Raw genomic sequence first — 121,896 nt, 5'->3', positions numbered from 1 at the left:
ATTTTTTAAAGTACAATAATGCAAAAATAAAAGTATATAACCCAGTACATAATGCATTGAACTAATTTTTGGTTTGTCATAATAGCATCTTTAAAGTCTAAAAATTATAGAATATTCAACTGTTCTAATGAATGCCTCAGTACAAGATATGCTGACTGATAGGTTTGCTCTTCTTTGAGTAGTTATCTAGGATAATTTCAATTTACTCACGGCTTTCCATATCCTGCCTTCTACCTGCAATCACAGCTTCTAATAAGTAGCAATTTTCTTTTTGCTTTTTGGGTCTTTGTGCCCTATTGCCTCCATTCTCCTCCTAGTTGAAGAAAATGGACAAAAGATCAACAGATGGAGAGAGTAATATGAAGCACCCAGACAGTCCACATACACAATGATCTACACCAAATGAGAGCTTATTAAACTATCTTGTTTTAATATCATGTTGTAAATACCTTCTTAACCCAGATATACAATCTGTGCTTTAAAAAGGTAAAGATTACTTCCTCAGATCGAAAGTAAACAGATGAAATGATAAAAATAGATTCTATGTTTACAGATTTTAATGCACAATGATTAATCTTTACAGTACTTATTTGCTGAATATCTTTGAAATAAACACATCACCAATTTCCTATTTATGTCTCTCCCACATAATACCAGGTACCTAGAAGTCACTCAAAAAGATACATATTAAAATGAATAATGAATGACACAATAGTTGGTTTCAAAAGTGTTTACTATTTGGTCAAATGATATTTTTTTAAATGTCAATCATAAAGTGAAATGTACATTAACATACATGTTAAATATTCATCAGATCTGCATTATTGCTATGTGACACCATTTTATGGTCTACGGGAAACGTAATTCCTGAGATCACTGTTGGCTTTCATCAATCATTTTCCTCACCGTCAAATCACCTTTCAGTGACTTGGGAGTGTGAATTGGGGTTAGGTTGTTCAGGTTTAGACCAACTTTCTATATCTGCTAAATGAGTAAACAGGACCTATCTTTTATAAAAGGTAGAAAAATAACCATGGTGTGTGGAAGTCTTTTTCCAAGGCATACTATATAGGAAAAATGCAAGCTGAACACAAAAGAAGTCTTTTCTGAATGAGTCTCAATCACCCATAGGAACATATGTTTTCTAGTTAATCAGTCCTTGACACAGCAGTTGAGCTGTTATTTTGCATTTATTTAAAATATCCCTGCTAAATAATTGTGTTCATCTTTAAAAGTAAATTGCTTAAAATTACATTCAATTTCTTTCTACAAACCAACATATTCTTCACCTTCACAAAGCAAACACACCACACACTGAGAGTGAGTTGTCGTGAGCTGTTCTGCCGTTTGTTGTGGTGCAACCACGACGTAAGTCACAAAAAAGCAATTCTGGATTTTTAGGGAATCTACTAGAGTTTACATTAGAGATAAAGTATCAAAGTCAGAACTTAGTAGGGCTAACAAAACTTCATTGATTTCATAATTCATATTATTTTAGGATGGTTTTCAAAACAAACCTACAAGTGCCTACCTAAAATAGGAAACCAAGCAAAGCTGTGGGCCAGCTTTCTTTCCTGGGTTCGCTCAGGCTGTGCAATCATTTCTGCCCGTGTCGTATATGTTTTGATTCTCTTCCACATTTCAGCGTACTTGCTCATGAAAGCACTAGAACAAATTAATTAAAAGAAAACCACTCTGAAACCACTTAACTTTTGATCCTCCCAGAGAGGTTTAAAGGCTTATACAGCCTAGCCTGTATTTTTCTCTGGGACTCTGTGGCTAAATGATTATAGAACGCATGTTTCTTGCTTTGTGATGATTCCTAATATGCATGAAACATGGAAAAGTGGGTGTTTGCCAAAGATCTCATATACCAGGCTTTTCAGCTGGAAGTGAAAACCTTTTGAAGCATTTTTAACAACAAATAATGGTCTATTTCACAGATCTGAAACCAATAATCAGTTTTCTTGACTTACAGTTGAAAATGAAATTACCTTTTAACTAAATAGGATCAGTTTAAAAATCCCTTTGAAGATGTTTTTATTTATTAAATGGCTTCACTAACAACACCATCTTTCATTTCCTATCACTCCAATTCAATTTCTCCTGCGTACAAAGTAATAAGCAGAATGGCTGTGAATCCCGTTAACATTCCAGCATTCTGAATCATGAAGAAGGTGAAATCGGTTTTTCTTCCAGTTACCTTTTCTCTCAGCATGTCGTTCATCTCTGGAAACTAAAACAAGGCATATTGTTAGATAACTGTTGCCATCTTGTGGTAGAACATAAAACAGTCATTTACAGACTTCCGTGGGGGTGCGGGTATGATCATTTATTTCAGAGGTTTAAAGCTTTTAGTATAGGTAGCATAATAGGGATCTCTAGCCCTATCAGACATCAACAAAAATGAAAGCACTAAATAGTCTTCTCCAACTGAGTTAATCAACAGGATGGGGTTCACCTCATTTTACGCCTCCTCTCCCCCTCTTCTCTCCCTCTCTCTCTCTCTTCCTTGCACTCTATGCTCCATCTACAACATTCTTTCAGGACCTCAAATGCATCCAGACTCTTTCCATCCTCAAAATCTTCACACCCACCCAAACCTCTATCTGCACTCTTCTCCCTCCAAGTTTCAATGAGCTAAATCCTTCAGGTTTCAGCTTAAATCATACTTTCCTAGAAAGTCTTCCTTGGACCCTCCTAACTTACGTTAGGTCCCCTATTATCACTTCTCATCTCATGTATCGCTTTCCCTGTTCCTTCACAGCCTGTCTATCTGCAGCCCTTCAGTCATGTGTGTGATTCCGTTTGAGTGCCAGGCTCCCCTCTTTGTGGACAGAAGGCCCAGGCCACAGGGGCTGTGCCTCTTTGGCTCACTCCAGTGTCCCCACTGTCTTACAACTTCCAGGCCTGGTGCAGAAATATCAATCACTAGTAGATGATTAAATAAATGTTTTAGAAATCACTATGCAGGTAATTCCCATTCTCTTCCATTTGCTTTCTTTTGCTTGCTCTAATTCTCACAAAATCATAAACTTTTAAAATAAGTTATGCACTCTTCTGGGGTTGAAGACTATTAACAATCTCATCACAGTGAAAGCAATTAAAACCCCAAGTTTTGTACTTAAAATCTACCCTTTCTCAACAGATAATTTCTACTTCCTGAAAAGGCTCCGTGAGGATATCTGCAAATGGCAGCTTTTCAAAACATTTTCCAAAATGACTTGCTCTCTATGCAGGGGAGCACTGCACCAAGCATCCGAGAGGCCTCCAGAGCCCACAGTCAATCCACATGCCTGACTGAAGCAAAGGGCTACTGGGATAAGATGCGAGAAAGCGGCAAAACCGTCCTGAAAACGGCAAAACTACCGTGAGTATATAGAGCGTCATTTGTTAGTGTTATTTCTTTAAACTGAACAACTTTAATAGATTCTGTTCTTATATCAGAGAAAAAAGTGATGACCTAGTATCAATACTGCCTGAGACATTAATTCTGTGAAGAAAAACAAAACTGGAATGATGGTTCCAAGAGGTGAAATCCCTGCTCTTATAAGGGTCTGTACAGAACAGAGAACAGAGCTGGATGGTGATCATTGGAGCTCAGAATGCAGATGAAGGAAATTAAATTATTAAACTACGTATGTAATATATGTTCAGTTCCAAATGCAAACAAAATATTTCTTGATTGGCATACACTTAGCACATTTTCACGTTTCAGAAAGCTGTCCATGATCCATTTGAAAACACACAGGACCATTGATATTCTCTCTCTTACACATACAGAGACAGAAGGACAGAGACACAGCACAGACATGAACACAGATACAAATATATACTGACCCAAGTAAACATCGTCCAATTTTATCAGTTTTAGTTCAACCCAAAAGGCTCCCACTGTTTAGAACTTTGAAATAACAAAATGCTATTTACTCTAACAAGGTATTCCCTTCCCGATGTGACATCCTCACCACAGGGGGAAATGTCCTATGAGGATACACTATAATAGAACACAAAGTTTACCCAGAACATGGCAAAAATCCTGGGGAAATAGCTCTGCTGTAGCAAAAATAAAGAATTTCGTCTTCTAGCAATATGATCATAGATTTTAATCAATGAGAATCACTTTCAAATTACTATTAGTACAAAGTACTCAGAAAGAGTTATCTGTTGAACCAAGAATGTTCTAAATTACAACAGTAAGGACTTTTTTTTGGCACTTATTCAAATCATAACCCAGACATTTGTTTCTAAATTTTAAATTAAAACAAGATGAAATATTAAAATTTCTTACCATATCTGCCAGAGAAATATAGAGGAACATGCCTCCAGCAAGTGCAAATATGATATTTGGAGCAAAATTGTTGCCCACCAAAATGCCAAAAGCTAGTCCAACATAGCAGGAGCATGCGGAAAGGAAATTGAATAATAAGGCTTGTCGAGTGCTCATTCCTGCATTGAGTAGGATCACAAAGTCCCCTAGAAGAAGAAGAAAATATCAAGTGAATCATTTTTTCAGTTTTGGGATGAGATAAAAGATATCCATGAATGTCCAACAAGGGCTCCTTCATTTTGATGCATCAGCAGGATTTTTAAGAGTGTGTCACCTAATATGTGTCACTACCCTGAAACCAAAAAGTATCTGACTTTGCAACACGAGCAGAGCCTTTACCTAGCTCATGGGGAAACTCCTCACACAGGATCGCTACCGAGGTGCTGACTCCCTGAAGAAGAGACAAGGTACAGGAAGCCCCAATGGCCAGCCCATCGATGAAATTGTGGAGGGCGTCACTGAGCGTCACCATCCAGGCAATTGTCCCTATCTCCGACAGCTTGGGCCCCTTCAAACATGTACATGAACTGGACTCCTTTCTTCCATCCTGTAAAATAATAGACAGCCAGTCAACAGGATAACTAATATTTCTCAAGTCTAAGAGATATAGAGAAAAAGGACATGTGTTATGTGTTGAGAGAGACAATGGTTCCACGAACAAGTCTTTCAGAGTGGAGAGGAGCCCCTAATCATGTACAGCAGAGAAAAGGGTTATGGCAGGGAGAAGGGAGCTATTCCTGAATAGATGGACAGGCCTTGAACCAGCCCCTCCTCTCAAAAAACTCTTCTAAACACTGGAAGCAACGCTGGAATAAGTGTTTCATTTCCTTTCATTTTAAAAGGTAAATCTCATCAGCATAAAAAGAATTTCACCTGGTCCTAAAATGTTGTCTTTTTACTTTACAGTGTTAAAAGACAAACTCAGGCAAATTAAAAATGTTGAGTTTATTTGAGCAAAACTCAATTCAAATCAGGTAGAATCAAATCATAAGTGGTTAGGACACGCCACTGACAGGAGCTGAGGAGAGAGCCACATACTGAAAAGGTGAAAGCAAATCACGGAAATCACTGGTTGGCTCTGGCTTAAAGCCCAGTTGGCTGGTGTAATGGGTTGTCCTTAGGTTTCAATTTTGTAACCCGAGGCACATACAGGCTTCGATTTTGGTTTGCTGACACAGGCCACCATGGCATTAGAGCCACCTCAGTCTAATGACCTCCTTGTCTAATTAATTTAACCAGTGATATATCTTCAATGCACACAAAATAAACAAGCACGGTTTAGTACATGTCAAATGGGTGGCTTGGGTAAGAAATGCCCCAAGCAGGAAGAAATTACTGCCACAAGAGAAACAAAGGTGGTCCTGGGAAAAGCCCTAGAGGAAGTGACCTTGGCTTTGCAACAATTTACCGCCAAGATACACTTAATAAGACCAGTTGTTTTCATGTTCTAACTCAGTTTACCTAATCACATATCTATAATTTCCTTATTTACTTGTGGTGATTTAGGGAAAAGAGTATAAGACCAAATCTTGACCACCTAATATTACATACAGAGTCTATATACAAACTACTTTAATTCTGAAAAAGAAATTAATTTAATATATCAGCCATGATTCTCTTACTTCCAAATACAAATATTATTGACTCTATTTATTATGCATGCTTTTAGCTCTATAAGCTTAGGTCTCAAATGGGACTGTTTGGTAAGCTAACAGTCATATATTTTTGATGGTTTTGGAACAAATGAACGTAGGCAAACATTCACAAAGAGTTCTTTTTCAGTTTACCTGGAACTAAGTCACTGAGCAGAGAATTCAAGTTCCTCTACTTAAGATAGAGAGTATTCTCTTCTGTCCCTCTCTTTTCTATTTCTGTCGCTGCTGTTGTTGTCTGCTTGCTTGCTTCTTTGTTCACTTGTACACCAAATGTGAGGCTAATTCTAACCTCAGCCATGACGAGGAAACACAATCTAATGAAAAGACCAGAGGGCTGAAATCTGAGAGACCTGGTTTCGAGCTGGGCTCAGAAAAGAATCACTGTGTAATCATCAGCAAAGCTCTTAACATCTCTCACTTTAGTTATTAAGAGAAATGAAACTCAAAGCAAAGTGCAGAGTAATCAGACTGAGGGAGAAAGGACATCATGGACCAGAGTGGTGAGGGTAGAGGGAAGACCGTCTAGAAGCCAACATAAGTATGGAGAGGAAGGAGCAAAAAGGAAAAGAAAAAAAGACTATGAAGACAAAATGAAGAAAGCAAGTGGGCTTATTGCAGAATGGTTGAAGTTTAACAGTTGAAGGAAGATCAAAAAGAGGAGGAGGGCAGGAGGGGAGAGGAAGAGGAGGAGGACATGGAGAAGGAGGCATGGCATGAAGTGGGAGGAGGACGAAGAGAAATAGAAGGATGAAGGAAAGGAGAACAGAAAGGAATAGGTGGAGAAGAATGAGAAGGAGGGCAAGGAGGAGGAGGAGGAAAGAAAAGGAAAGGACTTGGTGCCCTTCAGGAGGAGATGGGTCATATAAACATGAGTTACACCCGCAATGAAATCCTATGCAGAGCAGTAGAGAGGATGAATATCTATATTTCTCTACATGTCAAGATTTCCAAAACTTAGTGTTGAAGTAAAAAAAATTATAAAACAGTATGTCTAGTGAAGACATTTTCGTGAAAATAATTATTATTATAATTCCATAATGGCCTAAGTGCAAACATATTTGGAAAGATACGTACAAAAATGCTAATCATGGTTCTCCCTGTGGGAAAGTACTGTGGTTAATCTTTGGGTTTTTTCTTTTTATCTCATATGGGGTGTTATGGATTTTTTTTTTTTTTTTGCACTTTTATGCTATCTTAACTCGGAAAACAAAATGTTAAAGACGTGGAGTGAGAATCAGCAAGAGGGAAAAGTGAACCTGTGATGACTCAAGAGTAACCAGCAGACAAGGCAAAGCTGGAGAAGCAGGCTACCTGCTGGATTTGGTCTGCATTGAAAAAAGGGGGTATTGTCCCACCCAAGTGAAACTTTGTGTTGGGTTAACGGCTGCAAAGACCAGTACGAGCACAATTGGACCTCATTCTGCGCTGGAGGAGGCAAGATGAGCCATGATTGGTGCAAATGTTTTTACGGTTGTCTATATATTTTACTGATGAAAAGAAATAAGTTTTATTGGTAATTGAGGAGCAACCCACCAAAAGACACAATGATGATGACAAAAGGAAATATAAATGACAACAAACAAAAGATTAGTTATAGGCAAAGGAATATATAAAATCTATGCCCATAAAAGGAACACTGAATGCAAGCTGGCTTAATGATTAAAGGTATGCCTCTTGGCATTAAATGGGTGTGAGTTTGAGTAACGTTCTGCTACTTAATAGTTGGGGGTCCTTTGGAAAGTTACTTAATTATAGCTAATGCAACAAGACAATAAAAGGAAATAAAAGGTATATACACATTGGGAAGGAAGAAATAAAACTGTCTTTGTTGGCAGATGACATGACTGTCCATGTAAAAAATCCAAAAGAATCGACAAAAATGGCTCCTGGAACTAGTAAGCAATTATAGCAAAGTTGCAGGACACAGGTTAACATACGAAACGTCAATTGCTTTCCTATATCCCAGCAGTAAACAAGTGAAATTTGAAATTTAACTCTAACACCATTTACATGAGCACTCAAAAAAAAACTGAAATACTAAGGTATAAATCTAACAAAATATGTACAAGATCGACATGAGGAAAAGCACAAAACTATGATGAAAGAAATCAAAGAACTAAGTAAATGGAGAGATACTCTATATTTATAAATTGGAAGACTCCATACTGTCAAGATCTCAAGTTCTTCCCAATTTGATCTGTAAATTCACTGCAATCCCAATCAAAATCTCAGCAAGTTATTTTGTGGCTATTTTGTGATTCTACAGTTTACACAGAAAGGTAAAAAACCTAGACCAGCCAACACAACATTGAAGGGAAGGAACAAAGTTGGAAGGCTGACACTACCCAACTTCAAGACCTACTGTAGAGCTACAGTTATGAAAACAGTATGGCGTTGGTAAAAGAACAGGCAAATACATCGAGGGGACAGAAGAGAGACCCCAGAAATAGACTCATGTAAATATGATCTACTCATCTTTGACAAAGGAGCAAAGGCAACACAATGGAGAAAAGATGGTCTTTTCCACAGATGATGCTCGAACAAGGGAACATCCACACGCAAAAAAAAAAAAAAAAGAATCTAGACACAGACCTGACATCTGTCACAAAAACTGGATCACAGATCTAAACGTAAATGCAAAACAAAACTCCTAGAAGATAACACAGGAGAAAACCTAGATGACCTTGGGTATGTTGTTGCCTTTTCAGATACAACACCAAAGGCACAGTCCATGAAAGAAATAATCAATAACCTGGACTTCATTAAAATTAAAAACTTCTGGGGCTGGCCCCGTGGCTGAGTGGTTAAGTTCGCGCGCTCTACAGCAGGCGGCCCAGTGTTTCGTTAGTTCGAATCCTGGGGGCGGACATGGCACTGCTCATCAGACCACGCTGAGGCAGCGTCCCACATGCTACAACTAGAAGAACCCACAACGAAGAATACACAACTATGTACCGGGGGGCTTTGGGGAGAAAAAGGAAAAAATAAAATCTTTAAAAAAAAAAAATTAAAAACTTCTGCTTTGAAAAAGACAATGTCAATAGAATGAGAAGACAAGCCACAAACTGGGAGAAAATATTTGCAAAAGAAACATCTGATAAAGGACTGTTACCCAAAATACACAAAAAACTCTTAAAACTTAGCAAATAAGGAAACAACCCAATTAAAAACTAGGTCAAAGACCTTAACAGACACCTCACTAAAGAAGATATACAGATGGAAAATAAGCACATGAAAAGATGCTCCACATCATATGTCATCAGGGAAATGCAAATTAAAACAATGAGATACCACTATACACCTACTAAAATGGCCAAAATCAGAAACACTGACAATATCAAATACTGGCAAGGATGTGGAGCAATAGGAACTCTGATTCATTGCTGCTGGGAATGCAAAATGGTACAGCCCCTTTGGAAGACAGTTTGGCAGTTTCTTATAGAAGGAAACGTATTCTTAACATACAATCCAGCAATCAGGCTCCTTGATATTTACCTAGAGAAACTGAAAACATATTCACACAAAAACCTGCACACAGATGTTTACAGCAGCATTTCTAATTGCCAAAACTTGGAAGCAAGCAAGATGTCCTTCAGTAGGTGAATGCATAAATAAACTGTGGTACATCCAGACAATGGAATATTATTAACCCTCCCAAAAAAATGAGCTGAAAAGACATGGAGGAATCTTAAATGAATATTGGTAAGTGAAAGACACCAATCTGAAAAGGCTGTATATACTGTATGATTCCAAATATATGACATTCTGGAAAAGGTAAAACTATGGAGACAATAAAGAGATCAGTGGTTGCCAGGGGTTGGGGGAGAAGGGAGATGGATAGGTGGGGCACAGAGAATTTTTAGGGCAGCAAAGATACTCTATATGATACTACAGTGATAAATACATATCATTGCACACTTATCCAAACCCATGGAATGTACAACACTGTAAGAGAACTATAAACTATGAAGTTGCAGTGATTATGTTGTGTCAGTGTAGGTTCATCAACTGTAACAAATGTACTGAGCCAGTCGGGGATGTTGATAATGGGGGAGGCTATGCAAGTGTGGGGGCAGGCGGTATATGGGAAATCTCTGTACTTTCTTCCCAATTTTGCTGTGAACCAAAAACTAGTCTTAAAAAAATAAAGTCCTTAAAAAAAATATGTTACTGGAATCTGACTTGAGATTCCTTACCTGTAGAGTGAGAAAATAATACTACCAACTTCACAGGAGTATTGTGATGATTAAATGACATGTTTATAAACTGCTAAGTGCTCCACGAATGATTATTATGATGTCACATAGATCATTTTCTCTAACAAAGTGCAGATGAACACAGTATTATTACAAGGAAGAAAAACAATACCACCTTAAGAGAAAAGTGTGCAAGACAAAAGATTTCTCATGTGTGACCTTGAATACATTCAGGAACACACTGATAAGATTATTGGAGAAAAAAGGAAGAAAAAATAAACCTACCAAAAAAAAGAGTTTTAGAAAAGTGAGGGGGTAAAAAGACTTGTTAAAACGAAAAAAGGAAAAATTTTAACAAGGATGCTTGAGCTTGGGCATAAATGTACTCTTGAAGAAAGCTACTGAACTTTCAACTTCTGAAGTTCAAGGTGTATGAAAGAGTCAGGAACCTAATTAGCCAGAAAGTAAAACCCACCTGAAAAGGATGAAATCTGAGTTAGTACGTTTATATGAATCAGAGTTGACTGGGTAAGGAGGAAAGGAATCTTAAAATTAATATTTTGCATTCCCAGCACTTCACAGTTTACAAAGCACTTCCATATGTTACCGTCTTTTCTTTTGACCTTTACAACATCCTCACGAGTGAAACAGAACAGATACTGGCATACTAACTTTAGAGATGAGGAAAATGACAATCCAAGAATATAAATGGCTTGCTCAAAGTCACACAGGAGGTGTTGGGATTAGGCTACTTAATTATTTACTGAGCGCTTATTTAATAGCAGGCAGGAACTGTCCTAAGAACTGAGTACAGAAATATAAATAAAAGACTCTCCTTCTTATTGTAACTCATAGTCCAGAAAGGAACACCCAGGATTCAAACTTCAGGCCTGTGATAAATGCCCCTGTTTGCCCTTGCAGGATGACTCTCCACTCTCTCACCCTGCTCTCTGTCTTGAAGCGCCTTCCTGAATGGCTCCTTGCCCTCTAGTTTCCATTTGAGATTGACCACTGGGGAACCCTAGAGGGAGCTGAGGAGGAGACAGGAGGCAGAAGTCAGGGTATTTATTTCTCTGATACTCCTTTGTGTGGTCATCTCAGGCTGTCCATGACCCTCAACTGAAGGCCACAGCTCTTCTCAAGACTACTCTTTTCCCAGGTTCCAGTACCTGCTCCCTCTCCTCCGCCTTTTGGGTTCAAGGATGGTAACAACCTTGCCATTACTGATGCCTGGTTTTTATACCCCATTCACACCTTATAAATAAATCTTCCTGAAATTATTCTAATGTGAGTGTTCCATCTGTTCCTATTGGGATCCTAAATGATATAATCATTCATGCTGGAAGTGGCCATAACAAACACACCAAAAAAATGAGATTTAATTGGGTTTTTCATATATTCGAAGTATGGAGAAATGGGACATTGGCCCATGGGTGGGCTGCATTTTAGAGGGAAGCCAAGAACATGAAAGTGCTCTGCAAAGTCTACGCATGCTTTCCTGCCACAGCTCTTCTCAAGAATTTCATATGACCCAGCAGACCCAGCAGAATTAGAAGAGTCTATGGCAGACAGAGATGCCTGAAGGAGCCTGCTGGCAAGCCCTGGGCAGAGAATCACAGTGCAGACCCCTAGGACATTAGGGAAATCCATGTGCTCTTTTGCCATTAACTATTCTTTTACTCAAAAGCAGTTCCTTGCTTGTACCTGGGTCCTTGTGGAGACTTAGCTTGTGCGCACGGGACATGAAGTGGCCGTGAGATCATGCCCAGCCTGCATTGGATGTTATCTGATCCAGTAAGCCAATAAAAACAGCTATTCACATAAGCATCCCATTATTAAACTGTACACACAGGAACAGGCCCACACCAATCTTGAAGACGAATTGCGATAGCAGTCATCCAGACTTCCACAGTTCCTTAACCTAACTCTTCATCTCTTTTTCCTCAACAACAATAAGGCTTCATGGGAAATTCCCCACAGCCAGCTAACTGTGGATAGATCTGTAAGCGTGCCAGAACCAGTCAGCTGTACAATTACTCACAATGAACTTAAAATATATTGATAAAGGGAAATCCTCCAAGTGGGCAACTTTTGACTGCAGTGTTGAACTTCATGTAGAAGAAATGGTCTGAGATATAGGTCTTTACTAACTCATGTGTGGGTGCTAACAAGTTGGCTACGTGGTCAGAGACTTTTAAAAAACAAAATTGGAAATTGGTAGCATAGACATCTGGAAAGAAATATATAGATGGACTTCTTGTAAAAGGCACAGAGTATGAAGATAATTCTATTCCATTAAATCTCATAAGAGGTTATCACAGAGGACAGTTTCAATCATAAAGTGAACAAGAAAATCTGACGATAAATGCCATTTGGTGTCTCTCCTCGGCCATTCCAGTGTTTGCTTGATGGGCCCATATACAAAGCAGTCGGAGTAGTGGGAATGGAGACTATTCACAGATTCAACCTTCTCTTCCTCTACCAAGGAGGATCTGGCTTACCAGCACTGAAGAAAGTACAATCTGTCAGAAGCCAAGGTCAATGCTGAGCCTTCAAAATGGCATCACTGTTCAATGTGGCAAGAAATCCCAGCTGGCTCTAGGTAGCAGCAGGATGATTACACTGGATCCCTCCCAACAAAAGGAGGTGCTCTTCTGACTCACAAAGATAGACCTATAATACGCCTTCCCTGCTTTCAACTGTTTCTGCTAGCACCGCCATTCATGGACTTATAGTATAACTGATATATAGCCAAGGTAATCTATATAAATTGCCTCTGAACCATTTTTCAGCAAAGGAAGTGGGACAATGGGCTCAATACTTAGAATTCACAAATCATATCACTTGCCTCCTCATAGAAGCAACCAACTTGACAGAATTGTGGAATGCCCTGCTGAAGGCTCAGCCAGGGTGCAAAGCAGGACATAACACCCTGACAGGCTGGAGTTCTGCCCACAGGATGCGGATATATGCTTTACACCAGCAGGCAAACACATGGGGCTGCCGCTACTGTGCAAGATGCAAAGATCCAGTACCAAGGGGTGGAGGCGAGAGTGGCCCACTTCATCTGTACATCTAATAACCCACTTGAAGAATTCTTGCTTCCTGTCCCCAGGACCATAGACTTGGTGAGTTTGAAGGTCCTAACATCCAAGTGAGTAATTTTTCTACCAGGAAACATGGTTATTTTCTGATTCATTGGAAGTAGAGACTAACTCCTGGAAATTTAGGGTTCTTTATGTCCCTAAACCAACAGGTAAATCAGGAAGTCACCATACTGGCTAGGATAATGGCACTCAATGATCGGGAGGACCTGAGTTTCTGTTACAGAATAAGGACAAGAACAATGCTTGGAACTCAGGGAATTCAGTGGGGCGCTTCTTAGCACTCCCTTCCCATCAGTCATAGTCAAGGAAGAACAGCCACAACGCAATGAAGACAAGACCACCAAGGACTCAGATCCTGCGGGAATGAAGGTCTGGGCGAGTCCAACTAGAAAAGGACCTAGCCAGTCAAGGTGACGCCAGACAGTGAGGTAAACACAGAATGTAGAGTAGGAGGCAGCTATCATTACCAGCTTAGGCCTTATGACCAGCCATAGAACTGAGGAGCAGCTATAAGTTAAATTTATCTTCCTCAATTGCATCTTTTCTCCTCTCCCCATTCCTCAGTGTTTTATATGAAGAATACTGGTAGTGGCCAACGTTTCCGTTTCAGTTTGCATCATTACCGTCGGATCACACTGGGATGATATCGTAGTGGATGGGACTCTGCATTCCCTGTTTTGGGGACATGCATTTTTCACCCAGATGAAGGACAAGAATGGAGGCTGACAGGGGAAAAAAAGTGTAGAATAGGCCAGATATCTTTCATTTCCCTTTCCAGATCCACTTTCCACACTTCTCTTCCCAGTTCTCTGCTCCATGAGACCTGTATGAACTCTAAGGGTTCCTATGCTCCTGGCTTCTAGTTGGTTCCAAACAAAGTGCTCTAAAATAAAATTCGAGGGAAGGAGAGGGAGTCTTAGGGTATTTATTCCCCAGGCTCCCTCCCTGAGGGGACCTGAGGCTGGCTACGTCCCTATTAAAGATCACTGCTCTACTTATATTTGGCTTTCTGTACAAGACTAACTCCTTCCAGGTTCTAGGAATTGATTCCATCCCTTTCCTCTTTGGACATAAGACTGTCAACAGCTCCACTACTCTAAGCCCTGGTTTTACTGCCATATCCCCTGGGGGTCACCTACACTTTGCTCAGAGTTTTACAAATTGTCTCTCTTCTGTCTATGACTTATCCTTATTTGACTGGGCCATCTCTTTCTGGAAAGGCCATGACTGATTCAGTCTAATGCTCACGCCACACACAACACTCACAGACTCTATATATATCGTTAAATATATTTTAATGAAAAACCTACAAAAAGGATTAAATAGACATGAAGATACTACAAAGAATTAAAGGTACCATACAAATACAAAATTTCACTTTGCTTTTATGACTATATTTTCTAGTTATTCCAATGTACTTTACAGCTGGTGGCTCCTCTGTCTCTCTTCTGGCCCTGAAAAGTCAGTCTCAGCTCCCTGTAACCAAAGTGAACTTCACATGAGAAAGGAGAAACCGATTTTATCTTTAATGCATATAACCAAATATAATTCAAATGCACTCAGTCTCTAGTCATTTGGTTTCAGGAAAACCTCGTAACTATTTCCAAAACTCTCTTTGCTAATGAAAATAACCATTAAAAGAAAAATACAATTTCCGGAAACCTTTAAAATGGTTTCCTTTCTCTCCATCCCCTGTGTGGAATGTGAGTAACATTATTTTGGTCTTTAGGAGTTGAAATAATTGTCTTTCATTTTCTATTTGGGACCATATAATTTTTACTGTTGATAAATAAATGAAAAGCAATAGGATATATTGAAGTAAATGAGGAAGCCATTTCGTGTAAACCTAATTCGGCCTGACCGTGTTTTGCTAAAAGGGTGTGCTGTGACCATTGAGCATGCATTGTATATCCGCTTTAAGTATTTACTATGTCCCAAAGACAAAAACAAATGGCCTTAAGACAAAGATGCAACTCCCCCCACATTGGCATTTCCTTAAGGATAAGCATCTCTCCCTAGGCTAGGAACTGATTGCTGCGCTCACCTGTGACCACACAGCTCAAGACAAGAGACCTGCTACCCTGCTGTGTCCATCAATTGTTGTGTGAATCGCTGTGCTGGCTAGGCAATCTCATGACTGTTACAAAAGGGACATTCCAATCATACGTGATGCGTGCTCTTTGACGGTATATGACCACTCCGCGCACCCCTACTTCTTTGGAGTGCTCCATCCTTTGTGAAAGGACTCTCCTTGGCTATATGGTCCTCAGATCTGGAATCTTATAAACTCACCCCAATTTTGATTTACAGATTGGTTATGGATTATTTGTGTCAACACTGCCTTGAAAAAAAATAATTGAGGAGAAATCTGAAGGGTTTTCAAGAAATATGCTATTTTGCCAATGGAATTTAAAGTATACTCTACTTAAGTATTTACAGTTATCCTAGCGGACTATTCGGACCACTCTCAAAGGTTGCCTACTGTTACTACAGCTGAGGATAGCACTAATGCTCTGGTACATCCAGGAAATGAGGTATCATTTCTTACAAAAAGTTTGTACGAAATATTCCCCAGTCCACACAACTCTCATCGTTACTGAGAAGTCTTAAAGGGAGTCAGAAGGCACCAGGAAATTAGTTAAGTTTTAATGTAAGTTGGAGAATTTTGTTGCTATCCTCCTGAAAAGCAGTGTTCCCAAAATACAGGAATCTGCACTACTCAGCATTAAGGCTTCCTGGACAATGCAGATGGGAAGACAGAGGGGGAGGGGGTGTGGCAGAGGAACCAACCCCAGGCGCTGGCTGCCTGCTGTGTAATTACCATTTGACACGAACTGTGTCAAAGGAGCTCAACTAGAGAAGATCCCACCGAAGAATGTGCTACAAATGATTGATTAACCAGTCCTGCAAAAGATGAGGGGGTGCTCTCTGACTGGGAGAGAAGATCTAGAAACACAAGTCTCTTAGGGCAAGAAGCTTGGGAAAAGTAGTAAAAGGCAAGGAAGGATAGACGACAAGAGGGACAAGAGAAGGGCCAGCTGCAGTCACAGACACAGAGCGGGCAATTAAGATCACAGCAGGGTGTTAAGAATCAGGCCATCTGCCAGTAGAGAGAGAAGCGAGCAACAGCGGGTCAGATATGAAATGCTGTCTCTGAAGGACTACCAGCACCCTGCTCTGTTCCCACAGTTCCGAAAAGTAGAGACGATCTCCACTCTGTACGTAGAGAGGGAGGAGCAGGAACCACACAGGTAAGGGCACCAGGACCTCCATTCCCCCTTAAAGATGTTACTATGACACTCTGAGATTTGCTGACAGTTTAAGAAAAGAAGTTTGATAGTGGGGAATTGAGCATGAAAGATACAGGATATACTCAACGAGCACAGAACAGGAATTATGACAATACTAGTAGTTTACAAGTCATTGACCCTTCACAACCCTACATGGTTATCGTCCCCACTTTACAGATGATGAAACTGAGATCTAAAGAGATTAAGTAACTTACCCAAAGTCATACCTCTAGAAAGGAGCAGAGCTGGAATTTGAACCCCTAAGCCAAGTAAGCTATGCCTGCGATCTCTAGGAGATGTGGGATTTTATTTTCTTCCCTGTTCACTCCTGTTCAACCAGTATCCAGCATTGCAGGCTAGTCAAAGCCTGCAGGTTCACAAATCCTTGTCACATGAAGCATCTTTCCACGCTTTCCAAAGGGCAAACATAGGGGCATTTACACACAATGTGGGAAGGGTGTGCATGGACAAATGTTCATTCCAAATCGGCTCATCTACATAAAAAACTCCGAAAGTACAGAAATGTTTTTGTTGTTCTGTATTTCCTTGCCAGTTCTCTCTGACTGAAATTCGTGGAGCCAGATCAAGAGCTCCCAGAGGACACAGTTTAATGTTAGCAGGTGCTCAATACATGTTTCCCTTAAAGAAACAATGGGGAGAGGCATCGTGTTTTGCTGAACTGAATGGAGATGTGGAATCCGAAACTGCATTCCAGCCCACAGAGCTCAGCGCTCCCCCTCCATCCTAGTGACCACGAAGGGGCAGAAGACTTCCACCAGCTGCCACCTTGCATATAACTTTATGAGACTTACACATTTTCCAGAAGATTGTTGGAGGAAGGAGGTATAAAAATAAGAATAGTAGCAACAAAGGCAACGGACACTGTTGAGCGCCTGCTGTTTGCAAGGGACTCTCCTAAATGCCATGAGATGAGGACTTGTAACATCCTAATCACAAATGAAGCAATGAAGATACTGGAGGGAGGGACTTGACCAAAACCACACAGCTAGAACTTGAACCCAGACAACCTGACTCCTAAGCCCATGTCAGAAAAGGCAGAGAGACTGCTCAAAAGAACTGAGTTTGCACGGTGAGAAATTCTAAGTTCAGCACTTTATTGCTGTAATAATGGATTATTTTATTGCTGTTGCCAGCAACCCTCCATTCTGGAAGGCGGAGCGATTCAAGCGCCTCTGGTTTTGAGTACAACACTAAACTGATGTTCTGAGGTTTGCCAACACTTCAAACACAGCTGAAATATCACCTCCAATCATCGAGGGGAGAAAACATCATCCTCGGGCTTTCAAATCTGCTCCATACGATCTGCTGTTTATGGACCACAGCTGGGATGGAAAAACAGTTGTTTTCTTGACTGTCCCTTCCTGAGTTTGTTATGTTTAATAAAATGTAATTGTAGAACCAGAAGCTTATTTGAAATTATGGATACTATTTAAATGTTGGAACACAGTAACACTTCTTTGAAGCAAGAGTTCTATCTAGAATTTTCTCCAATGTCATTTTATACCGTATCCATTGCGGTCTAGCTACTCTCACCTTCTTTCTTTTCATAAAACCCGCCAAGCTCTTTCCCACCCTAGAGACTGCACTGGCTGTTTCCTCAGCCGTGGCCACCTTCTCCCTGATCTTTGCATGGATGGCTGCTTCTCAGAGTTCAGATTTTAGCTTAAATGTGTCCCTGATCGCCCACACTAAAGCAGCCCCCCCAGATACCACATCAGCACATTTTAATCCCCTGCACAGCATCTGTCACCCTGTGATGGTGTGTCCCACTGGGACAGAAAGGGCACCAGAGAGCAGGGACATTTTCTGTCTAATTTGCCATGATATTTCCATGGGACAGAACAGAGTCTGGCACTGGTCAGGTGATCCCAGGACACAGGGCAAGTGAATAAATGACAGAAGGAATAACTGAATATCATCCTCCTGCCCTTGAGTAGAGCTTCACTGGTTTGACCTATAGAGAAGGATGTCATTCAGAACAGGAAATGTTGCCACAGAAGGCAGCCCAGTTGAAGCTTGCCATCACTGATTTAATATGTAAGTTGCATGACCGAAATTTTGGTTAAAGTCACAAAAACCACAAAGAATCCAGAAAGAATGTTGACTGTTTCTGCAAAAGTGATGTCTTCCCAGCAAAGGATGTTTTTGCGATTTTACTTTCCAAATGTAAAACAATCTCTAGATTTGGGTGTTTGCTTTGCAGCCTAGACAACTGTTACTGATGACCCCTCCTTTCAGTTTTTCCAATATGTGCTTCATATCCTAGTAATAAAAGCATCGGACCAGAGCATGCATGGATTTTTCTCGGTGCTGTCTGAGCTATTGAATGTTTTCGTGCTCATTAAGCAGTTTGATATTCCTAATAAAAGAAGATTCAATAAAATAAAGTTTGTCCTTTTTCCACTTTTAATGCTCTGATACCTGATAATAGAAATAAAGAGCAATAATGTCCCAAACACTTAAAAAATAATTGGCCTCACACACTGGGCTCTCTTCTTTCTGAGAAGAACTCAAAATTTACAATATATCTGAATAAATGAGACCACTGATTAACATGGCGAGCAAAGCTAAAGACAGGAGAAAGACACCGCTTCATTAAAATAAGCGAGGAGTCACTGACATCATTGGATTGAGACCCTCAGAAAGGGACTGAGTCCCCATCTAAAAAGCAGGCACACAGGAAAATCAAATTTCACCACCCAGCCAACAATCTGACTCTAAGCTGATGGCACGTTTATTAAGAGTGAGCACTTAATTTGGTCTTCAAACACCTTCAATTATTTTTTTATTCACTAAGATTATCAGTGAAGTATTGATAGTTACAAAAGTGATATTTATGATCTAGACATTTGCCTCAGGCGTGAACTGAATAGATATGAATATGGAGACACATGAACAGCTCTCGGTGAGCATGTGTGCGCGTCTGCGCGACAAGCTGCTGATACGCTGTTCACAGCGCAGCAGCGTCAACTCAGAAAGCATTTTGGCAAGACCACCCTTCATTTGCAAGAAGCTTTAGCCTTGTGATCTTTCTGATTTAGGATTTTTATCTGGAAATAAATACAATAAATATAACATGAACTAATAGAACATAGGATAAATTCCACCTCCCCAAGTGCTTCTCCCTGGGACATGAATTTCATTTATTAAAATAAAACACTTCATGCTTTGGCAAATTTTCCATCATGCCATCCACTGAGTAAATTACTCACCAGGTCTTGATCCAGTCAGTATTTCCAAACTGCAACATGTAGCATGTAAAGAACACAGCACCACATAAATATTTTCAAATGAGCAAATAGCAGAAGTCAAAGAAAAGAAAAGAAGCCTATTTTGGCAAGTCCAATATTTATGACATGAACATCCTTTATAATGTAACCTTAAAGAAAAACTTTAAAAAGCCAATGTTAAAGACACACCAGCAAGAAAATATGTATTTAAATCTTTCCATTGCTTATGCTAGTTTGCAACTGGGCTCTCTACACAATAGAATTAAGCAACTCTTTCTGATGCTCAGAATAATTTATTTGTACCTCTTACATTTTTTCCTCATCTATCAAAAGAAAAATGTGTTGGCATTCATTCTCAATTTTTTTATCAATCAGCAGATATGACAGCAACACAGCAATTCTTCATTACACTAATGGGGGGAAATTAACTTGACATCAAGCCTAATTGAGTAAAACCTCACTAATTCTTCTAAATAGGGCTAAGTCCTGCTTGATTAGTGAAACCAATTTAGTACAGAACATGTTCAGATAAATGTACTTTTAGCTCCCAGAGCAACACGGGGTGTGGTAGAGGCCCCTAGGGAAATCTGCCACTGTGTATTGGTAAGATTACGGTAGCATATCAATTACATTGTACATAACTTAAAAACCTTGGGTGCATCTTGCCTGCAAATTGTTTCAAAAGCAGGTTTTACAGATGCTGTCAAGATACTCTACAGGTTAACCTATAAGCAAAACACACATAAATCATAATCGATCAGCTATGACAGACTAGTAGAGGCAACAGTAACAAGGTTTCACTATACAGGCAATCCTCAGCTCACTACAAGTTGCCTTCCAAAAGTTCATGTGTAAGTTAATTGTTATAAATCAGAATTCATTCGAGCAATGTTCCCATTAGGAAGTTAGTGTCTAAGGAAGGAACCTGGGCTTGGGAATCAAGACCCCAGGAGGGCATCCCATCGCAGGTTTGCCATTTATTGTCTGTGTGAACTTGAGTGAGACACTTAACCGAGTCCTAATTTACTCATCTGTGAGTAGATTTAGTACCTATTTCATGACGCTGTTGTCGGAATGGAACATAAATAGCTGTAAGGCAGCTACAGAAGTGCAGTCTACTCACACCTCTGCATTTCTTTTCTTTTTTCAAGCCTCCCTCTGAATCAGCGAGGACTGGCTGGGAGCCTGGAGAGGCGCTTCAGTGGATTCATGACCCCCTTTAAACTGCATGTCAAAGTTAGTGGGTCTGTATATTCTCCTGTCGCAAAATGTAACGTGCCTCATCAAACAGCTTCCTAAGGGGAATGATTAAGAACTCTTGCCCTACACCAGCCCCACGGCCCAGTGGTTAAAATTTGCGCACTCCACTTTAGCAGCCCCTGTTAGCAGGTTCGGATCCCTGGTGGAGAACTACTCCACTCATCAGCCCTGCTGTGGAGGCATGCCACATCCAAAATAGAGGAAGACTGGCACAAATGTTAGCTCAGGGTGAATCTTCCTCACCAAAAAAGAAAAGAAAGAACTATTGCCCTACAGTTTAAGACACTTCCCTAAAATTTTCAAAATTTAGAAATGGCCAAATGTTTAAAAATAATAATTGGAGGTATCCTCTGAACCTACATTACCGTTTCACCCCAATCTTATTTACCTAGCAACCTCCATCTTCCTGGGAAAGCATCCAAGACGCCTCACTTGCATCACTTCCTGCCCCAACGTGTGCCACATCCTTCTCAGTACAGCAACCTGTGCTCCCCCTCTACTCTACTCTAGCTATTTTTGACATGTCCATAAGCACCTTTAGGGAAATCCAAGCACATGGTAGACGCTTGTCAAGTGGATATGTATTTTTCTCACAAAAATGCATTTATATTTGAATTTCATTATAAGTAGTCATTTCAACTGATGAGAAGCATGCAAATCAGGAAGCAACTTAGCTTTGTTAAAAGAACTTTGAGTGGGATAGATTAAGTTCAAATAAACCCTGGTGGCTGTGAAATCAATTTCCTCATCTGTGAATGGAGAAAATCATACCTACCAATCATGATTGTACATGAATAAAAATATTTGTAAAATATTGAGTATATTCCCTGCACATGAGAGGTACCACCACCATCACACCACCAGCTACCACCATCTCTATCCTTGCTATTAATAATTTAGGAGTGACAGGTAATAGAAATCTGGCATGCTTGGTAATGAGTTGCTCTGACACTTACTGTGGTTCAGAGACCAAAGAAAAGAAAAGCTGTGCAGGGACAGCTTTCCAGGAGGTGGAGTGCAAAAAGTTTCTGGAACTTCACACACAGGAGCAGGCTGCTTTCACATGTGGCCTCCTGGCGCCCAGAACCCTTCAAAGGTTGCAGGCATGCCATTCTCCCTGTCTGCAATAGTGTGGGACTCTACCCAGATGGACCATCCCACTCCGTGCCTTGCGTCTGCGCAGAGCAGTGCTGTTCGAGTTTGTGGGTCTGGGCTGCAGAGGTCAACATCTCCACTCCTGAAAGTGAGGACACAGACTCAGAGCTGAGACTCCTGCCTGTCTGCCCAGCAGTCTGCTGTCATCTCTAATCCCCTCTTAAGCACATTAACAGAGAGCTGGTTCCAAGCCTTTTCCACTTTTCCCCAACTCCACATTCCACTTGCTACTTCCCACCTGCCTGCGACGGAGACCATCTGACACGCACTCCCTCCCCTGTTTCCACAAACACTTTCTCCACCTTCCACCCCATCTGAGAATAAGAGCCCTACTCCTTTTCAAGATCAACAGCTCCACCTGTGTTCGAACTGCCTTTTTGTTTCTTCTCTAGAAATTTGCTCCATTCGATGTCTCATCACGACTTCCCTTCTCTTCTGCGTCTTCAACCCCTCTGTCCACTCAGCCTTTCCTCCATCTGAAATCTCCCTTGGATTACCAGAATCCCAAATCCTGATACTACATTGAAATGCCCTTGCCTTTAATGAGATACTCCTTGAAATAATTCATTTTTCCAGTCTTTTTCTGTTTCTATTTATTAAATCTGGCCTTACAGCCCAATGCAGCATAGCAATGCCTCCAAAAGCAGCTATATCTGACTTTAAAAGCATTGAAAATTTATGTATTATTTACCAAAGCCTTTTTGAAAAAAACAAGGAAGGAGTTATTAGCACAACCATGGCACCACTTCTAAATACCCTTCAGACCTCTTTCCCTGGCCATAGTTTCAGCCGTCAAGGCACATCCTAAATCTCTTCTTCCTTGAAAATTCTTCCAAATTTTTCTCTCCCCCAACACATCAGTTCTCCATCTTCAGATAAACTCATTATTATGGAAGCTGATGGATTATTCTCATTCATTATTCTGTGCTGGGGCAAAGCAAACAAAGACACATGACCAAGGAGAGTCCACTACATCCTGGGGGCCCAGGAGATTTCTTCTGTTCATAAATGGAAAGATTCCACCACTCCAGCCCCTGGCCCCTTTCTCCTACTCCTCCTTCCTAATGTCCCTGAAGCTAGCACTGCCCAATGCATAGAACTCTGTCCAACAAAGTCTCTTCTGATGAACCTTGACACCAGGAAATGTGCTCTGAAGGTAAGGCAAGTCAACCTCACAATTCAGGCCGACTACCTTCAGATCCTTTATCCAAACTGCTATTTGGTTTTGTTCTCTGCAAATCGCTCTGAAAGCCCTGTTCTCATCTATTCTAGAAACTTTCATTGATATAACTCTTGGCTACAAATTGCTCCTGCACTGAAGTCATCAATCTATTTTTGAATCTTCAAAATGTACCCCACCACATCTTCACAGAAAATCCACCACACGAAATGCTTTCTTCCTCCAGTTGCCACGTGCTTGTAAACCTGACATACGACCCACAACTTTGCACCAAGTCTCCTTCTTTTTCCAGAGCAGTCCAATATTCTGCACTGAAACAGAGGTCGCTGTGACTTTGAGGCCACACAAAGCGTTGGCCACTGCTGCTCTCACTTAATCCCCAGGCCTTCCCAGGGATATGGTAATGTTCGCTTGTTTGGTCGTGCTAGTAAAAAGAGTTAGTATATTACTGCTTATTCATTACTTTTAAAACATTTCATTTAATCTTTGTAATAATCTTGACTGGTAGAGATTTTTGCCAATTTACAGATGGAGAAAATGAGGTTTAGTAACCTAATTAGTTGTCAGAGTCAGAATTTAAACTCTGATTTGACTCAAGTTCTTTTGACAAAGCAAAGTTGCTCTAATTTTCAAGTTACTAATCAATACCTAATGAATAATGCCACAGTACAGAAATGACACAACTTTTGTGAGAAAATATACTTAATTATTCCTTTAGTCTCTCACTCTGCTTTAAGCCTGCTTAATTATAAAAGTAGAGAAATTAATTAAGTATAGATTATCTATTCTTGGTTATATTGTAGAAAAGGAAAAAGAATTCCAATAAAATTCAACACTGAGAAAAACACTTAGGAAATTCTGAATATGAAGGAACTTTCTTAATCTAATTAAGGGTATCTATTTTTTTAAAAAGGAAACTAAAGCAAGAAACCTGTTGAACTTATAAGCATTCCCATCCAAGTCAGAAACAAGACAGAACACAAGCATCACTACTTTTACTCAGCATTATCCACGAGTCCTTGCCAACGCAATGAGACAAGAAAAATAAGAGTTATAACCATTAGAAAAGGAGAACAAATGTGCTTATTTGCTCTTTGATGTCTACTTAAAAAATCCAAAAGAGTAAACAAATAAAATGCAAGAAATAAAAGGAAAGTGCAGCATACAAAATCAATATACTGAATTCAAGGTATTCCTACATATTGGTAATAACCAATTAGAAAATATAGCAAGAAAAATCATAACATTTATAATACCTAAAAAGCTACAAAGTAATTAGGAATAAATCTAACAGAATATTTTTAAGACATTTACATAGAAAATTACAAAGACAATCTGAAATATCATAAAGATGTTAGCTGTCCCTCGATTGATCTCTAAGTTCAATGCAATGTCAATAAAAATTCCCAAAATGATATTAACATGGAAGAATAAAGATAATTTTCCATGAAAAAATAAGGTGAGGAGCCTTGTCTTAGGACATTCAATGTTTACTAAAACCTATAATAACTAAGGTAGTGTGGTATTAGGGCAGGAATTTTTTTTAACAGATAAAAGAGAATAGAAAACCCTGATACAAACATATTGATATATAGAAACTTCACATATGGCAGAGACAAAACAATCTATCCAAAAAAACAAGCCAGTACAACTGCTGTTCTACAAAGAAAAAGAAAAACTAGATCTTTTTCTTATACACAAAATAAATTCCACATGGGAAATTAAACTTAAAATTTTTAGAAGAAAATATAGAAGAATATCTTCTTTACTTTGGCAAAGGGAAGATTTCTTAAAGCAGACTTAGGGAGTAGAAAGCATGAAGAAAAGTATTGATATATTCACTACATTGAAATTAAAACTTTTTTACAATAAAATATAAACAAAATGAAAAGAGAGGTCACAGACTTTGAGAATATATCTGTAACCCACTTAATTAATGAAGATTAGCATCCAGAATATACGTGAAACTCCTACCAGTGATCAATGTTCTCTCCTTGACAAACTCCAGTCAAGCTGCTCTGAGCCCTCTTCTCAACCAGGCCTCAGTCTTGTGCTTCTGTGTCCACCTTTCAGAGTTCAGTGGGAGCAAGAATCCTAAGTCAATTTAACAAGGATCCCCTCCTGCTTGATATTTGATCACCTGGGCCTGCCTTCAGCAAGAAACCTGTTAAGCTGGTTTAGCAAGAATCTCCCCTGCCCTGATGTCTCCTCTTGGTAATTTCCTATCCCCTGACTCCGGCATTCTGCTCGTTAGCAATCAAGCCTCCGCTGTCTTTACTGTATTCAGAGTTGAGCCCAATCTCCCTCCTTTACTGTAGCAGAGCTGGCCCCTACTGTCACAGTGTTCAATGAAGTCTTCCTTACCATTTTAAATAGTGTCAAAATCATTTTTTCTCTAATACAAATCAATAGGAAAAAAGACAAACATCCAACTAAAAATGTGTGAAACAGATGAATAGGAAACACAAAAGTAAATGTATGAGCAGTAAGCATATAAAGAGATGCTTAACTTTACTAGGAATCAGAAATACACAAAGACAAATCACCAAAAAATACCATTTCAAACTCACTAACTTAGTAGTAAATTATTTTAATAGTCTGAAATTTTCAAGTACTGGTTAAGATGTGGAGACAATGCGAATTCTCTTCTGCTGCTGAGGAGAGTGTAAACAAGCGTAGCAGTTTGGAGAGCAATTTGTTGTTATTCAGTAAAACTATATACGTGCAAACTCCCTATGACCCATTTCTTATAAGTCCAACCTTTCTCACAGAGATTCTGTGAGACAAATCTTAATGCCTTAAGGTATCCATTACACATAATAAATTAAATTTTTTCCCATGCACATAGAATGGTATTAACTATGTATCATCCTTAAGAGATGAGAGAAAACAGTCACTTAAATTGTTTTCAGTGGGGCTTACTCCTCCCATAAAACTCCAGCTGAGAAAATTTCTAGACCATGATTCTACACCACGAGTCCAAAATGACCTAAATGCCACCCAAGGGCATTTAGAAATGTGAGGACAATGGGGGCTATTTTTTGGTTGTCATTAATGACTGGCGTGCTACTACTGACAAACAGTACTGTAGAACCAGAAATGCTTACTCTCCTCCAATGCACAGGACACTTGCACACACAGAACCATTCTGCCTGAAACGCCATAGTGCCCGCCTCAGCCCTAGACAAACGCTCACACACAGGAACAGCGAGGCATGTACAAGAACGTGCGCTGCAGAATGATTGTTATAGCAAAAAGCTGGAAAGAAAACGATTACCATTTTCAGAGGAAATGGATAAACAAGTAGTAGTAAGATTCCGCGGTTAAAATGAATGAAGTAGAATACAAGTACTAAGATGTGAGGGAAAAAGAAAAACCAAGTTGCACAATAAAGTGTTGAACATAATACCTTTTTACTCGGTTCCAAAAAGGTAAAATAATACAATATATTGTTTATGGAAATATAAATATATAATAAAAATATTAAAACAAATAGATACGGGAAGGTTAAATTCACGATAATGACACTGATGAGATATATGCATCTCATGAAATACCATAAAGCAGTGAAAATGCATGAACTACCACTACAAGCAACAATATAAAGGAATTTCACAAACGTGATGTAGAGCAAAAGAAGGCAGACACGGAAGAGCACAGACTCTGTGAAAAACTGTTTGTTGTATAATGTTAGCACTCACAGTAGCAGTTTCCTCTGGGAGGAAAGGGTGTGATCACTGGGGAGGGCACAGCGGAGGCTTCTGAAAGCCGGTGATGTTCTGCTTCCCGGTGCAGGTGGCTGGTGGTTCCATGGACTTTTACTTTGTAACAATTCGTAGAGCTACTCAGTGAGGGTCTGTCCACTTTCTGGTATGCATGTTTGTTTTTTTTTTTTTTTTGAGGAAGATTAGCCCTGAGCTAGCAGCCGCCGCCAATCCTCCTCTTTTTGCTGAGGAAGCCTGGCCCTGAGCTCACATCCGTGCCCATCTTCCTCTACTCTATATGTGGGACGCCTGCCACAGCATGGCTTGTCAAGCGGTGCCATCTCCACACGGGGGATCCGAACCAGCGAACCCCGGGCCACCAAGAAGCGGAACGTGCAAACTTAACCGCTGCGCCACCAGGCCAGCACCCGGTATGTATGTTTGGTCTCAGTGAAAACGTTTATTTAGAGAGGATTTAATCATCTTTCCTCCTCCCTGCCCACTCGCCCCTTTTCCAGGGCTCTCCTGACTGCCTCATTTCTGTTCACACCATACTCTTTTCTGTCACCCAGAGATTAAATAGTACAGACTTGGGCATCTTCCAAAGCACTTTCATACACTTATACTATTTGATTCTCCCAGCTGGCCTGGGAGTTGGTAGCACTGACGTCTTTCTTCATGAGTTTTCTGTGTCATGGTGATGCTACCAGCCTCCCTGGGTGAGATCAGGGATGTCCCAGCTGGCCAAACGCCTGGCTAATTTAAGGAGTCACAACAGATAACCTTAAGTCTCTCCTCACAGAGGGTATCAACTAAAATGCTTTTGCCAAATTTACATACCCAGGACATGGTTTTTCTGGAAAAGCAAAAGTAGTTCTTAATGGAGGATTTCCCTTTCTGGCAAGACGCTCTGGTCAGTATTGCAAGCCTCCCCATTTTAGTTCTGATTTCATTTAGACTGCATGTACTATGTCCAATAGTGTGAATTTATTCACTGGTGCTGTAGCTTATCGTTCAAATTACGACTTTTACATTAGGTACCATGAAATTTTTCATCTTTATAATTAATCTATATAAAATTTCTGTATCCAGATAAAAAAATTAACAGCACTAACTACAATGCTTAATTCAATTTTAAGAGATTTTATGCACCCCAATTATTTCAGTAATATGGCAAATATCTTTCATACATTATTAAGGTGTCATTATTTTAATGTCCTTTCAAATAAATGGAATGTGTCAGAGTGTGACAGATAAACTGGACTTATGAGTACATAGCTGAACAACTCTGAGAGAGAATCTGTGAAAATATCATCATTCAAATGGCAAGCTGAACTGGGCTTTAAAGTTTTATTCCACCGAGCAAGAACAAACGTTTCAAGTTCTCTTAGTCAACGTGACAGAAGGTCAATGGCGGGCTTGCGAGCATTTACATTCAGAAGGCTGTCTTTACTAGCAAGTAGCCTTCAAGTTTTAAAAATCAAACTAGTTTCTAGGAAAAGCACTCAACTTGTAAAAAAGATAAATAGCAGAGATGAGAAAGCATGGAATTCTACGTTTTATCCCCTCATTGTGTTACTCTATCTCAGTGGAAAACACAAACAGATTCAAAAGCCTTTATGGCCTAGGAGAAGAGCCCTCTTCTAAATGATGATCTGTAAATAATTAAGCAGACAGATTTAGAAGCTAATCTCAGAGGAAGGAAAGTTGAAGTGACAGGATTTGATGAGATCACTATGATTGAAAACTAAGAAAACAGAAGAAAAAAAATTGGTGAATGGAAAAGGGAGGGAAATATATAATTATCACATGTATATAATGTCAGACACATCGTTACATAGTTGACCCATAATAAATTATTTAATTTTCACAAAAATTCATTACTGTAAGGGTTTTTGCTCCTCATTTTACAAGATAAGCAAAGAAAGGCTCAGAGATGTTAAATAATTTTCCCCAAATCACACAACTAACACATCTTACTGCTGAGACGTGACACTGGCCCATGTAACTCCAAGCCCTTGCTGCCTCCTCCACACCCAGCTGGCCTGCAAGGAAAAGGAGATCCAGAGAAAGCAGCAGGAAAGCAGCAGCTAAAATGGCAGAGGAAGAAGGATGGCGCCACATCACAGAAACCACCGACTGAGTAATTCCAAGAGGCAGCGAGGATGCTCCAGTGAAAATCCACCTTTACGTTCCTAGCATTCGGCCAGTAATAGGTTCTCAAATGTTGCTAAGCTACAGGAATGCCTCAGAAAGAGGGAGAATGAGTGTCAGGAACATAGCATCCTGCCTAGAAAAATCACTTGTACCATGCCAGAGAGAGCATCAGAGAGGAGGAAGTGATTTTTTTTTAATTACACACGATTTTATATTTGAGGAGATGATGAAAAGGAGAAGGGAGAGCATGGAGGCTGGTCGGCAAATGGGAATAATAGGCTGGGTGTCACAGGGTGACAGTTAACCGCATGGGTCTAGGAAGCAGGAGGTCTGGGTTTAAATTGTAACTTGGTTCCTGTGAATCTTGGCTAAGTTACTTAACTTCTCTGTACATCAGTTTCCACATTGTTAAGACGGAGATAATAATTGTACTTACCTCATAGGGTTGTTACTTTGAGGAGTAAATGAGTTAATATCTGTAAAGCCCTTAAGACAACATCTGACACATAGTCTTATCTCAGTATTAGCTAGTCTTTCAAGAAGATGGACAGTGTAGGGAAGGAAAAGGTTTGAGAAATCTTGGGGAGTGCAGAGTCAGGAAAAAAGAAGAGGGTAGAAAAGACTTGAGCATGTCTGTAGACATGGAGAGAAGGAGAGATTCAGGAAAAATAAATGAAAGATTCAGGAAAATAAATGAACGGGAAAGATAAGCACATTTGGAGGAATTGGCCTAAAAAAGAGAAAGGGTACAAGTTGTCACACAAAAGGGAAGGTGGAGGGCAGATGAGGACACAGAGCAGTTTTCAAGAGGTGACAGATGAGGTGAGACAGCAAAGTTCACAAAGAGTCCAAATAACGATCTCAGTCTTCTCAGTTAAGGAAGAAAAGGCAGGAGTGAGAATTTTGTGGAGTGATGAAAAATTTTTAGAACAATTATTCTTGAAAATATGAAACAATGTTCACTAGAGATGAGTAAAAAGTGTAGTGTGGGCTCATTCAGAGTGGATTCAGGTACCAATTTTCATGACTTTGGCAACATAGAGTAGAACCAGATAAAATGGCCTGTAGGGGTGAGGAGGCACAGAGATGGGTCCCGGGAGACAGCATTTTCCACCAGCAGCCGACCACCCAGAATTCCTCCTCATGACTGCGGAGGGGCATTGTCTGCCTCGAATTAAACCAGCTTTTCTGTAAGCAACAATCAATCAAGATCAATGAAAAGCACTTCTTATATGATTTTATTACTTACATAGCTTTCAATTTTAACTAATTGTTATTATAACCACATACAGGAAAGTAATTTATTTCTGGTTTTAAAGCTTGTGATGTTCAAAAACTACACGATTTTAAATAGTAAATAGGTCTTTGGTGAAATACGGCAGACTGGACATACATATTTATCTCTAGTTCCTCCTGAAACTCCCTAAAATAAAAGAATAAAAAAGGCCATAAAGCCACTTGACAGAAAGAATAGAAGATGATATGACAGCATTGAGATAATTATCTTGGAAGATGAAAAGAAGAGGATGAGCTCTAACTTATTTCACAGAGGAAAAAAGTGAACAAGAAGCAAAGTGATGCAGGGCCCAGAATCTCAGAAAAGTTTAGGAATTGGAAGCGCTAAGTACCTCTAAAGGTAGTGGGTAAAGAGTGGAACTGAAAAGAAGAGAATTAGTTGTAAGTTTATTTAGGGAGCAATTAGAACCCCAGATCCTGCCTCCCAAGACAACACAGCAAGTCAACCACCCCGAATGATGACCAGAGACCTACCCTTTGGGGAAACTGAACCAGAAAGAACCCAATTCAAGGATACAAAGCAGACTGAAGACAGGAGTGAATACAGTGCTGAGGACAAGGGTATTAAGCCAAATATTCACAGTGCCCCAGTCTTCTCCTTCCACCCTACTTCCCACCCCTAGGCAAGAGTGGAGAAAACCAACGACCTGAGAGAAGAGACCAGTAGATAAGCCCCCCCACACACACAGAGCTTCCAATAAGTTTTTTGTAACTCATACTTAAAAAAAAGAACACTTTCCACTTTTCTGTAAAACGTTACTGTATAGTATTATATAATATTTCAGTTATGTTAGAAAAGGGCATAAAGTCTGTCTGTTCTGTCCCATTGACATATTTCCAGTACGTAGAAGAATGCCAAGCAAATATTAGGTACTCAATAAATACTTGATCCATGAATTAAGTGTATTTAAAATCTGTTGGACATGGAAACCCAAGCACCTCATAAATGTTCTCTTTCCAGTTGTAGAAAAGTCTCCCTAACATCCCTACACTTAACAGCTAAATTCCACTTCACAGCACCTCATTTTAAACAAAGAATTCACCTTAGGCAACTTCTAAAAATAGCTCATATTAATTTTTCCTCTTTTAGAAAAATAGGTGGATCATATCACTTTCTATTTAGTAGCATCTATTTTGAATGAAAGCACAAGATGGTTCATTTAGAGCCTGATCACAGACAACATGAGGGCTGGCTCCAAGGTCACTCGAGTCGCCTTGAGGAGCTAACACTGCCCAAGTACCTGACATCCCTAAGGAATCAACACCTAATAAACACAATCCTTCCAAAGCTGTAGACTCAGGGGAAAAAGACCCACCTGCTGCATAGGTACTGAAGTGGCTTCTCCTTGTGTCTACACAGAGAGAGAAAAGAACACAGTAAGCGTCACAGGTGAGATGTGAAACCTCACCGAGTGGCAATGACTGAATAACTGGAGAAATGGAATTCTGTGCTCCCCTTCTTCCCTCATAACTGCCTTCTTCTCATCTCCCTATTACCCCTATCTTTCTCCAAAGATGTGCCCGCTCCTGTGTGCACACACACATCCCACACGGACTGCGGTGCCTAACATTTATTGGGTCTGGAGCAAGGGTACAAAGGAAATCTCATATCATTTGTCTAAATATTTAAAAGTTACAATCAAGCCAACAAATTGTTAAATAAAATAACTTTCATATCCTCCTACTGTGATAAATATGCTTCCATGGCTACAAAATTTTTAAAAATATGTGCAAAGCTATGGTTTTTATATGACTGAATAGAGACAAAATACCAAAGACAATGAAACTTAAATACTATTGCAGATCTGAGTATTCTGTGATGGGCCAGAATTGTTCATAGGAATATTAATAAAGACATTCATAAGTCATACATTTTAATTATTCTATAATATTTCTTTTGTTCTTCCTACATTCCAGAAAAATCAAGACTCATGCTGTTAAAATCTAGATTGTCACATAACTTGTGTTCTATTGATAGTGATATAAAATTAGACTACTTTTCTTAACTCATGGTAACTCTTAGTTTCTTATTTTCAATTTGGAAAAACTTCACTGTGTTGAAGTGGTAACAACAGAAATCATCAAGAACATTCTTAAGGCAATACTTGGACTCAGAAATGAACCATGAATTTTATGTCATTCATGTTCTATCATTGTAATGGGGTCACCCAGATTAAATTACTTTTATCATATAAAATAATAGAAAATACTTTAATTGTATTATTAAAATCACTATCACTTATATTATAATACCTACTGTCTCTGAAAGCATAATCTAAACACTTAGGGTATTTCTTAAATTCTATTTCTTTCAATTTTTTTAATGTAACATAAAGAGAAAACAAAAAATAATATATTGCTCAATTTGATTAAATCCCTCTTCATTCGAGACTATATCTTCAAACAAAATGACCAGAAAATAGTCTCCATGAGAAATTAGTGTCGGGAATATTTACATGGCTCACCTCAAGGCCTGACACATGGCTGTCACACTGACACCCACCTTCTCTGCCTTCAGTTGGACTTCTTACTCCTAGAAGGATACTTCCAAAATCCTAGCTTCATTCCACCCACTCACTAGATTGGTAGTTTACCAAGGTTTACAATTCCACAGACGTTTCTATTCAGAATATTGAAGGAAGTGTGCCACTGGTCTCCAGCACTGATGTTGCGAAGTCTGATGCCATTTAGCTTCCGGTTCCCTTGCACGCGACCTGTTCAATTATTCTCAAAGCTTTTAGAATATTCTTTTCCCTGATATTTGTATGGCTGGCTCTACTTTCTCATTATTCAGCTCTCCGCTGACCTCTTAAGGGGTCTTTCTTCATCAATCAAAGAAGCCCCTACATGTCACTCCCACATCACCATGTTTTATTTTCATCAATGTATTCACCGCTACCTGGTATTTTCTTGTTTTATTCTTTTCTATATTGTCTATTTCTGCTGAATAAACTGTAAGTTCCATAAGAATTCATTTGCTTCTAAGAATTCCCAGTGCCCAGGACAGGAGCAGGTACTCAGCACACGTTTCCCGAACAAATGAATGAAGGCCTGTACACTAGCACAACCACCAAAGCAGAGTAAGAATGGCTCTCTGATTGATATTGCTAAACTATGTAAAACAAGATCATGTCTAGGACCCCATCTTTGTCACAATGCTTATATTTACTGCAAACATGTCTTCTGGCCATATTGAACCATAAACCAGGAGCCCTAAAACTTTACACCTAAAATCAAACTTTTGAGAAGTTTAATTTATTTATCCTTAGAAAGCAATGCTCTTGGGCCAACTTATCTTCTTCCCCCTAAAAAATTAACATTTATTAAGTTAAGAGTTAATGTCATCATCTTGATTCTAGTAGAGCAGTGGCATGAAGAAGGCAATCCAGAGAGGAATATAGGGCGCAGGTCAGCCTCAAGAGGCTTCAGTCCTGACCCGAGCCTCACCATCCAGGAGCTGTGGCCCTCAGTGTGTTATTTAACCTCTCTAAGCCACTGTCTCCTAATTCTAACAGTCCTTGTCGCCTAAGCTATTATAAAGCTATAACCAAGATCATTCATCTAAAGTTCTGGCATAGCCCTTGAGAACTTCATAAATGTTAGCTGTAATTATTACAAGAAATTATCTATTTGAACATTTCCATATTCTTTGCAAAATCTTGGCTGAAAGCATCATTCATTACACCGCATGAAATAATTTCCTCTCTTAGCTTAGCACTCACATAAAACTACCTCCTCAAACACATTCGAGATTCTCCTGAACCAGGGGGAGAAGGATGCAATGAATCATCTTCGCTTTCCAGAAGGGAACTCAGGTCATTTTCCATAATAACCTCCTCCAGGTATCTTTTTTAGCGTTTTTTTTTCCTCTTAGCTGACTTTCCTTTCGATTTTACTTTTAATTGTCCTCTTTTATATTATGTTTAACTTTGTAGCTTGTGGATCTGTCATTTACGAGATGAGTGACCCTGGAAAGGTTATTTAACATCTAAAGCTCCATTGTTTTTTATGCTTTTTTTTTGGTGAGGAAGATTGGCCCTGAACCATCATCTGTTGCCAATCTCCTCTTTTTTTTTCTCCCCAAAGCACATAGTTATATATCCTAGTTGTAAGTCATTCTAGTTCTTCTACGTGGGACTCCACCACAGCATAGCCTCATGAGCAGTGTCTAGGTCTGTGCCCAGGATCCAAATGGCGAACCCCAGGCCACCAAAGTGGAGGGTGTGAACCCAACCACTCAGCCATGGGGCCAGCGCCTAAAGTTCCACTTTCTTAATCTGTCAAATGAGAAACACTGTGGACACCAATGACCCCACCATTCCAGCATCCCTTTTTAATAACCACTCCTCTGCTGCATCCATATATTCCTTTGGGGCCATACAAGGGACCCAACCCTCTAAGCACTTAGATAAGTCTAGAAGTGGACATCTAATTCAAGCTGGACCAAAGCTACACTTGCCAGGAATTCTGGATTTAGGACTAGGGTCAGGTCAATGTCCTTCTAGTAGCTGAAATTATAAAACATAAATCTCAGGAGTTGCTAGTGGCTCTGCATCTCACTTATCCACAAGCTGGACCACAGTGAAAGAAAAGAATGACTCTAGGGTGCAGGGAAGAGAAGGAGAGGGAGTCCTCATGGTTCTGGTGGTTCCCAGGTTCCTGCTCTCCCTGTAGCTTGGCTACTTCATTAGACAGCCTGCTATCTTTCCAATTAACTCTCCTTTTTGCATATGTAATTTGTGTTTGATTTCCATCACTTGAAACCAAACAGTTCTATAGAAAGCAGAAAATAATCCATACTTTGAAAAGTTGTTATAAAAAGTAAATGAGATAAAGTACTTAAATGCCTGCCTAGCATATTACCTGGCATATAATACTTGCTCAAGAAATGATACCTATTAATATTATTTAGAAGATGAGAATAAAAATTCTAAATCAATTAATTAATGAACACCATTCTAAAGCTCACAAATCTTTCTTCTTGCAGTTTCAAAATCACTCAAAGGGATTCTTTGGTTTTTGGATCTTCAAAGAATTGCAAAATAAGAGAAGTGCTCTGAATTAATCTTGCTACATATTATTGTACAAATCTAAGTGATTCTTTATAGTTAAACAATCTTAGAGAACAGTGAAGCCTGAGATTCAGTAACCCACGATTGCTTGCTTAACTCACTAGTCTAGAGTAAATATATGGAGGGAAAGTGGAAAAAGAATGCAGACTTACATTCCACTTAGCCCACATACACAGGAATAAGTCTGACACGTTTAAATGTACAAAATACTGACTTGGCTGCATTCACAGCAGTCCACATAGCATGAAGCATGCTGTCCAGTAAAGAGAAAAGGGAATCACCGTACCTGGAGAGAGATCACACTGACATTATCAAAAGGGATGTGTCCATTAGGCTCAGTGACAGCTGGATTTGCATAGCAAGTCACACCGTTGATGGCAGGTAACGTTTTAGGTTGATGAGTTTTTTCTTGAGAAGGACCAAAGTCATCATTTCTAAAGTGGGTGTGATCATTCTACATGGAAAAATAGCACAAGGAAGAAGAGGTTGTAAGAAGGAAAAATATGACTCACAGACAAGAAAATAGGGAGCTTAGTGCTTTTAATTTATAAGGAAAAATTTTTATGTCTATTCTGTATGTAATGTAACCCTTTTAGATTTATAAAATATCTCTCCCTATCAATGTATCCTCATTTATTAGATCCTTTTGTTTCTGTTTTTTCATGTTAGGGTACATCTACCTTCTTATTTTGATGAATATGAATGGAATACAAGTTATGCACATCTGTTATTCAATGTTAAACTGTTAGTACTTTCTCCAAATTCTACAATATTAATCAAATGTTTCTCTTATACCTATCAATATATTGATTCTTTTCTTTCTTCTCACATTCATAAGCCTAATAACTGGACAACTTACATAATTCTAAGAATAAAATTCCTGCCTTTATTTGCCTGTGTAAAGTATCTTCAGTGGGTAAAATATCAAACGTTTTAAATAAAGTCCATTTACCTGCCCATACGTCTTTAACAACATCTTAAGCATTCTTTCAAAAAAGAAAAGTAAGTAAAATCCACCAAATACAGCAACTGCTTTCTCCACATAGTTGTCAATTTTGGGATTGAACCCAAATGCCTGAGGGAGAAAAAAAGACAATTCAGGTAAAACCAAAGAATTTAACTTGATTTCTAGAAAATAAGATCAAAATTTCTCAGTACACAATTTTCACCAAAGTTCTAAGTCCATCTTCACATTCAAGTAATACTGGGAACTTACCTGCCAAAATAACGAAACAAAAACTCTGAATTTGAGCAACCAAACTGAAAGAGATGGCACAGAAGTTTTACAACCAGAGGAGATTCTATTAAATGAAGTCCCCTGGGTATTTCATAGTTTCCTAGCTATAACTCCGTCGGTAATATTTGCCTTGAAAGAGTAAACTTTTGGCAGTCAAGATGCAACACTGATTCCCATATTAATAAGACAATATTAGATCTAGGTAATGAAGATAAATGAGACATTGATTATCCACTTTCTCTAAAAGTAATATATTTTCCCACCATATCCAGAGCGAAATTTTTAAGGCAAATATGGCAGGCCACTTGGATTACTGCTTTTCCAAGAGAGATCCTCTTGAACCTAGAAGATCCTGATAAGTCCTAAAGAGATAAATAAATCAAGGCCTGGGCCCAAGAATAAAGAAGGAAAGATTTAAGATACCAAGCTCACACACACACACACACACACACACACACACACACACACAATGATAAGAATGAAACAATTCGTTTAAAGGACATTGGGCAAGAGCTGGAGTTTGAAATTATAGACAGTCAAGGTGTCCTAACAGACAAGAAATGGACAAGCAAATAGGAAGAGAGAGTAATAGGTGAGAAGTCACAGCTTCACCCCGTTGCACACAGTGCACATCCCCTCTGAACAGCAGTCCAGAACAGAGGGTGCTTGGGACTTTGTTCAACTTCTGTCTCTGAGGAGCCCTCACAGACACATCTTCATTTGAGTGACTTCTCTGTGCCTATTTATACAGTGCAAAAACGGTATAAAAATACCGACTCCATATACCTAACACAAAGGTTACGAAAGAGCAAAAAGGAAAGAATTTTGCCAAAAAAGAAGAGATAACTATCTATGTAAATTTGAGGTATTATTACAAAGACGATTCTTTAGTGTTTAATAATTCTCTGATCACATCCATAATCCTCTAATTATCACAGAAAGGCAAAATAATATCCATAAATGCTGTTGAAAGTTTATTTCCCTGAGAGACATTTTTATGTATTACTACATTTTCGATAAAACAGAAAACCTCAAAATCATAAATGTGGAATCTCCAGTCCACATACAATATTAGTTTGTTTAATTGAATTTGACCCACAAATCAGATGACTGAATAGATACATACATAATATTATATTATATTAAATGTATTGCATGTGTAATATTACATATAATATATTTTTCATCAGAAAATCTGTATTGTCATCCTAGCTTTGTTACTAGCTGATTGTATAGCTATAATCAAGTGATTTACTCCTCTTGGATTTTAATTGTTTTCATCTTTACCATCAAGAGTTTGAAGCCGATGTTCTCCTAGGTCCTTTCTAGATACAGCAACAGTAATAAGAATAAATCTAAGACTCTAAGAAGTTATACCCCCATTTTCATATACAGCTGCGAAAACTGAAAGAAGCTTCAGCTATAATTTCCTAAACATCCGAGATGAGGCAGGTCCTCCCTCCTTGTCGGGGCGCCTCCGTCCTGCTCTGTGCCTGCAGGGGGCCAGCCCGTGTGCACGTGCATTTCTCTAGTCCCCCTCTGTGGCTCCCTCCTATTAATGTCTCTTTCTCTTTCCCTTCTCTTTTCCTCTCACTTATTCTCCCACCTGTGTCTCTCTTCTTTATATGGCCACAATATAGATTTGAAATAAAACATACATATTATTTGTTGATTAACTGAGTAGTTCACTATAGTCAATGTTAGTTCAATAATACATTTTATCAAAGGAAAAAATAAGCTGCTGTTTATCTATTGGCCCTCAATTGATTTTGTTTCCCCATGGTCAAAAAAAATGAAAAGATTTGCCAACTAGGCTCTAATTTATGGTCTAGTCTTCTTTTGCTGTAGTAAATATGAGGGAATTTTGTGGTACATCTTCAGTAAATTTGACATTGCATGCTCTTTAGAAAAAAAATAGAAATAATAAAAGTGTATAGAAAAATTAAATTTGCCAAATGTGAGACAGAATAAAGTGTTCAGGCCTTCGCAGGCGTCCTGGAGCTGTCTGAGCACGTCTTGGTGGCTGGCCTCCTAGAATATTGATTTCATCTCTGACACTGACATCCCCTGCAGCTTGGGTAAAGCTTTTTCATTTGCTGTGATTCAGCTTTCTCTAACCCAAAACACTATAAAACAAATCATAAAATCCTGTGAGAATTATGGAGGCTCAAAATGTACAAAGTGCTAATCCATTTAAAAGAAACAACTGTTCACAGAAACAAATAGCCAACATCCTTACCTCTGGAATAAGTTGGAAAATTGCGTTTGAAAACAGAGTTCCGATAGCCAGCCCCACAAAATAGGTCAAAATCTTAGGGAAATAAGATTTCTTTATCAGTGGAGTCAAAATCATGCCAAGGAGAGATGCCAGGTTAATGATTGTCACTGACAGGAATCCATATCCCCAAACTGTGGATCAGAAGGAAAGAGCAGAAATTAATCAAAGGAGCCAAATGAAGTCTTATGCTTGAAACAAATTTTCTTCTTTAAAATCTTAAAGCAGATAGCTTCTTTAAAACAACAAAATTGACTCAATGAAAATTATATAGGAAACTGAGAACATAAGTATAGCATAATAAATACTAAAAGTGACGCTGCCTATGCTTTCATCAGTCCTAAATCATCATATCGGGATCAAAGAATTTTACAGCTTGCAGGGAATTCGGAGAACATCTACAACAGTGACAAACAATCTGAGGCCCACAGGTTCCAAGTCACGAGTGTCATCTATGGCTTAAGGCCTAGTGTAAAATCCAGCCTTTCAGAGGAACACAGAGGCAGTGGAGGTTTCACGGAAAAGGTATGGGACGATGGGTGGAGGGCAGGGGTGGAGATGGGTGGGGTGAGCTGGCTTCAAGGTGACCATAGCTGTTGACACTGAGCTTCATAATCACTGGTCTGCAGGCGCCTGTGGGGAGCACCTCCTGGGGGGCAGCACCTCAGCCCCCAGCAGGGGCCTCTGGGGAGCCAGCACAGTGAGCCCTCAGGAAGGGGGTGCCCAGGGAGGGAGAGAGCGGCTACATGGCCCAGCTCACTCTCGGTTAAGGCAAAAATATCCTCTAGAGTAGACACCCTGGGGACAGAAGGAGGTAGGACATCCTTCATCTCTCTATCCCCAGGCACCGGCCCCCAAAAGGTGCTTAATAACCATTGCTTAGAACGAAACGAGCGAGTGTTCCCCTAGGCTCGACAGCTAAGGGCACGTGTGACCGATTGCCTTTGGGCTTCAATTCCTCCCGGTTGTCCTAGAGGGGTTGGTGTAAAGACACGATGGGAAAGAAGTGAAACATATTGTGTGAACAGAACAGTCACAGACGGCAGTGCAGGCTGACACGCAAACTGGCCCCTGGAGCTGTACAACACGTGGCTTTGGCTGTGGCCCCACATTGTGCACAAAGGACAATGTGAGAGACTGGAAAGCTGCCTCTGTATTGCCACTTCTTTAAAATGCCAAGAAAACATTCTTAGATGTTGGGCCACTTTTCTCACTGACACTACCAGCAGAGCACCATATAACACCTAGCGCTGACTGAGTGCTGGCCACGAGCCAGGCACCGTGCAAGCGACTAACACGCCTTAATTCACTCGACCCTCATAAAACCCTCTGAGGTAAGAGCTGCTATTACCTCCTTCACACAGCTGAGGAAAACAGAGGACATGGAGTTCAAATGAGCTGCCCAATCACATGGGCAGAAAGCTGAATTTTGAGCCCAGATAGCCTGGCTCCAGCACCCATATTTCTTAGCAATATGCTTCATTACTCCTGTCGAGGTCATCTAGTTTTTAAAAAGGGACCTAACAAAACTGTAAACATCTTATATTGTGCTCCATGAATACAAGATTGCTCACCATTATTCTAGTTCGAGCGAGTCCATCTACAAATAAACAATCTTAGCAAATGTTTATGGAGCCCAGTATGCGGACCAAACCATGGTTCCTGCCAACAAGGAGCTTGGATGTCTTGTTTGGGAGCTAGGAAATGTGCAGGCAACACCTACACAAAGCACTAGAATGCAGCCTGTGCTGAGCATCCAATGAAAAGGACAGATAATAAATGTTACTATGTTACCACAAGCATCGTCACAGCACTGACCATGACTTTATCTTTTCTAGACACTTTCCTATCAATCCCAGACTCCTAACCATACCCTACAGAGTCATCTCACTGGACCTACAAAGCTCTACCTCATTCCCATTTATTACCTTACCATCTAAAACAATACTACCTACCCCCCTCAGACTTTCCAATTAAGGAAAAGTTCTCAATCGCACATCTTCCTCCAATGGTATACCTATGCGTAGTTTCCCTTAACACAAACAGCCTTCTATCTCATTACTAGCCTACCTGCATTCATTCATTCAACAAATATTTATAATCTCACTGGGTAGACAGGATACACACATGTTGAAACTAAACGAAAATGCAGAGAAATTTTTGAGTACCAAATAGAGGCAAAGCCACATACATTCATATTAAACTCAACACCTTCTCCTGAGAAATCCTGCTCACTACCCTTGTTCAGTAACTCCATAAATAGCAGAAACGTCAGGATCAATTTCAATTTCTCACTTTCCAGTCACTTCCAAAGATAACTGGTGACCAAACCCTACCAATTCTGCTTGAGATATCACTCACTCCAGCTTCTCCAACCTCATAGCCTGTGCCTTGAGTTCAGGCTCTCATCATCTCTCAGACTCCTCATCTGATGCATGATGACAGCTTTCTGTCTGGTTCCTCCACTTCCTTGGCCACCAGACTTATTATCCTAAAACACAATTCTAATCATCTCATGCCCCTATAAAAAACTGCCCTTCGTAAACGGACAAGCTCTCCAGTGTTATTTACCCTCTTCTCAACGTGGCCTTTATGCAGACATGATGTTTTCCAAACACAGAATTACCTTTGCTCATGGAACTTGTGGTTCTTTATCTAGAAATATCTTCCTATCTTCATGGCCAGGGGAACTCACTCATGGCTCTCCAGCTCACTCCCTGAGCTCCTCTGTGAGGCTTTCCCTGCTCCTCCAGGAGTGGTCCCTTGTCTGCCAAGTTTCCCATAGCTTGTTTGAAGGTCACTGGGTCGCTTACCATTTCTTGTGTGCTACGGTAATTTTATCATATATATTTGTCTATACCACACAAATTATGAGATTTTTAAGAGAAAGGCTATGTTTTATTCATCCTCAGTACCTAGAATATTGCCTAGCAAATAGCACATACTCCTTGATGAATGAATTAATGAATAGCATATTTCAAGTTGCAGCCCAGAAATCTTGTCAAAAAAGTACCAGTTAATTTCCTTACTCAATCTTTCTAAGCTTCCTGACCACTGTGCACATTTATCAGAACCACGTGGGGACTGCGGGAGCAGGAGTCATCGCAGCCCACGCACACTGCATTGCTTCCTCTTCTTGTGCTGTTGGGACATTATTCAGGAAAACAAGATCCATGTGTCCACTCGACTGGGGCAACAAAGAATGAATTAGTATAAAGAGACTCCTTGGACCTCTCGATGGACACACAGGAGTCCCTCTAACAGTCTGTTTCAGAAAGCATCCGTTCTCTCTGCTTCTTACTGAACTTGAACAGATTTTAATAAATTTCCAAGGAATATTAGTTAATAATAACTAACATTTATTGAATGCCCACTATGCATTAAGATTCTTCTAAAAATTTCACCTATTTTAACTCATTTAATTCTCCTATTTCATAGTTTTTACAAAAAATAAAACCAGTTAATGGAATTTGTGGAATATAGTAAGTCTTCAATAAATGTTATTTTCAAAAAAACAAATTAGTAAGTATAGCATCATATAAATTTTGGTCCGTTTAGCTCACTGTTATACAGTGAACAGACGGCAAACCAGCTGTCAGAGCCTGGGCGCTCCTCCCACCTCAGGTACGGCACCTCGAGGAAGGCACTGACCCTCTCTACAGCTTCATGCACATCCTCAGCTGCATTACTGACTGGACAATGTGATCTCCAGAGACACCACAAGTAAAATTCTATTGTTCTTACCTATTATTGGAATTAAACAGCATTCTGTGACCTCATCAAAAAAATTTTGAACCGTTAAATTATTGCTAAAACTTAATCTCCCAGAGAAATTCATTTACCATCAGTTTATTGCACGCATCAATACAAGTTTATAAAGCACCTGAAAGGCAATTTCAGGATCACGAAATGTGAGGGCTCTCATAAATGAGACTATTTTTCTGCCCACTGAAACATCTGCATAAACGTGTTCATAAAATCCTTGCATCATGACTACTTCGGATTACTTTTATTTTAGTTTTTGATTCCCTTGAATGAGCTCAGAATTGACTCCATATTAAGTGAACCGTTATATCAAGAATCTAGTGCATTTTGTTATGTAAAAAATCATTTCTTTGTAGGAAAAAAAGAGGCTTACACAGGGGCCAGGGGATGGAGCGAACCTATGAACACAGGAGAAGAGAAAAGTCACATTCTTTCTACTCCGTGCCTGGCGCTGTTCCGGGCACTCGCATATATTAACTCATTTGACACCCCCAACAATTCTGTAAGGAAGGCACTATTATCATCTCCACTTTACAGAGGAGGTAACTAAGGCACAGACGTTAAATAAGTTTCGCAAGATCACACAGCTGCACCAAAGTAAAACGATTGAGATATTACACCAAATGAAGGAATATACTGCCAACTTAGACATCTTAGAATAGTAAGAACAAGTACTCTACTAATTTCTCTAATTCTCCAGAAACTCTTCTAGATATTATCCTACCCCATCCCCCCGACTCAAGCCCATTTCAATTCCTAGGACAATGTGCACCCTAAGAGGTATTTCTCTTTTTATTGGGGCCTCTGTCCAAATATTTAGTGCCTTTCTGATCTTGTAACTGTTGATTTTTCCATTTTATGACTTTGCAGTATTGACCTTAGAATTCTCTCACTTCCTGCTTCCCGCTTCCCTGTTCACCTCCTGACTCCTGAGATACAATAACTTGGGAATTAGGGTTAAAAACACTTTTGAATATCAGTGATTAGCCTGCACAGAGTAGGGTATTTGCTTTTCTTGAAGCCTGACCTCCTGTACCCAGAATTATGTACATGTTAAGTATGTTTTATTTAACAGGCACACATGGTACTAACTACATGACAGGTAATATTCGTAATGCTTTACAAATACAAAGTTATTTAATTGTTATAGCAACCCTATGAGAAAGGTACTGTTTTAGATGAGAAAACCGAGACAGAAAGACACAAAGTCATTGCCCAACGTAGCTGGAAAATTACCGAGTTGGGCTTTGGGCCCAGGTGGGCTGACTGCAGAATCTGTGCTTTTACTATGCTATACTATTAGTCAATGTTAGTATAGAGAGCATTTGGTGAATTTGCTTTCGACTGTAAAGTGCAAAGTGTATTAAAGTTAAACAGACTCACAGAAATATAAACACAGTCCAGAAAAAATAATTGCTGAAATTATTGTTATTCACAAAATAGCTAATTATATTGATAAGCTCTGGTTGGTGATTTCTCTTCTTTGTATACATGAATACAGAATGTAAAAGAGAACATGGGTTCTGAAGCCGAGAGAGCCTAATTTTGAACCTGGTTATTTGACCTACCATATAAAAGTTGTGAAATCTTGATCAAATGACTGCTCCCTGTCCCTCTGTTTCCTTGGCTGTAAATGGGAATAGTAGTTCCTACATCATACAGTTGTACAAAGATTAAATGCGTTAACATACGTAAAGTACTTGGAACAGCACCTGCCACATAGTAAGTACCACCTAAGAGTTGACAATTATTATTATTTTTGTCACGTTGTTGCTATTCCTGTTATGCATATAGAGAGAGATCAAAGTATTCATATATACACCAAGGAATCCAAACGTTTGTAAAACAGCACTTCCTCTGTTGAGACTTTTCTTTTCTTCTCTATTTTTGCTCTCTTTATATCCTCTATCCACACTCACATTAGATGAGCTCACCCAGACTAGTGGCTTCAAATGCCATCTCTGAGGAAACAGATCTCCAGCCTCGACCTATTCTCTGAGCTCCAAATGTGTGCATGCCACTCCCTCCTGGACATCTCACCTTGTGGGTCTATGTCAATGTCAAACTAATTATGTCAAAAATTATATTCCTGAGGCTGGCCTGGCGGCATACTGGTTAAATTCAAACCCAGGTTCACGGGTTTGGATCCCGGGTGTGGACCTACACACCACTCATCAAGCCATGCCGTAGTGGCGTCCCACACACAAAATAGAGGCAGATTGGCACAGATGCTAGCTCAGGGCCAATCTTCCTCACAAAACAAAAGAAAATCATACTCTTGATCCCCACCACTCGCTCCCTGCACAATAAACTGCTTGCTCCTCTCCAGTCTTCTCCATCCCAGGAAATGGTGCAGCCACCTATCCAGTTTTTCCAGCTCAGACTTTGATTCCTCTTTCTCTGCCCTCCATCCAATCCAGATGCGAACCATTTTAGCACAGTTTCCAAAATCCATCGTGAATCTGCCCACTCCTCCTCACTTCTACTTCTCGCACCTTAGTCCAAGTCCCAGCCATCCTGAGCACCAACCCCCGGCAACCGCCTCCTGATCAACATCCTTGCTCCTCCTCTCACCCCGTTACAGTCTATCCTTCAAACTGCAGGTGGAACGAGCTTTCACAAATCCAAACAAAATCATGCCACTCCCCTGTTTGGAACCCTACAGTGTCTTCATACCACATTCAGAATAAAATCCAATCAATTTCCCACACCCAGCAAGGCCCCTGGCCACCTCCGGGACGTCATTCCCTTCTGGTCTCCCTCCGGCTCACTAGGCTGCAGACACACAGACTTTCTTGCTGTTCCTTACACATGCCAAGCTGGTGCTCAAATTTATGCTGGCTGTTCCCTCAACCAAGAATTCTCTTCCCTACGAGAAAATCTTGTCACGACCCTCTCCTTCTCCTCAGTCAGGACTCTGTTCAAGTGAGTCTCATCAGAGAGGCCTCCCTTGACCTGTCTAAGGTCACACTCACCCACCGTTTCCTTCTATCCCGCACTTGCTTTATTTTCTTCATAGCCTTATTACTCTGAAATTATATTATTTATTTGCTTGATTATATAAATTTTTATTATTTCTTTTCTTTACTACGTTGTAAGCCCAAATAGGCAGGGAGTTTTTCTTCTTGTTCGCTACTGAGTCCTCAAGACACAGAACAGTGCTTGGCATGTTGCTCAACAAACATTTATTGAATAAAAAGTGAACCAAAAAAATGAGAATTAAAATACCCATGCGGGACAGGGTTACAACTTGAGAATACCAAGAAATTGCACATAGCTAGCAAATAGTTTATCTCATTTGTGAAAATACCTCTCCTACATGTTTAAGTGCGTGAACTATATACTAAGCACGCACTTGTTTTCCTATATTTAAAATTTTTTTTGCAGTAGATTATTCCTTCTAAATGCAGTATCTATGGCAGTTTCATTATAAGCACTTTAAAAAGCCACTGGCATCTTCTTTCATTTATGAAAATTAAAGCAATAATAAGTCAGCACCTGAAGATTTAATCTAGAACCACGCTAGTTCCCTTATCCATTTACTGGCAATTATAGAAAAATTGACAGATTTTAAAATAATATGATAAGCACAAGGTAATGGAAATTAACTGATCAATTATGAGCCAAATAGTTAACGCAATCAAATACACATAGCATAAAACACATTCTTTAAAATCAAGAATTGAGTTTGAAAGTTTTTAAGTGGTACCAAATAAAATTTTGATTCCACAAATAGAAGAGCATAACTTACAAAGCTTAGATGAGTTCTAATTATTCTTATTCTAAATAGTTCCAGAATATAAGTATTTTACCTAGGGATTCTATGTAGGTTAATTAAAATCAATAAATCAGAAAAAGAAATAAGCAGAAAGCATGTTAACTTCATTTCAGACTAGCCTATAAACTTTTCAAACAAATGGGAGAAAAAGCTTCCAACCTACCTTCGGAAAGACTTGGTTTTGCTTTGTGCTTGGGCCGATCCTCGCAAGGGTGAAAGTTCAGTTGTTGTAAAACCGCTGGACAGATGACAGAGAAGTCTGAGCTGGTTATCTGGGTAGCATTTGAAAAGCCATGAAGGGAAAAGATCTCTTCAGCTGATAAACACTGAAACAGGAGAAGCAAAGCAAACACATGTGTTCACGTGGCAAAGGCACACAAGCACAGATCCCACAAAGAGACAGAATACTTCTGCTAGGCACACAGCAGTCTCTCGTTATGCAAAAGCCCACTGCAGAAATGCACAGACTCCTAAAACTGGCAAACAGCCCACAACTCTTTAAACCTAGAAACCAGAACAATAGCAAAAATCCCTCTTGGTCAACAGTCTACCTTTAGCAGCCAAAAAGGTAAGAACTGGTTTGGGGGTTTCCAAGGACCTTAAAGATACTGAAAGTGGACCAACAGCAATTCAAACAAAGGGTTTGAAGACAATTCTATATCCTCAATCTTCGTTCTCTTTTTCTTTAGTTTGAATGGATATTTTGTGTAGACTGCTGGAGTGGCTGTCTCCAACATTTCTTTTAGACAAACATCTGGTTCCCTAACAGTTTCATAGTTAAGAAATTCATCTATCCTTCTAGATAGCAATAATAATTCCAATATTTAAAAGTTGTTTTTCAATATTTTGGCATAAATGTTTGTTTTCTAAAATATGTATTATTCTCAATGATGGTAGGTAGCTTTTCTATACTGCATAAAGTTTTGAAAACAGTGCTGGGCTGTTTAGAAATTCATTAGTTATTAATGAGGAATAGAATCTGTATTAGAAAAACATTCTCTGAAAAAAATCACTTTTTAAAAGCATCATTTTACTCGGGCATATTTTAACCATAAACTATCTTCCACATACTTGCATTATTAAGAAGAATATAAAAGAAGTTAAATGTCTTTATTGCTAATAAGCATCATGAGAATTATACAGTGTGAAAAGTATCCATTCACTCAAATAAGAGAGTCTGTCTTTAATAAGTGCACTTGAGAAAAGTTCTTTGCATACTTCAGGCAATATTTAAACTCCACTAAGATCTTAGCTTTGTGCTATGGACTGGATTGTGTCCTCCAAAAATTCATATATTAAGGCCCTAACACTCAATATGATGTTACTTGGAGACGGGGCTCTGTGAGGTCATTAGGGCTAAAGGAGGGTATGAGGGTGGGGCCCGCTCCAGTTGGATTAGTGATCTTTTAAGGAGAAGCACCAAAGGGCTTTCTCTCTCTCTCTCTCTCTCTCTCTCCATCATCTGAGAACATAGCAAGAAGGCAGCCACCTGTAATCCACGGAGACAGCCCTCACCAGACACCAACCCTTCTGCCACCTTGATCTTGGCTTCTGGTCTCTAGAACTACGAGAAAATAAATTTCTGTCATTTAAGCTATTGAGTCTATGGTATTCTGTTATGGCAGCTCAGACTGACTAAGACACTATGAATGGTATCGAGAACTCAAAAGTTGATGTTAACTGTTTGACCATAAGGTGCTGTAATTTCCTTCACAAGAGAAACAATGAAACAAAAAATGTTATGATTTTGGTTCAAGGAGATCATGATTATAAGATCATGATTATAATGATTATAAAGGAAAGATAAAAAACATCAAATACACCTAAATGCATGCAGTTGTCAACAGCTAAGACTGCAATTGCCGTAGAGAACATGTACATTTAGACATCCTTCTTTCTTAATGTCTACGCTCTTCCTTCTTCACCCACACTCCCCATTAGGGTCATGACAGTGACGGCTGTGTGCCACCCCTAGGAGACTCCATACTCAGGGCTCTGTTCACAGTCTCCCCTCGGCTGAGACTAGAGGAGAATAACCCAGAGAAGGGAGGAAACAGCTCGAGCGCCAACTGTGGAGCGAAAGGTGGCGTAGCATGTTCACGGCCATGAAGCTGCCTGGGCATAACTGGCAGGCTCAGAAATAGAGTCCATATGGTTCAACTGCTAGCCGGGCAATTGCAGGAAGAAACAGGTGGAGCAGGGCAAACACAAAGCAGCACGGTTTCCCGGCAAGGAAACCTTCCTACTTGGGCTTGAGTTCCTCCAACTACAAAACAGGGGGAAAAGGGAAGCTGCCAATAATTTGCAGTCTTCTCAGAATTAACATTCTAAGACTTCCTGAAACTTGATGACTACTGAGCAGCTCTCTTCAGACTCCAACTGTGACTCATTCAGGGGTTAGGAATCCACTTACGGTGTCATAGTCAGCATTCCATAAGGAAGCAAAAACACTACAACAGAAACTGGAGAGTTACCATAACTGTTTTTATCACACATAACAAGGGTAAGTACCGCTTAGTCAAACTTCTGCCTCAGTTAGGCATTCTACACACCACACACTTGTTCACTGGATCACAATGTACACAAAATGCACTTTTCACTGTCAATGGCAGTCAAGAGTTTGAAAGTCACTACCCTGAAGGACACGCAAATTGCCAATTGTACATCATTAAAGACACTCTTCTACATACAGTGAGGGGAAAAGCAAGCAGTCAAAGGAATATATAATCAGTACTGTAAGACAGCCGAGCGTCTCCATGATCGGGCAGCATCTGTGTAGAAATTTTGGCTGGGCAGGTGGTCATGGGTAACAACACTTGTCAGCAGCAACTGCTCAGTCTCCAGAAGGAATAAGGAGTTGGGGAGATGACAGAACCCTAGGCCTCGCCTCTGAGATGAGAATGAGGACAGAATACTAAGTGTGGCAAAAGTGAATTCATGGCAGGCCTGATTTATATAAAAATCAGCAAGCAGAACACAAATAGTTTTATACAGCAGCCTACTTGGGCTTTAAACAATCTTGATTTTTATTATGCTTTGATTTAACAAAGTTGAACCTGAAACAAAGAAAGCAGTTGTGGGAGAAAGGGCGGTGCTGCCCTGAGCAGGGACAAACAGGATGAGAGCCCAGCGCCTGATCAGTGAGTGTGACAGCAAAACTGGCCAAACCACTGAGGTCAAACATCCTCTCAAATACACCCCTTCTCCTCCCAAGCAAACAGTGAGCAGACTCTGAGGCTGGGAGGATCCGCCAGGGCTTCTCGGGAAGCACTCAGGGGGATTCGCCTGAACAGCGTGGGCTTAATAACGCCTAGTGCGCTTCCACCCTCTTGTTGCATGCCCGGACTGAGCAGTTCTTCTTTCCACCTGTCAGTTCTGACAACACTGCTTTGCTCAAGAGGGCCACCCTAATGCTCGCCGCGGCCTTTTGAGCTCTGTGCTATCAGAGCAGACTCCAGCCAGCAGATGTCCTAACGTCCAGTGAGTTGACTTTTTCCTAAGACATTTTCTCAGTGTTGAGTTAAATTCCTATTCGTTAGTCTCTTGCTGCATCAAGGTGCTCTCAGCTGGGCCTTATGAAGCACCGAAGGAAGGTAGCAGTAGAGGTAAGGGGGTTTAGATGCCTAGCGTAAAGGAGACCCCACGCTATACTCAAAATCACTGTAGCAAATAGCTCCACACACTTCTCCTTCTGCTTCCCTGCCCCTTCTTCCTCACCAGTTCTGACTGGTCAGGAGCCATTGTGCTTCTTTCCCAGACGCGTTTTCGTGGGAATGCTGGGGGCTGGCACAGGGAAGGGATGGGGACCGTTGAATGATTAGGGTAAGTTCCTCCCTCCACCTTTTATACAGTTGAAATCTTCTTACAGTAAATGCCAAAGAGTTAGGCAAGATTTAAAACTATACAACTTAGATAATGACACAGACGCTCTACTTAACTAAGGCTTCTAAGACTTGGCCTTGCATCCACTCTTGTGGGGCCTGCATTGCCCAGTTCTAGCAACAATCCTGCTAAGTCCGTTCAGAGAGAATCCCCTGTCCTCGGTATCTGATCACCCTGACCTGCCTTCAGCAGGAATCCTGTTAGGTCTGTTTAACCAAAATCCCACCCTACCCCTGACGTTTCCTCTTAGTAAATCCATCCACTGACCCCCAAGCTACTCCTTGGCTGTAAATCCCCACTTGTCTATGCTGTATTCAGAACTGAGCCCAGCTCCATGCTGACGTCCTTTCCCTCGTTGCAACAGTTCTTGCATAAAACCTGTTTTTATTCCTGTAACTACTGTCAGGCTCTGGTTTTAACAATACCAAGTATAATAAGCAGGTAATTACACTACACAGTGCATAAATTCTTTCCTTCATTCAACAAATATTTACTGGATCATAAAATTCTGGGTATACTATTGATGGGAGAAGTGGAAGGTGGGGGAAGCTGGAGGATGACAACCAGGAAAGAGAGAGGATAAAGATAAATAAGCCATAATACCTTCCATCCAGAAACCTAAATAATTTTGACAGAAATAAGTCAGATATACCAGTATCTATAAAACCAGAGAGAAAGTGACAAATTCATGAGAGACATAATGATAAAAAGTTCATGTAAGGGAGAAATGATATGCAGAGGAAATAGTCAAAAGCAAGTTTGAGGTTAGAACTCCAGGAAAGTACAAAGAGGATGTTGCTACTGGCATGATTAGGGAACTTAGGAGAAGAAACACACTTAGGAGGTGGCAAGTTTGGTTTTAGAGATTGTAAGCCTGTAATGCCTGTGGGACATCAGATCGAAATGATGAGTGAGCTTTCTCTGAGAAAGGCAGAGCCAGAGATAAGGATGTGGCTGTCTTCCATAAGGAAATAACAGATAAGTGGGACTGGGGGAGACCATCAGGAGAGAGAGTACCGAAAAAAGAGGAAAGCTTTGGGAACACATATTTAATTTATGCAAAAGCAGGAAAGGGAGCCAGAGAATAAGACAGAGGATAAGCCCAAAACATAAGAAATACTCTAGGCCAGTAAAACGTAGTGAATGCCTATTGTTTTGGCCTGCCTGAAATCCCTTCTCCGTCATCAGTCACGGGCCACCTCACTGCCATGGGAGCCTCCTTCTGTGTGATTCAGTTGGGGCTGACCAGGGAACATATGCCATGTCTTCTCCCTGGCAGAGCTATTGAAGAAATCTTTTTCCACTAGGATTGCTACAAGTCTGGGGGCTCCTTAGGCCGTCTTTTCCACCACGTGAAAGAAGGTGAACTTGTAAGTAGAGAATGACAGGTTCCCTACCATCCCTAACCCCCTGGACACAGCTGAGCCTAAAGCTGGGATGCCCTTTGACTCTTCAGCTACCTGAGCCAATGAATTCCCTTTTTGACTTAAGCTAATTAAACATAAGTTTCTTGCACTTACAAATGAAAGAGTCCTGATTGATATATAAAGTAATTATTCAAAAGACATTTTTAAAGCTAGCAAACGAATGCTACATCCAGAACCTACAGGAAACAAAAACAAAAAATAAGCTTTTACACTCTTAAAACCTTCTCCATTCTTGTTCTTTTATCTCAAACACAGGCTGTTTTCTCTACTTGGCTGTCTTGTCAAATGGCATCCATTAAATAATACAAAACAATAGGACCATCTGATCCTGTATCCATTACGCCAAGGCCTTCACACCACACCAGAAATGAAATATCATCTCTTTCAAAAGCCGCCCCGAAGAAGGTTTCAGATTCTGTTTCGCCATGAACTGTGCTTCTGTGGAAGCTGAGCGGTTCACGTTCGCAGTAAGGACACTGCTGGGTGTAGCTGCATTCTCTCTTGTGGAGGTAAAGGCAGGGAGAGAGAGCACCTTGTGGTACATTCAGACTCATCAAAACCAGAACGAACATCAAATCCAGTCAGTCTTCTAGGCTGTCAAGTAACTGAGCCACACAAACGTCAAATTTCATTACAGAGTTCCAAAGGGAGCGGAGGGAGAAGTGGGGTTAGAACCCAAGTCCGAAAGAGCCCCAGCTAATCTCTTTCCTTTTAGTGACTTCCCTGCCCTGCCCGACTCTGCCACAGCTGTTGTTTTTCAGCAAGAACTGTGGCTATCTTCTGGAATTTGCCGGCAGAGATGAAAGCCATGTAACCCATGCTTCCCCATATCCCAGGTGAATGACGGGTCTCCCATTCTTTGAAGAGATGTCACAGATAAGAGGATAATAAGAATCCATCCCAAATCTTCATCTATTTTACTCTTGTAGAAGCCAGTTCCACTTGTCTCTCACTCTCATTCATTTATGCATTCCCCAAACACAGGTTGATCACATCTTCTCTGGGCCAGGTGTTCTGGTAGGTGCTGAGAATAAGACACGGTTCCATCTTCATTAAGGTCACCATTCAGTAAATAAAACATATAGACGCTAAACAGATAATTATAATACAACGTGGTAGGTAGCATAATAAAGATTCGCGCAAGGTATAGCGAGGGAAGATGGAAGAGGTCAGGGAAGGCTTCCGGGAGGACGAGACACAGGTGCTGAGTCTGAAAGGTTAGTTCAGTGCTTCTGATGGTAGAGAGATAAGACAGGAATCACAAAAACTCAAGTAAGGCAGAAACCAGCATGTGATTAGTTGACAAATGAATTTTATAAACAATAGTCACTATAGGAGTTCTGAGAAGCACATAAAAAGTATATGGTTAAATATATATAATCTCTTTTAATCCCCTCACCAACAACTGAAGTAGATTTTAGGAGAAATTTGGGATGAAGAAATCATGTCTTAGAAAGGTGAGTGCCCAAGATTAAACAACTCATATGATTTAAAGATAGAATTCAAACCAATGTCTCTTGTGTCTTCTGACGTCTAAGCCAATTCTCTTGCTGCTATACGCCTATGTTTTGGTGGGTTGAACACTGAGAAGAACACAAATAATCAAAGAGAGAACCATTTGGACCCTAGCAAGGAGTGTATTTGTTGCCCCAACAGTGACTTAAGTCACAGAGTTGAGTGACTCTTAGGCCATATTTAGCATCCTCCCCAAAAAGAGACCTCAAAAACAACCAAACATCAGCCAAATTCAAACAATTCAAACATCAGCCAAGTTTTGTCACCGTGGTGAGAATTAAGAAGGAAACGCAAGATCATGATTCTCTGCCCCCCAATAAGCCCTCTTGCCATCACCCAAACCGGAACACTGGGCAGAAAACAGCCACACTCAAGCAGCAGACAGCCAGACCTGGCACAGCACCCTCTGCCACGTGCCCACGGCTGCTGGCACTGCTGTGAAGTAGTCTGACAGGAGGATTGTTGAATCTAGAATATCTGGGTGTGCACCACCTTGAAGACTTGGCTTCCCTATTACTATTTTAAACCCAGTATGTCTGCATCTCAAGCAGAGAAGCCAGCTTGTTGATTCAGCCACCTGAGCTACCATCACGTAACCACACAACTACGAGACCAGCACAAACAGCCATAGATTGTTAAGAATATAATAAGAGGCGGAAAAGGTGAAGTTCCAAAATAATCATTTAATGGGAAAGAAAACTCTGGAATCCTTGAGCACATATCTATCTCAGTACTTACTAATGCTAATACTAATAATATAATACTGTGGGACTGGCACATACTAGGGTTCAGTAAATACTCGTCGAATGAGTGAATGGGTAAATGAATGAATGAACCCTTCACTTGTCTTCAAACTATTTTTTAGAACTGATTGCAAAAATAGTTTATGTTCATAGTAGTAACCTAAAAAAAAATTACAAAAAAGCAAAAAAAAGTTAAGTACAGAAAATGAAGTATACTCACAGGTGTTTCAAATATGGCAACCAGCCAAAGATCCCAAGAGAAGAATTTAAATATTTAAATTTCAAAGGGTGGTTTCAGCTTAACAACTAGGAGGCCATTTCTGACCATGAGACAAGTGAACAGTCCCGTTAGCTTATCTTTCCAGGGGTGACTGCATGACGCCATGGAGCTGGTGAGGCAAAGGCTGCACACTGGCAGCAGGCGTGACTGAGGCCAGCACTTCCAGGTTTCTTACTGATGCAATAATGGGGCTCCCTAACCACAGTCACAAGGAACTCGAGTGCCACTTCCAAACTCCCTTGATATTGTTCAATACGTGTTTGTGCTGAATCACCGCCTACCAGTCTTCCCTTGAACTTTTTGAAATCCCCTTAATTTCCTCTTCAAAGTTTACTCATTATTATTTTACCAAGACGAAACAGAAAATTTTCTAAGGTTTAAGCAAAGAACATTCTAGAAAGTTGATCCCTAAGTTTAAGAGGTAGCTAATCAAGTGATCCCAACTCTGTTTCCCCAAGATTCATTTTTCCATGTTTCCCTCAGGTTTTCTTGCACTTCTTACCGAAGCCACTATGGTGACAGTGCATACCCACCCACAGAGTACATACCCACACACACGCAATCACATTCACTCTCAAAACTCTTCCTTAGATAAAGAAGATGTGGTATATATATGCAATGGAATACTATTCAGCCATAAAAAAGAACAAAATCGTCTCATTTGCAACAACATGGATGGACCTTGAGGGAATTATGTTCAGTGAAATAAGCCAGATAGAGAAGGACAATCTCAGTATGACTCTACTCATATGAGGAATTTAAACATGTGGACAGAGAGAACAGATTAGCAGCTACTAGGGGAAAGGGGGGGTGGGGGGTGGGCACAAAGGGTGAAGGGGTGCACCTACAACACGACTGACAGACAATAATGTACAACTGAAATTTCACAAGATTGTAACCTATCATTAACTCAATAAAAAATAAAAAACTCTTCCTTAGGAGGCAGCACCTTTCCTAGATACACTCTTTCCCTCACTTTATGATACATTGTTAAGGAGGAAAAGATTATTATGAAACAATATGTATAGAATGACACCCCTGCTATAAAAAAAGCTTAAATAAAATCTGGAGATATATGCTCAAAATGTTAACAGTATTTATCTCTGGGTGGTGAAATTATGGGTGATTTTTATTTTTTCCTTTCTGCTTCTCTTAATTTGCCAAAATTTTAGACAATGTACATGTATTTCAGTTTCGATTAGAAAAATAAAGTTAAAACATGGGATTTTTTATTAATCTCTTTTTCTGGGTTCTTCCAAACACAATTAAGACAGGCTGGAAGTTTTTTTAATTTTTACTAAAGAAAAAGAAATTTTAAAAGCTATGATGCACCTTTAAAAAGAGGTTGACAAAGTTTTCTGACTTTGCCACAACAATTTACAACTTCTCAGGCCTGTCCCATTCCACACTCAGTCTCTCAAGACCCTCTCCTGCTAAAAGCCTGGCCTGGAGTCAGGGCACAGACACTCAGTCTGGATTCTTGGCTTCCCAACCCTGACCTGCCTCCAGGTGGCAGGCGCCCCCGCCTTTCCCTCACCTGCGAGATAGCCCCATGGGTCTTCTCCTGTTTGCTGCCAAGATCAAAAGGCCTTTGTCCCTGCTGCTCAGTCCCTGTGGGGACAAGGTATGGAAGGCATGCTCTTCTCCAACCCACGGCGTGGGCAGACGCCACAAGGAGTGAGCTCAGCCTTCAGAGTCGTCTCACCTCCACATGCAAGGAATGGCCTTGTCCATCACAGGCCCGATTAGGATAATCCTTTGGCACAGTGGTTCTCAAAATGTGTTCCAGGGACCCCTGGGGGTTACCAAGGCTGTTTCAGAGCATGCACAAGGTGAAATTATTTTTATAATAATACTAAGACTCCATTTTCCTTTTTCACTCTCATTCTTTCATGACATATGTCACAAGAGAACGAATGCGGAAGCATATATGAGAATTCAGCTGTCTCCTACGAAGCCAGATATTAAAGAGATTTGCAAAAATGTAAAACAATGCCATTCTTCTCGCCAATTTTTTTGTCATGGAAAATACAGTTATGTTTCATTTTTTTAAAATGTTAACATACTATGGGCTAATTACTGTTATTTTTAACATATTAAATAAATATTTAAAAATTTTTCAGCATTAATTTCTATAATAGCAAATATCAATAGTTATAAACCACACATACTAAAACTCTTTGGTGCCTTCAATGATTTCTAAGAGTACACAGGGGTCCTGAGGCCAAGAAGTCTGATCCAGCACATAGGAACTGTGTATAGGCTGTTATACATCACTTGACGGACATGTTGGGAGCTTCTCATCAATCTTACCTGATGCGCCTCTCTCCCTGTTTATCTGACACCCCCACCAGATGGTTTTCCACTGAAACACCACCATTATCGCTCTTCTACTCAAACTGGCTCACAACACAAAAACAAAAAGCTTTCCTTCTGATGAGAGTCTAAAGTCCTAACACAAAAGAATGCCAATTATCTGTCTCCACTCCTCCTTTCTCCCTTTACCATCCTCCAGAAGCATGCGTGAACTCTCTATCCCAACCCCTAGGTCCTCATAAGTCTCGTCCTCACCTTGACTGTGATCTGCAGGCCCCGGGACCTCGACCTCGAACTCCGATGTGCCTCCTCTAGCGTCCACCTCCTGTCATCCTACCTTCGCTCCACCTCCTCCGCTTAATCTGCCATGTCTCCAGACTCCTACACCCATCGGCTTTACTTATTTGGCACTTATCGTGTGCTTCCTTGTATTTTCGTATGTTCACAAAAATGAATATCTCATTAATCAGATCACAAACATCTAGAGAGGATGGATGTATTCCTTTCTGTATCTTCCTCAACCCCTAACAAAGCTTCAGACATATTGGACACTCAATTTATAACAATCACTAATTGGACAGATTAAGGAAAGGGGGGTGGATGAAAGCAGATCAGAAACTAGTACATAGTGCCTGAGTATAAACCTGAAAAATACAAATCATTAACCTGAGCGTCATTTACAGGACCTCTGAAGAGCCAGTTTCCAGTCACAAGCTTCTCTGCTCATTCTATGAAACTTTCCCAGAACCAGCTCGCTGTGGCCCTGAAACCACAAATAAAGTAATACTGACCCCAACATCTCCAAGGTGCGCGCAAAGGTACAGCTATGGGCTGTTGAAAACCTAAGTCTGAATGAGGAGAAAAAATTCTACAAAATTCAGAAAACAGAAGGAACAAAAACTCCATTATTCCCTTCTACTCAGATGACACATGGGTTCAACTTGAACATATTTCTTTATTAATATGTCTGCATCAAATAAATGAATTGCTGGTTTACCTGGAATTAATGAGACATGTAGGTTGACTGAAATAATTTGGAAAGCTACGTTGGTATAAAATTCATTGTAAAAGGTTGAAGTTATTCATTCATTCAACAAATATTTCCTGAATACCAACTATATACTAGACAGCAGGCTAGTTACAGGAGTGGAGAAGCTGACTGAGATCAAGGCAGTCCCTCACCTCACAGGTCTTACAGACTACTGCAGAGGTCAGACACAAACACAAGCAATTACAGTATGGCCCAGTGAGCGCTCGGGCAGATCCACAAATGTGAGGAAGACAGGATAACTAGGGCACCTTAAAGTAATGGGATTGTCAAAGGAGAAAGTAGTATCTAAGATGAGATGTGGAAAAAAAAGGAACAGAAGCTTGGAGAAACATGAGGGTGGGGCGCGTATACAGGGCTCTAACTGCCAGGCAGGAGTCTGGATCTTATTCTGGCGGTAAGAAGCTATTTGAGGACACTGGAATGATCAGATTTGCAGATCAGAGATAAAAGTCTGGCAATAGCGTGGAGGATGGAGAGGGACATGGGGCAAGACTGGATACAGTGGGCAGCAGCAGCAACACAGCAGACATTTATTGAGCACTTACAGTATGCCAGGCACAAGACAGAATGGCAAAATACAACATCTAATTTAATCTCCTCAACAGTCCCATAAAGGAGGTAAAACTATCCCCATTACACAAAAGAGAACACTGGACTTTAGAGACATTTGTTGGTGGTGGTGCTGTGGAATCGATTCCAACTCCCAGTGACCCTGTGGACAGCAGAGCGGTCCCTGCCAGGTCTTTCTGCATCATCCTCTCACCTTCCGGTGCTCTATCAGACGATGCTCTGCTGCTATTCACAGGGTTTTCATGGCCAATTTTTCTGAAGTGGGTGGCCAGGTCCTTCGTCCCAGTCTGTCTTAGTCTGGAAGCTTCACTGAAACCTGTCCACCCTGGGTGACAGTGCTGGTATTTGAAATCCCGGTGGCATAGCTTTCAGCATCACAGCAACAGTCAGACTCCACAGTATGACAACCAACAGACGGCGGTGTGGTGCCCTGACCAGGAAACAAACCTGGGCCACAGCAGGGAGAGTGCTGAATCTTAACCACCAGACCACCAAGGCCTTAGAGAGAATAAGTAACAGATATTCAGAAGTTATTGTCACAAGACTTATGTGCATTTGATATGGGAAGGAGAGAGAGAGAGTCAAGGATAGCATCCAGTTTTTCAGCTTAGTCAATGGAGCAGATGGTGATGCTGATGGCTGAGACAGGCAAAACAGGATTACCAGAAGGTTTTGACGGAGAAAGGATGGAGTGGATGAATTTCATTGGGGACAGGTTTAGACCCGCTGAGTTGGAGTGGGGAGAGAGAGTTAGACATCAATCGGCAACAGGATGCGCAAGGCTGACCCTCAAGAGAGAAATCCAAACCAACCCAACCACTTCAGAAAACATCTACAGGCAGGTACAACTGCATCTACAACTGCAGCCAGAGGCGTGGCTGAGGCTGTAGAGAGAGCACAAAATCAGAAGAAAGAGGGCTCGGGACAGGACCCAAAGAGGGAACAAGAACAAGGCAGACACAGTTGCAGACAAGGAAGGGGCGTGTTTCAAGTCTGACATGTTGAACACCGTCAAAATTAACAGAGAGGTAAGGCCTGAGACACCCACTGTATTTAGCAATAAGAAATTTCTGGGTGACGTCCTAGAGAGTAACTCCAAGTCTGGGGACAGAGCCAGACAACATGCATTGGGGAGTGACTGAAAGGTGAGGAAATGAGTGGGAATTCATACATTTCCACCACCCAGTTATGTACAGAAAGTGAGGCACACAGACTACTGGATTCGGGGATTCACAGCACAGGGACCCCATGAATGCAGCACCTTCCTAAAACCAGCACCGTGGGGAAGAACTGACACTTCAAAACCGGAAAGTCCATTCTCCCACACAGATTTGGACAACTGGTGACTTTGGCCAAATGACTTAATTGTGCCTCAGTTTCTGGGGAAACCGATCTGTTCTAATTCTCTCACAATACTGTTTTGAGTATCAAGTGTCAATATCACAAAATGACATTGTAAGGTTAAAAGACAGCCTGTGGAGGAATTAATATCAGGTTGTAGAGCTAGTCCTGACTATTGCAGAGACAGCTTCAGCAGGAAATAATAATAATAACTTTTTTCTTTTTTTACTCAAACAAGACAGGAATATCAGCAGAGAACATCTTCCTGCTTCAAATGACTGTCCAGTTCCCAGTGGCTTCAAGAAACTGGCATCAGTGCCACCTTGACATCCAGGCCTTTGGATGACATAGGAGGCACTGGGCCTTTTGGGAAATAAACCAGCACCTCCGTGGGAGGATATTCTTCGTCATGAGGAGGAACCGTGGAAAGAACATAGGTTTTGAAGTCCAGTCGCCCTAGAGTGGAATCCTCACTCTTCCACTTCTGAGCCAGATGCCTCTGAGGGAGGTATGAAAGCAGCCAGGGCTGGGTCTCCCCATGGCAACACCTGGAGGACTTGGCCCCTGGGACGAGGCGGGTTAGCCGACGGTGTATAGGAACGCGGGGAGCACAGTGCCTGGCACATGGTAAGTGCTCCATAGACACTGCCGACCGTTCCCCTTAGGACAGGACCTGCTTCCTCCACCAGTGAAGGCCCTTCCCACAGCATTTACTTCAATGGCACTCATCCCCAGATTAGGGCCAGGCCAGTGTCCAGCTGTCCACCTTGACATGGGGAGGTGAAGTAACCACAGAATACACCTAAGTTCTGAGACGCCTGCTCCTAAAGAAAACTGCAGACACCATGATTCCATATACAAACTGGATTACCTGGTGTCCTCAATCGCATCCGTCCCTCAACAAAACGGCCTGAGTGACTTCCAGCGCAGGTTCTCGATATTTACACACAGCGGGGTTTATACACATCAGAATCGGCCTACTGATTCTACCATTCCTTTCATTTGAAGTTCAAGCTAACTTTCACTTTCTCTGTCCCCCAAGACACACCTCTCACTTCCCATCCCAATGAGACCACAGTGGCTCCTGTTCCGTACCTGCTTTCCGACTCACAAGGCCAGCAGAACATAGAGGGTCCTGGGTTCTTTCACACTGCAAAACTCAGACAGTGGCCCTCGAGTAAATCTTAAAACCACAGTTACATCAATTTCCGGAAGTATAGTATGGACTCCTAACCATCTACATTTCAGTAGTGATGTAAATTTTGGACAAAAATAAAACTAAAGCCTTAAAGATCTTATATATGCTCACCTGGTTCTTTTCTCTAACTATTCAATTAGTTATAAAAAGTCAAAGTACTAAACATTTGGACCTTGAAGGCACACTACTACTTTTCAGGTTAACATCTTTGATCTAAATTCACAGATTTTTGTTTTTATTCTCCTTAAACTTCAGGCCAAGAAAAACAACAGAGGATCTTTGGGAGGAGACAGAAACCCAATGAAACCAGGCTCCGGTCTGCAGATTTCCTACGCGCCCACATCCCATCACCAGGAAGGTAATTCAGTGACAGTTTCATTTCTTTATAACGCAAATCTCAAGCCTTGGTGAACCCATTTGGCTACTGAAACAGACAACTGGGAATAGTTTGAGAATAAATTAATCAGTTTCAATTACAAACAGGAACCTATTGTTATCTGGAGTTGGAGATGGGAAAAATCTCTGTTTCTTAGGTCGTCTAGAGTTTACTAACATTTTTTTAATAACTTGCATTGTAAATGATCCTAATATTAACTGTTTGTACTTAGTAACATGTACAGTCCCTTGAGGAACCACCACTCTGAACACAAGTACTGTCTCGCAAACTCTGATTACCAAGCACATTAAGCTGCCTTCACTAAGGGGCTGCTTTTCTTTTCCCCGAGGAATGTCAAACCTTCTCAACTTCAGGCCTGAATTTCCAGTCCTATTTATATTCCTTTGATTCTCTCCCGACCTCCACTACCACCCAAAGAAACTGATAGACAGCATTCAGATGTACATTAAATTTAAAGAAAAAAAAAAAACCTTAACCTACAGTCATAGTTGAAAATCAATGGGTTTCTATGAGGGGGAAACGAAGTCGCCGCCCCTCAACATCTCCCCAGATACGTTTAGTCAGGAAACAGGAATACAGCGTGAACCTTGGAAAATAGAAAAACTGCAGATCTCCCACCCAGCTACTCGACTTTAAACAGCCCTAGAGGGGAATAAAGATCTCTCCCAACGAAGTCAGGAAGCTGAGCGGGGCCGGGCCCTCCGTCTCTGCGCGCCTGCGCACACCGCGCGGGCCGCCGACGCTCCGGGCAGGACGCAGGTGGGAGCCGGGCTCTCGCTCTGACAGGACGGAGAGAGCGAGAAGCAGCAGGGTCCTTCTAGAATCCTTCCAGAGTAAGAGTGAGAACAGAACTGAAAGTGCTAACACCATGCACGGTGTTTAGGGTTGCTTGAGGTCCTACCACTTATTGCGCGACACAGGTTGAGTTACTTAACCTCTCTGTACCACGTTTTTCTCCTGTATAAAATGAAGATAATAAATAGGATTGTTGTATGAAATGTGATAATACAAATAAATCAGTTAAAAGAGTTAGGTCACATAGTAAGAGACCAAAAATAAATCCTACATTTATGTAATATACAAAAGGGTCTGTGTGATTCCTAGGTTAGTGGGTGAAGATGCAAGTTTGGGAGCTGGATATGGAAAAAATGAAGGGTATTTTTCCCATGTAGATCCCAGTCATACCTGGCATGGAGGCAAACCCAGCTTTTGACATCATAGTTAAATAAATTATGAGTGTCCCTCATTTTTCCAAAACCTCCTGCAAACAAGGATCACACTGTACACGGTCAACTTAAATGAGAGTGACATAATAGATGAGAATAGGTCCATTGTGGTGAAGGAAAGTGACCAGAGAGCTGAGTGCAACCTCGCCGTTCTGTCCCGCCCTTCTGTCCTGCCCTTCCAGTTTCTCACCTGAACAAGCACACTGGAAGGTATTCCGAGAAGATTTACCCCCACCATTTCTCAGAACGCAAAGGCCAAAAAAAAAAAAAAAAAGCAGATGCTCTGTCTGTCCTCCCTCCCTGGTCAGGGCTTCTCAGAACTCCCTGTCTAATCCACCATTACCCTGCGCGAGGAGAAAGTGCACTAGATAACAACAAGCTGAGCATAGAGCATGCATGTCATGACTACAGACACACACACACACACACACACACACACCCTCCTGTTTGCTAGCCTGGCCATCCACCGAAATAAGCCAAGAGTTAGCTCGCTGCCTCTCCCTCTGGCATCACTGGGCAGAAGCCACTGAAGGAAAAGATTTAACAATAGCTAAATGACCACTACAGGCTAAAGACTGAAGTAGAAAATATTGATCTTTGGAGCTTTTTCGTCTACTCTTCAGCCATGTCTGCACTTCCAGAGGAAGGCAGAGCCTTTATGCGGCCTCCTGATGGTCTCCAGGCTCAAGAATCACCACATCTCATGCGAACCACAGCAGTGTCCTCCTTAGCTCCCACCCTGATTCACTCCAACATATCCCACACTAGGAAACAGATGAATTTTCTGAAAACGCAAGTCTGATTCCATTCCACTTTTGTTTGTAATTCTTTAATTAGACATATCATTCTATCATGATTATAGTTTCATGTGCATATGTCATACCACCCCCTATAAACTATAAAGTCATGTTAGGGCCCAAACTATCTTACTCATATTAAAAAATCTTCACTAATTCATTCAAAAAATATATAATAAGTACATGTTATATACCAGGCACTACACTAGCCCCTCGAGAGCTGTGTCAGGCCATTCCCTTCAAGTTGTTTAAAATCATGTATGTGTACACGTGTTGCAACAGGGTGGGGGCGGATTTGCAGCCATATAAACAGAAAATTATAATACATATAAAATTATTTACATGTTATAATTGTAACAAGTTGTAATATGTCACAATTGCACAGGCACCAATTAATATAGGATCACATAGAAGGGGCTCCTATTACACCCGTGAGCAGATCAAGAAAGGCTCCTCAGAAGAAGTAATGTCTAAACCGATATCTGAAGCCTAAGCAGGTGTATATGGAGAACCAGGAACGGCAGGCAGTCCATTAAGACTGGAGTGGTGGCAAAGCATAAGACTTGAGAAGTATGCAGGTACTAGATCATAAAAGGGCTTAAGCCATATCAAAGTCTTTGAAGATTCTTCTGAAGGCATTTAATTGTTTTAATAAAATGAATATGATCAGATTTGTACTTTAAAACAATCACTCTAATTAGATAGTAGTCATTCAAATATTTGTTGAACACATGAATAGTTAAGTGTCATTAGCATAGTAAAAAATAGTTCAGGAATTCAAAAAAGAGGAAAATCAGCTAATCAGTGCTGCCTATAATGCCCCAAAAAGGTTTTATGGTGGAGTTTAACTGGGCTTTTAAAAATGTAGGGTTTTGATAAGGCAATTCAAAGAAAAGAAGGATATTCCAGTTGGAAACAGGAAGGATGCAAGGAAGGTTATGAGCTAAGTGGTTGAGCAAAAGTCTAAGGTGAATTCACTGAAGAGTGAATAGTTTAGTTTAGTGAGTGCTGGGTCTGGAGAGGCAGCGTGGCATCTCGGGGTCAGCCGGGATGATCGGAGGCATTTCCTGCAGCTTGGTGTGATAATCGGGAGAATGAGGGCCTGCCTTTTCGTCAAGCTCTTTAACCAATGTCTACACATAAGAACTTGGAGGCGAGGTGTCTGGAAGAGGAAATGAAGATAAAAGAACATCTGGAGAGTGAGCAGGGAACATCTGAACAAACAGAAGGTAGCACTGAGGCCATTCTGAAGCCCCATAAATTAACCGCCCAGGAATTCATTCAGCTGGGCTTCCCTGTGTGTTCTGGGAACTCCCCAAGACACATCAGGCTTCCACCAGCCATGGGGCCCGGGACCCACTCACGGAAAAGGGCTCCCCACTCCCGCTGCGTGGGGGGCCTCTTCCACCTGCTCCGTGCACCCTCAGAAACCCTAAGAAGCAAAACAGTGCACTCGATTGTTCTGTTGTCTCCAGTTGGAATGCAGGTCACTTTGGTTTCCCAAAGCAACAGGTAAATCTAATAGTACTTAGAGATACCAAAAAAATATTAGAAAACCTTCCAGAATTGTCTAACAGGCCTCCAGAGGACAGCTGTCTGTTACGTGAGAAAAGCTGGCCTAAGAAATATGACAGCCCTCATCCAAAGGAACAACATCATTTGTGAGTAACTCACAGAAGATTCAATGAATTCCTGGCCCACGGAAATAAATTCTACTTTCTTAGCCTTTTTGAAAGTCAGAAAACCAAGCTTCTCACAGTAGGCCCATACATTATTTATTCTACTTTGTTGCAAGTGAGGAAACCCAAATTGTCTTCTTCAGGGTATACAGACATTAATGGCCCTAAATTTTGCTCCAAATTGGACGGTTTCCTGCTGGAGCAGATATGAATGATGGCAAATTAATGGGTTCTTCTGGAATGGCATTTCATTTGTTATCATTTAACTGATGATTCTTGTTTTCATTAGGACTTTCTAGAACATCAAATAGATGTTTGTTAGCCCTGATTAAGTGATAAATTTTCCTTGGCTTCCTTTTGTTTCCAAAGTAATCATGGGCTTCCTGCTGTCTCTTTTTGTTGCCCACAAAGGCTATAATGAGGGTAGTTAAATATGCAAATATGAAAATGAGAAACAAGGTGTCAACATACGTATAATTTACTTACTGAGGCATCCTACTTACTCATAAACTGGGAATCATATAGCTAATAAACTGAACCAATTTTCCTAAATAATTTAGGCATATTTTGCAGTGTCTCTGCCTAGGGTAGCTCAGGGGTCAGGGGTTTTATAACTCATCAACACCTCCACATGCTGCAAGACCAGGAGATAAGGTGTCAAAACAATGTGTGGGCAGCAGATACGCAGCCGCAAGTCCAGCCGCCACACTTCTTCCCCATCAGATGACCGCCCTTCTCCTGCCCGGAGACATGGCGGTCAGCTCAATAGTTTCCCTATTGGAAGAGAAAAGACTGCAACTCAACGGAAAATAGAAAGTTGTTTGCTTTGTTTTATTTTCTAAAACATCAATATAATATATGGGAATTTCAGTTTTTCCAACTGAATACCATTTCTCAGACATTAAACCATATATATAACACCATGCCAGGACGGGAACTATAGATAGTTTACTAAAGAACATGCACAGGCGGACCACAAAGCCCTTCGAGATCAAAGGGGGGTCACCCTCTGATACCCCACAGCATCAGAAAGTTCTACTTCTTCTTCTTTTTTTTTTTTTTTTTGAGGAAGATTAGCCCTGAGCTAACAGCTGCTGCCAATCCTCCTCTTTTTGCTGAGGAAGCCTGGCCCTGAGCTAACACCTGTGCCCATCTTCCTCTACTTTACATGTGGGACGCCTTCCACGGCATGGCTTGCCAAGCGGTGCCAAGTCCGCACCCAGGATCCTAACCGGCGAACCCTGGGCCGCTGAAGCAGAACGTCCAAACTTAACCGCTGGGCAACCGGGCCAGCCCTCTACTTCTTCTTGAGTATTGTATGTTTTAAATGAGGTAAGATATTTCTAACAAAAAGAATGCCAACCTATGTATAATGTTATTATCAAGGAATTTATCTGATGAGTTTGCCTGACTGCAGTCTCCGGTCAGACGCTGAGAAATGCTGATTCCCAAGGGCGGAGTGTACCGTGCAGCATCTCCCAAACATCCTGGACCGCAAAACCATTTTGTAACACAAACTAAGATCGCCCAGAAGTGAGGAACAAGGTGGAAAATACTGCGCACTGCTATTCATCATCAGCATCACTGGAGCAAGAGCAGGAGGGACACACTCGGGCGCTGACTCACTTGAGTTTCACAAGCGGGAGGGGTTCGGAGGAGGGCGCTGAGAGCACACAGTGGACCTCACGATTCTGAGACAGTATGTCACAGAATATTTATTATGGAAAGAACTGGGGCTCTATCATCTACTTTTTGAAATTAATTAACACGTATGATCTTAGTTGCTCCTAGGTAATTCACAGCTGGCCTTAAATCCTAGGAATTACCAAATGCCTAAATAATACTGTGTATACCTACTAAGACATATATTTTTAATTTTGAATGACTATCAGAATCAAACATTTGACCTGACAGATAACTAAAAACTAAGACTTTAAACCCAGTTTGCCCACCAACTGGGTGTGTGCCTCGGTTTCCCGGGCTCCTGGGCTCCCCCACGTCGTACAGTAGGCCCCTCAGCTCTGGACGCGTGCTGTAACGCACAGGAAGACAGAACTGCACCGGCTCTCGCTGGCAGGTGTCACCCACGGAGCACCTACTCCGGGCGGGGGGAAGGGAGCCGCTGTCCTTGCCGGGAAGATTTCAGCGCGCCATTCCTAGCTAAAAAGCATCTCTTAAGATGCTTCTCACCCTCACCTACTTCATAAACTTTTCTGTAAAATCCTGTAACCCAAGCCTCTGACCTCTCAGCTCATCAGGCATAAAACTGTCACCTCTGGTCCCCTCACTGCCGGCCTTTAACCCCGGCTAAGAAGCCCGGTCTGGTGAAAAGCAAGCGCCGCCAGTTACGGCCTCGTCCTGGGAAAACGCAAGGAGACCCTTTCCCCTGAGCCCTTCCCGAAGACCGCGCGCGCGCGCACGGCGCCCGGGGGCCGGGCCGGCCGGCCGCCTACCTGGTTGAAGTGCAGCCGCCCGGGCTCGGGGGCGCCCTCCGCGGGCGCGGCGCCCAGCTGCTCCAGCAGGCGCCCGAGCTGCGCCGCCGACAGGCTCCGATTCGCGCCGAACACGCTCAGCACATCCTCGCTGAAGGCCAGCCCGGGGCCCGCCGCCGCCGCCCCTCCGAGGCCGGCGGCCGCCAGCAGCAGGAGCCCGGCCAGCGCCCGGCCCGGGGCCATCCTGGCGGGAGCCGCCCCTCGAGGGCCCGAGCCGGGCTGGAGCGCACAGGGACGCGCCGGGCGCACCGGCGTCGGTGCCCAAGGGCGCGCGGGTCAGGCGTTGGCGCGGGTCCGAGTCAGCGCGGCGCGGGGCGCCCCTGGTCCTCCGCCGCCTTCGAAGGAGAAGCAGCCCGTGACCTGCGGAGCATTGAAGTGGCGGTGCACCCTGGGGTGGGCAGCTCTAGGCAGCGCGCGCCCCCGGGCCTCCTGGAGAGCCTGAGATAGAGGACAAATGGGGACAGAGATAAAGGCCACCGGGCCACCAGCCGGCCGGCCCCGGGAGCACTGCCTGGCCAGAGCCTTCGAACGCCCGGCCGGGCATGGGGCCAACTGCCCCGGAGCCGGTTTGCAAACGCCCCAGGATTTGCGAACAGTGTGGTGACACACGATCCTCCCGGATATAAAGCCCCAAACCACGCCACCTCTTAGGGAGAACTCAACCCACGCTCTCTGTAGAAGCCCACCTCCTCTTCCTGTCTTTCTGCGTAATTCCCTCCGAGCAAACTTAGAAGGGCTGAGACCTGCAGTCCTCAAGGAGCTTCAGGAGTGGCCCCTTCGGAGTCGTGGGGTTTGGGAGTCTAAAGGGACCCTCCCTCTCCCAAGTCTCTTCTCTGGGCTTGGCAACTAGTGGGAAGGACTCGCTAGCCTGCTGACCTCTCCCCTCTCCTGTTTGCCAGGTTCTGCCTCCCTGCGTCTCTGTGTGTCCACGAGAGTCCCTGTCTGTCTCAACACTGCCTCTGGCAAGTCCGCTGTGAAACTCCGAGATCCGGCCCTGCGCCCTTTACAGATAAGGGGAGGAGGGCCCTGTCCCCGCCTCTGCGGCACGTGGTGACACACTCCCCCAGCCTGAACTCCCGGGCGCGTCCACGCCGGGGCGCAGAGCCGCGGGCCGCTCCCCTTCGCCCGGGTGGCGCGAGCGCAGCCTCAGCCAAGCCGGCTCCCCGCCCTCATCCCGGGGGTTACCTGAACGCCACCTCCGTGTCGGTGCTCCTAGCCTGCTTTCTGGTCTCGGTGGTCTCTTTGTTACCTTGATAAAACCAGCTTCCTGGAATAGAGTCTGGAGCCCCTGGCATTGTCTAAGAGATTAGCAGGAATTGCTTTTTTGTCTTACTTCTTAAACTCGGAGGAGAAAAAGGAAACGAACTCTGTAGCGTGGTGGTGGACTAGCTAAGCCAGCACTGCCCAAGCAGGCCCTTCCTGACGCCGCACGGGATATCCGCAGATCAGAATGGATGTTTGTTCAGATGACGGTTCAAGAAAGGCTGGCTTAGGTGTGAGGTCAACAAGTTGTGCAAAGTGAATGCGGTGTTTGGGGGCAAAGGTTGTGTCTGGATATAATTGTCCAGAAATAAAGTGAAACCCTGGTTCGCTGTTATGTGGCCAAGGACAATAAGAAGAATTCCAAGTGGTGTTCTTTCCTTTCACGGGGAGAGTCTACGGCCTCCTAGAACAGCACATTTTAAAAGAGTCACTATGTCCACACAGGAGCAAGTAGATGGGGAAGGGGAAAGAATCTCATCTCCCGTGAGGAACTTAGATATAACCTGGAAGAGACAGGGAGAGAAAATCCCAGAAATATGAGGATCTAGGCAGACATAACTGATGGGCTGTCATATGGAGCTGGTTTAACCGTGTTCTATCTAACTCCGGAGGGCAGAAGGCTGCAGTAACAGGACAAAGGTACCAAGAGGAAGGCTTCCGCAGAATATAAAGGACAACTGCTGTGTGAGGTGGTGATTTCCCCGTGATTGAAAGTGAGTCAGATGTGCGGGTATCTGGTGGAAGGATTCCTGCCTTGGAAGGAGATCAACAAAATGATCTTGACGGTGTGTCCCTTCCAGTTATAAAATCAGTATAGTGGTTAATATTAATTTACAGAGTTACACTGGTGCAAAGAGGGCAAATATTTCACCCAAGAGTCAGAAGTAAGTTCATATCACAGTTAAGCTCTTAAATCACACAGCTAATGGGACTCTTCAGGATTTTTATTGGATTCTTTTTTTTTTCTTGAGGAACATTAGCCCTGAGCTAACTACTGCCAATCTTCCTCTTTTTGCTGAGGAAGACTGGCCCTGAGCTAACATCCATGCCCATCTTCCTGGAGAACCCCGGGCTGCCAAGAAGCAGAACTTGCGAACTTAACTGCTGCGCCACCGGGCTGGCCCCTGGATTCTTAAATGAAATTTATTACCTGCTTTTCCTTTTGACCTCAGTGATTCAAGGTGTTTCTTGGAAATTAATGAACACTGTAGATGGTTCATCTGCACCCAACAGGTTGTTCGTTCCCGGCTTGAACTGCAAAACCAATAAGATGTTGGATTTTTCCACAAATGTAAATGAATTTTGAATAATACAAATTTTATACTGTGGATTTTTTTAAGTTAAATTTTATTTATTGGTCATTCATATCTATGCACATGCCTTATTTTTCTTGGAAATTTGCCTTAAAAGTCAAATAATTTTAAAGTATAATAATGAAGGGAACATGCCAAGAACACTGGCCAGGATGTTGAAAGATGTCCTTGCTCTTTCTGACTCTGTCACCTGGGAAACCCGGAAAAGTCGTTTGACCTGACCAGGAGTCACTTCCCTCATCTCCGAAACAAGGAAATTGGGATAGAAGAACAAGTGTGCGTTGCAGCCTTTTTATTTCTAAATATTCAGTGTAGAAGTTCTCTCTCAGAATAAAACATGAAACACCTGGAAGAAGAGTAAAAGTTCACTTCTCCAATGGAAAGAACATTTAACATCAAATCTTACTTTTTCTAATAACTTCACATTTTTCTCAGTCCAAATCTTTTGTTACTGTTGTAAATAAGGAAGAAGTTGGCCTCTTTTAAACTTTCTCATCACTCATTTCCCTGTGGAAGGACTAATGAGCAAATCTAAGAGACAGGTGTTTCTTTCCCTTCTTCCCCTCTCCTTCTCTTCCTCTGCCTTCCAGTCCTAGAGCCATTAGGTGGAACATGGTGTGATAAGCAGTTTCCGTACGGAGGGCAGTCACAGACCCCCGAAGAGGGATACTGGAGCCTGAGCAAGAGAAGAGGGTATCCAAGTAGGAGGGACACTTAGTGTGCAGGCAGGGTGACAAAGGTGTCCAGACTGGAGGAGGGAACGTGGAAAGTCAGAAGGTATATCCCTAATGCCGTAAGAGTGTGTGCATGCACCCCAACACAGAATGTCAGCACCTGAGTATCATGAGGCGAGCATCCTTCCCAGCACGGTTTGTCAGAGCCCAGGCTGGAGAGGGAACAATGGCCTGGGGTGGGGTGTCAGAGCCAGGGCAAAGATTGGAGGGCATCCATGGGTCTGTGGGGAGAGAAAGAGAGGCAGCCAAGTGTGGAGCATCAGAGTCTGGGTAGGTGAGGAAGTCGTCCACGCTTGATAGAGGCCCGGCACAGACTGTCAGAGATGGGCAAGGGTGGGGAGGGAGACCCCGCCGAGCAGCAGCAGGTGATACCAGTGTCTAAGCAGTGAGGCGGGCTGCCTGACAGGGGGTGTGCGATAGCATGAGTTATAATAAGGAATATGTATTTGGCCTTCATCCTTGTTTCTGGCACAAAGCTCCTAAAACCCTTGGAATTTCCTAAGTGATGAGAGTGTTAAAGATGTCTCCTGTTATGCAACTGAGGTGACCTTTGGACAAGATTTACCGTGGGAGCTGGTTCCCAGTAAAACCAACCGTGTGATTAGTGGGTTGGACCTTTCAGTCTGACGTCTTCACCTCTGGGGAAGGGAGAGGGCCTGGAGGTTGAATCAATCATCAATGGGCAATGATTTAATCAATCATACCTATGTAATGAAACCTCCATAAAAACTGGAAAGGACAGGGTTCAAAGGGCTGTGGGGTTGGTGAATACCTGGAGATTCATGGAAAGTGGGTTGCTCAGAAAGGGTATGGAAGCTCCATGCCCTTTCCCCACACCTTGCCCTATGCCTCTCTTCCATCTGGCTGTTCCCGAGTTATATCCTTTTATAATAAACTGGGGATCTAGCAAGTAAATTGTTTCTCTTGAGTTCTGTGAGTCATTGACAACCTGGACTTTGTGACTGGCTTTTAGGGGGAGGGTGCAGTCTTATAGGACTGAGCCCTGTACCCGTGGGATCTGATGCTATCTCCAGGTAGAAAGTGTCAGGTTTGGGTTGAATTGTAGGACACTCAGTTGGTGTCTGAGAATTGCTTGAATGTATGTGGAAACCCCCCATATTGAAATTTGGGTGCAGAATTATAGGGTGTCAAAACCTAAGGAGGAGAAGCAGAAAATCAGCGGGGAAAGTGATGGAAGCAGAAATAGAAGATTAGTTATACATAAGGAGATTCATTAAATAAGTGAATATATTAGATAATCATAGCCAGTTTTCTCATGGTCAAGGAAGAGAGTTGCAATCATGGAGAGGGAGAAAACCAGAGTGAGCCCATGGGGTTGCGTTGGAATTGGAGAGATCAATGTCGATTTGCAGTTTTCAGGATATAAGCAGATAAAAATTGACGTAGTTGTAAATAATCCCTGGCTCTGTCCGCTGGGAGGGTCTGGGAACAGCCAGGAGCACACCTAGGGCCCTGAGCTTGGCTCCTGAAAACAATTCTCCACTAACAGGAACCTGGGCTCCTTAGAAAAAGGGTTGATTCCAGGACTGGGCAGGCAAAGAACAAGAGGAACCCGGAATCTCGTGTGCCTGCAAGCAAGGAAGCGCTCAAAGAATATAGGAAATACATAGTAAAGTATTCCAAGAGAATGGAGCGTCCAAACGGAAACCTACACGCAAATGATTCAGGGCGAAAGGTCTCTGAACTGTACTTGCATCTTTTCTGTAAGTTTGTAATTGCTTCAAAATTTTAAAAAAATAAAACATTGAGTATTAACAAGGAAAAGAGAAAGTTCCTACAACAAATTACATAGAAATTAAAACCAGAATTTTGCCAAACTCCCAGCTTGATAATACTCAGTGAAATTAATTGACTCATTCAATACCTATTTTTAACATCTGCATTACAGTCCGTGCTGTCTGGGAACACAAGAGTGAAAAGATGCGCTTTATTTTACCTGTAAGAAGCCTATAGCTAAGGTTAGCCACAAGTGACGAGGTTGCTGGCATGGAGATTTGAAAGGCTGAGTGGAGAGAGATAGGAGCACCTGTGTCTGCAGAAGATGCTGCGCAAAGCATTGACAGGGCAGGGAGCCCTCGAACTTGAAGGACAAGTAGAAGTTTGACAGAAAGGCAGGGAGAAGAAGCACATCCAGGGTGAAGAAATGCAAAAGAAAAAGCTCTGAGAGACTTGAAGGAGCAAGGGAAACTACAAGAGGGCTTTTGGAACTGGAGAGTCTGAAGCAGAAAGGCAGGACCTGACGGGACCTGGAACAGTCTCAAAGGTCCAATGGGTCAAAGGTCATCTAGTGATGCTTCAAAACATTCTTTATGACCGTCCGCAGGAAGAATCTCACTGGTGAACTTAAACCTCCTTTTTCCTATATTATAGGCATCAAATAATATTCATTCTTTATTATTATAAACATCACACATAAAATTCTCAAATAAGAGCAGGATGATGACTCTATGCAGACTGTACATGACTGTCCAGCCATCAGTGCGACAGACAGTGCAGGTGGAATCAGATTTCTGCAAGTCCTTTCTGAATTTAATTCCTAATCTACAAAATGGGGATTACAATAATGCCTGCTCAATCTACATCACTGAATAACTGTGAGCATCAGATAAGATGTGTAAAAACTCTCTATGAACCACAAGACAGAATGTCGTTGTTACCATAAGCTAACCAGGTAGGTTGATGTGACCTGTGTCATTGGCCCTGAGAACTGCCATTGGGAAATGGATGAGAACACCCAAGATCACCCTGAGGAAAGACTGCTTTATACAGAACAAAATTCTTGAGGGTTTTTTTCCAGGAAATTAAATCACTAATCAGAAATGGAAAGAACCATAGACCCTATAGAGTCAATCTGGGCATTTTGGAGCAAGGAAAGGAAAACTCAGGAGAGTTAAGTGAAATGGTGCAGAAACACAACGCACTTGGACTGGAACAGAGGCCCGACTCTGCCTCTTTCCATTTTACCATCAAAAGCAAACACTCGTCAGTGTTTGAGAATAATATGAGTGTGACTTTAATTTGATTGAGAAGTGAAACTGGAAATTGTGTTCGCCTGTGTTTTTCCTGCCTCTTCTTCCTCCTTCCTCTTTAGTTCTTTTCTGATGCACCCACATCCCCATTCAGCTCGGCTCACTCAGCATGACCTCACCATGGTTTCTGTGCTTTATCATTCCATATATTTTTTAAAGATATTTTTAGAATTTTCAGAAAATTTATATGAACTGTCATAGAAAGATGTCGAATCAATAAATGAAACTGTAAGAGCAGAATACGTCATAAAACAATATAAACAGCAATGTGTGTATGTGTATTTGCACTTAAGTTAACAAAGATCTTGGAGAATATGCACCAGCTGTTTACAAGGTTTTCCTCCTAAGGAGTAGGTTTGGGGAACAAGGAATTCAGAGGGACGAATGACCCCTTTCTCTGGAGAGAAAAACGAGGGCAATGTACCTTTTTCTTTCTACACTTCTGTGGTGTTTGAATTTTTCAAAAGGTGTCTCTTACTTTTATAAAGGAATAATAAAGGAAAGGAATAAAAACTTATCAAAATGTAGATGGTGCCGGCAGTCTAGGTGGCTTCTGAAATGGGGATGCGGAGAGTCAGGATCAGTGTGTCTCCACAGGCCCATGAGGAGAATCCTGAGCCGCAGACACAAGGATCCCATGCTGTGCGGTTGGCAGGCTTCCTTATCACAGGGAGCTAACAGAAATAGCACACATTTACGAAAATAGCCCTGAAAGGCATCCAACTGCTTTCACTCTCTGAATCTTGATTAGCCCCAGGTCTTTGATGCGGAATGGGGCAAACTGAGCAATAGGTGTGCATAATTCTCTTTGGAAGGGGTACTTCCCATATCTCAACTCTCTGGGGGTCAGAGTCCCAAAGCTTGAGTGAAATCAAGCCGATCGGAAATATCACATGTGAGAACAATTAAGAATTTTGTTTTCAATGTAAGAGCTTAATACAAAGCCTACCTTAGGCAAATTCATGGAATGGAACTTAATAGAAAGCCTGCCTTAGGCAAATTCACAGAATGAAACTGTGACAAGAAGTCTTTTCTAGGTTCTCGGCTCCTTAGTAGCCAGACCCACACCCTCTTCCCTTGCCTTCCCTTCCTTCAAATCTTCTAATCCCAGTATGGTATCTCCATTTACATTAAAATATATAAGATTGAGAACTAAAAAGTGATAACTGACCCAGGCACTATTTACAATTTTTTTGGCCAATGGTATTGATGAGGATCAAGGCTGCCCCTGCCCCAGGGAGAGAAGCCCAAGGCATCCTGCCCTACAAACTGATCTATATCATCCTCCAAGAAGCATAGGACGTCCTGACTTAATCTGATCTGATTCTCATCTAAAGTTCTAGGACCACCCAATAACCAGACCCCACCTGCACTGATACCATTTTAACGATTTTTTTTACACAATCTTTCCTTTGTCTTGTAAAGAAATAACTCATATATCTATGCCTTATAAATTTAGTCCTGCCCTCAACCCATTGCAGCTCTTACTGCCCATGGGTCCTGTCCCCATGCCTGCAGCTCTTCCTGCCCACAGGTCCTGTCCCCATGCCTGCAGCTCTTCCTGCCCACGGGTCCTGTCCCCATGCCTGCAGCTCTTCACTACCCATGGGTCCTGTCCCCCTGCTACTCCATGCTATTCTCTGAGTAAAAGAGCACTACTGCCAGACCTTGAGAGTCCAAGAAATTTTTCTTTTTACTCCTCGACTCACCGACTCACTGGTTTATCTAGTTTGCAAAGCATTTTTAACTTAAGAATTGTAAATGAGGCTACTGGAAGTAAACCGCAAACAGGGCAATGTTCTCCCCTTGGTGCCCGCACTAGTAGGAGCTCAAATCTGCCCAAGGCCTCCCAACCAGCTTCACGTTGAGTCTTTGTCTCGTCCGCACTGCAGTCTTGCTGCAGAAGCAGCCCTTGCTGCCAGGAGGCGTTTGCCTAGGACTCCTGGTGAGGAAGCCCTGTTTGCAAGAGCTCTACATGCTCCAAGGAATGCACCATAGATGAGCCAGCCCAAGCACAGTATTGAGGAGAGAACAATGAAATAAGACTCCAAAGACAAGTTCTCGTTTTAACTGAATCCACGTGAGCAGTCGGGTCGTCTTTGTCGTCTGAGTCCCTGAGCTCTTCGGAGGATCTCACAGGGTTGCTGTGAGAGTTCACTGAGGTAATGCCAATTAAAGCATTTTATAAACGGCAAAGCCAAGGAAAACTAAAATGTCAAACTAGCCAAACCAGGTGGGGATGTCATTTTGAGCATGGTTTATAGCATTGTGACGCTGCTTGTCCATGGGACACACGTAACAACATCAAACAGGCGAGGCAGCTCACCCTTTCTAGACCCGAAAATTACTTCTCTGTAGGGCCTGAGCACCATCCAGAGAGCCCACTTTAGAAAACACTGCTTTCTTTTTCTTTTTTTAACTTGGATGGAATTTGTCATTTTATCATAGAAACTTTGTTTTCTAGTTCTACTTCTTGTTTTGAGGCCTTTGTTCTGTATGTTTCAGAAGGAGGAAACTTATTCTTGGCACACACGAATGAAAACCCAAGCTTTGCCACCTGTGGCTTTACATTTAAATATTGTCCATTCTTATGTGAAAGTCTTTTTTTTTTTTTTAATATTTTATTTTTCCTTTTTATCCCAAAAGCCCCCTGGTACATAGTTGTGTATTTTTCGTTGAGGGTCCTTCTAGTTGTGGCATGTGGGACGCCGCCTCAGCATGGCCTGATGGGCGGTGCCATGTCCGCGCCCAGGATTCGAACCGGCAAAACCCTGGGCCGCCGAAGCGGAGCGCACGAACTTAACCATTCGGCCAAGGGGCCAGCCCCATGTGAAAGCCTTAATGTAGGAGAAATGTACTTGGAATAAAGGAGGATTTACATGAAAATAATGTAAAAGCAGGATAGACATTATGGAGAAAGATAAAGGTTTGAATACATAGGAAATTGTCCAAACATAACATACCCTAGGATCCTCAGCACTGTAGGGAAGTGCTCAACTCGTATTTGTGACAGAAGTCTGATGCCACTGAGAAAATGATGGCTTCACACTTGTCCAGGGTTGTTATGTTCCAGGCACCGTCTCCAGAAAAGCCTCACCTGATGGCTGTATATTTCTTGAAGTCTGTGGACCACTGATGGCCCTTAGGTGTTTTCCAGGAATCCCACAGCCTAGTCTTCATTCAAGTTACCCAAAACATGCTTGAAAAGTATATTTTCCACTGCAGCTTGGGAACTAAATTAGATATGGGGAAAAAATTTCACGTTAAAAGATGCCCAAATGTTTCCTCAGACAAAAAGACCCTGAGTCTTTTTAAGGTTAATACAAGCTGGAATGCATAGTGGCTTTATTCCAAAGTCCCATAACTATCATGTAGGTTTCTCTCATCTAAAGGAAGAAAAACATGTTATAATGGAGTTAATTCCAGGAAAATATGTTCAGATGGATTCTTTTTCAATCTTTTATTACCTATCACTTGTGAATTTGAGGGGGAGGCAAAATTATTTTCAAGCTAACTTGGAGGTTTATTGCAGCTCTGAGCTCATATCTGCCACTGTCGTTGCTCTTTAAGTGCAGTTTTCATCGTTTTAACTGTCGTGGAAAAATGTTTCTGGTCTAGTCTTAATTGTTTTAATGAGCTTGAATTCATTTTTGTAAAAACAAATAAATTTGCATAGAGAAAAGCATTGAATACACAAAATCATCAAGTCTCTGACCACGTCTGGATGGTGGGAATGTAAAATTTTTTTCTGTATGATTTTTTATATTTTCCAAATCTTCTGAAAAATGATTTCACAAGTAAATTTTTGCTAATAGTTTTCAAACAGTAACAACAACAAAATAAGAAGTTGGAGACTGAAGTAGAATGAGGATATAAACAGCTTTTCACTGAAAAGCCAACATTGAAGTGGGGTGAAGCTTTCCCATTCCGGGTTTCTTGCCTGCGGGATTTCCTTTGATTTGAGGAAGAAACCCTGCTTTCTCCTTATCTACAGGGTTAAATACAGACTCATATTAAGAACAAGAACAGAGTGAGCAAGCCCAATATTTACCAGGGAAAAAAAATCCCCCAAGGCCAGAATTTTTATGCTCCATAAAAATTTCCAACTGCGATTGTACCCTCCCACACGTAGAGGGAGAATGTAGACTGAAATTTTAAAATTCAAATGATTAAGAAATAAGAAACGGTCCAGTAAATTCTGGGTAGCCACCGCCTCACAGAGTTTTCATCTACAACAGTGCATAGGGATAGTAATGACTTTAGAGAGTTTTGATCTAAAATATTACTTAATATCTAAATACTAAAATATAAATAAAGTCTAAAACTTTAATCTAAACTAGGTATCAGGTAACTTCAAGTTGTTTCTTCCTGCTCAATCCACTGAAAGTTAATACAAAGCAAGTTTTTAGCAATATTATGTACAAGTTTTCAATCTTTATAATGCAAAATTCTTTCATTTAGGTCATTGCTATTTTGTTCTTCATCATTTTGAGATTCTAGGATTTGAATTTTTAAGGAAGACTCAGAGAAATCTTGGAACAACTTGGAGCCAAAATAAATTTGTCATCCAGAGAGTTCAGACAAAAAGTTGAAGCTGATAAACCTTAGTGTCCTTTCTGCTCTTTCATCTTGAGAGAAGTTTGTAATGCTCTGTCTTAGCCAAGTCTGGGCTCTCCTGGAGATACAGAGCCAAAGGATGTGGTTGGGAGTCACCACAGACCAGATCATATCACAACCGCTTCTACACTGGGTTCAGAGACGCCTGGGTTTTAAGATAATTAGAGAACATGCATGTGACTTTCATTGTTTACTCATCTATGTCCCTGCTGACGCTATAGAATTCAGTGTTTATGCCTGTAGCTCCAACACCATCAACAAAAATATCTGTAATTACTCTATCTGATCCACAGCCAGTATGAAGACATAATCACTCTGGGACAGTTTTGTGTATGGGGCAGGTCTGGAGGAAGCCTACAGTGAAGATAACAGCATTCTCACTATATCATCCAGGTCAACATGCAATTGGTTAAATGCCACCATTTTCTTACAGCTGTTATTTTCCTCATAGAACCTTTGCTTAAATTATCATCTGACATTTCAATTCTAGTGTATGAACGTTTGGAAAATTAATTCATTGCCTTAACTAGACAAGAACACTTTGCATAGAATTTATATTCTTAAATATTAGAAGTGAATTTAAATCAAAGATAGGCTAAATACAGAAAAGTAAATTGGCTTTTAAATGTTGACTCATTTAAAACAAAGGGCAACACTGAAAACAATAAACAGTGTACATTTCAAATTTGTAAGCTTCTTTTGATATAAATGTTGATAAGGATAGTAAAGACCACCACCTACTAACAAATTGATCTACATTTGAGAAGCAAAAACACAAAAAGACAATGCCCCCTGGCTGGGCTTCTGGCCAGGAAGCCGGTTAAAGTACAAAGCCGCCGGCGTTCGAGCAGCGAGGAAGCCGCTCTGACCAACCCTGGAGGCTTGTCCGCTGGCATTTCCACTGGCAGCTCTTTCCAGCTGTGAAAATGCGTTTTTGTTGGGGTTTTGGGGGACGGAGGGGTAGCATTTCTTTTCTTGGCCTGGATTCTTCTAACAGCTGTTATCCAAAATACACAGCAAAAAAAATAATATGGAGTTCCCTAAAAGTTTTAAATGACAAAAGAGAGGCTTTTTGTTTTGTTCTGTTTTAGGCCTCTTGGTCCTGTCATTTATAACACAAAACTGATTATTGATAAAGAGTGATATTAATAAAATGATTTGTTTTTTGACAAATATTCACTGATTGACCTTTAATCTATATCCTAATTTTTTTTTTAATTTTTTAAACTATTCTTCTCTGCCTTGTGCTGGTTATTTTGCATCTTCACTGCTGACTGGGTGATGTGCTGTTAGTTCACCTGTGGACTGCTGTGTGAACATATTTAATAGTAAACTCAAGCTTTACGGTACGTAGAAAAAGAGGTTCTTTTGCTCGAAAACTCCTTTGTCAAATGTTGTGAGGATTACAGTAGATCATATGTGTAAAGTATCCAGCATAAAGGCATGGGGGGTGGGGGTGCGTCTCAAGCACTGTGTCATATTTTCACACGTACCACAATTTCCTGAAACAATACTAGTTGTGATTATGACACTGATCTAAATTTCAAATCAGAAACATTTGTTTCTTTTTCACTGAGAAAATATAAACACTCAGAAGAGAAATTTCTCTTCCTACCAATAAGTGTGCAGTCTGCCCTTATCTGAATTCTTAAATTCTGCCTTCTCTCCTCTTAGAGCAAATGAACTGCTCAAGCGTTTCTCCAAGATCAGCCTCCACTGGGACCATGGCCCCCGGCCTCTTGCTTACTCAACATCTTTGTTTCCACAATGATGCCTTCTCTCTCCTACTGTCTCATCAGTTTCTCCCTCTGTACTAGATCTTTCCCACAGCAAGGCACATTGTCTATTATCTCTTAGGAGTTCCTTTCACCCTGTATGTCTCTCAAGTTATCCCTCTATTCGTTGTGGGTTGAATTGTGTCCCTCAAAAGAAGCTATGTTGAAGTCCTCACCCTCAGTAACTCACAACGTGACCTTGTTTGAAAATAAGGTTGTGGCAGATGCCATTAGTTGAGGTGAGGTCATACTGGAGTAGGGTGGGCCCCAGTCCAATATGACTGGTGTCCCTATAAGAAGATAGACGTGTGGAGACACACAGGGGAATGCCCTGGGACAACGAAGGCAGAGACTGGAGTTCTGCAGCTGCAAGCCAAGGAATGCCAAACACTGCCAGGAAACCACCAGAAACTAGGAAGATGCAAGGAAGCTTCCCGTTGGTTTCAGAGCAAGTATGGCCCTGCCAACAACTTGACTTCAGACTTCTAGCCTCCAGAACTCTGTGAGACAATAAATTCTGTTGTTCTAAACCAGCCAGTTTATGATCCTTTGTGACGTCAGCCCTACAAAACTGACGCATCATTGGCACTCTGCGTACAAGATTATTCCCACAAGCAGAAAACATTATGTCTTAAAACTTTCTTTGACCCTAAATCTGTCTTAAGCTATCACCCTAGTCCTTTGCTTCCTTTTTATAACAATATCTTTAAGAGTTACCTGTAATCGCTGGCATCGCTGGTCGCTGGCTCCCCCGCCATTCCCTGGGGCACTCACCTGGTCAGGGCCTCACCGCTCTCCACGTCTCAGAAACCATTTCGTCAAGGCACCTGATTGCACTTTGTTTTTCTTCAAAGCAAATAATATCAGATGTTTATTTCTTAATTTAGTTAGTGTCTGTTATTTTGGAACTAGAATCTAAGTTCCAAAATGACAGAGAATTGATATATTTTTTTCACTCCCACACTCCAGGCCCTGGCATCCAGCAAGTCCTTAAAGAAATTTTGTCGAATGATGCAATGTGTTTGCCTTTAGATTATTAATTGCATGTGGTACATAGAATCTCCACCTAGATTTAAGCACTCTTTATTTATGGTGCTACAAATTTTGCAAGGATTTTGTTATAATTTTTCAAAAGTTCAAAGGTTACTAATAAAGAGGGGTTTTATGCTTTATAAGCATACTTTATCACAAATATTTACCCCAAGGTAGACTGCTATGTCTTTATTTGATGTTATACCGTCCAAAGCTATTAGCAGATATTAATCCTCATATTCATCCTACATATTAGGGAAAGGTTTTTAACTTTTATCTTAGATTTGGAAATTAAGTGATTTAAGAACCAAAGGACCTTCTTGTGACATCTAAGTGGGTAAATGATAAAGTGCAAATGCAATAAAAATTTTGACTATCAAATCAGTTTAATTTCCACTAAAATCCCCCATCACCAACCCCACCTTATAATTTCATTGACATTTAAGATTATTATCTTAATTATATTAAATGAGAAAAAATAACTTCTTCCTGGATAGTAAGGCATTTTACAAATGAGGAATCTGAAATTAGAGATATGTAAACAAATGCAATAAATGAAGATTTACTGCTCAGTTCAATGCTCTGAAGAACATCAGAAATTTAGCACAATGACCCCAGTAAAAAAACAAATAAGAAGCACTGTTAAATGTATTATCTAAAATGTGAATGGGGCTATGATCACATTAGTCTATGATGCGATAGTTCACGGTAATCAACCACGTGTATCCATAAACTTGTCTTTCCATTTTCTCGTTGCCCTCTTTGTTTATCAGTAGTAAACAGCAGAGAAGGCAGCACATTAAGGATGGAGAAATTCTGCTAACTTCAGCTGCCAAGGATCCATTGTCACACTTCCTCCCCAGGCCTCCACAATACAACACCACCCTGTATTTGACTTTCAGGTCTCCCACCAGCCATGCAATATCTCACCTCAGGGTTTTTGCACATGCTGCTCCCTTCTCTTGAAATGCTCTTCCCTACTCCTCATCACCACTATCACTCATCTGTACAACTCCTAATTTAGTTGGCACTTACTCTTGAAAACCTCTGATGCTGATTTTTTGGCTAGGTGCCCTTCCTATGTGTTCTTAAAACATATTATGCTATATTTTAATTGCCTATTTATGTCATACACTCACTTGTAATATTTGAGAGTTTCTATTTCCTACTGTCGCAAGTACTTCACATATTTTAGGTATTCAATAAATATTAGTAAAATAAATGAATTTACAAATTAAAAAATTGTTAAATAATGTTACTAGAGATCCTAACAACAAAAAACTGGCAAACAATTTCAAATCATAGAAAGGGTTGAAGCAAAACAGAAGGAAGATTAATAAATAGAAACTCTATAAAAATCTAGGACAAAAATGCTATCTTCAGAAATCTTTGATACCATCACTGCTGTAACCATGGATACATGCCCACTCAGAATTTTTTAATCCATTACTTTGAAAGCAATTTTAAAAGTTTGTAATACAAAGCAGGGATTTTCAAATGGAAAATTAAGTCAATCCCATAAATCAGTAAATTTTTAAATGACTTTTCAATGAGATGGCTTTACTATATGACTTCACTCAATGGAACAACAAGCGCTGAGCAGGACCAGCCTTTGAGCAAGGCTGAGCAGGAAGTGAACCATTCCAGGCCTGTGGCTCCATGACTCCTCACTCTCACAGTGCTCTTTCTCCTCTCGTTGCTTCTACCTCAGCTCCTTGCTCTAAAATTGGAAGCCTCTCAGGTCTGCCCACGGCCCTGCCCCTTGGTGAATCTATCTTGCCGGGATGTCCTGGTGAGTTGCCCTTCCAGCTATCAACCGTCCACCTAAGAGTCTTGCTGGAATGTCCAGTGGGTAGTCAGCACCACTCCCCGCCCCTCCTCTTTGTTGGAGGCAAACACATGCCAGCACTTGAGTGCATAAGTGGGAATTTCGGGTGAGCTAAGGTGGAGAAGTTGGTTTCCCGGGCAATCTACAGAGAATATGTGGAGGCGTAGCCTTGAAAAGCCTCACCAATTGCTCTGGGTAAGTGGTTCCCGTCCAAGAAGCCTCGGGAAGCACTTTCTAGCCAGGACTATCATCAGGACATCACTGCCGCCAAGTAGGAGTGTTTCCAGTATAATCCAGATAGTGTTGCTCCACTTAAGACAAAGCTTTAATCCTCACCAGCCTCTTAGCAGCAGTGTGCCATTGTGCTCAAGAGAAGGGGCAGAGCTGGAACCATACTGCCCCATCACCGAGAAACCCTAAGTTGTAGAAATATTGTCACCACTAACTATATGAGAAAGCCACTACAGTAGTCAATTCCTTAAAAATACCATATTTGACACTGCATAATTATTTGACGCTCAATTTAGCAGGCAATAACTTTTACCTTAAGAAATTTCTAGGTTGACTCTAAGGAGTAGCTAATGAAGTCATACAAATTTCAAAAAGCATTCAACAAATGCTTTTGAAGTGCCCGTTATGTGGCTGCCGGGCACTCTTCTATGTACTGAAGGGTCATCAATGAACAAAACAGATGAAAAGCCTTGCCTTCTTTGAGTTCACCTTTTAGTTGGAGTAGAATGAAATAACACATATAGTTCATTTTTAAAAAACACTTATCCAGTGAGTCACTGTGTAGTTATTAACTATCATCATCTCAAAGAATAAAATTTAAAGATTTGAAAATATGTACACAATGATAAGCAGGGAAAAGACTAGGATGCAAAACTATATATATTATATATAGGATATATATATATATACACACATGTATTCAATATAACTATGCATCTTTGTGATTCACAAGTTTATGAAAAAATTCACTAAAGCATACGTGGAAAAGATGTAGCTTCCAGATATAGCTAGATATTGATTTAGGGGGAAAAAGGGAATATAGGTATACACTAACAGTTACTAGTGTTATCTTTGGAATGAGATTACAAATAATATTTATTTTCTTTTTTATATTTCTTGTGCATTCTTAATGAATATTCTTTTAACAGTAGCAGAAGACTACTACATTGTGTATTTTAAATGTGAAAAAATAGGCTAATATAAAACTTTGTTCATAATTGCCAAAATTTGGAGGCACCCAAGATGTCCTTCAAAAGGTAAATGGATAAACAAACTGTGGTACATCCAGACAATGGAATATCATTCAATGACAAAAAGAAATGAGCTGTCAAGTCACAAAAGATATGGAGGAAGCTTAAATACACATTGATAAGTGAAAGAAGCCAATCTGAAGAGCCTACATATTATATGATCCCAAATATATGATATGTGAAAAGAATAAAACTATGGAGACAATAAAAAGATCAGTGGTTGCCAGGGGTTCTGGTAGAGGGAAGGATGAACAGACAGAGCACAGAAGAGTTTTAGGGCAATGAAACTATACTGTGTGACACTATAACGATGGATATCTATCATTATACATTGTCAAAACCCATAGATTATGCAACACAAATAGTGAACCCTAATGTAAACTATGGACTTCAGCCAATAGTAATGTATCAATGTTGGCTCATCAATTGTAACAAATGTACCACATTAATGAAGGTGTTAATGATAGGGGAAAGGGGGGAATGGGAGGAGGCTTATGGAAACGCTTTGCACTTTCCACTCATTTTTCTGCTCCAAAATAAATCTACTTATTTTTTTTTAAGAAATAGGCTAAGATGAACTCTATCTTTTTGACCTTTCAGTGTAAGAAACACTGTACAGAACAGTGGCTCCCATATCTTGGAACATCAGGGACCAGTAAAATTTCCCAAAAAGAGTCAGGAAGAGATAAAAAGTTTTCCACTTTTCTTGTGCCAAGTAAGCACGTTAAATACATACGTGTGTGCACATACATGCACATACACCCACACTCACTCTCTCCGTAGTATTCCTTAAAAAGGAAGGGCATTTTATCACCTAAATTGTAAAAGCATAATCTTAAAGTAATTCTGTTAAATACGATAAACTTGGCCTTATGAAAAACCTGCTCCATTTTGTGGCTTCGCTCATTTCACCACGTCCTTGTGCACATCTGTACCACGTGAATTGGGAATCACCGGTACACCGTACAGTGTTTTACCCAACTATAACTGAGGAAAGGAGAGGAATGTGCTACAAAAACCAGGACTCTAGCCTAGACTTTCAGAGAATGAAGAGTCAACTCCTGAAGTCAGCCATTCTTGAGCAGTTGGCTGGCAGCATGTTCCACGCTGTTCTTTGTCACTTACCATCATTGTGAAATCATATCAAATGTGCAAAGGCTAACTTCACGTAGGCGGTGATTAGTCTTCCATAGTGGTCAGTCATTTGATTGTTTATGACCTTGCAGTTCTCACACCTGTTCCTGTGAAAGAGAACTAGAAGTGTACGTTCACAGACAAGATCCCCGGGTAAAATCTTTAGAGTATGGTTCACTGCAGAATCAATGAAGCAGTGATGGAGCACTGCCAGAGGAGGCAGGCGTCGTTACTCACCAAAGATCTCAAATAGGTACTCCCTGCTCCTCAACCAGAAGGGGCTCAGAACTTCCAGGTCCAGTACTGTGGTCCACTGCTTCTTCTGCAGGCTCTCCTCTCTGCCCTAGGTCAACAGCATTGCACCAGGAAGCTTAAATAGACTGTACCTCTATCTCTGAGAGGAAGCAGAGAGTGAGAGGCATTTGTGTTGAGGGGCCGGGGTCACACCGATCTGTTAGCTGCAGGTTATTTTGCATGATTATTGGCAATAGTAAAAGTCAACATTCAGGGAGATTCCTGAGCCCACCGTCCAACTAAATTCTCTTGCTACCAGTGTAGGGCAAGTGGGGACTCCTGGAATAATGCAAGGCTTTAATGGCAGTCACCGAAGGTGGGAGAGGATTACACACTCCCTTCCCTTCCTCTTCAATTTCAGGCAGGTAAGGACAGGTCCACAATCTTCCTTTCACACTCTCACCAGAGATTAGAAATAAAGACTTTGAACTGTGTGTTGAGCACCCGAGTGATTGTTATTCTGGGAATAAAGCAGTGTGGCCATATCCTTTTATCTGACTCCTCTGTAAATTGACAAAGAGAAAATGGGTGAACTCATCTCGTTATTCCAGTTCCACAGAATTTACGCCAAATTAAAGGGAAAGTGTTAAGTACAAATTTTGAGGATCGAGTTGCAAATAATGTGTAATCCCTCTATCAAATATGAGAAAATTGATCCTTCTTCTGAGGGTATTGGTCCCTCTAGAGAAAAGTAGTCTTAGACTCCTGATAACAGAAGTCAGGGTTATGATAAAATTTAATGCATCCATTGCGCTCTATCTAAATTATTTGACTTCACTCGCTGACTGCTGTTTGTGCTAAATTAAGACCTCAGGTTTAAGGATGAAGTTGCCACATTCTACATACTCACAAAGTGGCCTGGTGCAAAATAACCCTGCAGTGTTCATAAGCGACACCTCAGCTCAGACAAAATCATCGAAGTGCAGACCATAGCACACAGCAAAACGCAAGCTGGCCACCTGGCACTCTCGCAGCAAGCTGAAAGCGTCCTTCTCCACACGCACAAACTGAGGCATGCGCCAGAAGCCCTTTTCCAAACTGATTTTTTTTCAATCTGTAGAATCACTAGGAGAACACTCACCGCCTGACTCTTCTGTCCTCCTGACAGTACCATCGATGACTTTTGAACCAGTTTTCCTAATTCTTGGTGTGTTGATTTGTTTGGACAGATTACACTAGTCAGGTTGAGTCTTGGCAACAAAAGATAGAGAACCCAGACTAGACAACTTGCCTAATCCTGAGGACAGAGTCACTTTTATTACAGCCCGTTGACACATCCTGGTTAAAAAAAATAAACCCTACATGCGCCCTCCTTTCCTAGTCTGAAAGTTCTGGCCCATTTCCTTTCCTGTCTTCCATCTTCCAGCTGTATGGTTAATACCTTATCTGCAGAGTTAAGAAATGATGCATTACTGTCTTGTTTGCCAATTCTGGTTTAACCCCCTTCCCAGATTCTTTCTCCTTCAGAGAATGGACTGCTAAGGTCTTGCCTCAGCAGTAAATATTAACTTTATTTTGTCCTCATTATAGTGCCCTCTGGGTAAAATGGCAGCGGTGACATTTCTCTCTCAGAATCTCTCTTGTCTTTGGTCCCTCTCAGGCACACATTTTCTCTACTCTCCCCTCTAACACAGCTTGCTTTCCAGAAAAATTAATAAATTGTTCACGCTAGCGTGAAAGATTGGCAAAGTTAAGCCTTTTTACAAAGATATTTGCTTTAACAGAGAACCAAACTCTCAAAATTCCCAATGCTGGAAAGGCAGCATCACTCAGAGGTCCTGGGGAAAGAAACTTTTCTGGAGTTCTTTAAAGCATCCCCCTTAGGATATAGTGATCAGATTGGGATAACAACCCACTTAGTGGATTAACAGCAGTTTATTTTTTAATAAAATAGAAAAGAAGGAAATAGAAATATCAAGGCAAGAATCACTTAGAGTAAAAGCAAATATTGTTTCTTAGAATTTTCATTTCTGTTATACAGGTTAACCTATATATGTACTTATAGATGAAATATATAAATAGATTTCTTATAATGATCATCATCAAAAAGTTAGAGAGTTACCTGTCCCTTGCCTCTTAGTCAAATTACTAAGTTCTTTTGATTCTTCTTGTATAATTTCGTTAACATCCGTCCCTACTTTTCCATTCCCACCATTGTCAACGGAAATCAGATTTTTTATTTCAGTTCTGAAGTTCTGCAATAACCACAAAGTCTACATTCTGCAGTCTCTTGCGTTGTTCTGGGTGTTTAGAGATTCTGCACCACAGCACTTCCTTATTCGAACTCATTCTTTAACTGGCAAAACTTTGCAGGACAAAAACCTGCATTCCGTATCCTGGACTTCCACCATCTGGCCCATTTTTACCTTGTCAGCCTCATCTCCTGCAGACCAGACTTGTCTCCAGGCACTCTTCTTTCCTGCCTCTGTGGCTGTGCTCAGATTCTCTGACCTTTACCTTCAGCCTGAAATGGGCTCCTCATCCTCAACTTAACAGTTCTCTGAGTCACACCATCCTTCCAGGCCCAGCTTAGTTCCCATGTCCTCCAACCTCCACAATACAGTCCATGACCTCCATCAGTTCCCAAGTCCTCCAACCTCCACAATATAGTCCATGACCTCCATCAGTTCCCAAGTCCTCCAACCTCCACAATACAGTCATGACCTCCATCAGTTCCCAAGTCCTCCAACCTCCACAATATAGTCCATGACCTCCATCAGTTCCCAAGTCCTCCAACCTCCACAATACAGTCATGACCTCCATCAGTTCCCAAGTCCTCCAACCTCCATAACACATCCACAGACTTACTCTGTACCTCTCCTTTCTGAGAAGCCTTAAGTGTTATTCTGTTTAACCCTTCCCTGCCCATATTGTCAGTGCCCTCATTTTTTTGATTTTTTGTATTTTTTTATTTTACCTTTTCAAGGAGATTGTAAGCTTCTTGAAAGGTGGAGTCTCAAGTTTTTTCACCATCTGCAGCACCTACAACAAAGGACCTCAATAAATATTCTTTAATTGTGGATTTCTCTTTGAATACACTTGATGCTAAGATCACTAGGATCTAGTAGTCAAAAAATTGACCATAAATTTAAAGAGATATTTACCATTCAGATTATTTTTGATATTTGATTTTCCATCAAATTTCATTTTCTAAATAAAAAGAAATTATTATTCTTAAATCACATATGAGCAATTAATTTTAACTTTCTAACCAACTGTACTACTACTAATAACAATAGTAATAATAATCTTGTCTCATTTCCCTTGGTTTACCACTCTCTGTTGAGATTTTAACGAGAAAAGAAGTTTAGGATATTGAAACAAAAAGTGTTCTGAAGTGTTCAAGGTGGAATGGGTGGCCTCGTATGACAGAGAGTTTCTTCTCACTAGTGGGATTGAACCGCAGATCACACAGGTACTTAGAAAAGCTGAGTGTAGAGGCAATGCAAGCATCAGATGATGGTTGAGTTTTGTGGATTTATCATTCCTAACCTAGAAATTCTATTTCTAAATTATACCTACTGACTAAGCAGGTCCTAAACAACCAAAGACTACCTTTTTCCTCCTTCCCCCTTCACTTCTAAAATGTGTCCTATGGTTTGTTTACATCATAATGATTCATTAAAGGGACTATAATAAAACTTACAGGCATTGATAAATTACAAGAAAACTAGCTCTTTAGTCTAACATTCTATAGGTTATCTCTCAGATTTTTAAGAGATTATTAAGTATATTGTAATATTTATTATCCTGCTTAGGTTTATCAACATTTTACACAAAATGAAGTATTACTCTTTACAATCTTAAAGTGTTAAGATTATGAATAGATTGAAAAATGAGAAAGTCAACCCTCACACAAGTGATGGGGTTGAAAATGCAGTGCAGATACAGCCCACATTATATGCATATATAAAACAGAGGGTCACCACCAAGATTAATAATAAAACAAGGATGTCTGCTCTCACTGCTTCCATTCAATAGTGTGCTGGAGGTTCTAGCAAAGGCAAGTAAGCAAGAAAAAGAATTAAAGACATCCAGATTGGAAAGGAAGAAGTAAAACTTTCTCTATTCACAGATGACATGATCTTGCATACAGAAAATCCTAAGGAAAACACACACACACATACAAACCATTAGAGATAATAAATGAGTTCAACAAGGTTACAGGATACAAGATCAACATACAAAACTAATTGCTTTTCCATACATTAGCAATGAACAATCTGAAAATAAAATTTAAAAAGCAATCCTATTTAAAATATCATCAAAATAAATAAAATACCTAGGAATAAATTAAAGTACAAGACTTGTGTACTAAAAACTACAAAACACCATTGAAAGAAATTAAAGAAGACCTGAATAAATGATAGAATATCCCATGTCTATGGGCCAGAGGGCTTAATATACTTAAAATGTCACTGCTCTCCAAATTGATCTAGAGATTCAGTGAAATGATATCAAAATCCCAGTTGGCTTTTTTTTAAAGAAAGAAATTAAGAAGCTGATCTCAAAATTTATATGTAAATGCAAGGAACACAGAATTGCCAAAACAGTCATGAAAATGCGGAACAAACTTGCATGACTACACTTCCCAATTTCAAAACTTACTACAAGGCTACAGTAATCAAATCTGTGCAGGACTGGCATAAGAGTGTACATAGAAATCAATGGAATAGACAGAAAAGTCCAAAAATAAACTCATACATATATGGGCAACTAATTTTCCACAAAAGTGCCAAGACAATTCAATGAGGAAAGAATAGCCTTTTCAACCAATCACGCTGTGACAACTGGTTATCCACATGCAAAAGAATGAAGTTGGACCACATACCTCACACCACATACGAAAACTAACTTCAAATGGATCAAAGACCTAAATGTTAGAGCTAAGATTATAAAAAACTTTTTAAAAAGTAGGTGCAAATCTTTGTGACCTGTGATTAGATAATTGTTTCTTAGATTTAACTCCTAGAGCACAAGTGATGAAAGAAAAAATAGATTAATTTGAATTCATGAAAATTAAAAACATTTGTGCTTTAAAGATACTGTCCAAAACATGAAAAGACAACCCATAGCATAGGAAAAAATATTTGCAAATCATGTAGCTGATAAGAGTCTAGAATCCAGAATATATAAAGAACTCTGATGATTCAACAATAAAAAACAAAAAACTTGATTAAAAATGGGCAAAGGATTCGAATATATATTTATCCAAGAAGATATACAAATGGCCAATAAGCTCACGAAAACACACGCAACATATTAGTTATTAGAGAAATGCAAATCAAAACTACAGTGATTGGTGACAGATGTTAGTTCAGGGCTAATCTACCTCAAAAAAATAAAAGTAAAAAAATAAAGAAAAAATATCCTAAACTGGATAAATGAAAAGAACTCTTAACATAAAAATGTGAAAAATAAAAATGGTGGAAAAAATACAAAAAATAAAAACGTGGAAAACAATACACTACTGAACAACCATTGGATAAGTGAAGAAATAAACGGAGAAATTAAAAAATACCTGGAGAGAAATAAAGAAAATACAACATACCAAGTCATATGGGATGCAGTAAGAGTGGTTATAAGAAGGAAATTCATAGCAATACAGGCCCACCACAACAAACAAGAAAAACCTCAAATAAATAATCTTAAACTATACCTAACAGAACTAGAAAAAGATGAAAAAAGCCTAAAGTCAGCAGAAAGAAGGAAATAATAAAAATTAGAGTAGAAATAAATGAAATAGAGACTAAAAAGAACAGTAGAAAGGATCAATGAAACAAAGAGCTGGCTCTTTGAGAAAATAAATAAAATTTACAAACCCCTGGCCAGACTAGGGAAAAAAGAGAGAAGCCTCAAGTAAATAAAATTAGAAATGAAAGAGGAGAAATAACGAGGGTTACCTCAGGCATATAAAAGATTATAAGGGAAGACTATGAAAAACTGTATACCCACAAATGGGATAACTTAGAACAAATTGATAAATTCTTAGACTCATACAACCTCCCAAAACCAAATCAAGAAGAAATAGTGAAATCTGAATAGACCAATTGCACATAAAGAGATCGAAACAGTAATGAAAAGCCTCCCAAAAAACAAAAGTCTAGTACCAGGTGGCTTCTCTGGAGAATTCTATCAAACATTCAAAGAATATTTAATACCTGTCCTTCTCAAACTAGTCCAAAAGATTGAAGAAGATAGAACGCTTCCTAACTCATTCTTTAAGGCCAATGTTACCCTGATACCAAAACCAGGAAAGAACAACACAAAAAATGGAAAACTACAGGCCAATATAGATGACGAATATAGATGCAAAAATCCTCAACAAAATATTGGCAACCCAAATACAGCAATACATCCAAAAGATCATACATCATGATCAAACAGGATTTATACCAGGGATGCAGGGATGGTTCAACATCCACAAATCAGTCAATGTGATAGACCACACTGACAAAATGAGGAATGAAAACCACATGATCATCACCATAGATGCAGAGAAAGCATTTGACAAGATCCAGCATCCATTTATGATAAAAATTCTTCACAAAATGAGTGTAGAAGGAAAGTACCTCAACAGAATAAAGGCCATATATGACAAACCCACAGCCAACATCATAATCAATAGGGAAAAACTAAAAGCCATCCCTCTGAGAACAGGAACAAGACAAGGATGCCCACTCTCGCCTCCCCTATTCAACTTAGTACTGGAGGTTTTGGCCAGAGCAATTAGGCAAGAAAAAGAAATAAAAGGAATTCAAATTGGAAAGGAAGAAATGAAACTCCTGCTGTTTGCAGATGACGTGATTCTCTATACAGAAAATCCTAAAGAATCCAACAGAAAGCTATTAGAAATAATCAACAACTAGAGCAAAGTTGCAGGGTACAAAATCAGCTTATAAAAATCAGTTGTATTTCTATACACTAACAATTAGCAGAAAGAGAAGTCAAGAATACAATCCCATTTACAATAGCAACAAAAGGAATAAAATATCAAGGAAAAAACTTAACTAAAGAGGTGAAAGACCTCTACACTGAAAACTATAAGACATTATTGAAAGAAGTTGAAGAAGATATAAAGAAATGGAAAGATATTCCATGCTCATGGACTGGAAGAATAAACATAGTTAAAATGTCCATGTTACCTAAAGCAATCCACAGATTCAATGCAATCCCTATCAGAATCCCAATGACATTCTTCATAGAAATAGAACAAAAAAATCCTAAAATTTCTATGGAACAAAAGACCTCGAATAGCCAAAGCTGTCCTGAGATAAAAGAGCAAAGCTGGAGGCATCACAATTCCCGACTTCAAAATATATTACAAAGCTATAGTAATCAGAACAGCATGGGACTGGCAGAAAAACAGACACACAGATCAATGGAACAGAACTGAAAGCCCAGAAATAAGACCACATATCTATAGACAGTTAATCTTTGACAAAGGAGCCAAGAACATACAATGGAGAAAGGAAAGTCTCTTCAATAAATGGTGTTGGGAAAACTGGACTGCCACACACAGAAGAATGAAAGTAGACCATTATCTTACACCATACACAAAAATCAACTCAAAGTGGATTAAAGACTTGAATGGAAGACCTAAAAACATAAAACTCTTAGAAGAAAATATAGGCAGTACACTCTTTGACATCAGTCTTAGCAGCATCTTTTCAAATATCATGTCTACTCAGGCAAGGGAAACAAAAGAAAAATCAACAAATGGGACTTCATCAGACTAAAGAGCTTCTGCCAAGCGAAGGAAACCATGAACAAAACGAAAAGACAACCTACCAGCCAGGAGAAAATATTTGCAAACCATATATCCAACAAGTGGTTAATCTCCAAAATATATAAATAACTCATACAACTCAACAATGAAAAACAAACAATCCAATCAAAAAATGGGCAGAGGATATGAACAGACATTTTTCCAAAGAAGATACACAGATTACCATCAGGCACATGAAAAGATGTTCAGCATCACTAATTATTAGGGAAATGCAAATCAAAACTACAATGAGATATCAACTTATACCTGTTAGAATGGCTATAATTAACAAGACAAAAAATGACAAATTTTTTAGAGGATGTAGAGAAAAGAGAACCCTCATACACTGCTGGTGGGAATACAAACTAGTGCAGCCACTATGGAAAACAGTATGGAGATTTATCAAAAAATTAAAAATAGAAACACCATACGATTCAGCTATCCCACTACTGGGTATTTATCCAAAGAACTTGAAATCAACAGTTCAAACAGATTTATGCACCTCTATGTTCATTGCAGCATTATTCACTATAGCCAAGAAGTGGAAGCAACCCAAGTGCCCCTCTATGGATGATTGGATAAAGAAGATGTGGCATAAATACAATGGAAAACTACTCAGCCATAAAAAAAAAGACAAAATGGTCTCATTTGCAACATCATGGATGGACTATGAGGTATGATGTTAAGCAAAATAAGCCAGACAGAGAAAGACAAATACTGCATGATTTCACTCATATGTGGAAGATAAACAAACACACCGACAAAGAGAACAGATTAGAGGTTACCAGAGGGGAAGGGTGCTGCGGATGGGTGACGGATAAAAATTAGACTATTGGTACTGAGCATGATGCAGTCTGTATAGAAACAGATAAATAATAATGTACACTTGAAATTACACAATGTTATAAACCATTATGGCCTCAATGAAATAATTGAAAAAAAGTACATAAAACAACCATACATAGCTAGCAAAACCAAACAAGTAAATGGATCAAGTCCATGTATAACATCTGCAGGGCCTGGAACAAGAATGCAGGTGGGGCTTTGCGTATATCTAAAGATTTAAAAGTTATAAATCAGGCTGATAAATTGCTAAATAAAATGTTTTATCCTTTTACTTTGACAAATATACCTTCCTAATGATAAAATTTAAAAACATACATAAAGAAATCTTTGTCATATGTATATGACATATACATATATATATGACTAACAGTTGACAAAATATCAGCAATGAGACTGAACTTGGTTATTACTGCACGTGGCTGGATGTTCTGTCATGGGACAACAATGTTTGCCTGAGCAATTATTGAATTATAGGCTATTCCTCGGCTGCCATGTGCAACTGTTGCAAAAAATATGCTAATTCACGTACCATTCTTGAACCACAACTTGAACACAAAAAGAAGCAAGAAATGGACACAAAGAGAAGTTAAGAAACTATTCATCACTTAAAATGCCACTTCATTTAGCCAGAATCTCATTCACACTATCTGAGAGCAAGAATTTGGCAGGGTAAGTTGTCTTTTCTCTTCCCTGAGTGTTTGCCAACTCAAACCCTCCCTGACTGTAGACAGTTTCTGCTCTGGCAACAGCACAATGCACAAACCTTTGGTGCACTTGGACACAAAGCATACAGGTGAAAGACACTGAAAAGTTCTGCTCTGTGGGCTGAATGGTGTTAGTCAGGAGCGTGAATGCTGTTAGAGATTGTGCTGTGCCAAACTTGAGCACCAAATTCTGGGTGACAGAAGCTCCCAGGTGTTCTTTAATAAAATTATTCTTGTGATATTCAGGTTCCTCTAAAGTGGGGTCTAGGTCAAGGCCAAGTCAAAGGATGGCATCAATTAGCTACACAATAAATACATTAACAGAATCCCTATGGGAGGGAGCTGAACAGAATTAGGAAATGGGGTTAAAACAGAATAGATCGATGAGAGATGAATAGATAGATAGATGATAGAGAGACAGATAGAAAGATTGATAAATGATAGATTATAGATAGATAGATAGATAGATAGATAGATAGATAGATAGATAGATGATAGAACAAGAGAGGACCTGAAAGAAAAATAATGGTGGCATGCCAAGAACCAGAAAGTATTATTAACTTAAGCTTCTCTACTGTGGTCAAACAAAAGAGGAGAGAAAACAGTAAAGAATGAACCAAGCCCTGTTTGTATTTCAGGTGTATTTCTGGTAGCATTTTTCTGACAAAATTCCAAGAAATTACGATATCATATCCTTCATATTTGACCGTGCAGCATGATCTCAGTCTCATCATTTTTGTAGAAATATTTGAATGCTTCGTGAGTTTTTCTGAGTACATTTCTTCATCCTTTGATAATCAAATCACTCTCTTCTTAAGTACAATTACTGTATCGTCTGGGTAGATTTTTGTCGACTTCTGTTGCTAACTGATTTAATTGTGCCTGATGTACTTTTTTCAATAAAGGGTTGAGAAGCTCTTCGACATTGTGTTCCATACTGCTTGTAATCCTTCTTTTTTGCAAGATTTGGAATTTCACTATGCAATTGATTTGCATTTTATCGTGACATCCAAAAATCAGTAAGGGGTAGATGGACAAAACACACTGTACGCATCACAGTCTCTAGCAGCATTAAAGGAAGGGAAGCATAAGTGGGGAGTAATTTTGTAAGCAGAAGTTCAATAGTTAACATTTTCATGTTATAAGGAGTTTTGTTTCCCCATGCAAGTTTGTAACTCTCCTTTGGGGGCTATCTTAATGAAAACTTGGATGGCAAGCAAGGACTCCCTGCATGCTTATGTCAAGCCCCTTAAGCAAGTCTTATTAAGACAAATTGACCCAGAAGGCAGAATATTGAATTGTGACTCTACTTCAACAAGAAAAGTATTAATCTCCTTTAGTACATGTATCTTTTGTTATTGCAAACTCTTTCCTAATGTTGCTAGACATGACAGTGAGATTTGCAGTGTTTTCAGTAAGATTGCCGTAGGAAACACTGCAGGAAGAATTTCCAAGAACAACACTTCCTAGAGAAGCAGTCACGTGTAAGAACAGGACTGTCAGGGACAGGGGTCAGATTGACTGTCACCTAACCTGCTCAGGAACAGCAGACCCACGTGGTTAGCAGCATATTCACATGAAAATAAGAGCAATATGGTTTTGAACTACAAAAAAATCAAATAATCAAGCAAACATAAAAGATTCTAGTCGGCATGGCTCTAGATATTTTAAAAATCTTTGAACTCATACAAGTTTTACAAAAAATTGTCAACATAACTCTTTGCCTTCTCTTGGCCTTATTCAACTCCTTGTACTGTCCCATTTCATCTTGCTTAAATGTTTAGAAATTAACCACTATCAAAGTCTCAACTATTTAACAGTTAAGTATTTAAATAGTTGGATTTCCTAAGCGCCTTTGACCCTGTTCTCTTCCTCTGTATATTGGGCAAGTCTTTCCCGAGGTTCAGGAGGACACGAGGAAGCAGAAGCATTCATTGCTTAGTTTTAGGAAGTCGAGCAAAAATTTTATGAGAAGAAAAGTATATGCTGTTATATGAGTCAGGGCTTTCCATAAAAACAGCCCAGAGAGAGAGAGAGGGAGAGAGAAAGAGACAGCGATCTTAAAGAGTCTGCTCACACAATTGTGGAGGCTCGCAAGTCCAAAATCTGCAGAGGAGGCTGTCACGCTGGACTCCCAGCGGCGCTGCAGTGCAAGTCCAAAGGCGGCCTACGGGCAGAATTCCCTCTTCTTCTGGAGGAGATCTTCCTTCAGTCTTTTTTCTGTTAAGACTGTCAACTGCTTGGATGAGGCCCACTCACCTTATGGAGAGCAATCTGCTTTACTCAAAGTCTACATATTTACGCATTAATCTCATCTAAAAAACACCTTTACGGAAGCATCTGGAAAAGTGTTTGACCGAATATCTGGGTAAAGCGCCCCAGCCAAGTTGATACATAAAGTCAACCCTCACAACTATCCTGTGAAACTTAGGAGAGCAAAGGAATGTACCTTGAGAGTTAGTTAAACTGCAATAGGAACCCACCTCCTACAACTCTATGATCTTGGACCCCAAGTTCCTAATTTCTTACCTTCTAAAAATAGGAATAAAATTTACTTACTGGGATCATTGTGAACATTAAATAAGTTAATTAATAGTGTTTAACACAACATAGGTACTGAATGAATTTTGCCTGATCATTAATTTAATTAAAATGTATTAAGCTTTCCTTAACCTCGATATTTTATAATTGAGATATTAAGCAATAATTATAAGGTAAGTGCATTTTTTAAATATGCCCCTCAAATGATATTAGCAAATGAGCAAGATTTCTTTAGAATATTTTACTAGAAGAAATATTAGAATATATATTATCTCATAACTTGGCTGCCTGGTTTCTTTCAGGTCCCATTTTCCAAGTAATAAGCAAAGTTCGAGTGTAACTGGTTTTCAATGTGTCATTTCACCATTAACATCCTACCCGTGTTTCCCTGAAGCAGCTACCCAGTTTGGAAGCACTTTAAAGAGGACACGTATCCTAGAAATTGAGCAGTCCATGAACCACTCCTGTTAATAACATTTCTATTTTTAAACCGAGGTAAATGAACCACCATCGCTTCACAGTAGGAATCATCTGTCCAGGGTGGCTAACTATTAAAAGCAAAGATAAAGTCCTCTGTTTGCTGAAAAATGATGTGGCTTACCGCTGGTGACCTATTTTGTTAAATAACAATCTTCACCACTTAGAAACCTCACATAGGTGAAATTGGGGTTATTTAATTTTTTAAAAGAGCCTGGATTTCTTCCTGATAGATGAGGCATTCAATAAATATTTCTCGTTCCATTCTCCTGTATCAAAACATTAAGGAAGAACTCCTTGACATCAAGTTAACAGAAAATAAATTCAGCTCTGCTTTTTCTGCTTCACAGTTTAGAGATAAAGATTTTAACTGGTAACACATTACTCTTTTGATTTCAAGTAACAGAAGCCCAATTCAAACATCCTTAAGAAACAAAAGAATTTCCTGGATCACACAACAGTGAAGTTCCAGCATGCAAGATGGTTTCAAGCACAAATTGACTCAGGGCTTAAGGATACGGGAAGCTCTCTTCATCTCTTGGCTACATTAGTACGCAGCCTTTTCCTAAACTGTAAGCAAGTCCACCTCTGGGCTGTATTTGCCCACAGCAGTGCCAGGCTTACCTCCTACTAGTTTAACAGTCCCAGCAGAGAGAGCCACCTTCCTGATGGCTCTGCCAACGCCCCAGTGACTCCCCTCGGCCAGGCCTGAGTCCACGCCCACCCCTGGAGCCAGAGGGAGAGCTAGCTCCACGTGTGGGGACGGCTGAGAGTGAACAGGGGCAACAGACATCTCCCAGAAGGAAGAAATGAGATACTGCGGAAGCAAAACCAACAAATACCCACTATGGTATGGAAATCATGTTTAATACTTTAAAATAAACCATTTTGTAATGCACCAGAATGATCCAGTGAAAACAGAACGTGCCAGGGACTCAGATATCTTGATTTCTTGTTCAGACTATGGTTTCTCATTACCTGGTGAGCTTTACAAATAACTTATCCTCTCAGGAGATCTATTTCTTATGCGTCAAGTGAGAGAGTTTGGTTAGAAACTCTAACTTTTCCTTCAGGCCTCAATGCAATGATTTCTTAATAATGGCTATAAAGCAATGTGATCTATAGCTTGAGTTTCCAAAAAGACAATGACTATAAAAATGGGTCCCAGAGGACAAGAAAGCAGTCCAGCAGAGGTCAGAGACCAAACAAGAAGGTGTCTGATGAGTCCAGACCCACGCAAGGAAGGTGTTCAAATGGGGCAGCATCCTAGCGAAGTCAACAGATTAACGATATTCAGAGGGATTCAAAACATAAGAAAATATGATGAGACAATTGTAGCAATATTGCTCAGTGTCAGAGAAGAAAGGCACAAATACAGAGAGGAGGAGAGCTGGAAGATATCTTGTGGTGCTGGACTGCAACGGGAGGTGTGAATGTGAACTCATCTTTTTCAATATATATAGATAGACACGGAAACAAACACAGATACAAACGTGTGTATACATATATATTTTTTCTAATTCTGTCCACCGAAAGGGAGTGGTAGCATCAAGATCACAGTAGCAATTAGTACACTTATTACCCAGATCTTGGCTTCTAAATATCACTCTCCACTCAACAAAACTAAGGTATTTGGAAAAAGTGGCTAATTCCAGAACTCAAACAGGAAAGAACACGATGAGCCCAGAACACATCTAAAAAATGATAGGGATCTGACCAACACACTCAGAAACCAGTTTGAAAGGGCTCTTACTGGCCAAATCTGGAAGAATCTGAGCATCAAAATAAGTAATAATAGTGACAAATTATAACCCATTTATTAAAATAAGGATCCATGAGGACACAGATATAAATAAATACATGACTAAATAAATTGGAGAAGAGACAGTTCTTCCTTAGAGTAGAATGCCAACTAATAAACGTAGAATGAATGAGGAAATTAGAAAATCACAATTTTGCGATCATCACAGTAATAATTCATTTGCACAAGTATTATCAATAGATGCTGAAACTGATAGGTGGCAGCGAGATAAGGAGCAAGGATTTACCTGATTTCAAAGTGTCTTCCCGCAAATATTTATTAATTAGGATGAAAAAGCAACTTTACAATAGAAAAACTAGGCAGACACATCTTGGTGAAGTGATCAATGTTAGCTCCACCAGTAATGGGACAATTAGCCATGGTGTGTCGCCTGATAGCGTGCAATGGGAAGAACACAGAATTACTCCTGTGATATTCTGCAAAAATGTAAAACCTGGCTCTAATCACGAGAATACAGCAGACAGATCCAGATGGAGAGGTATTCTATAAAATTACTGACTTGTAATGTTCAAAAATATCAAGGTTTTGAAAGAGTAGGAAATACTGAGGAACTGCTCTAGATTGAAATAGATAGGAGAGACTTGACAGCTGGGTACAAAGCACGGTCTCGAACAGGATCCTTTCACTGTAAAAAGCACTAATGGGAAACTTGAATGGAGTCTCTGGATGAAAGATATATGGGAGTCTTTTGTAACATTCTTGCAACTTCCCTGTAAATTTAAAATTATTTCAAAATTAAAATGAAAATAGGTAAGTAGATAGACAAATTCTTTTTCTTAAAATGGCTTTATTGACCAGACAGAGAAAGACAATCTCTGTATGACTCCACTCATATGAGGAATTTAAAAATGTAGACAAAGAGAACAGATTAGCGGCTACCAGGGGAAAGGTGGGGTTGGGGGTGGGCACAAAGGGTGAAGGGGTGCACCTACAACACGACTGACAGACAATAATGTACAACTGAAATTTCACAAGATTGTAACCTATCATTAACTCAATAAAAATTTTTTTAAAAAAATGGCTTCATTGATTTTAAAACATTTTATCATACACAACTTGAGAACAAATATTCCTATAGACTGTTTCACCTTGTTTATGCATGCAATCTTTCTGTGCATGATTAATATCAATTAGAAATTTTTCTTCTTATCATTGAGCATTTTAGAGCCAAAAAGATAAAGAATTTAATAAGCGACAGTTTTATATGAATTTTATTATTGTAAAAGTAATATATGGTTATTATAGAAAGTTAAGAAAATAAGATAAACGTAAAGAAAATAATCACCAAACCTCTCTCTCCACTCCACACACTCCTGAAGGTTAAATTGGAAGTTGCAGCTGAAGACCCAAGGTACAAACAGCATCCAGATGTGAAACTGAGTTTTGAGACAGACCACCAAGATGTAATTCCAAAGCAAGTTTCAAGAATTACGTATACGACACTTGGTGCCCTTCCTGGATCAAGAAGAGTAGAGTTTGAGAGACATCTGTGAGGAAGTTTCCTTTGGAGAGAGTGCCTCAGACAAGAGGCCGCAGAGAGCTGAGGCCAAAGGCGGGCACCCAGGGCTCTGTGCGCGCCACTCAGCATAGCTTCAGGCACATGGAAGGCCACAGGTATTCGCGCTCCGTAATTAGATCCCATTACCAAAAGCTTGGATTTAGTATCTTCTGCAACTGAACAGCAAGTCTGGGCCAAACTAAAGAGCAATGCCAGCCCCACAGAGACAGCTGCTCAGGCTCTCACCACCTCGTGAGTTCAGCCTCTGAAGGTCTGACCCCCACAGAGGTGCATCACTGACTGTCTGGTGTGGGACTTCGATTTGTTTGTTGCGTTGTGTCATTTCTGTTTCTGTAGTGCTGGTGCAGTGTGGGGAAGCAGGAGAGACGTCCCCCTGATTTAGCAGGGCTGACAGACCCCTGGCAAAGCCCCAGGCCGGGGCCCACACTGACATGCAGGAAACAGCAGGTGAGTGTGCGTGACACTTAGTGCTTCACAGAACTCAGCTGTCTCTCTGGCGCTCCTCGTCTGCTCATGTGCTGTTTCTCCACTCCGTAAAATGGGAATAGATGTGGTCTCCTGCAAGAAGCAAAGAGGGAGGAAAGCAGGAGTCTGTCCTGCAAGCTTCTCCAGGAAGGCTCAGCTCCCGTTTCAGTCCCTCGTGTGAATTCCTGGCATATTTTTGCACTACAGTTAACTACTCAACAGTCTAAAACTAGGGGTCGTTACCTGCCTTTCTTCTCTTTGACTATTGATTGTTTTTTCTTTCTAGTTTGAAACTAGAGTTCAAAGTTGTCTTCGAAGAGAACATCAGTCAACATAGAACTTCAGAATTATCAGAGCTAAACTATTAGACAGTGTTGGTCAAAGGCCCTTCAGAGATTAGACACACATCACCATTCTTGGATTGCTAAGTCACCCCATGACCTGAGGAACCTTGCCTTATTACCACTTCCCTAAAAAGTATGTCCTTTCTTCAAACCAAAACGCTTGCTACAGCATGAGACTCTGGCCTACAGATTTACAGCCCTCGAGATGAACTTCCATGTCACATCTGCCTGCCGAGCCCTTGCCCGGCAGAGCTCAGCTCCTTCGGGACTCCTCCAGGAACAGACTTTCCCGTCCGCTGCTTCCTGCCTCCCTTGGAGCCCCACGGAAGAGGCACCTGCTCGCCTCACATATACTGAAAGCACCGCCACAGTTTCCTTTTCCAGGGTGTATCTCTCCCTGATCCCCCAATGTTTAGACCACCCCTTACATCTATGTCCAAAGTACAATAAAAAAAGAGAAACTTCCTGTCCCTTAAATAAATGAACATTAAATAATCCAGAGCTGGACATCTTTTCCATGATTAATCACTGTGGTGCTGTACTGTGTACTGAGAGACCCTGTGCCCCACACACGTGCACACACACGTAGGCAAGGACATCTCAGAGATGGAAATACTTTTGATACGGGCAGGGGCTTGGCACTTGAAGTAGAGGGCAAGGGAACTGACATTTGAAAGTGGCCTGCTCTCCACGGGGGCCCTCGCTCCTCACCCTCCGGACAGCACCAGGAGACAGAGTGGCAGCACCGGGCCACGGGCACAGGCGCTGAGTCTGCAGGGCTGCTCTAACGTGGCTTAGCCACTCGCTCATCATGGCTGCCAGTGTATTACTTAACGACTTTGTGCTTCATTTCTTCCTCTGTTAAATGAGAAAATAGTTCCTAGTTTATGAGGTTGTTTTGAAGACCAAAAATAATGCATGTGAAACACCTGGTACATGCTCAATAAGACATAGCTAGTATTACTGTCTTCATTTTTCAGAGAAGGAAACCTAAGCTTAAAAGAATGTAAACCAAGGCCACATGATTCCTTAATTTAAAATACAGTTATTTAATGTTCAGTCACCTTTTGATTGATATGCAGGTGCTTGCTTTTGCTTCTTCTAACAAGGTTTTCCAAGTAAGGTGTGTCAAGGGACAAACAGGCCACAGGCTGGGAAAACAGTGTCTGGATAAGAAGATAGTTCTCTCTCTCTCTTTTTTTTTTTTTTTTTTTGGTGAGGAAGATTGTCCCTGAGTTAACATCTGTGCAGATCTTCCTCTAATTTGTATGTGGGATGCTGTCACAGCATAGTTTGACGAGCAGTGTGTAGGTCTGCACATGGGATCTGAACCTGCAAATCCCAGGCTGCTGAAGCAGAGTGTGCAAACTTAAGCACTATGCTGCTGGGCCAGCCCCAACAGTTGTCTTTTATATCTCCCATTTCTCAGGACTTTCTTTCACTCTCCTCTCTCGTGGTGCCAAAAAAGCCCTTCCCAGATGCGAATTTTATAGCCCAGTCATTACTAGTGCTTTGCTCTCAGCTACCTGTCAATTTGTGTTCCTGGAGTCTCTCGAACCACTTCTACATTACCTATTTTAAATCCATCACTGCATGTGGATGAGTAAACATTGCCCTCTGAACAAAAGATCCATTGAGGAGTGATGTCAGCAACATGGCGGAGGGAGCTCTTCCCTTTGTCTCTCCCCCTGCAAACTACAACTAAAGCACATTCATTGATCAGCAGAGGATACCCACACAGCACATCAGGACGCCTGAGAGACCCACGCAGCTGAAAGTGGATGGACTACCCTGGGGAGGTGGTGGAGTTAGGTGAGCACTCTCTGGACCCCCAGCAGGCCTGTACATGCGTGTGACTGCTCTCCCAGCTGAAGCACCCATAGCACCGCTGCAGCCCCAACAGTGGGTGTGCACCTTGGTGCAACTGCGGGGACAGGTGATGGCAGCCCTGAGCCCCCGTGTGATTGCTTTCCAGTCCAGTGGGAGAGTCCACAGGGCCATGCAGGCCACAGGGAGTGGCCCGGGCTCAGACTCAGTGGGGAGGCCCCGCCTACCAAGCACAATGGCTGGTGTGACCTAGGAGCAGACCTAGGAGCAAATGGTGGCAGAACTGTGAGCCCAGGCTGCCTCAAAGGCCCATAGTACCACTGCAGCCACAAAGGAGGAGTGCAACTAGGCAGGACTGTGGGAGACGACAGCAGCAGCCCTGAGCTCCTGCATGATCACTCTCTGGTCCAGTGGGATAAGCCCATAGACCTATTGCGATCCCAGGGAGTGGCTCTGGCTTGGACTCAGTAGCGAGGCCCCGCCCACCAAGCACAACAGCTGATGCAACCTAGCAGCTGAGAGCAATGGAGCTGCATGCCTGGGCAAACAAGCTCCCAGCTGCCAAGAAAGTCTATAGTACTACTGTGGCCCCAAAGAGGGGAGCACATATTGGTGGGACCATGGGAGCAGGCTGCAGCAGCCCTGAGCCCCTGTGTGATTGCTTTCCCATTTGGTGTGAGACCCCACAGGGCCACTGTGATCCCAAGGAGTAGCCCAGGTTTGGACAGGCAGGGTTAACAGGAATCGTGGTGGACTCAGATTACACAGCTCCTGCCCCCTCTAGGGGCAGCAGGTGGAACATGTGACCAGATGCTATCACTATGTGATGACACAAACCCACTCCATCAAATGATATGAAGAAATATCTTAATACTCCAGAACAGAAGGAAAAAGACAAACACCCAGAAATCAATCCAGAAGGTACAAAAATCTACAATCTAAACGAGAGAGAATTCAAAACAGCCATTATAAAAAGCTCAATGAATTGCAAGAGAATTCAGAAAGACAGTTCAATTAAAGCAGGAACAAAATTAATGAACAGAGGGAATTCTTCACAAAAGAGATTGAAACTATAAATAAAAACCAATCAGAAATGTTGGAGATGAAGAACACAATGGGTAAGATAAAGAAAAATCTGGAGTGCTTAAATAACAGAGCTGATATTATGGAGGATAGAAATAGCAATCTAGAGGATAGGAATACAGAAATGCTTCAGATGGAGGAGGAGAGAAAAGTAAGACTAAAAAGAAGTGAAGAAATTACCCAAGAAATATTTGACTCAATTAGGAAATGCAACATAAGGATTATAGGTATCCCAGAGGGATAAGTGAGAGAGAAAGGAGCAGAGAGCTTGTTCAAAGAAATAATAGCTGAGAATATCCCAAACCTGGAGAAGCAGCTGGAGTTACATGTAAATGAAGCCAATAGAACTCCTAATTACATCAATGTAAAAAGACCTTCAAGGCATATATTAGTAAAACTGGCAAAAGTCAATGACCAAGAAAAAAATACCAAGGGCAGGAAGGCAGAATAAAATAATCTACAGAGGAACCCCTATCAGGCTGTCAGTTGATTTCTCAGCAGAAACCTTACAGGCTAGGAGTGAATAGAATGATATATTCAAAATTCTGGAAGACAAAAACTTTCAGCCAAAACACAACAACCAGCGAAAATATCCTCAGATATGGTGGAGAAATAAAAACTTTCCCAGATAAACAAAAGCTGAGGGCCTTCATCACCACAAGATGCCCCCTACAAGATTTGATCAAGAAGGCCCTCATACCTGAAAAAAAAGAAGAAGAAAGGATTTACAAAGGCTTCAGCAAGGAGATAAATAGGCAGACAAAATCAGAAAATTGCAGCTCTCTATCAGAACAGATTATCAAACACTTAATTATAACTCTAAAGATAAATGGAAGGAAAACATCAAAAATAAATATAATCACTTCATTTTAACCACAAATTCACAGCGCATAACAGAATACATTGTAACAACAACAACTTAGAAAAGGAAGAGGAAAGGGATGAAAACTGCTTAGACTAAGGAAATAAGAGGCTACCAGAGAATGGGCTGTCTAATCTACAAAATATTTTATACACCTAACGGTGACCACTAAACAAAAAATCAGAACAGGAACGCAAATGATAAACAAAGAGAAAACCATCATAGAGAGCCACCAAACTGAATTGGCTGTCCAAAATACACAGGACAAGAAACAAGATAAATGCAAAACAACCAGAAAACAAGCGATAAAATGGCAGCATAAAGCCCTCATATATCAATAATCACTCTAAATGTAAATGGATTAAATTCCCCAATCAAAAGATACAGAGTGTCTGGATGGATTAAAAAACAAGACCCAACAATATCCTGCCTCCAGGAGACACTCTCAGCTCTACAGACAAACACAGGCTCAGAGTGAAGGGATGGAAGACAATACTCCAAGCCAATGGCAAACAAAAGAAAGCAATTGTTGCCACATTTATATCAGACAAAGTTGACTTCAAGATAAAAAAGACAATAAGAGACAAAGAAGGGCAGTATATAATGATAAAAGGGACTTTCCCCCAAGAGGACCTAACACTTATGAATATATATGCACCTAACACAGGAGCACCAAAGTACATAAAGCAAATATTAATTAACCTAAAAGGAGACATTATCAGCAACACAATAATAGTAAGGGACCTCAACACCCCATTGTCATCAATGGATAGATCAACCAGACAGAAAGTCAACAAGGGAACAGTGGAACTAAACAAAAAACTAGACCAGATGGACTTAATGGATATATATAGAACACTCCATTCAAAAACAGCAGAATACACATTCTTCTCAAGTGCACATGGAACATTCTCAAGGATGACCATATGTTGGGAAACAAGTCAAGTCTCAAAAAATTTAAGAAGGTTGAAATCATATCAGGTATCTTTTCCAACCATAATGCTAGGAAACCAGACATCAACTACAAGAAAAAAGCTGGGAAAGTGACAAATATGTGGAAACTAAACAACAGCCTACTGAACAACCAATGGATCATTGAAGAAATTAAAGGGGAAATTAAAGAATATCTGGAGACACGTAAAATGAAAATACACCATTCCAACTCATATAGGATGTAGCAAAAGTGGTCTTAAGAGGGAAATTCATAGCAATATGGGCCCACCATAACAAACAAGAAAAATCTCAAATAAGCAATCTTGAACTAAGCCTAACAGAAAGAGAAAAAGAACAAACAAAGCCAAAATTCAGCAGAAAGAGGGAAATAATAAAAATTAAAGCAGAAATCAATGAAATGGAAATCAAAAAAACAGTAGAAAGGACGAGTGAAACTAAGAGCTGATTGTTTGAGAAGATGAACAAAAGTGACAAACCCTTAGTCAGACTCACTAAAAAGGGAGAGAGAAGGCCCAAACAAATAAAATTAGAAACAAAAGAGAAGAAATTACAATAGTGGGGCCAGCCTGGTGGCGCAGCAGTTAAGTGCACAATTTCTGCTTCAGCGGCCCAGGATTCACCGGTTCAGATCCTGGGTGCAGACATGGCACCACTTGTCAAGCCATACTGTGGTAGGCATCCCACATATAAAGGAGAGGAAAATGGGCATGGATGTTAGCTCAGGGCCAGTCTTCCTCAGCAAAAAGAGGATGATTGGCAGCAGATATTAGCTCAGGGTTAATCTTCCTCAAAAAAAAAAAAGAAAGGAAAGAAATTACAACAGATACCATAGAAATACAAAGGATTATAAGAGAATACTATGAAAAACTATATGCTCACAAATTGGACAATCTAGAAGAAATGGATAAATTCTTAAATTCAAACAACCTCCCAAAACTGAACCAAGAAGAAATAGAGAATCTGAATAGACCAATCACAAGTAAAGAGATTGAAAGAGTAATCAAAAATCTCCCCAAAAATAAAGATCCAGGACCAGACAGTTTGTCTGGAGAATTCTACCAAACATTCAAAGAAGATTTAGTATCTATCCTCCTCAAACTATGCCAAAAAGCCAAAGAAGGGGCCAGCCCCATGGTGGAGTGATTGAGTTTGTGCACTCTGCTTCAGTGGCCCACAGTTTCGCCAGTTCAAATCCTGGGCACGGACATGACACTGCTCATCAGGCCTCATTGAGGCAACATCCCACATGCCACAACTAGAAGGACCCACAACTAAAAATACACAACTATGTACCAGAGGGCTTTGGGGAGAAAAAGGAAAAATAAAATATTTAAAAAAAAAAAAAAAGCTGAAGAAGGTGAAACACCTCCTAACACGTTTAACACGGCCAACATCTCCCTGATCCCGAAGCCAGACAAGGACAACACAAAGAAGGAAAATTACAGGCCAATATCATAGATACAGCATTACATCAAAAAGATCATACACCACGATCAAGTGGGATTTTTACCAGGGATGCAGGGATGGTTCAACATCTGCAAATCAATCAATGTGATACACCACATTAACAAAATGAGGAATAAAAACCACATGATCATCTCAATAGACACTGAGAAAACATTTGACAAGACCCAGCCTCCATTTATGATAAAAACTCTTCACAAAATGAGTGTAGAAGGAAAGTACCTCAACAGAATAAAGGCCATATATGACAAACCCACAGCCAACATCATAATCAATAGGGAAAAACTAAAAGCCATCCCTCTGAGAACGGGAACAAGACAAGGGTGCCCACTCTCCCCACTCTCATTCAATATAGTACAGGAGGTTTGGGCCAGAGCAATTAGACAAAAAAAAGAAATAAAAGGAATCCAAATTGGAAAGGAAGAAATGAAACTTTTGCTGTTTGCAGACAATATGATTTTATACAGATAGAACACTAAAGAATACATCAGAAAACCATTAGAAATAAGCAATAACTACAGCAAAGTTGCAGGGTACAAAGTCGACTTACAAAAATCAGTTGCATGTCTATACTCTAATAACGAACTAACAGAAAGAGAACTCAAGGGGCTGGCCCCGTGGCCGAATGGTTAAGTTCACATGCTCTTCTTCAGCAGCCCAGGGTTTCATTGGTTCAGGTCCTGGGCACTGACATGGCACTGCTCATCAGGCCTCATTGAGGCAGCGTCCCACATGCCACAACTAGAAGGACCCACAACTGAAAAAAAAATGCAACTATGTACTTGGGGGATTTGGGGAGAAAAACGCAGGGGGAAAAAAAGAAAGAGAGCTCAAGAACACAATCTTATTTACAATCCCAACAAAAAGAATAAAACATCTAGGAATAAATTTAACCAAGGAGGTGAAATACCTATACAATGAAAACCCTAAAAGATTATTGAAAGAAATTGATGATGACATAAAGAAATGGAAAGATATTCCATGTTTGTGGATTGGAAGAATAAACATAGCTAAAATGTCCATATTACCTAAAGCAATCTACAGATTCAATGCAATCCCAATCAGAATCTCAATGACATTCTTCGTGGAAATAGAACAAAGAATCCTAAAATTCGTATGGGGCAACAAAAGACCCTGAATAGCTAAAATAATCTGAGAAAAAAGAACAAAGCTTGGGGCATCACAATCCCTGACTTCAAAATATACTACAAAGCTATGGTAATCAAAACAGCATGGTACTGGTACACAAACAGATGTACAGGTTAATGGAGTGAATTGAAAGCCCAGAAATACAACCACACATCTATGGACAGCCATTCTTCAAAAAAACAGCTAAGAACACACAAAGGAGAAAGGGAAGCCTCTTCAATAAATGGTGTTGGGAAAACTGGACAGCCGCTTCATTTTCTGAGGAAACTAAAAATTAAAGTATCGTATGACCCAGCTGTTCCACTACTGGATATTTATCCAAAGAACTTGAAATCAACAATTCAGAGACTAAGGTACCCCTGCGTTCATTGCAGCATTATTCACCATAGCCATGACATGAAAGCAGCCCAAGTGCCCACTGACTGATGAATGGATAAAGATGTGGTATATACATAATGGAATACCACTCAGCCATAAAAAAGACAAAATCATCCCATTTGCAACAACACAGATGGACCTAGAGGGTATTGTGTTACATGAGATAAGTCAGACAGAGAAAGACAAACACCAGATGATTTCACTCATATATGGAAGGTAAATAAACACATGCACAAAGAGAACAGATTAGCACTTATCAGAGGAGAAAAGGGTTGGGGGGTGGGCATAAGGGGTAAATGGGCACATATATATGGTGGCCGGCAAATAATAATGTACCACTGAAATTTCACAATGTTATAAACTGTTATGACCGCAATAAAAAAATAAATAAATAAAAGATCCCTCTAACCAAGAGTGAGTCTCTACCCAACAGCGGGGCAGGGCAGGGCCGTCAGCCTCCAAGTCACTCCGAAGCTTTTCCTGTCCTCTTGGAATAAAACAGCATTTACTGACAGTCTTATGACAAAAACATCTTCTGTCCTTTCATCAATTGGTTCTTTCTTCTTGTTAGGTGTTGGCTTTTTTTTTTCTTCAACCACGTCAGTTTTGAGAAATGTACTAGCTGTTTACTGAAAAGGCCTGGACCGTGCTGGGAACTTGTGCAAGCCTCAGAGTGCTTGGTTTATTCGGCCTGTGGAGGTTCCACTATTGCTTCATTGCCACATCCTTTTCAAATTCCTTAGAGACCTGGAAGTCTGAAACCAATCAGAGATGGTTAATTTATTTTGTTCAGTCCTAAGTGTCAAAAGAAAATTCTTTCTCTTTCCTGGAAAATTCAAGCTCTCCAACGCTCTAGGCCAAGCTAACACGGTACCAGCATCCCCCGCATGTGTCTGTGGCCTGCCCACTTGCTTTTCCAGACACACCTCCTGCTTCCTTCTCCGGCTCCCAGAAGTCGGTGCATAAACCACGACATCAGCCTCCCCAAAACACAAACAGCACCACTTGTAAAAGGTAATAGGAGCCTGATTTTACTTAGTGGGGAATTAACAAAAAGATACACGGATTTCAGACATAGATCCCGATTTGGGGATAGATGTGGCAACAGACACACAATGAATGACACAAATGCCATCTGCCCTCACAGTTCTCAGTACTTCTCCCTCTCTGTCTCCATCAGCCCTCTCTTCCCTCTTTTGCACCCACAGCCCCTGCACTTGATGCCCACGCAGTGGTTAGCACCAAATCAGAAAAACAGTTCCATCTGAGGTATCACAGGACAGCACCCACACATCAACACGCAGATTGTCCTGCCGTTTGCACTGGAGGAATCATGATGATGAGATTAATAATAATAACTGTCACAATAATGGCTCCACTCATCAAGCACCTACCACTTGCCAGACACTCACCAGCACTAGTCCTTATAACCACCTGCAAGGGAGACACCGCAATTCTCTTTTTACAGATGAAGCACTGAGACTCACAGAGGTAACATGAGCTGCCCAAGGTCAAATAAAGAGATAAGTGCATAATCAAGGTCTAAACTCTGATCAACCTAACTCCAAATCTTATACTTTTTCTGTAAGACGTGGTGGGAAGTGTGTGAGCAGGAAGGAAGGAGCACACTCAGGATCACGCAGCTCTATGTTAGAGAAGCAAGTGCTGGTTACTTACAAGACATCAACAAATCATCTGTGCTCTTTTTATCTCCTACCTGTGTTGGACCCAGAAGGTGAAAAACTTCACCCATCCACCAGTCCACAATTACAATAGGGAAAAACGCTAGCTCCCAGGGGAGGTGATATTTTAATCTGAGTATTACAAATAAACATTTATCAGGGAGTTGGGGAAAGAACATTGCAGACATATCCCCTCCCGTTGGTAAAGCGCTTCTGAATATTATTGCATTTAATACTAAAAAAAAGAAAGAAAAAACAAAACCACTCCTGAGATCGGTGGGACTGTTACCATCATCTCCATTTTAAAGATTAGGAAACTGAGGATCAGGTAGGCTGAGCTGGCATTCTTTACACCCTCACAACACGCTCAGGTAGGGTGTACATGGACAATATTAGAGAGGAAAATATTTTTTTGGTAGTGTTAAAAATGATTAAAGAAGACAACTCAGGTGATACAAACAAATTTTAACACTTCATGCGGTGGGCAGCCTCCATTTCCAAGGGTCCAGACAACTGCAGAACGGGGCAGAAGGCAGGAAGCTTTTATAGGATAAAGAATAAAGAACAAGGAAGGGAAAACGAATATAGAACAAGGAGATAAGTATTGAACTCAGAGTTGCCTTGGCATTTGGGGATTGGCTCACTGGATATACTGCATTTCTGGTCAAGGAGTGTTTATAGGAACACAAAAGTAATCTAAGTTTTGAGTGCTGACTTGGCATCCTGGGCAGGAGCAGCTCCATTTGAGGCCTAGAAATTTATTTCAACAGTGATGTCATGAGGGTGGGCTGCCCTAATCTGATAGGACTGGTGTCCTTGTAAGAAGAGAGAGAGACATCAGGGATGCCCAGCACAGAGAAAAGGCCATATGAAGACAGCGAGAACGTGGCCATCTACAAGCCAGGAAGAGAAGTCTCGCCAGAAGCCAACCCTGACACACCTTGGTCTTAGACTTCCAGCCTCCAGAACTGTGAGAAAATAAATTTTTGTTGTTTAAGCCACCCCATCTGCAGCATTTTGTTATGGCAGCCCTAGCGGAATTGATACACTGTCTAAGAGCACCCAAAGCTAGCCTAGAATATGGAGCACCAGGTGAATTACAGGGACATGATCCAAACAGAAATCAGAGTAGGAAACAGCGACTGCCCTAGGCCATGCACCTGGTAGTGTAGGTCTCCTCCTAGAGTTTATACCACACCTCTGGAAGGCAACTGGTGAGGAAAATTGAGTGGTAGCTCAGCTACTTAACTTATATCTATTGAGCTCCCACAATGAGCAGATGTGAGGGGTCCAGGGTATAATTAGACAAGGTGTACATGTAAGCAAATAACTGTGATGCCATTTGAGAGGAGTTGTAATGAGAACAGAGCAGACAGAATGCGGAATAGATAGAACCAAGTTAATCTGTCTTTGAATTCCAGCTCTACTATTTACTCTACCTTTATGAACTGGGACAAATTACCTAGCCTCTCTCTCCAAACCTGGGTCTTCTCATCTATAAAATGAGTTTTATACACACACTCCATAATACTTTTGTGAGAATAAATGAGCTATTTTATATAAAGCAAATTTAAAATACATGACACATAGTAGATACTCAACAAAATCTGCATATTGCCATTATTGTAATTATGTACAAGGTCCATTGAGTGCAATCCTAAAAGGATCGTCACCTTTACATGGAAATATCAAGGACGACTTTCCAGCGAGAGCAAAACTTAATCTAAGTCTTGAAAAATGAGTGGGAGTTTACCTGGCCGGTGGAGAAAATGTGTTTGAAAATGCAGTTTATATACAGGGAACAGCACGAGTAAAGGGAAGAAGACATTTAAAAGCCATATTTTGAGTTCAGGGAACCATTCGTATTTGGTTGGCCTAGAGATTGAAAGGGCAGTGATTAAGGATATGTTACAGGCTGTGTGTGACAGACACAAAGTAGCATCGGCTTAAATGTGGTAGTTTCTTCTTCTGTCTCTCACGTAGAAGTCTGAGCAGGTTTGGTACCTGTGCCCCGCAGAATCATCAAGATGCCTGGTTCCTTTCATCTTTGCCTTCATCCACCAAGTCCAAGGTAACTCACCACCACATCCATGCTGCAGTCAGGGGCAAGGGACACAGAGGGAAGAGGAGGGGATCCCCATTCTTTTCAAGAACAGAGCCCGAAGTTGCACACATCCTTCTACTCACATCCTCTTACCCAGAACTTAGTCGTGTGGACAATCCCAGCGGCAAGGGAGCCTAGAAATTGTGGTCTGGGTCAAGATCCATTTTCCTATGTCAAAATCTTACTTGCAAATTTTCACACTTTTGTTCTGAAACTGCTCACAGTGACTTTAAGAACTATGTTTTACCAATAGTATTTTTAAGGTGGTTGGCTACCTTCAATACACCACAAAGTGTCTGCCACTAGTTACTGGTTTCCCCAAAATTGGCTTCTCTGAGCATGACTAGAGCTGGACTCCGACCTGTGAAGTCAGTAGTCGCCCTGTGAGCTCTGGTCTCATGCTTCCTGTGAGGAGAGGAGGAGGATTTTATCTCATTTGAACCGGGGTGAGAAGAGTCATTTTCAGACTGGGTGTCTGAGCAACAATGGATCCCCACTGAAGAGCAATGCGGTGCCATGATATCGCCTCTGCAATCCCTTCTGATGCTCTCCCCAGGCCGGGAGGTTACTGTGTGGTCGTTTCATAAATCATTCTGTGAGAGCTGCAATTATGACTTTAAACATATGAAGTATGTTAAAATAGATAATTTACACGTGTCCTAATTAACTTATAAAACAACCTGACTAACCTAGGAGAAATTGATAAGAAGAAAGTCAGGGTTTCCAAAGTCCCAAAAGGAGTTTGTCCATAAAAAAAAGAAGAAGTAGATTTCATCAAATGAAATAAAAAATCCAAAAGCTGTAAAGCTATATATAGCAACAACTAAATTCATTCTCTCAGAAAAACAAAGGACCTCAAAGCTCTCTTTAAGTTCAGATAGAAAGTCAATTAATAAATGAAAGAATTGTCCAAATTTACTTGTACTACAGAATATTATCTAATGATAGTGAAGTAAGTGATTGAGCCTAATGGTAGTAAGTTCATTAATTAAAGAAATGTTTAATCTAGTATATTCAAGACCCTGTGCCCTCCAGTAGGTGCTACGAGGAGTAAAAGAAAAAAAATTATGACTATTTTTTTCTTCTGTGTGCCAATAAAATTCTGTTTTGTCTTTGTTATAGAACTTAGCACAATGGAGTCCTATCTGCCTAATTCAGTGATTCTCAATCTGTTTGCCCTCTGGAATCCCTTGCAAGCTCTAAAAAGTATGTACTGACACCCAGGTACGCTCCAAGACAATGAAGACAGCCTTTCCGAAAGTGAAGCCTAGCAACCTAAGTGATTCCTACGCTCAGCCATGTTGGGAACCACTGCCCTAACCAGATTATGAGTTCCTTGAGGGAAAAGATGATGTCTTGTTCACCCCTAAATTCATCATAGTGCCTGACACATAGATACTCAAATGTTCAATAAATGGGTGGCTGGAGGGATGGATGGACAGGCAGACAGATGAAAAGCTAGTGCTTCTTCTCCTCGAGGTACTTATTATCAAGTAAGAAAAATACAACTTGTACACAGATAGTTGAGTAGATACAAGCCAGCAGACATTGCATGATTGCTGCTGTACTTCACAACAGAGATTCTGATCTGAAAGAAAGCCTAGTTAAATGCATATAATGGAGCACTTTCATTTATAAGCCAAGCAGGAAAGACTTCAATTACACTGCTGATTAACACCTAATTTTTAAAAAGAAGGAAGGAGTCATCACAAAGATTGCATCACTCAGAAGGAATAAAAATGAAAATGCTATTAACAACGAGGGAGTGCAAGACTAAATCTTAGAAGTGAATTTCAGGACTCCCTTAAGCCCTATCCCAAGGTCACCTTCTCTAGGGTAGACTGTTTGGTTTGATTTGGTTTGATTTGGTTTTGTTGTGACTTCCTCCCCTGTTATGATTATTTCCAGGTCACCCGGCTACTACACTCTCTTTTATTCTACAAGCAGTGCTTTCATCCAGCTAGATAATCCAGTATTTGGATACTAATCCTTCCAGGGCATTCAGCCAGCATCATTCTGATCTAACTTCACCACACCCAAGTGTCACTTAGCATCTAAACTGAGCCCAGATCCTTTGATATCAAACACTACTCACAAGAGACTGTGCAAATTAAATGACTCATCTTAAACAACTGGAGCATTTATAATTAATACACTTCCCAATATAAATTAAGTAAGTAAATAAACTATGGAAACAAATGACATTTGGACAAAAGTCTTCTTTTCAGGTCAGCTTGTGTATTTATGTTTGATGAGGAAAGAGAAAATTCTTACCACTTTCTTGAGGAGGAAGTTATTAGAACAATTTGAAAAATCTTCCAACATAAAATTGCATAACATATCTACTCAAAAAAATCTGTAATACAATAGAAAACAAAAAGTGACATTCAACCAAATGCATCGGGCAAATGAAATTCAAGCACAGAAATGGAAAAACTGGTTTAAAGTTAAAACCAAAGTGCTGTTATCTCCTAAGATGTTAAGACTATATCTCCCACATTTTTCAAGTTTTGGAAAGTGATGTACCAAGTTTCTCGAGTCCTCTCTTTCTTGGGAGTGAGACCAATCTTAGCAGCATTCTAACTCTCCATTCTGACTCCTGACCAGCAAGAACCACGAAGGAGGCCCAGAAACCACACAGGATATCACCTTTGGTGCAACCATCAATGGCAATGTCCCAAGAAGCAAGGCTGACAACTAACCCTTGTTATATCTTTGTCATCACATTACATCACGTGCCAACACTTGACCCAAGCACTCACAGAACTTGGTCAACGACAAAGCAGCACTCTCCATCTACTTGACCTTTCCTCCCTTCCAGGAGGCTACTCTTAGCTGGTTCTCCTCCTTATTCCCTAATTCCACATCTTTGTTGACTGTTTTCTCATCTCTCAAGTATTTGTTTAATTTTTGGTCCATTTGCCTCTCTTATGGTCTCCAAAACGGGTCTCCAGCCTATCTTCTCTCTCTTTTTAGATTCAGATGAAAATGTCCAGCTGCCTCCTGTTCATCTTTACTTGAAGATCCAAGAATCCAAAACAAAACTTGGTATCATCTCACTCAAAACTTTGCTCTTCTTCCCTCTTTTTCCATCTTAGATTTATGATCTTACGCTCCATCAAGTGTTCCTACTAATAGGTCACCAAGTGTTCTTGATTCTGCCTTAAAACTCTAGTGCAGAATTAGCCTCTGCTCTCTGTCCTCTCTCTCAATCTCTTCCCAGGCTCTCTTTAGTTCTGATCTGGGCTAATGCGATAGTCTCCTAACTTCTTCCTGCTACTTGTCTTTTCTTCACTCCTGTGACCATCCCCCTGGGTTTATCTTCTTAAAGAACAACGAATCTGATTTTGTCACAACCCTGCTTATAAATTTTTGCTGACTCTCCCTTGCCTACAGGATTAAGTTCAAACTTAATCAGAGGGCCATACAATATGACCCCAACCTACTTCTCTTACTCTCTTTCAGATATGCCTCAGTAAACTCTCAAAGGAATTTCTTTTTATCTCCCTAACTGACCATGCCCTTCCCCTTTTTTCATGTGTTATGACTTATGCGTGAAATGTCTGACCTTCCTCACTCTACCTCCACCCCAACCTGGAAAACTTCTATTTTTTCATTAATAAAAAAAAAAATAAGATCAAATGCCACATGTCTAGAAAGGCTTCCCTGGTTTTCTCAGAGTCTAAATCACCCAACATTTGACTAGGCCAGGCATGTAATTCCAAGAGTCTAGGAGGCATCCTACCAGAAGGAAGCTCCTTACAATAGATAGGAACTCTATCCAACTGGCTCACAGCTGTATCCCCAGCAGCCACCATTTTGCCCAGCACATAGTCACTCTTCAGCATATATATTTTTAATAAATGAATCTCTTGCCCTCAGGTTTTAGAGCACAGAGACGAAAAACAGGATTGAGACAGGATATTCGGGGGAGGGGGGATGTTAGGGAAAGAGACAAAAATCCGTCAGTCATTAAAGCAAGCACTCTAGGGAGAGGGAAAAACTGAGTTTGAAGTCTATCAAAGAGACATCCTAGAAGACCAGATAAAAGATAAAGTTCAAAGGCTCAGGTGCGGACAGAGAAGGAGTGGTCACAGGCACTAATCCAATGTGAACACCAGGCAGGTAGATCTCCTCCTTCTGAGAGCACATGGTTCATGCACAAGTACTGCCTTGTGCTGCAATTTATCTGTTCACTTGCCACCAGACTGTGTGTTCTTTGAAGGCGGCCACCCTACCTCATTCGTCTTTATATCTGAACACCTGGTAACATGCCCACCACTTAGCCATGGTTTTACGATATGCTTCCTGCTGCGTTGTAAAACCTTAGGTATAGTAAATGACTGTGCAGGGCCTGAACTCCACTGTTGGAACTACTAAAGAAGGCAGACTTGGAGACAGAGAGCCCAGCAGTATCACTGTATTGGGCGAGATCATGGAAATCCAAATCACATGCGACACCTGAGAAGCTGGATTTTCCCAGCTTTATTTTTAAGGCAGTGACCCTGAACTTTGTGACCCAAGCCTATTTCTACTTCAGTCCTAGTAAAATTTTCACCTTTAGAAGAGCTGATTGAGAGCTCAAGGTAAATAAATTACCTACTAAAGAATTCTTGCCATGATTTGGTCAAGGTCTTCTCTGACAGGCTGACTTTGACACATGCAATCCCTGTTGGCACTTATAATCTCCAAGAATATGGTCCTGCCTGGTTAGACTCAGAATATAGTCAGCTCTATTTTTAAAGAGCAACTTTTAAAAGAGCCCTATTAAATTATTGACCTATTAGCTTTTCTGTATTCCACTCTGATACAATGCAAATACCACCTTCTCAGATAAATATCTCACATGAGGATTCTTAGGGAGTGGCCACAAATTCTGTATGCATCCTCCCATCAAGAGGTAAAGCCCATGTGTGCATCTCCTGAATCAGGGCAGGCTTGTGACTCCTTTACCAATAGGGTACAGAGGAGGCAATAGCATGCGATTTCTAAGATGAGGTCATAAAAAGCCATGCAGCTTCTGCCTTGTCACTCTTGGAACAACCATAGAAGTCTGATCACCCTGAGACCACCGTGCTGGAGGGGCACAGACACGCTCCACTGACATCCCACCTGAGCCAGTTGTTCAGCCATCTCAGCCCAGGATGTGTGATGGGGAAGCTGTCTTGGAAGCAGATGTCCAGCCGCAGTCGTTCAAGCCCCCCCAGCTGTTTGAGTCATCCTAGCTGAGCTCACAGAGCCTTTTCCGCAGTGCTCTCTCCGAGTTTCTTATCACGCCTCATTTCATAGCCCAGACTGTTACAGCTACTGCTTGGTGACCATAAGAAGAAGGAATCCAGGTCCATTGAAAGAGTGGAGAAGCTGAATTCAAGACTCTTGGGATCTGACCTCAACGTCCTGGGCCTTAGGGACGCAGAGATGGATGAACCTGGCACCATGGTACTCCTGTGGAGTCCCTCTGGAGTCCCTTCCTCTGGGCCTTCCTGTGCCTGACATCGTCTCCAGTTTCACTTTATTCCTGATTCCCTTCCTCTTTGCTCCACCTTCCTCATCATGTCCTATAAATGAACGTTCCTAAGCCCTCCCGAATCTTTTGGGAAATTGAAGCAAGATATAAATACACAAACTTATATTAAAAATATGTTAAGGGAAATATGAGGACTTCAATCAATCTTTGTTGAATTAATTAAAGGTAAAAGCGATGATAAGGCCTTATCCTTCTTCCTGTTCTGGGAATAAGGGCCGTCTTATCTTCCTCATTGCCAAGAGTAAGTGAGGACAACACCCCAGCCTGCTGTCTTTCAGATTGACAGAAACGCCTGGGAGTTTGTACAGCATGTTCAAACTCACTATGACACGTGCATGCCATGGGATATTAAGCAACGTAAGACAGCACTTGTAACTGCCCTGGAGGGAAGATCCTGGAGGAGCAGGAATAGGGAAAAGTAAACAGCAGCCTAAAGCTCAGGGTGAGGCTCCATATTTGTAAAGACACACACACGCGTACCTGTGAACAAATGAGCAGGTATAAATGTGTGAAAGGATATCTACCAGCTTGTTAACACTTGTCACTTGTGAGGACCCAGGATATGGGAGCTGGGGGGGAGGGGCATTATTAATTGATCACTTTTTCTTTCTTTATCTTTATACTATTTCACTCATTGCTCTAAACTCACATTACTTTTGCAGTTTTTAAAGAAAAACTAAAGGGGAAAAGTTGTTGTTTCCATTTTTTTTAAAGCCTTAGAAAACGCCAGCTTTCTTTTTCCTTCCCCTTTCCCCCAACCCTCCTGTGGTGATGTCCGCTGTCTACTCCTGGAATTCTACATGCCACCTCGCAGGAGTTAGAACTGGAAATGTTGGTGAAGGTGCGGCGTCACTGGAGCCTTTTTGTGTGAGGGAGGTATGATTCGAGACACACAAGTTCAGTCACTGAAAGCTCTTCTGACACACAAAGTTCTGGTCCCTAGCTAGTAAGTGGAAATTGAGACGGCTTCTGATTGCTTATTTTAATTATCCCTTTTCTTAGGGGGTTACATGGAAAACCTTAATGTTTACAATTTGTTAATAACTTGTGGACAAATACCCCGTCCACAGCAATCTCACTGAGACAATCAGAAGCTGAAAGAAATCAGTCTTAGCTTTATAACCCAAGTATCATTCCCCTTGCAAAAGAACTAAGAAGAGAACTATTTGGTGATAGTCCTGGGGTCAATACACAGTATCCCACCATATAACAGTCAGAAAGAGTCGATTTAAGGCCAAGTGGCTCTGAAAACAAGCTCACGTTTCTGGCAGATGTCCTTTAGGATTAATTGGCTCGTGCCTGACAATTCCAGAGGGCATGCCAGTTGTTCTCGTTAGTACAGGGTGCATGGCACACGTCGTTTCCCCCCGAAGTTTCACTAGGAAGCTCGAAACGCAGACATTTCACAAGTGGATTTCTGAAAGTTTTTCTATGGGAGATTCTGCTTTGAAAATTTTCCAGGCTAAAATGGTCAAAGCCATGGTCTGCAGCATTAGACCTTTGGAAGCTTGCTGTTGATCTGCCCTTGTCCTGGAGCAGACCCAGATCTGTTTTCTGAGAAAAATCTTTATACGTCTACAATGCTCCCAGGCGTTCTCTGTGCTGAGACAAGCCAGCGCCTGCTCAAGACAAAGTCTGGGTTAGGCATCTCAATTTTCATAAAAGGACATTCACTTTTTTTCTCTTTGTTAGGTTGATTTTTTAAATACGTACTTTTTGAAGTCTATGAGTTCTAAAAATACATGTACTTTAATCAGTAACACCAAATAATAACCCCAAAGCAGAATAAAATACCCATCACTGGCAAATTGTATCAAAAATCAAAGTGCACGAAAAGATATTCTGGAAGCACTAATTAAAGGGTAGAATGCAACCAGCCCAATAAATAGTTTAGATTTTTCACCTGGATCAATTGAGTTGTTAAGAAAGCTTATTTCATCTTTTTGACTTTCTGGACTCCCTGCTTACAGAGAATTGCATGTGCCACATTGTGCTTTGGTCCTCTGCCCTCAACTTGCATCGGAGGACACTGCAGCACAGAGCTACGCAAAACCAGTTATTTTGATTTTAAGGAGCTTGTCGATAATATTGTCCATTCCATGATTCTACGTGCTGTTCTTAAGCATTCCACATTCAATTCTTAAGCACCCAAAACGCTAAACTTGAGGAGAAATTTTCCTCAAATTTGATAACCAGAAAAATATTAGCCTCTTTAGTTTTATCTGCATTTACTATGTTAATTTATTAACAATTTATTATTATATTATTTATTATTAATTTATTATTTTTCTGTGTTTATTATTTTTAATTATGTAGTCATTTATTATTTTATTTATCATTAATTGTTTTGTCTGCATTTATTATTATATGGACAGTTTACTGATAATATTGCCCATTTGGCTTTGGGTAACCACAAGTTTAGAACTAAATATAAATGTGCATTTCTCTTTTAAGAG

At 40.8% G+C, this 121,896-nt stretch overlaps 1 protein-coding gene across 6 annotated transcripts; it reads right to left on the bottom strand.

Moving 5' to 3' along the window:
• Nucleotides 1–410: 410 nt before the first annotated feature.
• SLC39A8 (solute carrier family 39 member 8) lies at nucleotides 411–69,412 on the bottom strand. 6 transcript variants are annotated; one of them, XM_070505272.1, is made up of 10 exons: nucleotides 68,808–69,412; nucleotides 67,584–68,060; nucleotides 46,872–47,034; nucleotides 39,130–39,299; nucleotides 36,606–36,728; nucleotides 35,940–36,107; nucleotides 31,898–31,933; nucleotides 4,670–4,877; nucleotides 4,292–4,476; nucleotides 411–2,236 (listed from the first exon to the last, which is right to left on the bottom strand). In XM_070505272.1, the coding sequence occupies exons 2-10, from the start codon at nucleotides 67,803–67,805 to the stop codon at nucleotides 2,087–2,089; spliced, it is 1,425 nt and encodes a 474-aa protein (XP_070361373.1). In that variant the 5' UTR covers nucleotides 67,806–68,060; nucleotides 68,808–69,412; the 3' UTR covers nucleotides 411–2,086. The 6 variants fall into 6 exon arrangements, with proteins under 6 accessions (XP_070361373.1, XP_070361372.1, XP_014688471.2 ...); XM_070505271.1 differs by lacking the exon at nucleotides 68,808–69,412 and adding an exon at nucleotides 68,309–68,675; XM_014832985.3 differs by lacking the exon at nucleotides 68,808–69,412 and adding an exon at nucleotides 68,366–68,675.
• Nucleotides 69,413–121,896: the final 52,484 nt, after the last annotated feature.

This window comes from Equus asinus, chromosome 3, assembly GCF_041296235.1.
Source record: "Equus asinus isolate D_3611 breed Donkey chromosome 3, EquAss-T2T_v2, whole genome shotgun sequence".
Classification (NCBI taxonomy): domain Eukaryota; kingdom Metazoa; phylum Chordata; class Mammalia; order Perissodactyla; family Equidae; genus Equus; species Equus asinus.
Note: the sequence above shows the minus strand (reverse complement) of the source record. Positions and strands in the feature narration are given on the sequence as shown.

Coding starts and splice junctions, on each gene's coding strand:
- SLC39A8 (XM_070505272.1), bottom strand. CDS start 67,805: ATGGCCCCGGGCCGGGCGCTGGCCGGGCTCCTGCTGCTGGCGGCCGCC. Junction 36,729..39,129: donor TTTTCCAACTTATTCCAGAG/GTAAGGATGTTG, acceptor TTTCTCCCTCAG/GCATTTGGGTTCAATCCCAA. Junction 4,878..31,897: donor CTTCAGTACCTATGCAGCAG/GTGGGTCTTTTT, acceptor ATTATTTTACAG/GATGGAAGAAAGGAGTCCAG.